At 39.4% G+C, this 144,179-nt stretch overlaps 3 protein-coding genes across 4 annotated transcripts; 2 read left to right on the plus strand and 1 right to left on the minus strand.

The window, feature by feature from the left end:
* Nucleotides 1-44,076: 44,076 nt before the first annotated feature.
* On the plus strand, nt 44,077-80,283 carry ACTL6A (actin like 6A). The gene is made up of 14 exons (XM_056807470.1): nt 44,077-44,241; nt 53,972-54,048; nt 58,743-58,917; nt 61,187-61,287; nt 62,676-62,773; nt 64,257-64,351; nt 64,648-64,754; nt 64,869-64,958; nt 68,571-68,632; nt 69,194-69,308; nt 69,472-69,552; nt 75,600-75,695; nt 77,697-77,783; nt 79,802-80,283. The coding sequence occupies exons 1-14, from the start codon at nt 44,217-44,219 to the stop codon at nt 79,880-79,882; spliced, it is 1,290 nt and encodes a 429-aa protein (XP_056663448.1). The 5' UTR covers nt 44,077-44,216; the 3' UTR covers nt 79,883-80,283.
* A 421-nt stretch (nt 80,284-80,704) lies between these two features.
* On the minus strand, nt 80,705-96,826 carry MRPL47 (mitochondrial ribosomal protein L47). Of its 2 annotated transcripts, none has more exons than XM_003341865.3 (7): nt 96,632-96,826; nt 93,453-93,598; nt 91,370-91,430; nt 86,958-87,054; nt 85,626-85,756; nt 84,451-84,546; nt 80,705-81,037 (listed from the first exon to the last, which is right to left on the minus strand). In XM_003341865.3, exons 1-7 carry the CDS (start codon nt 96,730-96,732, stop codon nt 80,923-80,925), a joined length of 747 nt encoding a protein of 248 aa, XP_003341913.1. In that variant the 5' UTR covers nt 96,733-96,826; the 3' UTR covers nt 80,705-80,922. The 2 variants fall into 2 exon arrangements, with proteins under 2 accessions (XP_003341913.1, XP_056663449.1); XM_056807471.1 differs by having other exon boundaries at nt 96,668-96,820.
* Nucleotides 96,827-96,866: 40 nt separating this feature from the next.
* On the plus strand, nt 96,867-111,686 carry NDUFB5 (NADH:ubiquinone oxidoreductase subunit B5). The gene is made up of 6 exons (XM_001368107.4): nt 96,867-97,189; nt 99,524-99,612; nt 101,013-101,079; nt 105,666-105,727; nt 107,479-107,585; nt 111,449-111,686. Exons 1-6 carry the CDS (start codon nt 97,048-97,050, stop codon nt 111,567-111,569), a joined length of 588 nt encoding a protein of 195 aa, XP_001368144.1. The 5' UTR covers nt 96,867-97,047; the 3' UTR covers nt 111,570-111,686.
* Nucleotides 111,687-144,179: the final 32,493 nt, after the last annotated feature.

Raw genomic sequence — 144,179 nt, forward strand, 5'->3', positions numbered from 1 at the left:
CACTCTAGGGAGAAATGAGCACTGCCACAAATATCACCTTTCTTCGCCAGGGGCCATCAAGCAGAAACAAAAATAATTACACTCGGAGATGGGGGAAGAATGGATATTTCTCCGACATCCCATTTTCCCCCCTTCCGACTAGATTTCAGTTGTAGATTGATTCTTAGCCATCTGAAAATGGAGAATGTTGCTTTCTTCTCTCCTCTTTTCTCACGTATGTATGTATGTCACTGTCATTAAAAAAAAAAAATTCCCATCCAAGAGAAAACAGGACCTCAAGGGCTCCATTTCTAAATTAAGCTCCAGCTTGGGCTAAAAATAGATTTCTAGTCTTGAGAAGCTATGCAGCCTGCATTTCAATGGCCCGCTTCTCCCCAGACAGATAGTGTAGTATTCACTCTACTGCAGCAGGCTAGAGCTAGGTGAGAGCTCGCTGCATTTTCTCCCTCGGGGGCAAAAGCAGAAGAAAAGAAATCTAGCCATAGATTCCCTTCTAATATCTATTCATTTTCCCCCTTGTCCCAAGGAGAAGATCTATGGCTTTTCTTTCTGGTAAAAAAACACGTTTTATTGGTGTCTCTTATTTTAAATCACAGTCGCTTCTGGATGTACTGAGTCCTAAAGGCAGGGAAGAAGCAGCAAAAACATCCCAAATCTTCCTGGGAGTATGATAACAAACATCCTCATGTGTACACACACATGCACTTATACATATAAATAAAGCATACGTGTATGATGTTGTGCGGTTGTTCAGGCATTTTTCAGTCATGTCTGGCTCTTTGTGACCTCATTTGGGGTCTTCTTGGCAAAGATACTGGAGTGCTTGGCCATTGCCTTCTCCAGCTAACAGATGAGGAAACCGAGGCAGGCAGCGTTAAGTGATTTGCCCAGGAACACCCATTTAGAGGTTGGATTTGAGCTCGAGTCTTCTTGACTCCAAGCCTGGCACTTTATCTACTGCGCTGCCTGGTTGCCCTCATGTATATATGCCCACATATGTATACATGGACACAGACATAGATCTTTGTTGATAAATCTTTGCCCTCAGTAGCCCACCTCTCTACCATCCTCTTGTGGCTTTCACGTAATTTGGGATAAGTGTTTGCCTCTGTCATCTCGTTACTCATGAAGCCAGCCTATCCCGACAGTGCTCTGTCACCCATTTCTGCCTTTGCCCCTTGGGATCCAGACCAGCTGGCATTTGGGCTGTTCTCCCACAAAGAGCGCCATCTCTGGGTCTTTGCCCTGCCTGCCTTGGTCTCCTTCCTCAGCAGCACTTCTTGGAGGCTCTCCTTTCCTTCAAAGTTCACATCAAATAACTACTTCTTAGATTTGATTTTCTCTCCCCCACACTCCCGGGACAGATATGCCCACATTGCACAAATATACACAAATATACACACATGTATACATGTACACATGTGTATAGGTGTGTACACATATTTCTTTTGTTCAGTCATTTTTCAGTTGTGTCCAACTTTCTGTGGCCCCACTTGGGTTTTCTTGGCAGAGATCCTGGAGTGGTTCGCCATTTCCTTCTACAGCTCATTTGACAGATGAAGAAACTGAGGCAAATAGGATTTAGTGCCTTGCCCAAGGACATCCAGCTAGTAAGTGTCTGAGGCTGTATGTAAACTCTGGTCTTCCTGACTCCAGACCCAGCACTCCATCCACTAAACCATCCAGTTGCACACACACAGGCACACACAAGCACACACAAGCACACACACATACACACACTTTTTCTTTTTTCCTTTTTGTTATACAGGATGACTGCCTGGCAGGCAGAGGGAAGAGGGCTATATTAGGAAATGGTGATATTAAAAAGCAAAGATAACAAATTAAAAAAAAAACCCTTACCTTCTGTCTTAGAATCAATATTAAATATTGGTTACAAAGCAGAAGAATGGTAAGGGTTGGGCAGTGGGGTTAAGTGATTTGCCCAGGGTCACCCAGCTAGGAAGTGTCTGAGGCCAGATGTAAGCCCAGGCCCTCCCCTCTCTAGGTCTGACACTCCATCCACTGAGCCACCCAGCTGCCCCCAAAGAGACAGAGAAAGAAACAAAGATAGATAGATAGATAGATAGATAGATAGATAGATAGATAGATAGATAGATAGATAGATAGATAGGACAAAGGGAAAGGAAGAGGGTGAGAGAGAGAGACACAGAGACAGACAGAGAGTGAAAGAAAGTGAGAGGGAAGGAGGGAGGGAAGTAGAGAGGAAGGGAGAGAGAGACAGAGAGACAAAGGGAGGGAGAGACAGACACAGTGACAGAGACAGACAGAGAGGGAGAGACAGAGAGGAAGAAAGAGAGACAGAGACAGACAGAGAGAGAGGGACAGAGAGACAGAGAGACAAAGAGGGACAGAGAGGGAGACAGAGAGAGAGAGACAGTGACAGAGACAGAGAGACACAGAGAGGAACAGAGATGGAGAAAGACAGACAGAGAGGGACAGAGACAGAGACAGACAGAGACACAGAGAGAGACAGAGACAGAGACAGAGTCAAAGACAGAGAGAGAGAGGGATGGAGGGAGAGGGAGAAACAAAGGTAGATAAGCACAGAAACAGAAAGAAGGGCTGAATCAGAGAGAGCCAGAAACAAAGATGAAGAAGACAGAGACAGGAGAGTCTGAGGGTTCTCCAAGCTATGCCTCAGAGAAAAAGCTCTCTCAGAGGTCACCCTCAATCCAGCCTTGTGAGGCAAGCCAATGCCTCCCTCCCCCACCGCCGGAGCTCCCTCCAGGCCCCCCAGCCTCGCCTCTTCTCTGGTTCTGCCTTCTCTGCTGCACCACACATAGATAATATTGTTGTCCTGCGCTTTCCCCTGGCAGGGATGTTCGTTGTTCTTTGTTTTCATAATTTTTTGCTCATGCCCAGCCGTCCGGCCTCGCAAACGTGCCCACCTCTCGAATCCGTTATAAAGCTCCTTATTCACAATTCTCTTGCACCTGGCTCTTTGCTAAACTGCAAGGACTCCGGCAATCCCCTGCCTCTAGCTCTAAGCACCTGCCGGGCGAGGGAGGCAAGGCTGCCTCCTGCCGTCCCTCTGCCAGCCCCAGCTGTCCAGCGCTCGCCTCTGTGCGTCATTTTAAGGGCTCACTTCTTCGAAGGGGTTTGATCCCTGGTAGGATCGAGTCCCGGAGCGGTATATTATAAACAATGCCTTACGTCTAAAGCATAGGTGTCCCTTTGAAAATGGTGATTGACTGATGGATCCGCTGATCACCTGCTGCGGGGACTAGTCACCTCTATTTCATTCTTACTGCGGATTGAGAGAAGTTTAGCCATCAGTCCCATCGGCACCCAGATGGGGCTAGAGATTGAATTCATATTTCACCCTGGTTCCTATACATGAAAGAGATCTTTGAACTAGAACTGCGTATGGTCTCAGAAGCCTTTGGGTCTAATCCTCCTCTTTTACAAATGAAAGAATTTGGGCTAAAGTGGTTATGGGACTTGCCAAGGGTCACACAGCTAGTATCTGAGGTAGGATTTGAACTCAGATCTTCCTAATTCTCAAGTTTACTACTCCATAAACTATGACACCTAAGTACTTGTGCAATAGTAGTGTGTGCTGGAGTCATTTCAGACCCACCTAATGAGTTGATTGTTAAATTTTCAGTGTGACTTTTTACATCTCAGAAAGCTACAAGTTGGTACTTGATTTATTGATATGCTGATTGTCTAGTCTTAAGAAAATGTTAATAACAGATTAAACTGAAATGCTGGTCCAGTATTGATCATCTCCTCTCCCATCCCTGAAAAGTCCATTGTTAAACATGCAAAAAGCATACCATTGTATGTGGAAATTATCCCAAGGAAGAAATTCTTTTGCCCATTTAGACTTGGGGTTGAAGGAACTTCCCTTAACCCACTTCTCTTGAAATCTCTCCTCTGTTCCTTCTCCTTCTTCCCCACCCTGAGCTACAATTCCCCATCATCCCCCTACTGAACTTCATTGTCTTCCCAGGCTTGGGGAGAGGCTTAGGAGGAACAGCAAAGGAAGGTGTACAAGGGGCCCAAGTCTCTTTGGTTCTCATTTTCTTCAGGCAAAAAACAATAGTGTCGGACAAAATAATCTCTAAGATCCTTCTAGCAATAGGTCCACGTGCTTGCTGTGTGCCAAACATTTAGCTAAATGATGAGACTACAAAAAGAAGCAGATGTAATCAGCTGGGTGGTGTAGTAGATAAAGGGCTTAGAGTCATAAAGGACCTGGTTTCTAATCTGACCTCAGGCACTTAGTAACTGGGTGATTCTGGGCAAGCCACTTAATTCTGTCTGCCTCAGTTTCCTCATCTGTAAAATCAGCTGGAGAAGGATGTAGCAAACCACTCTAGGATCGATGCCAAGAAAAACCCAAATGGAGTTATGAAAAGTCAAACATGAATGAACAACAACAATACAACAACTGAATAGAGATTATTTTTCCAACACCATTATTTTATGCCTGAAGAAGATGCTTAGAAAAAGGAAGATGCTCAGATCAGGGATTGTGGGGAATTGTAGCCAGAATAATTTCTTCTTATTATCATTTGGAGCCACCATTCATCAGACTAAAAAGATTATAATTCTTAAGAACTGAAAGAAGAAGACCGGGAAAGTATGTAGTTAAAGCTAGTGAAATCATAAAAGGTATAGATAAAGTGGGCATGGACTTTTTCACCAAACTCTAGCAGAGCCTTATTTCACATAGTTGGTAGTAAGCTCATGGAAATTTTCCCTTTCACCCAGGAGATGGCACATCTGAAAATAGAAATAGTTTCCCCAAAGGGTTAGATAAATCCAGGCATGACTGATCGAGGATGAGTTATAAAAGGAACCTAGGGATGCTTTGGGATCATATCCCTGGCCTTTGGCTCCTGATGTCATCAAGGGCAATTGTGCCCCAGCACACGATGTCCCTTGGTACATTTCTTATGTAAAATGAGTTTTCAACATGTTCTTTCAGAGCAGATTTGTCCCTAAGAGATAACTTTTCATCTTTGATGTAGAAAGAGGGAAGAATTAGATTTAGTGTATAAAAACATGAAGACTTAAAAGGATATTCGTACTAAGTACTGAACACAAATTATACCAGCCAACCACATTAACAGACAGGAAGTAGGCAAGTTGACCTAATTTTCTATTCATATGTTTGCTCTATTTTAGGAAAACAGCTTCTAAAATTGTGATGGAGTCACACACACATACACACACCTGCCTACACTTCCCTCCTGCTCTCCTTCTTGTGAAGTGGTTAGAATACAGAAACCCTGCATAGACTCTTGGCTCCAACTCTTATTAGGGGCATCACCTTGGGCAAACACTTTATCTTCCCAGGTTTCAGTTTTCTCAACTACAAAATGAGGTAGTTAGACTGGCTAATCTCTACAGCTCTTTCTAGCTCTAGAAATTCTCTTAAGTATAAGGCAACTTATTCTTTCATTGATATAATACTTGGGAACAGCCATAAGTATTGTTGACCAACACAGCAATGACTGCTGACCAAAAGACCCTTAGAAATATTGGCAAATAAGTCAGCATGGCCCCTGCTATTAAAAACAGTAGATCTTCATTGGGCACATTTCCTACAATGGAAGATTTGTGTCTCAGACATCCAAGGATGAGAATACAGAAGGGAAAGGCTGAGATGATAAAAGAAAGACTTGATCAGAGTAGTCGCCAGATATCTTTGATCTATTTTGAGAGGAAAAACAGATTTGAGTGTTGCTGAATCAATCATTCAATAAGCATTTATTAAACTCCTGCTATATGGCAGGTGCTGTAACAAAGATAAGATGAAGTAGTCTTTGCCTTCAAATCACTTACATTTTATTGGGGGTTTGGGATGATGACACGAGCAGAGATCAGTAGATAGAAAACACAAAGCAGATAAGTCGGAAGTAATATCTGGGGTGAAATGCACTCTCAACTTGGGGAGGGGGGCAAGAAAAAGGACAAGAGCCTATGTGTTCCAAAATATTTATAGCAGCTCTTTGTGGTGACAAAGAACTAGAGACTGAGGGGATGCTCATCATTTGGAGAATGGCTAAACAATGAGCAAGTTAATTAAAAAAAAAAACTTGGAAAGGACTCCACAGGATAATGAACAGAAAAATGAGTAGAACCAAGAGGAGATTACACACAGCTACAGATCTAATGTTTGAAGAACAAATCGTGAATGTCACCTCTAGAGAATGAACAATGGAAAGAAGACATAATAAATAAATTCTCGCATGCGCGCACACAAACATACATACACATCTGTCTCCTCAATGATGCCTTCTATGTTATGAGGAAGGGAGAAAAGGGCTGAAACATTTGCCAATAAATTCTATTAATGAAAAAAAAAATTAGGGAAGGGGAGGGGTCAAGAGAGGCACTGGAAGCCAGAGAATTCTCTGAGGCAGAGGTGAGGAAGGAGAGCATTCCAGGCAACAAAAGGATAGAAAACGAAATCTCATTTGTGAAGAACACAAAGCAGTCCAGTTTGGTGAGAATGTGAATGGTGCAAAGGAATTTAATATCTAATAGACCTGGAAAGGCAGCTGGAGATAGATTGGGGAGAATTTTTTTTTTAAACCCTCACCTTCCGTCTTGGAGTCAATACTGTGTATTGGCTCCAAGGCAGAAGAGTGGTAAGGGCTAGGCAATGGGGATCAAGTGACTTGCCCAGGGTCACACAGCTGGGAAGTATCTGAGGCCAGATTTGAACCCAGGACCTTCCATCTCTAGGCCTGGCTCTCAATCTACTGAGCTACCCAGCTGCCCCTGGGGAGAATTTTTAATGACAAGGGAGTTTGTATTTGATCCTAGAGACAAAGAGGGATTGACAGGAGCTTCTTGAGTAGGGGACTAATATCTCTGAATATGTATTTTAGGCTACCAATTTGCTATTTGGATGGACAGGAGAGAGGACAGGTTTGAAAGGAGTTCATTACAGTGCTCCGGATGAGAGGTGATGGGGGCCTGAACTAGGGTGGTAGCATGTGAATGTGGCGAAGGGGGTGAATATCAGAGATAATGTGGAAGTAGATTTGACCAGCCTAGGCAAGTGATTGACTCTGGGAGAGTGGGGGAGAGAAGAGCTGAAGACAAACTCTGAGACTCTGAAACTTCAGTGACTGGGATTTGGCAGTGCCCTAACAAGAAATGAGAATTTTTTATTTGTTTTGGAATGAAAATGAATTTTAAAAAAGAAATGGGGAAGTTAGGAAAAGGAGAAGTTTAATGTGAAAGATAATGTGTTCTGTTTTGGACATATTGAAGTTGAGATGCCCAAGGAGCATATATACCTTGAAATATTCAAAAGGCAGAATGGAGCCCAGGGAGAAAAGAGGTCTGGATACGTAAATCCAGGAAAGGGAGAGCACATATAAGTTGATGGCTTGAGGGATTTTATGGCCAAATGAAGGGGTTTTTTTTTGGTTTTGTTTTTAAACCCTTACCTTCCGTCTTGGAGTCAATACTATGTAATACTATGTATTGGATCCAAGGCAGAAGAGTGGTAAGGGCTAGGCAATGGGGGTTAAGTGACTTGTCCAGGGTCACACAACTGGGAAGTGTCTGAGGCCAGATTTGAACCTAGGACCTCCCATCTCTAGACCTGGCTCTCAATCCACTGAACCACCCAGCTGCCCCCCAAATGAAGGGTTTTTTAAGGATTAGAAGAGTCAAGGGCAAGGAGTCAGACTGAAAATTAGAATAAGACCATCATATGAAAGAATAATTTAAACTGTGAATAATAAGAGAAATGCACATCCAAAAACACTCCTGAAGTTCTCATACGACCTAAATTGATAAAGATGACAAAAGATTTGAAAAGTCAATACTGAGGAACTGTGGGAAAGTAGGTGCACTACTACATTGTTGGCAGAGCTGTGAGTCAATACAATCATTTTGAAAAAGCAATTTTTTGCTTTTTTGAATCTTATAAATAAAGGCACTAAAATGTCCATTTCTTACCTAGAGATGCCATTACTAGGTTTATGCTCCAAAGAGGCCAATAATAATTTTAAAAGTCCTCATATACATAAAAATACTTATAGCAGTCTTTTTGTGGAGTAAAGAATTGAAAACAAAGTAGATGTCCATCAACTGAGGAATAGCTAAACAAATAGAGCTACATGAATATAATGGGAAATTACTGTGCTCTAAGAAATGATGAATATGTTGAACACAGAGAAACGTGAAAAGATCTGTATGAACTGATACAGAATGAAGGAGAAATAGATAAACAACATACACAATGACTACGACAATGTGAACAGAAAGAACAACTGTAAAAAAATCAGAAGTTAATTCTGAAGAATTATAAAGAACCAGCAGGGCTCCCAAGAAGAGGTATGAAAAGACACTTCTATCCATCATTTTTCTGAGGTGGGACATTTATATGTATTGTACACAGTGCATATTTTCAGACTTTTTAATATATTAAACAGTTACAGTGTTGTTGTTTTTTTCTTTGTGGTGACTCTCTGGGTGGAGAAGGGAAGGAATACTGAAATTCTTTAAAATATCCAAGATTTTTAAAGATCCAAAGACATCACAAACTCTTTTTAAAAAAGGAAGAGAGTCAGAAACAGTGAAAGATAAAAGGAGAGACAGACAGTCACAGAGCCAGAGCCAGAGAGATGGGTGGTAATGGTGATGGAGAGACAGAGACAGAGACAAAGAAACAGACAGAAATTGTATAATTGTGAGGGTAAGCTGCCAGAGTAGGCAGGAGGGCAGGAAATAAAAGGCATAAGAGGAGGACTTGGCCTTAGTGAGGTACTCATCAATAACTGAAGCAAAGGATGAGAAGACCATCAGAGGGTTTTTAGATGTAGAATAATAGTAGAGGAAATTTAAAAAGAATGGTCTTTCTTTTCTCAGTAAAGTAAGTGGTGAAATCATCTACTGAGGAGCAGGAGGAGGAGGAAGGAAGTGTTGTGGGAGGCTTGAGGAGAGAAGAAAAGGTTATGAATGACCACCGAGGGGACTATGGAGATATTCATGGGGAGAAGCTGCTCCTCAGCCTTTTCTAGTCTCAAGTCTGTGGTTATTCCTCCTTCATTTTTAAAAAAACTTTTACCTTCTGCCTTAGAATCAATATCTTGTTTTGGTTCCAAGGCAGAAAAGTGGTAAAGGCTAGACAAAGGGGATGAAGTGACTTGCCCAGGGTCACACAATTAGGAAGTGTCTGAGGCTAAATTTGAACCCAGGATCTTCCAGATCTAGTTCTGGCTCTCAATCCACTGAGTCACCCAGCTGCCTCCCCATCCCAGTCCTCCATTTCATTTCTACTCAATGTGGGAGACAGCTAGAGTCATGTATTCTTCACCAGGGTACAAAATCAACGTACCAACGTACAGCCAGTCCACTTGGCTCAACAATGAAACTGACCAAGACTCAGGGATTTCAAAGAGAGAGGCAGAATCTAATCAGGCACATTTGATTGGTCTTTTCACCTGTGATATCACTAATAGGAGTTTCCAATTAGCAAACTTATGTGAGCCATGGATGTTTCCAGTAGGGAGGGTACACGAAATAAGGGATTTCAGCAAAGGGAGGAGGTGCTAGATAAGAGGAGAGATGTGTCTAGGTCAGAGAGAGGCTGTTGCAAAAAAGATCCAAGGAACGGAGGTTTGTTCCTGGCTATGGCAGTCCTCAGATTTCATATCTCATCTGTTCTGCATAAGCCAATGGAAAACTATATCATGGTGGTCTTTGAGAGCATAGGCTAGATCTAGAATAGACTTCAGAGGTTATTTGACTCACTTTTACAGGCGAGGAAACCAAGGTTCATGGAGGCTAACTGACTTGTCTGTGAACTTAGCTTAAGCTAATCTACTATAATGAATATATGATATATATCTGACTAATTTGGGAGATATCTTCCACAAACCAAGAAGGGAAATAGAAATAGCTATATTATTCAGACCAGAAACCCCAATGCATTGAAAGTAAGGAGTATTTTTTATATTAGCATTAGCTTTCCTGTGAATTGGAATGTTCTAATCTTGGTGTTTTGATGAATTTTAAACATATGTGATACAGAAAGGAACAAAAAAAAATGGGGGTGGGGGTGGGGAAATCTCTCCTGTCTTTTCTTGCAAGCTTATTGCTAGGCAAAAGTAGCCATTACCTTGGCAACCCTTACAAATGGCAAATGACGTCAAGAAAGTGGGGGAAATACCATGGAGAGCAGAAATCACCATGCATTAGAGATAATTCAGGGAATTTCAGCTCCTGTGTGCATCAACTGGCTGAAAATGAGCAATGGGGACTCTGCAGTTCACAAAAAGGCTGGGCAATGGGAGTGAGAAACTTTTTGCACTGGAGAGAAGAGTCCTGAAGTTTTTAATTAAAATAGAAATGGAGGTTCTTGCAATCTTGATGAATAATTCAGCTTACATCTTACATGATCTCTTCTTGCTGCTACTGCTAAACTCATTAAAATAGTTGACACTGCTAAATCTCTGTTGGCAGGGGAAAGATGCATTTGTCTTTAAATATCTTTTAAGACCTAGCTCAGGGCTCCTTATTTCCAAGATCCCTTCCTTGATTGAGTAAAGGAGATGTTAGTCTGCTCTCCAATTTAATAGGCAGGTCATTTACCATTTTGTTCAGTATTTAATGGAGTTCATTTTTAACCTTCCCTTATCCAGACTAAATTTGACACTCCCCAAGGGCAAAAATTATCTTCTCTGTTCTTAGTGCAGTAGAAGGAGTGCTGGCTTGGGAGCAAGAAGCTCAGGTTCAGATCAACCTGACCACTTCTACTTATATCATCTTGTTTAAGTTACTTACCCCCTCTCTGAACCATGGTTTTCTTACCCACAAAATGGAAAGAATTGGGCTCGATGACTTTCTATCTTTTTTAACCCTTCCCTTCTGTCTTAGTATCAGTTCTGAGACAGAAGAGCAGCAAGGGCTAGGCAATTATGGTTAAGTGGCTTGCCCAAACTCAATGACTTTAAAGGTCTTTCCTGTACTAACAACTTGCCAAGTGTAGGAAGTGGTATATGAGCTGTGCTTTGAAGGAAGCTGGGGAATTTAAGAGGCAGAGGTGAGAGTGGAGGGCATTCTAAACTAATGCAAAGATCCAGAGGTGGGAGATGGAATGTCTTTAATGGGAATGGAGCAGCAGGTATCCATGTAACAATGCAAGGACTTGTCTTGTCAGTTGCTGAAAGGCTTTGGCAAAACATTTACATATAAATATATAATTATATATTCATAAAAGCTGGCATTTGTATTTACAGCTAATATTTTTACATTTGTATTTTTAGCAAACAAAATGTTTTCCTCAGAAGAATTTGGGGGAAATACTTTCTCTATGTTGGGGTTTCTGATCTGAATGTCATCAATATTTCTATTTTCCTTCCTGATTTGTGGACGATCCTCCAAATTTCCTCAGAACCTTGCAAGACAGAATGTAAGTATGATCCATCTTCATTTTACATGTGAGGAAATAGTGACAAAGAACCTAAGGGGTTTGTCCATAGTCACACAGTCAGTGAAGGACAGAACCAGTCATTTGAAGTTGTATATACAAGATGCCAGAATAGTCAATCAGTTAAATGGGGGGGGGGGGAGAAATCATATTAATGTATATAAAACAATCAACCTTTTTTAATGTTTTACTTTTAAGCTAGGTTTCCCCACTATGAAATATGTAGCTAAGTTTCATTTATTTATTCATTTTTGCAGCTGGGTTTTTAAAAAATAAATCTCATTTTGTGTGAGTTTTATTATCTTCTCTTTCCCTAGGGAACCAGTCTTCCCTCATGTCTGTGCATGTAATATGGTTACTGTTAATGCTAGAATGGAGATGTCTGCATCTTCTCATCTTTTCTCCTACCTTCCCTCTAGAGGGTTTTTTTTTCTTTCTTCAGTTTTCTCTGCAGTCCTTTATACCATTTCCTCTTCATCAGTTACAGGAACTGGGAATGTTCAGCCTGGAGAAGAGAAGCCTCAGGGGGAACATGAGAGCTGTCTTTGAGTGTTTGAAGGGCTGTCATAGGAAAAGATTAGACTTGTTCTATCTGGCCCCAGAGGGTAAATGAGGAGCACTGGGTGGAAGTTGCAAAAAGATAAATTTAGTCTTGATGTCAGGGAGAAAATGCATACCAATTTGAGCTGTCCAAAGGTGGCATGGGCTTCCTCTAGAGAGGTAAGTTCCTCCTCTTGGGGAGTCTTCAAGCAGAGGCTTGTTATAGTGAAGATTCCATTCTGCATGAGTTAAACTAAATGGATCCTGAGATCCCTTCCAACTCTCGAGTTATGTCATTTCTTCTCAAGTAAGCATTTTATTCCCAGGAGACAAAAGAAATTAGAGGCAGTGTAATTTTAGTGGGAAGAGTGCTGGGACTTACGTGAAATAGGCTCAAATTTCTTTCTGTTATTTGTTAGTGGTAGCATCTGGGGCCAATCATTCTATCTTTTAGAGTCCCAAGGTTCCCTCTTCTGTAACCCAAGATAGGACTGAAATCTCTAAGGTTCCTGTCATCTCTGACATTCTGTGATGAGTAGAGGCAAATTTCTGATTTTCCTACATAGTAGATTTGTGTTTAGCAACTTGCTCATTTACTTCTTGGATTAAATGTTTTATAGCACTTTGGAGCAGAGGGTACTAATTCTGAAAGTGATGTAAAGGGGTTCATGTAATGCGGATGGGGATTGGGCATAAGAACTTTAAAGGTGAAAGTCAAGGAGAGATGATTAACAGAATCTTTTCCCTGACCAAAGGAAGGAAAGTGACTACTCTCTTCCACCCTTTGGGACCAAGAAGGCATGAATTGGACCCTGGCACAAGCAGCAGTGGTCACAGTAGAATGAGCCAATGCCTGTTTTGTAGAACTGATGAATGAGCATTGAGAACCTGCTAGCACTGGTGGATGAGATTCCTAGCACCATTCCATCTGAGGGGAGAAGTCTATTTATTATCTAATATGAACTTTCGTGAATGATAGGCACAATCCCCACTGTGCCTTGTGTAAGTCAGGAGATTTGCTTTAAGCACCTGAACTTCCTTTCATCTATAGGGAAATCCAGTCCTGTGAATGGGAGGAAATTGGGATGGCTTTTGCTTCTGAGGTTTTTTTAATTGACTTTTTACATATTTATCTAATCTATTTAAACTGATTAATACAGTTATGATCCTTACAACAGGGATTTTGATTGACCTAGTATGCTGGAAGGAATGAAAGAGAAGTGATTAGTTGGATGAAGGGTACTACTAAATCATCCACATTAGAAAGCCCTAGGGACCAGGTAGTAGTGTGAGGCAGGGTGTTGGACCTATTGATATTCACTCTTGTCCATGGTCCTGATTGCTTAACACAGATACACTTTCACCTACTTGTTATTTAAACATTTTCCTAGTTTCCTTTGCTCTCATGGGGACACCATATACAGAGAAAGAGTTCAATAGTTTTCATATTTCATATATGTTCCCTCGGGGGTCTCCCAGGGAGTAGAGGCTTTATCTCTGTCATGATATGTCAGAAGTTTGGCAATTTCTCTCTCAGTAGAGAAAGCTTGTCTGTTAACTCAGCTACTGAAGGTTGATCTAACATTCCTAGGGACAGGATAATTTGCTTCTCCACTACTCACAGAGCAAGGCAAAACTAAATGCCTTTCATCCTTTTCATGGCAATGTTAGAAATCAAACCAAATATATTTGTTGCTCAATTGTGGGAAACTCCAAAGTTCTTGTATAGGAGGTGGCCCCTGAACTAGCCCTCCCATTTGCACTTTACCCTCTAGATAGTCCCTGATCTTAAAGAACTCACAAGAAAGATAATGAGTCTTATTTTGGAAATGTTGCATTTGAGAGAACTATGGAATAACCAAATGGTACTTTCTATTAGACAGTTAAGGAGGTGGAACTGAAACTCATGAGAGAGATAAGGACAAGATTGATTGATTTGGAAATCATCAATATAGAAATAGTAATTAAATACACAAGAGCTGACAAGATCATGAAGAGGGTGTGGAGAAAGAAGAGAAGGAGTAGAGCCTGGTAGTCTGCTTTAAGAACCATCTCATGACTTATCTGTTTAAAGGTTCTTTGGGAAGACTTGCCTTTTAATGCCCTGAACCACTTCACTATCAACAATCTCAAACAACACTTTTGTGCCTTGCCTAATGCAGAACATTCAATACTCCTTCTTTGCAAAAAAAAAAAAAAGAATTGTTTTGAGAAGTAATGATGACATCTACTCTTTCTCAGCAAGAGCATGGATATGGGCCATTCAGGCTCTGGTGCCATGGGATGTTAGTCTTGTACTTCCAATAACAATCTCCTTTGTTTGAAAATGAGGAACTGCCCTTCACTGATGTCTTGGTGTTATTCCCTGAAAGCATGCTCTGTTTATTGGCAGGTTTCTGCAGAGGCTAATCTCTGTTATATGAGCAGGGTTCTAGTGTGATTGACTGAAGTCTCTATCCTCCTCCAATATCAGGGAAACAAACACAATGGAGATAGTCCAATATTTTTCCTTTTAACAATATGCAAAATCCATCTTTTTAACATTAAAAATTTTTTTCTGGTGATATTCTATGGATATAAAGGATATATAGCACCAAAATCTCCAAGTATCAAAACTATGGTTAACCTCAACAATAGAGAGATTGGTGGTAGTATAAACATATTGTAGTATATTATCAATGATGACAAATACAAAAAGTGGAATAAAAGATATTGCCCAGGAAATGTAAAATGGGCTTCAGGGGTAGGGTGGGATGGCTCTGTAGTCAGAATAAGAGATAACAGATGGACAATTCAATCTATTGCCTTGATAGCCGCTGAATGTTAAAATACTGTAAAAATGAAAATAAAATAGTAACAACAGCAAAAAGGCTTAGAGGGTGGACTCCAGCTCATTTGGGTATATACTTAATGGAAGATATAGGAGAAGACGTAGACAAGATTCCTAAAAGGTGAAGTGTGGATGAGCTATGATCATATGACTATTAGGAGTGTTCACATGGAAAAGAAATATTGACAGATACATTGAAGTTAAGGCTCACTATTGTATTTATGTATGTGCATGTGTATATGTGATTGTGTGTGTGAATAAATGCAGAAAATCTTCAATGTAAAAATAAAAAGTATAAATAAAACTTTTAAAATATAAGGGTTTCTGTTTTTTAATTTTAATTTAATCCCCCCCCCAACTACACCAACATTTTAAAAAGAATTTGAGTCTTGAATTTTTTTAGCACCTCCCTGCCACCACTAAGATGGTAAACAATTGATATAGATAAATATGAGAATTTCTGAATGATTATTCAGGTCTCTGGCTGCCCTTTTAGAGAATAAATATGTTTTTTATGATTGACACTGGTGAATAGTGAGAAATGCTTGTTTCTGCCTGGTTTCTGTTGTTTTGTTTTCCAGTTTTCCAAACAGTTTTTGTCAAATAGTGAGTTATTCCTTCAATATCTGGGATCTTTAGGTTTATCAAATATTAGGTTACTAATTTGTGTTTGACTCTAGAAAGGTTGAAATTTGACCTAGATAAGAAAGAGAGTGAAGCCTAACAAAATGGGAATGAAGGCATACTACCTTAACTTTGTTGTTTCTATAAAATTAGCATAATAGAAAAAGTATTAATAATATATAATAGATATCCAATAGCATCATCCCAAACCTTTACACATAATATCAATGATATCTGATGGGACCGAATACAACTTTCAGCATAAATTCCATACATCTATGGAGAAAAAGAGACTACTAAGTCCAAGTGTCTTTAACCTCCTTCTACATCTGGTTGGCATAATGGACAGATCTTGTGTTGTTCTCATCACTGCCTGATTTAGCCTGGAATACAGTCCAAGTTCTAGGCAGATCTAGATCTCGAAGTGCATTTAAACTCTTGGATTGATCATGAGACCATCATTGTATCCTCTTTGTACTACTCTGAACCAGAGATGATCTAGAACCAAGAAAGATCCTGTCTTGAATTGACCACAACTCATATTGATACTTCTACACCTCCCAAAATGGCCCTCATCATAGGAATGAATATGATATAAAAATAAAAGCACCAATAAAGCTTTATTATTTAAAAGATCTTCCTTTGCCATTTCTTTAAATCATTATCCTATATATTTTCTCTTTTTTACAGCTAACCTCCAGAGAAAAAAGTCATTGTTTCTGTTTTTCATTTCCTACTCACTTGTCAATTCTGTGTAATCTGGCACCATTGGATTGAAAACTGCCCTCATAACTGCTAAATCCAATGACCTTTTCTTAGTCTTTAAACTTCTTGACATTCCTGGGGCATTTTTTACGACTGATGTCCTCCTTCTGGATGATTTATCTGACCTGAGTTTTCCAGATAGTGGCCTCTCATGACTCTCCTGCTAACTGGATGTCCTTCTCAGACTTCTTTGCTGGATCATTCTCTATATCCCATCATTTATGTATGGATAAGCCCTAAAACTCTTTCCCTTCTCTCCCTCCCTCTCTCCCTCCCTCCCTCCCTCCCTCCCTCTCTCTCTTTCTCTCTCTCTCTCTCCTCTTTTCAACTCTCATGTGTTCAATTATTATTTTTATGTTACTGATTTCCAATTCTACCTATATTGTCCTCATTTCTCTCATGAATTTCAGTTTCACCATCATCAATTGCCTGATAGCCCCATTTGGTTATTCAAAAGTTATCTCTAATTCAACATTTCCAAAATGGAGACTCATTATCTTTCTTGTAAGCTCTTTATTAACCAGGGGTTGTTATCTAGTGAATAATTGCAAATGAGAGGGCTAGTTCAGGTACCACCTCCTGTACAAAATCTTTTGGACTTCCCACACTTGAGCAACAAAGATTTTTGAAGAGTTAGGTAAATTGAAGCAGCTAGGTAAGAACAGTAGATAGCAAGTCAGGCCTAAAGATGGTTCAACTCTGACTTTAGACATTTCCTAGATGTGTGACCTGGGTAATTCATTTGGCCCCAATTGCCCAGGCCTTACCACTCTTCTGCCTTAGAATTGATAGTTGATATCATTAAGGGTTTAAAAAAAAGTGTTAGTGTTGGGAACACAACAAAAGTGAAACAACTCAAAAATAACTTAAAGATGGCAAATATGGGCAACTGGATGAATGGAGGTGACACAGACAGCATAGTATAATTATATATACATGCATTATTGTTATACTTCTTCCTGTGTTTGATCAAATAGAGATTCCTTTCTCTTCATAAGCTCCTGCTTTAAAATGAAAATCATGTGTCAGAGTTAAGCTTATTAAGAAGCAGTGCCTTAAGGTTTTGATTAATCAAATTGTTTTCTTACTAATATCTAGTTGACTTTGAGCCCCTGGAGGCATAGGTGTTGTGATCAAGAGAGAAGGAGAAGAAATCTTAGTGCACAGAGGCACTTTTTGGTGGGGGAAGCCCCCCTCAATGAGACCTTTGAAATCTAGGGGGACAATATGACATGCTGAGTATCTGGAAGGAGAAGAATGGGGTGGTGGCAATATAGGCAAATGTTGCTATTTGATCAGGGTTCCAGGGATGGCAACTGCCCCGAGTGCCACTGATCATTCTTGGTCTCCCTATGAGTCAGGGACTGATGCCTCTTTGCTTCAAATCTCTCCCCACTCCAATCCATCCTCCACTCGGCTGCCAGTCATTTTTCCAAATTTCGAGTTTGACCATTGCACTCTCACACTCAGTGAGCCCCAATATGGCTCCCTATTTTCCCTAAAGATCAAATAGAATATCCTCTGTTTGTCATTTAAAGTTCTTCCTCCCCTTCTAGTCTTCCAACATTGACTCTTTTCTACTGGTCTACCATCCAGCCACCCCAGCCTACTTGCTCTTCCTCATCCCTGAGCCACTCTTGTCTCAGGACCTTGGCATGGGTCATCCCCCATGTTTAGGATATTCTCCCTCCTCCCCTCCATCTCTTGCCTTACCTAGACTCCTTCAAGACGAAGTTGAAAGCCTACCTTCTGCAGGAAGTTCCTCTAGCTGCTCCTATCTCCATTTTGAGCATGTAGGAACCTCATTACTTACATGTTGTATTTGCCACTAGAATAGAAGCTTCTCGAGGGCAAGGAGGATGGGTGGTTTTTGCCATTCTTTTTTATTTCCCCCCACAAAAACCAGTGCCTGGCACATAGCAAGTACTTAATAAATATTTGACTCATTGGCTAACATTCTGTGATTCTGATTCTGGTCTAAGTTTGGGGATTGTATTTAGGCAGACTTTGTAGCCAATGCTCCTATGGTAGCTATGGTCAGGACTTGGAAAAGGGACATGGATTTCAGCTCTGGACTCTGTTTTAGTTTTTGGCTGGGGCATGGGGGAAGTGAGCAGGAAGCCCATCCCAGTTTTCTTCAGGCGGTCAGCGGATGCTACTGAAGCACCTCCTAGGGGGACAGTGTCCTAAGCATTCTTAGGAGCTACTTAGGAAACTCTATTAACCAGTGCCTTCAAAGGCCATTGGCTAACAACTGAGGAATTTTCTTCAGGAAGCAGGCCTGCTTCAAGCTGAGAGGCAGGAGATAGGGCTGGCTGTGAAGTTTGTTAAAAGTCTTTCTTTGATGGCCATTTCCCTTCCTGTGGGTGCACCCTTCCGAAGACCAGTTGCATTACTTTCCATCTCTCCTCTGCATCAATTCCTAATCTTCCATCCTCCCAGTCTGCCCCAGAGGACAGCTGAGAGGCCCAGTTAATTAAAGACCAAGCTCACTCAGGTAATAAGTAGCAGAGTGAGGATTTAAACCCCCGACCCTAAGACTGTAGCTCTTCCCACTCAAAGGAAGGATTTCCCCCCTCATTGTTTCAACATGTTATTGCATATATTTTAATTAATATTGATAATTTTTAACATTACTGTTATTTCCAAATACATCTCTCTCCTCTCCCCTACCCAGAGAATTATCCCACAAAGATTAAAAAAAGAAATAGATGGGGGGGGGGGCAATGGAGAGAGTGTCAGGTCCGGAGTCAGAGGGGCCTGGGTTTAAATCCTAGCTGGGAAATTTACTTACCCTCCATTTGCCCAGCCCTTGTCTTTCTTAGAGGCATTAATACAACATAAAATAAGTGCTGAAAAAAATAGAGAAGTTCAGCAAAAGAAATCCACACATAAACCATTGGCCAGACATATGGGATGTTTCCTGTGTCCCATAGACCCCCCTCACCTCTGCAAAGGAGGAAGGAAAGTGCCTTTCTCACCTCTTCTTCAGACCCAGCTTGGCCATCCTAAAGAGACAACATTCAGCTTCAGAATTCCTACTCAAAGATGCCGCCATGATTGACTAGTATAGTCTGTTTTTAAGACCTCAGGCAATTTACATCATAGCCTGATGCACAAGATTTTCTCAGCAACTAAGGATATCGGGGAAACCAAGGCACAAGAATAATCAGACTATTCATCTGTGTTGATCAGTTTAGAGAACTCAGATTTGGATCTTTTATTTTCCCTTTCCAAAGCAATTAGCTCTACAGTAATAGCCCAAGAGCAAGTTTAAGAGCAGCTACAAGAAGGGCCACAATCTCCCCATTTTTATATGCCAATGCTCTCCTTTAGACTACGGACAACTTCTACTGTCTCTCTGCTTTTATAATTCAATTGACTCCCCCCACCCCACCCCCATGATTGTGCTAGCAGTGAGGATCAAGGGCAGTAGGAGTAAGAACTCAAACCTAGAGGAGCCAGGATATCAAAACAATGTGAAATAAAGAGATCTATCCTTGGAGTTGCAAGACCCCAGTTTGAATCCTGGGTCTGTCACTTAGACCAGTGGTATAACTCTAGATAAGTCCTTTAATTTAGCTTTCTCTTCTGTACACCAATGGGGTTGGACTAAGTGGCTTCCAGTGTCATCTCTATGATGCTTTAGGTATGGAAGAACCGGACAAGGATCTAATGACGGAATTAAGAATATATGGCGGCAAGGGTTGGTCCACAGCTAAATCTAACAGTTGAACAGGCTAATGAAGTACCCATTTAGGATCAGTTAGGGGTGCAGAGGATGGAGCAGGTAGCTTAAAGTCAGGAAGACTCATCTTTCTGAGTCTTCAGGCATTTACTAGCTATAAGACCTAGGGCAAGTCTCTTAATCCTGTTTGCCTCAATTTTCTCATCTGTAAAATGAGCCAGAGAAGGAAATGGCAAACCACTCCAGAATATTTTCCAAGAAAAGTCCATATGGAGTCACGAAGAGTTGGAAATGACTGAGATGACTGAGGAATAACAGCCATATTCTAGGCATACCACAAAACCAAAAAATGGTCTCTGACCTCGAAGAGCTTTGTTCTAAGCTAGAAGTTGCATCATCATGGCTGTGGGCCATCAATTGTCTAGATCAGTGGTTACCTGTATCTTTAGGAAGGGTAGAGTTTTCCTTTTTTTTTTGTTTTTCTATTACAAATATATTTAGTCATGCAAAGCAAATTTCTGCATTAGTCATGCTACCAAAAAAAAAGGGGAAGAAAAATAACCCCCCAAATTTCCTTCAGTCTTCACTCTGAGTTTATCAATTCTCTATTGGGAAGCAGATAGCTTGTTTCATCAATAAATCCCTTGGAACTGTGATGGGTTATTGTGTTTATCAGAGTAAATGAAGAGATTTTCAAACAGGGCCTTGCCTTTGCCACAGGGGAGGATCACAAAGGATGTCCTCCTGGATGAAGAGGTTGGTTTATTTCTGGCCACAGAAGAAAAGGGAAGTAGGGATTAAAAAAAAAAAGAATTACAGGGCAGCTAGGTGGCTCAGTGGATAGAAAGCCAGGCTAGGAGACAGGAGATTGTGGTTCAAATATGGTCTCAGACATATTGTTGTGTGATCCTGGGCAAGTCACTTAATGTTGTTTGCTTACCTCTTGCCTTTCTGTCTTAGGAGTTTTTAAGTGTTTAAAACAAAATATTTTTACTTGGGCTCCACCTCTCGAATTTAGGAGCTTTGTGGTCATGGGCAGGTCACTAAAACTCTCTGAACCTTAGTCTTTCCTTTTGTTCATATTCAAGGCAGATAACATATCTAAAGCCCCTGGAAAACTTTAAAGTGCTGAGAAACACCAGCTACAATTGATATTTTTTTGTTCTCTTCCCCTTGTTTGTCTAGACCCTTGCACAGTGCCTGGCACATAGTAGGCACTTAATAACTGCTTACTAATTATCAATTGATTTAGATCTAAAAAAACAATTCATACTATCACACAAATAATTGATATTCGCTTAAAATGTGCATCCCTTCTGGGCCATATTTGTACTTTAACAATGCTTCAGCCCAATGTGCAGAAGAGCTGATGGAATTCTAGGAATGAACAGGAAGCTGGATCTGTTTTATGCACTGATGGTAATTGCTATATTTCTTATGTGGTGTCAACATGGAATCTAGAGGTCCCCAGACTTGTAGCTTGGAGGGATTTGGTGATCCCCAGTTTATGTAGTTTGGAGTAAACTTCTGTTTGAGAATTTGCAGCAAAGTTTCCAGAGTGTTAGGTTGTCTCAAAGTAGTATCAGGAAAAGTTAAAGAAGGATGGAGCCTAAAAATTGTTAATAACAGAAAGTAATCTAAACCCTGAGCATGCTCCGAGAATTGCCATTTAAGAGTGGATAGTAGGAGAAGGTAATTGTAGTTAAAGGTGAATGAAAAGTTTCAAAATCCCTAGCATCTCAACCTCCCCAAAGGGGTGTGTGTGAGAGGTTTTAAAATTAAGGAAAAGTAGAAGCATTTGAGAATTTTTTTGAGTTAATTTCAGTATTGAAACTTAAATTTGACTTAAAATTGTTCTGAAGATGAAATCGTCATGCAGTTTTTAAAATATGATTTGGGGATTTTGGTAATAGAATATCTAGTTGGAATTTTATTTAGTGCTAGACAGTATTTTGATTTTCAACATGAAAGAGGGGAAGGGCCACTTTCAGACTTACGAGTCCTGAATAACCTGTGATGGATTTTTTTTTTTGCTTTTATACTTCTATAATTTGTAGGGGTTTTCTTATGATTATTTTGGTAGAGTGGGTAATCTTTCTCCTTAAGCATGTAGCTTACATAATTTATAATTGGTGTAGAATAGACATAATTAGATATTAATGGAATTAATGATACGGGAAAGCATAAGTCCTTTACCAAGGTGGCCCAGCCCTTGGCTGGGTCTTTCCCTTTTTGTGTCCAAATGGTTAGAATAGTGCCTGGCATATCATGAGGGCTGAAATCTTGGCTATTGACTCATTTAATCAGAACAGAAATAAATAGGGAGACCATCTCATGCACACATGAGTAAGCATCCCCTCGTTTCTCCTTTCACCTAGAGAAATGGGGAAACGCTTCTCTAGTGTGGGGCACAGTTTGAGTCCTCACCATGCTCAATCTTGCTGTTGCTTAAAAACTCACACCTGTGGAATATGCTATTCTGGGAAGCAAGGGAAGTAGGTCTACAACCAAGAATCAACTACCCAGCAAAACTGACTATATTCTTACAGGGGAGAGTATGGGCATTCAACACAATAGAAGAATTCCAAGCATTCATAAAGAAAAGACCAGGCTGAACAGAAAATTTGATGCCCAAGCACAAAACTCAAAAGAATCATCAAAGGTAATTAAAAAAGAGGGGAAAAAGAAAAACAAAACAAAACAAACAAAAAACCCACTTTTTTAAAGAGACCCAATAAGTTAAAATGATATGTATTCCTTTAAGAAAAGAGGTCATTGGTAACTCTTAAATTGTTATTATGACCCAGGCAGCTAGAAGAAGTACACTTAAGGGAATAGTGACAAATTGTATAGGATGAAATGACAAGATATAAATATGTATATAGATATATGTATGCATAAATACATATATATGTGTGTGTATATATGTATATGTGTATATATATATATATATAGTATAACTAGAGCTAAAAAAATGAGGTTAATACTAAAAGAAATGGGAAAAGAAACTGAAGGGGGTAAATTTATATGTCACAAAGAAACACATGGCAGGAGGGGGAAGAACATCAATACACTGGAAGGGTAAAGAGGTTGGAGATAGGAAATACTCAACTCACATGTGCAATGGAATTGACCCAAAGAGGGAAGAACAATCCAATCCATTAGGGCAGAGAATTGATTTGCCCTATAGGGAAGTAGAAGGAAAACAAACTGGGGAGGGAAGCAGTACAAGGGAAGGAGAAGGTAGGGGGGTATTTTAAAAGGACTGTAAAGAAAATAAGGGGGGAATGAGAAGGGAGGGGGGTAGAAAGGGAAGTAAAATAAAGATGGGAATTAGGGGGACTGATTAAAAAAGAAAACATTGGTGTAGAAGGAAATAGTGAAAAAAGAAAAAGCAGGACTAAGAGTAGAAATCAAAATGCTGGGAAATACACAGTTGGTAATCATAACTCTGAATGTGAATGGAATAAATGGATTAGAATCCCAAACCCTACCATATGCTGTCTACAACAAACACACATGAGGAAGGTAGATACGCATAGGGTCAAAGTAAGAGGATGGAGTGATATCTATTGGGCATCAACTGATAAAAAGAAGACAGGGGTCACAATCATGATATCTGACAAAGCCAAAGTAAAAATAGATCTGATTAAAAGGTATGGTAATTATATCCTGATAAAAGGCAGTATAGACAATGAGGACATATCAGTATTCAACATGTATGCACCAAATGGCTTAGCATCCAAATTTCTAAAGGAGAAACTAGTAGAGCTCCAGAGGAAATAGATAGTGTGAATCTTAAAACTGCTCAGACTCCACCTTGGAAGATTTGGTTAAGGCTATTCCCTTATTGTAACAAATGAAAGTACTTGATCAGGAATGTCTTGGAAACTTTACATTACTCCACCCATACTTAGCCATACTTTAGGGGAAGATAAAGTTGTAAACTCCTGATTGAACAATGAAGGTACTTAACTCATACCTTATAGTAAAGCTAGAACCTTAAGCTAGGTCTATTTTTAGATCTAATACAAAAGGGTGCTGAGTACCTATAAAGGTTAAATTAATCACCGAAAGGTCAAGCAACTTACAAAAGGCAAACTTAACAAAAGAGGTGTGAAGTTTTAGTCTACCCAGAGAAGGTGATAACAAAAGAAGATGTGAACTAAGAATGGTCAGTCCTGGGGAAAATGTCTACTGTGATTGGTAGATGTAAAAATTTAGGGGAGGTGACACAAGAGAACATTTTCTTTAAAAGGAAGGAGCTCGAGGTGGAATTTTTTAGTTGGAGTTCAGACTAGTTGGAGTTTGAAGTTAGTTGGAGGAGCTGGGTCTCTGAAATTCAGTTCAGGAGTTGAGGATTTCATGAAGGACTGGAGTTTTGCTTGGGACAAATCTTGTGGTGAGTGGATAAAAGACTGACTAGTCTCTCTTAAAGCTCAGGCCTAGGCCATTTGGCCTAGACCCTTCCTACTATTTCCTCTTACTCTGTCTCTCTCCCTTCCCTTAATTCCTTCATTTGTATTAATTAAAATCTCCATAAAACCCAGCTGACTTGGATATTTTCATATTTGGGAATCTTTCCCATGGTGACCACTTATTTTTTATTTGAATCAAGACACTAAAAATTATTTTTTACAGTTTGGCAAATCACAGTCTTGAAACTCACATTTTTCATGGCTACAATAGAAAAACTATACTAGTGGGAGACCTGAACCTTCCTCTATCCAAACTAGATAAATCAAACCACAAAATAAATAAGAAAGAGGTAAGAGAAGTGAATGAAATCTTAGAAAAATTAGAGTTAGTAGATATGTGGAGAAAATAAATAGGGAAAAAAAGGAATACACCTTTTCAGCAGCACATGGTACATTCACAAAAATTGACCATGTATTAGGGCATAAGAACATTGCAAACAAGTGCAATAGATCAGAAATAATAAATGCAACCTTCTCAGATCACAATGCAATGAAAATAATAATTAGTAAGGGTACAGGGAGAGGCAAATCAAAAATTAACTGGAAACTAAACAATACAATTCTCCAAAATCGATTAGTTAAAGGAACAAATCATAGAAACAATAATTTCATTGAAGAAAATGACAATGATGAGACATCCTTTCAAAACCTATGGAATGCAGTCAAAGCAGTACTCAGAGGGAAATTGATATCCTTGAGTTCATATATTAACAAACTAGAGAGGGCAGAGGTCAATGAATTGGGCATGCAAATTAAAAAACTAGAAAGTGAACAAATTAAAAATCCTCAACGCTGAGAGAGTGGGACTGTCTCGTGCACCGACTTTTCCACTTAAATGTCTTTCACGCACAAGTATCTTTGTGCACATATGCACAAAGACAATCGTCATTCTTGGCTTCTGAGAGACTACTACCACCACCAGATGAAGACTAAATTAGAGCTCCTGAAAATCAAAGGAGAAATTAATAAAATTGAAAGTCAAAGAACTATTGATTTAATAAGTAAGACTAGAAGCTGGTACTTTGAAAAAACAAATAAAATAGACAGTACTGGTCAATCTAATTAAAAAAAGGAAAGGAGAAAACCAAATTGATAGTATCCAAGATGAAAAAGGATATCTCACCGCTAATGAAGAGGAAATTATTATGCCCAATTATATAGCAATACATATGGCAATCTAGGTGATATGGATGAATATTTACAAATATAAATTGCTTAGACTAACAGAAGAAGAAATAGATTAACTAAACAACCCCATATCAGAAAAAGAAATTGAACAAGCCATCAAAGAACTCCCTAAGAAAAAATCCCCAGGTCCAAATGGATTCACAAATGAATTTTATCAAACATTCAAAGAAAAACTAATCTCAATATTATAAAAAGCTATTTGACAGAATAAGCAAAGAAGGAGTTCTACCAAATTCCTTTTATGACACAAACATGGTACTGATTCCAAAGCCAGGCAGGTCAAAAACAGAAAGAAAACTATAGCCCAATCTCCTTAATGAATATAGATGCAAAAATTCTTAAATAGGATACTAGCAAAAAGACTCCAGCAAGTGATCAGGAGGGTTATTCACTATGACCAGGTAGGATTCATACCAAGAATGCAAGGATGGTTCAATATTAGGAAAACCATCCACATAATTGACCATATCAACAAGCAAACTGACAAAAATCACATGATTATCTCAGTAGATGCAGAAAAAGCCTTTGACAAAATACAATACCCATTCCTATTGAAAACACAAGAAAGCATTGGAATAGAAGGGCCTTTCCTAAAAATAATAAACAGTATATACCTAAAAACATCATCTGCAATGGGGATAAACTAGAAGCCTTCCCAATAAGATCAAGAGTGAAACAAGGTTGCCCATTATCACCTCTATTATTTAACATTGTACTAGAAACACTAGCAGTAGCAATTAGAGAAGAAAAAGAAATTGAAGGCATTAAAATAGGCAAGGAGGAGACCAAGCTATCATTCTTTGTGGATGATATGATGGTTTACTTAAAGAATCCTAGAGAATCAACAAAAAAGCTAGTTGAAATAATCAACAACTTTAGTAAAGTTGCAGGATACAAAATAAACCCATATAAATCATTAGCATTTCTATATATCTCCAACACATCTTAGCAGCAAGAATTAGAAAGAGAAATTCCATTTAAAATCACCCTAGACAATATAAAATACTTAGGAATCTACCTGCTGAGACAAACATAGGAAATATATGAATACAACTACAAAATACTCTCAACACAATTAAAGATAGATCTAAACAATTGGAAAAACATTGATTGCTCATGGGTAGGATGAGCTAACATAATAAAAATGACAATCCTACCCAAATTAATTTACTTATTCAGTGCCATACCCACTGAACTACCAAAAAACGTTTTTACTGAATTAGAAAAAGCCATAACAAAGTTCATTTGGAAGAACAAAAGATCAAGCATATCCAGGGAAATCATGAAAAAAAAAAGTGAAGGAAGGAGGACCAGCAGTCCCAAATCTCAAACTACACTATAAAGCAGTGGTCATCAAAACAATTTGGTACTGGCTAAGAGACAGAAAGGAGGATCAGTGGAATAGACTTTGGGTAAGTAACCTCAGTAAGAGAGTCTATGACAAACCCAAAGACCCCAGCTTTTGGGACAAAAATCCACTATTTGACAAAAACTGCTGGGAAAACTGGAAGACAGTGTGGGAGAGATTAGGTTTGGATCAACACCTCACACCCTACACCAAGATAAACTCAGAATGGGTGAATGTCTTGAACATAAAGAAGAAAACTGTAAGTAAATTATGTCAACACAGAATAGTATACATGTCAGACCTTTGGGAAGGGAAAGACTTTAAAACCAAGTAAGACTTAGAAAAAAGTCACAAAATGTAAAATAAATAATTTTGATTATATCAAATTAAAAAGATTTTGTACAAACAAAACCAATACCACCAAAATTAGAAGGTAAGCAACCAATTGGGAAACAATCTTCATAACAAAAATCTGACAAAGGTCTAATTACTCAAATTTAGAAAGAGCTAAACCAATTGTACAAAAAATCAAGCCATTCTCCAATTGATAAATGGGCAAGGGACATGAATAGGCAATTTTCAGTTAAAGAAATCAAAACTATTAATAAGCACATGAAAAAGTGTTCTAAATCTCTTATAATCAGAGAAATGCAAATCAAAACAACTCTGAGGTATCACCTCACACCTAGCAGATTGGCTAACATGACAGCAAAGGGAAGTAATGAATGCTGGAGGGGATGTGGCAAAGTTGGAACATTAATGCATTGCTGGTGGAGTTGTGAATTGATCCAACCATTCTGGAGGGCAATTTGGAACTATGCCCAAAGGGCGATAAAAGACTGTCTGCCCTTTGATCCAGCCATAGCACTGCTCGGTTTGTACCCCAAAGAGATAATGGACAAAAAGACTTGTACAAGAATATTCATAGCTGTTCTCTTTATGGTGGCAAAAAATTAGAAAATGAGGGGATGCCCTTCACTTGGGGAATGGCTGAACAAATTGTGGTATATGTTGGTGATGGAATACTATTGTGCTAAAAGGAATAATAAAGTGGAGGAATTCCATGGGGACTGGAACAACCTCCAGGAATTGATGCAGAGTGAGAGGAGCAGAACCAGGAAAATATTGTACACAGAGACTGATACACTGTGGTACAATCAAACATAATGGACTTCTCCATTAGTGGCAATGCATTGATCCTGAACAACTTGGAGGGATTTATGAGAAAGAACACTATCCACATTCAGAGGAAAAAATATGGGAGCAGAAACATCAAAGAAAAACAACTGTTTGATCACATGGGCTGAGGGGATATGGCTGGGGATATGGACTCTCAATGAACAGCCTAATGCAAACACCAACAACATGGAAATAAGTTTCAATCACGGACACATGTAATACCCAATGAAACTGTGTGTTGGCTATGGGAAGGGTGGGGCGAGGGGAGGGAGAGAAAGAATATAATTCTTGTAACCAAGAAATAATGTTCTAAATTGACTAAATAAATTAAGTTAAAAAAAAAAACCTCACACCTGTTGGTCTCTCCCCATTTGTTTTTGTTCTTTTTCCTAATTGTCAGTCTGGCTGCAGTTATCTTAGTGCTCTCTTGCTTCTGTCTTGGCCTCTGTGGTCTTAAAACTTGGCAGTGGCTATCAGGCTTCATCCATGGTCTTCTTGACGTAGCCACAGGCACTGTCTCATAGGAGCTGAAAACCAGAGAACATGGGGGTAGGGTAGGGGGGGTGATCCTACTGGGACTTAGGAATTCTGGGAAATGGCATCCTTTCTATTCAAATCTAGGAGCACCTAAGGGAAAATAACACTTAAGGGTCCTTCCCCAGTGCATTTGGCAGCATCAGGGTAATTTTGATTGGTGAGGGAAGATGAAAGGATGTATCAATGATGAGATTTATAAATGGTTTTTCCCAGCGACCACTCTGGGAGCTGCAAGATATACTTGTTTGGTTTGGATATGCCACCATTGATACAAATAGTCAAATCATTGTCCTTTCTAATATCAGATCAAGTGCATCACAGTCCTCAATCCTGACAGCAAAAACTGTCAACAAAAGTGATTTATTTTGGAACAGAATGAAATGATTGTTGCTCTAACTGACAGTATAGTATCTGACAGTATCAGAGGGGGTTGACCAGGGACATAAGACAATATATATGTTATATTGGATGTGTTAGAGTAGAAAGAACACTTGAGCAGGAGTTAGAAGACCTGGGTTCAAATCTCAACTCTGTCTCTTCCTAGCTCTGTGAGTTTGGGTAAATCACTTCATCTCTGTAAAATGAGGGGTTTGGAAGAGATGACCTCAATCCTCTTCTGACTGTACATCCTAAGAATTATTCTTTGAGGTACAAACAGCTAATGATGACTCACATTCTTCAGATCCACAAATGCCTTTGATTTTCTTCACTTGAGTAATGTGGAATAATGGACATTATTAGAAGTGCTTTAATGAGAGAAATCACCAGACAGAGTGGCAACCACAAAGAGAGGAGCTTCCTTATCATAGCTCCATTTAATTGGAGCTGAAGCTAGAAAGTGCCTCAATTAGAATCAGCAAATATTGATTATGTACCTACTATGTATGCAAGGCAGCCAGGTGGGCCCGTGGACTTGGAATCAAGGAGACCCAATGTTAAATCCAACCCCAGAAGCTAACTCACTTAGTGACTCTCTGCCTTGCTTTCCTCAGCTGTAAAATGGAGAATATGGGATAGATGGTTCTTTTATAAAGTCAGTCTGTAGGTCACACATTGACTAAATAGATCTAGTCTAGTAATCAGACTCTTGTACTTTCCTTGGTATTGTATACAGAAGAAGAGATGTAGTAGAAAACTGGCCTCTTAGATTCATGGAAGTAAGACCTTGTGGAGGATGAGATGGGGATGGGGGAGATGGACTTTTAAGTTATTAAGACTTTCTGCCTTAATAGCAACTCTTAGAAGAACAAAAGCTAGGCAGATGGGGTTAAGTGACTTGCTCCAGGTCATATAGCTTGGAAGCGACTGAGGCCAGATCAGTAAACATTTTTTAAGAACCTACTTTGCATAATGGGCTGTGTTGGCTTTGACAGAGTTACAAAGCTTAGATAACAGAGATTCCCTGCTCTCTTGGGGTTTATTGCTAGCAGAAGAATAAGACACTAATAAAGGTGATTATATCATGCCACATGATGAGTGGATTCATTTAAAGAAATCTAGATGAGACCTTTTAAATGTATTTTCCTTATTGCTATCATGAGCTTGGCAATATCAATAAACAGGAAGATTTTCCTCTACAAAGAACAAAAATGGGGGATGACATATGAACCCATGAGCCTCCACTATGTGAACCCAAGGACCTCTTCTCTCCGGGTCTGCTTCTCTATCCACTTAGCCACCTAGCTATCCCAAGTATATTTTTCAAATTAACATGGTAGTTCCCATTCTCAAGTCAAGTCAGCAAGCATTTATGAGGCATTTAGAAGGTGCCAGGTTCTCTGTCAGACTCTAGGAGTACCAAGAAAGGCCAAAAACCAATCTTTGTTCTCAAGAAGTTCTCCATCTAATGGAGGAGAGAGCATGCAAGTCACTATGTACAATCAAGACACATACAAGATAGTGGGCAGCTGAGCATTGAGAGCCAGGCTTGGAAATCAGAGGTTCTGGATTCAAGTATGGCCTCAGACATTTCCTAGCTGTGTGACCCTGGGCAAGTCCCCTGACCCCAACTGGCTAGCCCTTACCACACTTCTGCATTGGAATCAACACATAATATTGATTTTAAGATGGAAAGTAAGTTTTTTTTTTTTTTAAAGATACCTACAAGACAAATTCGAGATGATGTTGGAAGGAAGGGAATAAGATTAAGGATGACTGGAAAAAGCTTCTTGTAGCAGGTAGAACTTGAGATGAAACTTGAAGGAAGCCAGAGAAGCCAGGAGGCAGAGAAAAGAAGGGAGAGAATTCCAGGATTGGGGGAAGCCCATGAAAACACGTGTGACGAACAGCAAGGAGGGAATGCCCTGGTTCTGTAATGCCTTTCTTAAGGAGGGAAGGTCGAACCTTACCTACCTGTGGCTCTGAGGTTTTAAGCATGGAATGGAGAGTATGCATTTGAAAAGCTATCTCATAAGTCAATGGACAATGAGGCTGAGAGACAGAAAGAAGGAAGAAAAGTATAATCATTTTGGATATTGGGTGACAGAACCATGACCCATCTCTTTTAGAACTCTTTTCAGCAGCTTAATTAATGGAAATGTTGGGCTGTACCAAGATTAAGCTGGTAAATATTTAATAATGGTGTTGGGGAAGTGGGATGGGTGTAGAACCTATACACTCTTAAGTTTAGTCTACATTTTTAACTTTTCCCCATCATTTTCCTTATTCTAGACAATCAACAAAATAATAAATCAAGCCCTCATTTGTAGATTTGGCAATTTCAGAGGTGTAGATGCCCATACTGAAAATTGAATAATTGGCTTTTGTCAGCTGGTTCAAGCTGGCTCCAGTTCATCCCTGGTTGTATTCCAAGGAACAACCAGAGCATATATTTCTGCATTGCGTAGGAATTATATTAACCCAAGGACTGATATGCTAGAGCCTTTATCTTTTGAAAGAGCATTCTAGTTCACAATTGAAAAAACAACATCATTATTTTGTATTGGAAAACAAAATTGATGTTATTTCAGAATTATTCAAAGGGTAGCTTGCATACAAGCCTGCCTCTGATTTTGGGCTCCCTATATCCCCATTGAAGTATTTCTCTTTGAGGTTGGGGCAGTGATATAGATTAATGCTCACGATTCAAGCTGTGTCTGTCATTGCCAGGACAAATGCCAACAATCCATCTACTAATGAGGCCTTACCTGAACCTGAAACTTGTGACTTGTCCAATAATTGTCTCTGTATTTAGCATTACTGCACTTAACACAGATGCTTGTTTGAATATTGTAGATTCTTCATTGCCTCATAGGTGTGGCATCACATTGACTAGAAAGTTAAAGCAATCTATCCCTAAAAGGTACATTGTTTTAGGGTTGGTGAGATCATACCACACATATGCCAAATGTATGTGGTCCATTTCATCCCATCTTAGAGGTATGATTTTTTAAAATCTTATTTATTTATATCTAACATTCTAAAAAAATTTTTGACTTCCAAATCCTCTTCTTCTAGCTTTTCATCTACCTATTGAGACACCAATCAATGTGATATGAATTATACATGTGAAATCAAGCAAAACATATTTCCATAATAGCCATGTTGCAAAGAGGGACCCCCCCCCCCATAAAATCAAGATATAGAAATAAAGTAAAAATGTATCTTTCAGTTTGTACTCAAGAGTTTCTCAGTTCTTTCTCTGGAAGTGGGTAACATTTTTCCTCACAGGTCTTTTGGAATTTTTTATGGATCATTACATTGATCAAAGTAGTTAAATCATTCACATTCATCTTACTTTATTGTTGTTACTATGTACAATGTTCCCCTGGTTCTGCTCACTTTGCATCAGTTCATATAAGTCTTACCAGGTTTTTCTGAAACTATCCTGGTCATTTCTAATAGCACAGCATCATTCTATCACATTCATAAACCATAACTTGTTCAGCCATTCCCCAATTTATGCTGATTCCCCATCTCCTCAATTTCTAATTCTTTTCCACCACAAAAAAGAACTGCTATAAATATTTTTTTTATATATTGGCCCATTTCCTTTTCTATTGATCTCTTTAAGATGGGGACATAGTTTCAAGGTCACAAAATGATCTTTTTTAAAAAAATTGAACTAAGGGTTTACATGATCAAATCCATACATAATAAACTAACTTTAAATAATGAAGATTAGAGGGTTATACATGGAGTCAGGAGGGCCCAGGTTCAAAGCTTGACTCTGAGATATAGTAGCCATGTGATAATGGACATATCACTTAATCTCTCCATGGCTAAAATGACAAAAGGGTAAAACAATAAAATGTTGGAGGGGATGTGGAAAAATGGGGATACTGAGTACACTGTTGGTGGAACTGTGAACTGATCCAATCATTTTGGAGAACAATCTGGAATTATGGTCAAAGAGTTATAAAACTATGTATATCCCTTTTTGACCCAGGAATACTACTATTGGGTTTATTTCCTAAAGTGACCAGGGAAAAAGGGAAAAAAAACTTGTATGTTCTAACATATTTGGAACAACTTTCTTTGTGGCAGTAAAGAACTGGAAATAGAAGGGATATCCATCAATTGGGGAATGACTGAACAAGTTATGGCATATGATTGTAATGGTATACTATTGCAGTATAAGAAATGACAAGCAGGCTAATTTAAAAAAATCCATGGATAGACCTACATGAAATTTTGATGAGTGAAATAAGCAGAACCAAGAGAACATCATATACAGTAACAGAAATATTGTTTGAAGAAAGACTTGTGTATATTCATCTCCAGAGGGAAAAAACCAATAAATAGAAAAAACAAGACATAGTCTTACACATCCATATATATTTTTGTCAAATGATGCCTTCTCTATTGTGGGAAGAGTAGGGAAAGAGGGAGATGTTTGGAATTTAATGGAACAAACAAACAAAATTTTTTAAATGCTCCAAGCAATTCACAAAGACTATGAAGTTATAGATGAATTGCTGTCATGTATCAGTGGTAGGATTTTCCATACCTGGAGACATTTTTTTACTTTATTCCTTGGCACATCCCCAGCCACATGACTGGGACAGAGAAAGCACTGTCTGGTATATGACTGCTTTACCACTGTCCTATTAAAATGAAATAGAAGAGATGAAGGGCTCTTTCTCATATTTCAGTTGGCTGAAAAATCAATGGGAAACCCTCAGTTTCAGAAAGGAAAGAAAAATTCAGTGCTAGTCTTCTGTCTCTGATTAGTTTGCTTTCTTCTGATGTTCTAGCTCTATGATGCTTTAAAAAAATCTTACTTTTCATCTTAGAATCAATATTAGATTCCAAGGCACAAGAGTGGTAAGGGCTAGGCAATTGGGATGTGACTTTCCCAGTGTCACACAGCAAGAAAGTATCTGAGACCAAATTTGAACCCAGGACTTCCCATCTGTAGGCCTGACTTTCTATCCACTGAGTTACCTAGCAGTGCCAGAATGTAACCTTCTTGATAGTAGGGACCATTTTGCTTCCCTTTTTTGTATCCCCAGTGTTTAAGCCAGTGCCTGGCATATAATCTCTCTCTCTCTCTCTCTCTCTCTCTCTCTCTCTCTCTCTCTCTCTCTCTCCTCTCTCACTCTCTTCCTTTCACTTTCATTCTCTAATTCTCTCTCTTTTTTCCCCTCTCTCTCATTCTCTCTTCCTTTCTCTCTATTCTTTCCCTCCTCTCTTTCCTCCTCCCTCTCTCCTCTGTCGTCCATTCATTCAATGTCCTAACCAAACCAGTTTACTTTCTATTCCCCGTACATGACATTCTACCCATCACCTACTTTCATACCCTTGCAGAAGCTGTTCCCTATGCCAGGTATGCTCTCCCTTCCAGCCTTGGTCTTAGACCCCTATATTCATTTAAGGCTCAGTTCAAGAGCCACTTCCTATAAGGGACCTTTCTCTATCCTTCATGTTTTTAGTGGCTCCTTGGCCTCACATTGCTTCGAATTTCCTTTGCATCATTTTTTATTTACCTATTTAGGTATCATTTTTTTTTCTCCCAGTAGAATAAATTCGGCATGAGGTCAGGGATGGCTTTGTTTATGCCTTTGCAACATCAGCACCAAGGATAGTGCTTAGCACACAATAGGCCTTAAGCAAAGGAGCTCTTAAATTGAGCATGTCCCAATCCTACTTCCCCCCAATATAGTTTTATCTAAATGGATTTGTTTGATAATGCTCAATGCCATTTACATGATCTTGCTTGATAATGGTTAATGCTATATACTTCCCAGCAAGAAATCCAATCTCTCTAAGTGTACCCGGATGAACCCTGTGTCTTTTCCTCTTGGCTCCAGATGGCTGCCAGTGCAATGTGATGACTGATTAGCCTTGGCATCTGAACCTTGTTTACATTAATGGCAGTTTCCAAATTGAATCACAGAAAAGCTTTCCTTATTTCAACTATGAACTTGGTGGAACTGGCAGAGGCAGCCAGACGGTGAAGTCAGTGGCCCATTATTGGGGCTGATCTGCTCTCATAGTTGAAACGTTGTCATAGTTTGCTAAAAGGATAGTGATTGCGCTGGTATGCAGGCAAAAACCCAAGAGCTGAAGACCAGAAACCCTATAAAGCGATTTAAAAAATAAGAATAAACTTTCTGAATCATGATGTATGTATGTATATGTGTGTAAGAGATGTCATTGTTTGGGTTTGCAGAGCATTTTGTAAAAGGTAAAAGATTATTGATTTTTATAATTATTCATTTTTATAAATTTAGATATTTCTCACTTTTCTATTTAGACTGAAATATTTGGTAGCAACTCCAAACCCTCCACAATCTGAGAGTCAGTGATGATAACAAGATTTATGATTATGAATGGAAATAAAAGCCAACACCCTAAGTTTTTCTGGGCTTCCTATTTGTGACAGAGAGCTGTGTTATGTAGCTCATGGGGCACTAGACTAGTTAGGAAGGTCAGGCAGCAAATCCCATTTCAGACACTAGATGAGTGATCAAGGACAAGTCAGCTCCTGGGTGCTTCAGTTCCCTCATGAGCCAAATGAAAAGGGCTTGAAGGTCCCTTCCAACTCTAAATCTAAGAGACTATGATGCATTAGAATATTAGAAAATGAGATAATTAGCAACCAAGAGAAAACCACCATGAACACCAGCTACTTTTTTCAGTAGAATACTTTGCTGTATTTGTTATCTCTGAATTTTACACAATCTTCCCCGTGTCCAATATTCCAGCTCCTGCCTTTGCTCAAGCCCAGCATGCCATTCTTCCTCACCAAAACTCTTAGAATTCCTCTCTTCTTTTCACAGCCTGCTCAGGAGTCTCTTCCTACACAAGGACTTTTCATGATTGCTCTTGTTCCCCCCAGTTGTTGGGCCACATGGCTTTGGGAATTTACACTGTATATGTTTTACATTTATTCATCTTTAAACATATCCTATCCCTCTAGTAGCACATAAACTCCTTGAAGGCAGGGAATATTTTGGGTCTTTGTGCCCCTGATGCCTAGCACAGTGCCTGTAGTATAGTTTAACAAGTGTTTGTTTAATTGAATTGAGTTATCATGTCACTTCACACAGAAATGGAAAACCCTCCAAAACATCAGATCAATAAGAAGTTAAAATAAATGAATATTTCACAAGTCACCACTAATGAAGAGCTGCAGGGTCCTTAGTTATTATTCCCCATTACTGCTGAATAAATGTCTTTTTACCAAACCCTCTCGAGCAAGTCCATTACTCCATTGCCAATGATCTCATTAGGGTCCTATGTTTTATAGGGTAAAATGAAGGTAAGTCCTAAGAGTGAGAGCACTTTTATGCAGGCTGGCATGTTACAAATCACAGCAGGCTGAATTTCTTGCTTGTAACTTAATTTCTTTTGCTGTCTTTTTCAATGGCATAACCCACCCCCTTCTCAGTCAGAGCATTTGAGCTCCATAATGCGTCAAAAAGCAAGCTGACCAGAAATTATGGATGAATTTTCCAAATGAGAATAGCGAGTCAGTCAGAAGATTATATGCATCAAATGGGAGAAAACACTTACCTTAAAAGCAAATCTCTCCCTAGATGGAATTACCGTAGTTGCAATTTACAGCTGTCTTTTTATTTTTTTATTTTTTGGTTGTCAGAGTGGAGTTTTCTCTGGGCGTACCAACCTTGCTGTGAAGGGAGAAGGCTCAACTGAAGCTTCTCTCCTCACTTGCTTGTCTGCAGTGGTACAGCTGGCTAGAGGATGAAGTCCCAAACACGCCCTCTGAACCAACTTTTCTTTGCAGATAAAAGACTGCTAGTGGAACCTGGAATTATTTTGGATGTTCAAAATATTTTTCCCCACCCCAGTTCAGCTTCCTACAAGGGAGATGTTCTCATCTTAACCTCTATTTACCTTAGTTTCCTCAACTGTAAAATAGAGACTATAAGTAGCAGCTACCTCCTAGGACTGTTGTGAGGATGAATGAAAGAATATTTGTAAGGGTTTAGCAAAGTTCCTGGCACATTTTCACCTTCATCCATCACCATCACATCTGTAGTGTGTTCCTAAGTTACATTCTCTCCTATACATTTTGACCCCCAGTCCCCACCCCCAATGCAGAAGTGGGACAAAAGATATCAAGAATCAGGGAAGCTTAGTGGATAGAAAGCCAGACCTGGAGATGGGAGGTCTGAGGTTCAAAGCTGACCTCCAACACTTCCTTAGCTATGTGACTCAAGGCAAGTCACTTAACCCCAATTGCTGAGCTGTTACTGCTCTTCTACTTTGGAACCAATACTTAGTGTCCATTCTAAGACAGAAAGTAAGGGCTATTAAAAGTCATACCAGCTCTGTCCCTTATTATTATGTATGAAAATATATAAATATATGATAAGATATATTTATATATAATTATAATTAATAATCCAAAGACCCTTTCCCCATGCCTGGAATGCATTTCTTCTTTACGTCAAATCTCTTAGAATTGCTAAGTCTTTTTAAGCCTCAGCTCAAATGCTACTTCCTAAAAGGGGACTTTCCCCAATTCTTCTAGGTGCTACTCTCCCTCTTCCCCATTTATTTGTATATATTTTATATTTACTTATCTATGTACTGATATTTCCTCCAAGTGAAATATAAGTTTCTTCAGGTCAAGGCCCATGTCACTGTATCCCTATCACCTATCACCTAATAGTTCAGAGTGCAGAATAAATAAAAGCTTATTGAGTTGAATAATTAAAATCAGTAGATAGGTTTTGTCAGGTGATAGGATTTTTGTATAGATGTTTTGCATCTTAGATGATAATTTTCAGAGGTAAGAGAGGTAATGCATATCTTGTGTCTGTTCTCTACCATGGTAAATTACTTTGCTGTGTTATTTGATTAAATGTCTTCCTTTGGTCTGGTGGGTCCTCCAGCTGTTCTAGTAAAAATATACACATCAGAGGGGGCTCATAAGCTATGGTTTTGAGTGGATGCTGACTCACAAAGTGAAGATCTTATTCTTCTTACAAATATTTACTGGCATCTTGGTCATAGAGTTTGTTTTGTACCAGCTCCAGATTTGTCCAATAACCTGCACATCCAAAATCATCAGTTAGAGATTCCATGGCCATGGATTAGCTACTCCTTGGGGAGTGACATTTGCTTTCTCGAATCAGGTTAGAATAATAGCAGTCTGGTGCAGTACTTCATTGCATAGCTCTAACTTCTGCAAAATATTCTCTGGAAAATGAAACTTGTAGCCACACCCTCTTTTTTGGCTATTTCATAACTCTTAAATTTTTATTGTGTATTTGCTTTTACTAAGCCATCTAAGGACAATCAAAGCAAGACAAATTGATTCAACACAAAACATTCTTATTTACCAATCTACCAATGACTGGTAGAAGTCCTAAACTTTAGCTACATGTCCACATGTAGTGGCCCAATTCCCTATGTGTTACTCATTACCATTACTCTCTCTGTAGGCTATCACCATGACTGTTGGCAAATACTGCAACAGTTTGCTGGAGGGTCTCTGTGCCTTTCCAAATCAAGTCCATCTATATGACTCAGTTGTCAAAGTGTTTTCCTAAAGCACAGGTATGACACTGTCATTCCCCCTTCTCAATAAATTCCCATGGTTTCCTAACACTTTAGCTTTCCATAAATTTAGTGCCTCCTCCTCCTCTTCCTCCTCCTCCTCCTCCTCCCCTCCTCCTCCCCCTCCTTTTCCTCTTCCCCCTCCTTCCTTCCTCCTCCTTCCCTCCTCTTCCTCCTCCTTCCCTCCTCCTCCTTCTTTCCTTCTTCTCCTCCCTTCCTCCTCCTCCTTCCCTCCCCCTCCTCCTCCCCTCCTCCTCCTCCTTCCCTCCCCCTCCTCCTCCTCCTTCTTTCCTTCTCCTCCTCCTCTTCCTCCTCCTTCCCTCCCCCTCCTTCTCCTCCCCCTCCTCCTCCCCCCTCCTCCTTCCCCTCCTCCTCCTCTTCCTCCTCCTCCTCCTTCTCCTCCTTCTCTTTCTCCTCCTTCTCCTTCTCCTTCTCCTTCTTCTTCTTCTTCTTCTTCTTCTTCCTCCTTAGAATCAATACTGCATATTGGTTCCAAGGCAAGAAAGTGGTAAGGGTTAGGCAAAGGGAATTAATTGACTTACCCAGGATCATAAAGGTAGGAAATGTTCATCTAAATGCTCCCCTTTCCAATTTTTCTTACACCTTACTCTCACATATTTTACAAGCTGGTGACATTGGCCTCCTCATGATTCTTTGCACTTGACAATCTTCTTTTAATCTGGGCGTTTTTGCTGGCTGATGTGAATCTTAAAATTTCTCAGACTTGTGAATCTTAAAAATTCTCACTCTACCTTAGAACATTTGGTTAGGACCATTTCCCATTTTAAAACAATGAAGGGACTTTGGTCAGGAAGGAGGGAACTCTAACATTACTCCACCCATACTTAGGCATACTTTAGGGGAAGATAAAGTTGTAAACTCCTTACTGAACAATGAAAAGTACTCAATCTATACTTAAAGTGAAGCAAGAACCCTTAAGCTAGGTCTATTTTTAGATCTAATACAAAGGGGTGCTAAGTACCTATGAAGATCAAATTAATCAGGCAACTTGCAAAGACAAGATTAGTCTACTCAGGTGTGAATTACTCAAAAGTTTAGTCTACTCAGGTGTGAATTAAGAATGGTCAGTCCAGGGCAGCTGGGTTGCTCAGTGGATTGAGAACCAGGCCTAGAGACGGGAGGTCCTAGGTTCAAATCTGATCTCAGACACTTCCCAGTTATGTGACCCTGGGCAAGTCACTTGACCCCCATTGCCTAGCCCTTACCATTCTTCTGCCTTGGAGCCAATACACAGTATTGACTCTAAGATGGAAGGTGAGGGTTTAAAAAAGAAAAAAAAAGAATGGTCAGTCCTTTGGAAAACATCTACTGTGATTGGTAGATGTGAAAACTTAGGGGAGGTGACATAGGAGAAAATTCTCTTTAAAAGGAGGTCAGAAAGGCCTCTGAAAAGAGAATTCAGCTTTGGAGCTGAATTGGAGGCTGGTCTCTCTCTCTTGGTGGCTGAACTTAGTTCAGCTTCCTGAGCTATGCTGGAGGGTCTCTCTGAACATTAGAGTTTTGCTTGGAAGGATCTTGTGGTGAGTTGATAAAAGACTGACTGATCTCTCTCTTTAGGCTTAAGCCTAGGCTGGCCTAGCCCTTTTCTCATTATTTCCTCTTACTCTCTCTCTCCCTTTCATTAATTCCTTAATTTGTTAATTAAAATCTCCACAAAACCTAGCTGACTTGGGTATTTCATATTTTGGGAATTTTCCCATGGCGACCACTTTATTTTTAATATAAAATCAAGACACTAAAAATTATCTTTAAAGTTTCGGCAATTCAAAGTCTTGAAACCATATTTTTTCTGTAACAGTTTATGACAACCACTCTTTTGTATGTAACACTGACCATATCTGAAACTCTCTCCTTTCTCATCTCTTCCTCCTGGCTTCCTTAGCTTCCATCAAGTCTTAGCTAAAGTCCCATCTTTTGCAATCTTCTCTTCTGTTGACTGTTTCCAAAATATTCTGCCTATATAGAGTTCCTAGTTATTTAATATTCTCTCTCCCATTAGACTGTGAGCTCCTGGAGAGCAAAGACAGTCTTTTGACTTTCTCTGTGTCCCTAGAATTTAGCACAGTGCTTGGCACATAATAGGCACTAAAGAGATGTTGATGACTGATCTCAGTCTTCCCCAGACGTTATTGAATACTTAGCTTATGACAACCATCTCTGCAGACAGCAAACAATCTAGAGTCAGTTTGATGACGTCAATAGATTGTTGACTGCCCATATTTGAATATGAGCTCTGTACACAGTCTCAAAAACTTGTTAGGGCAGCTTGTTTCAAAGCCAAGAACTCTAATTAATACACAGAACAAGTTCCATTGCCAGTAAGCCCTCTACTGGCTAATGCAATTTTTGCAATTTGCAATCCTTTAAAACTCTTCTGAAATAAAACTACTCACCAGGGGAGACTTTAGTGGGTAACAAAAGGCTAGATTGGATTGGCAGATTTCAACACTGATGCTTGGGAAAGGCACTTAACTGTCTCTGGAAACCTTCTCAGGGTAACTATCTTGTGCAGGACTTTTCTGCCCTTGTCTCCCATTTATCTGTCTATTGACATAGATGTCAATATATACAATCTTCTGATGTCATATATACAATCTCCTTAACATTTGAGGTTCACAGTTCAGAGCACAGTGCCTGCCACAGCAGATGCTAAATAAATACAGGTATCCACTGCACATCAATACTTCCCCCATTGAGATTTTGATATATTGAGGGTTGGTATAAAAAATTAAATGGGATTTGGGGGTGTGTGTGTGGAAGCTGAAAAGTTGAAAGTGGAAACAGAAGGCTAGTAGAGGATATAGAAAAAAATTTAGAGACTCAGAAATGCATATTTAATCCAAAATTTACAATCAGGTACTGTAAACAGTTCATAAAAGAAAAAGAAAAATTTTACACTTCTTCTCTGGTAAGAAAGGAGGGTCAAATTTTTTTATTTGTATTTTCCAGATAGAAGGGACGTTGTGTCCCTAACCTCTGTGATTGTGGAAAGGATACCTATTGGTTTTCAGCCAGCTAGATGGCTCATCAGATAGAGAGCCAGGTTTGGAGAGAGTAGTGGGTTCAAATTCAGCATCAGACATATTCCAGTCTGATTTTAGGAAAGTCACTTAACTCCATTTACCTAGCCCTCACTACTTCTTCTATCTTGGAGCCAATGTTTAGTATTGCTTCTAATACAGAAGGTAAATTTTTTTTTCTTTTTTTGAACAGTATTTGCTGTGGTTAGCATAAGGATCCTTCATTTTTTTGGTCTCCCAACTCCATATTATAGGCCTGGTTTTCCTGTGTTTCTCTTGTCATCCTCGAAGCCATGTATATTTACATATTTGACCATTTGCTCAAATTGAAGGGACTTGTGTGAGATTTAAAATGATTGAGGCCTTAAACTGTAGTGATTAAAATAGTGGAAGATATAAATTGTGATAGATATAAGAGAGGGTGAGTAAATTTGACCGCAGAAAATATGTTTCACTACAGTGTCTTGGTTTTTAAATCAAATATAAGGTGGTCGCCAGGGAAATATTCCCAATTATTCAAATACCCAAGTCAACTGGGTTTTATAGAGATTTTTAATTAATAATATAATGAGGAATTAGAGAAAGAGAGAAAGAGTAGGAAAGGAATAATTATGAAGGGCCTCAAACCCATATGGCCAAGACCTGAGTCTTAAGAGAGAGAATCAGTCAGTCAGTCTTTTAACACTCACCACAAGGTCTGCCTAAACAAGGATTCTAGTGACACCAGGCCAGCTCCATCTCAGCTGACTTCACCAGAGAGCCTTCCAGCCAGAGACTGTTCCAAAGGGCCTCTCTCCAGAGCCTCCAGAGGGACAGAGTCCCCTCATAGGAGCTTCAGCGAGACCTCCTTAGAGATTGTCCTCCAAGAGTTTCCCTTCTCCAGAGCCTCTCTCAAGAGATTCTTCCCAAGCGGTCCTCATCAGAGATCCTCCAAAAGGAATTCTCCAAAAGGATATCTATATCCTCAAGAGATTCTGCTTTTTCTTATATAGGGGTTTTTCTCCCATGTCACCTCCCCTAAGTCCCTACATCTGCCAATCACTGTAGACGCTTTCCAAAGGACTGCCCATCTAAATTCCTGCTAAGTTGACCAATCTCCTCATTAAGTTGAATCAGAAAAAATGCTGCTGTGTCAACCAAGATCCTCAGTAAGTCTGAACCAGTGAAAACACAGCTGAATCAACTAATCTCATGAAGACAAAACTTGCCCGACCCTTTTAGGCACCTAGCATCCCATTGTATCAATTCTAAAAACAGGCCTGGCTCAAAGAACTCCTTGCCTTATTATAAGCATGGGTCCAAGTACTTTCATTGGTTAGCAAGGAGTTCTCTCCCCTAAAGCAGTCTTAAGTACTGGTGGAGTAGAGGTCCTCCCATTTCTGATCATGGCGAGTTCTCACATCAAAATGGGGAAATGTTTCTCAGTAGGGAATTTGTTTCAATTAAGAATTCCCCATGGGGAAATTTTTAACATTCACAAGTCTGAGAGATTTCAAGATTTACACTTGGGAGATTTACTAGTCCCAGGAGGGTCACCTGAGGTGGCAGTTCGGAAAGCTAACTTCCCCACAGGCAGACAAAGAAACGTGCTAGTGGGATAGCTTCAGTCCGATTCTAGCAGCGTTCATTAAGTGCCTAATCCGTGCCACACTGTGACATATAGGCGCAGGGATGGAATAGCGCAATAGAAAGTCTCTGCTCACCCGGAGCCGACTGCATTACCCTAGGGCTATCTTCCATCCATAGGTGTGTGCCCGGGATACCCATCCCCCGGAGCCCGTTTGTAGAGAGGGATGGGAGCCCTGAGGAGGTACTAGACTGGCTCGAGCACGTCCTCTAAGCGCAGGTGGGACCTTGGGGGTTAGAGTACCCTCTTATTTTACAGCAGAGGAAACCGAGACCCTCGGTGACAAAGGGTCATCTAGGTATCCAAGGTGGGATCCGAACTTGGTGTCTTCCCAACCAGGCGGCATCAAGCATTGCCTGCGTCTGCGCAAGGGTGCAGGATCAGTAGAGAAGGCTGGGGAGGATTTCGAGTCTAGGCCAGCGGGCGGACATCTGGAGCTTTCATGGACTCCCCACACCGCCTTTTCCCCGAGCTGTCTGGGAGACTTTAAGGGAGTCACTTCTTTGCGCTGCGGTGGAAAGATTGGGTCTGACAGGGTGACCTAGGCTGTATCGGAGGATCCCGCTCAGGGCAAGCCACGCCCCATTCCATCCATGACCCCACCCCCAAACAGCCCCGCCCCGCCCCATATACCTAGCTAATATGCCCCGCCCCATACACGCTGCAACCCAACTCCGTCTCTCCTCCGCCCCCTTCCGCCGCTTGGCTTTCTCCCCACCCCTCGGAGACTATTTATTGGTCAGAAATTGCGGGCGGGGGAGACGCCTCTCTCGGATTGGCGGTCGCGGAGGCCAGGCCGTTTGCCATTGGCCCAGGGTGCGGCGGTAGCACTTCTGGTTGTGTTCCGGTCCAGACGGCGCTTTGTTGCCTCAGGGGGGAGCCGGGGGGCGGGCGGCGGTTGCAGGATCCCGGGAGTCGCCGGGGCCGGGGGCCGCTTCTGAGCGGCGGCGGCGGCGGCGGGAGCAGCAGCCATGAGCGGCGGCGTCTACGGCGGAGGTGAGCGCGGGCGCGGCCTGCGAGCTCTCTTAGGCCCGCGCGGGTCCGGCACGAGGGCCTGGGAGAAAGACGGGCCCGAGATCCCCGCGTGGGGGGCCGCGGGCCCGGGCCCAGAGCGGGCAGTCCCTGCGTTCCGGCGCCGCCTAGGGAGGCGGAGGGTAGAGGGGGAGCCTTGGGGAGTCCTGACCTGCCTGGAAAAGGGCAGCACTGCGCGTCGTCACCTAGCGGCGGGAAGGGAGCGGGCCTACGGGCGCCCAGCCTCCCGGGGGGCCTGAGTCTCAGAGAGGGCAGCCGCCCGCGCCTCGGTGCCCAGCGCTAGGGTTAGGACCCGCTCCAAGGAGGCGGCGATTTAAAGCTGGAGCGCCCGAGCCCCGGGAGACAGTTCAGAGCCGCTGGCCTTAGAGCCCAGCCACAGGGCCCCTGGCCCAGGCCCCTAGGCCGGAGTGAGGAAGGGGCTCCCCGGCGTCAGGCCATACTTACCTGTAGTGTTCTCCAGGCGTAGCTTTAGAGCTGGGAAGAACGTGGGATCCGCATCCTCCCCCCCGCTTTCAGTGATGGGGACACGGAGGCCCCAAGTGCCTCCCAGAGAGTCTCTTTCCCCACCTTAGTGGTCATCTCTACTCTAGGGATGGAGATCTTGAGGCCCCACTGCAGAAGGGACCAGTGACTATGCTTTTGTGGTGGGAGACATTTGGGGCTACCCTGGGAATGGTTGGGTTCATTGCCCTTTGTGGGAAACTATAAGACTGAATCCGGGGCAGCCAGGTGGCACAGAGGATAGAACACCAGGCCTAGAGATGGGAGGTTCTGGGTTCAGATATACCCTTAGACACGTCCTAGCTTTGTGACCCTGGGCAAGTCACCTAAGCTCCATTGCCTAGCCCTTACTTGAAATCAATACACAGTATTGATTCTAAGTCAAAAGTTAAAGGTTAAAAAAAAAAAGACATTCTAAATGGGTGGGAAATAATATGTTCTGACAAAATGAGTATGGGGGCTCACACAGATGAAGTTGAGAATAATTCTTATCATCTTTTAACTTATCTGAGTAGCATTCAAAGAATCATGGTATTTAGAAAGTTTCAGGGAACTTAGCATCCTGATTATCTCGACCTTTGATTCTTAACCTGGGTCTATGGAGAGATTGGAGGTAGGTATTTGAAGTAGAATAGGAAAAAAAAAATCCAAGTTCATTTAAATTAATCTCTAACTGAAAGGGAGCATTTTCTTCAATTATTAAAAGACAAACAAACAAAACCATTCTGAGAAGGGATCTCATTCTGACAAGGGATATAAGTTTGAACAGATTGCCAAAGGATTTCATTACACAAAAAGGTTAAGAACCCTAGATTTGGCTCATTTTAGAGTCTATGGAAGAGATAAACAGTGACCACTTCTGTACAGACCCCAGGCTTTGAGGTGCTGTGGGGTTGGGCCAATAAATAGTAGATGCTGCTTAGAGATATATTGACAGTTGACTCTCAGAAATATTTTTGTGCTTGGGGTACTTTTAGAAAAAACTTAGGCCATCTGGTTTAGGAGATTTAGAATGAGATAACAAGTTTCTATTTTATTAGAAGTTTTTACTAAATTTTTCTGTTTTGTTCAGTTTTTTCGGCCATATTCAACTGACTTCATGGCTCCATTTATGGTTTTCTTGGCAGAGATCTTTGAAAGTTTTCTGTTTCCTTCTCCAACTCATATGACAAATGAGGAAACTGAGGCAAACAGGGTTAAATGACTTGCCCAGCTAATTAGCATCTGAGGCCTTATTTAAACTCGGGTCCTTCTGATTCTAGGCCTGACACTATTCACCCATCCGTGTAGCTGCCCTATAATCTTCTGTGCACCTTGTGAAATGAGGTAGTCATACAGTGAGCCTGGGAGTTAGGAAAAATGGCTTTCATTTTGGGCGCTCTGTTTAATGAAATTTATGTCCTTGTTCATAACCTTTCTGGGCCTCATTTTTCTTCAATCTCTGAAATGAGAGTCAGCTTGATGACTTAAAAATCCTTTAAGACTTAAAAATCCAATGTTTGTAAGAGGCTCCATTGTTTGCTGCTTTATCTTTATTAAATCTTCCTTTTAGCATTCCTCCAAGATAGGTAAGGGACTTGTACTATAATACACATTATTCCATTTTGTCTAGTATTGAACACATATCACTCTTCTACTCTTGTAGTTGTGCTTTGTCCTTGACATGTTGAAATCCTGAAGCTCTGAAAGAGCAGTCTTTCTCCATACCCTATTCCAATGCAAAGCAACTCAAGTGTTGTGGGTATGTGAATGGTTTTAAACACCAGAAAATTTCCGATTTATAACTTTTTGCTTCTATTAAACATAATCTTAAGATGCATGCATCAAGTATTGTAAAAAAGATGATATAGTGGAAATAATACTGAACTATAACATAGATATGGGTTTTGGTTCACTTTTACCACATACCAGATGATCATAGACAATTTATTTATAATCTCTTCAAGTCTCAGTTTTCTTCTATGAAAGTCACATACCAAAATTATACAATATGAGCCCTAGAAAGGGCTTTATTTAGTCCCTCCTTTAATATATAAAATAATTGTTCCCCCATTTCTGCTGCATCAGTTCATAAGAGTCTTCCCAGGTTTCTTTGAATCTCTTTGTCTTTCAGGTCAGTGTTAGTTATTATAATTTGTTCATCCATTTTTTGATTGAAGGGGTACTTCTTTAGTTTCCAGTTCTTTGCTACTAATAAAAAAGAACTATTATATATATTTTTGTTCATAGAGTATCTTTTCCTCTTTCATTTCTTTGAAGTATAGTATAAACCTATTGCTGAGTTAAAGGCACAGTTGAATGATTTTTGGGTCATCATTCCAAATTGCTAGGATGACCAGACCAATTCATAGCTCCACTGGCTAAAGCCATTTCAACATCCAGCAGAAATTTAAGTGTCCACCACATGCTAGGTTCAGGAGGATACAAAGACAAGAAAAATGAAGTAATTTCTGCCTGAGGAGCTTAGAGTGGCTTTGGGGAAGACCACATGTCCATTTATGAGCATGTACTAGGCATTTCAGGAAGTAGGCAATAGTAGTTGGGAGGATGAAAAAGGAATGTATAGAAGGTAGTTTTTAAGCTGCTGAAGTAAATGGATGGGATACCCTTCCCGCCTTACTTGCATTAGAAGAAACTGCAAGGGAAGACCTTTTTATTTTAAAAAATGTATACATTGTTTGCCAATGAAAATTTTTTGAACTAAGGTATATTTCTTTGATTTTTTGGAATCATTACTACTTTGAAGTAGAGAAAACTCTCTAGAGGGAACACCTTTTCCCAAGTAGCTTCTTTTTTTTTCCATAGCAATGACAAAATACAAATGAAATTACATTTTTAATTAAATAATAAGGCTCTGTCTTTAGCTTACATATTTTTAAAAACCGAGATAATAGAAGCAGCTCCTTGAATAGTAGAGGCAGGGTAGAGGACTTTGTTCAGAATGATCATTTTCTCTGTCAAGTTTTATTAGAGAGGTATGCAAGTTATTTTTTTAATTTAAGAAATGTAATTACGTTCATCTCTCTGTTTTTCTTTTTCTTTTAAAAACTCTTACTTTCTGCCTTAGAATTGATATCAAGTATTGGTTCTAAGGCAGAAGAGCAGTAGGGGATAGGCAGTTGGGATTAAATGACTTGCCCAAGGTCACCCAGCCAGGAAGTATCTGAAGCAGATTTGAACCCAGGACCTCCCATCTCTAGGCCTGGCTCTCTATCCACCTAGCTGTTCCTAACTATTTTTCAGGCCTTTGAGCAGTGTATATACGTCTAGTATATTCAATGGGAAACATTTCCCCAAAGTACCTATGTTACTAGCAAAACAATAACAAAAACATTCCTTTTGTGTATTTCTAGATAATCTGTTCAGAAAATATTTTAAAGTATATGACTATAGTCTGAATATAGCCTGATAGCTAATCCCTGAAAAGCCTAGTCAGGTTTCAAATTTTGTCAGAAGACACTGCACTTATCTAACTTTTTTACTTTTCTTGAATCTCTTCCCTTCCTTTCGCTCACCTGACCTCCACTCTAGTTCAGGCCCCCTTCACCTTCTACTATTGCAGTAGACTCCCAACTGACCTCTCTTCTTTTGTTGTCTTCCTACTCCGTTCTCTTCACAGCCACTAAAATGATTGTTCTGAAGCACAAGTGTGAAGATGAGTTACACTTTTCCATTTGGTAAACTACAGTATTTCCCTGTTGCCACCAGGACCAAATAGAAGCTTTGATGTCCTTCATAATCTGGCCCTAGCTTACCTTTTCAGCCTTACACATCATTTCTCTTTTTGCACACTATACTTTTCACCCTAACTAGCATTCCTGATTCTCATACATAATACTTCATCTATCTCTGTGCCTTTGTGCCAGCAATCCCCCATGTCAGGAATGCAGTTCCTCATGTTGCCACCTTCTGCATAAAGATTCTCATAAGTTACCTGCTACTGCTAGTAGTGTCTTTCCTCCCTTCCATATTTTTTTATCTTCTATATAAACTTAGGTAGATACTGTCTCTTCTAATAGGATATATGCTCTTTTAGAGTAGAGATTGTTTCATTTGTCTTCATAACTCCAGAACTGGCAAAGTGTTGGCATTTTATTTCATTGTAGACCTGGGATTGTCATTGTTTTGGTGAATTGCTGTTGAGGATATCCTCTCCACTCAGATCAGCAACTTCTATGTAATAGTTCATCTTAGCAAGGTGTTTGAGAGGTTAACCAACTACCCTTAGTCAGACAGCCAGACTAGACTTAGATCACGTCTTCTTGACTCCAAGATTGGCCAAGCCACTGTTCCACATTGCCTATCATTTGGTGCTTACAAAATGTTGGTTGACTTATTGTTAGCTAGACTTTTTCTAAAGTATTTTCCATTTTATACAAAACTGGTTTGTATAAAAATGGAGTTTGACCTATAGTAAGCATTACTTTTCAGTGTATGCCTAAATATTTTTCCTTACAGTTTTAAAGATTTCATTTTAGGGATGCATTGTCTATTTTGGGTCAGCCTTAGTATTTGGACCTTTGAAGCAAATTGACTTTTTTGATACATTCTAGATAATATTTTGCTCTATTCATTATTTCTAAAATTATAGTCACACGTATACTTGTCTATATTGGTTTCAGTTTATGTGTCACTTATCAGGATTCCCATATCATTTCAAAGGGTATAAAGAGTAATATGGAGGAACCTTATCACTAATTTAGTTGGTAATTTTATTCAAAAACCTTCATTTTCACAATATTAATTTTATTGTTGGTCCTGTAAGAATTGGATATAGACTTTTTAAAAAGCCATGGGTCCTCATTAAGTCATTATATCTTTAATTGATTTTCAGAAGACAGATGAATCACAAGGAAACAAACTATTATCCAGGATTTAAACGGCCTGGCAAGAGTTAGTTTACATTCGGACTAATCCTCTATACCATCTGGATCTAGAGTATGAAGAATTATGCTGATTATTTAGTATGACCTGGAGACATTATAAGATCCTAATGATAACTGTTAATTGATATTAGCTTGTGTTCAGCGTTTGAACATCATCATCATCATAATAATAATAGTTAACATTTATGGACTACTTAAAGTTTGCTTTGCAAATCTTGCAAAAATCTTAAGAAATATCTCATTTTATTCTTGTAATAACGATGGGAGGTAGATACTATCTCCATTTTACAGATGAGGAAACCGACAAAGGCTAAATGACTTGTCCACGGTCACACATCTAGTAGGTGTCTAAAGCTAAATTTGAAATTAGGTCTTACTGACTCCAGGTCTACCACCCTTCACTGTGGCACTAATTATATTAATGACTAATAGCTAATATATTATTGCATTTGATTGTCATAACAATCCTCTCAGGTAGGTAAAGTAGGATTATCTAACTACTAAACAGGAATTTATATTTTATCTTAGAAGCAATGACGGGCTCTGGAGTTTATGGAGTAGAGGAGTGTTATGGTTAGATCTGTGCAGAAGGAAAATCACTTGAGTTGATGTTTGCAGGATACACCAGGTTAGAGAGAGATTTGAGGAGGCCAGTTAGGAGGCTATCACCATATCTAGGAGAGAGACAACGAGGGCCTCAATTAGATTGATATCTGTTTGCAAGAACTAAGAATGTCTGGGAAGCCAGATGAATATCCTATCTTTACATTTCATTTTTAGGTTTGTTAAGACTTACCGAAGTGTCAAGAAGAGGGGAAGGTACTTCCAGTCTGGGAACCATTTAGCACAGGAATAGAAGTGAGAATTGTTAGTGAGGAGAAGGTAAAAAAACTTAACTTTAGTGTATAAAAGGTGTGATCTGTGAGGAAGTGATAGGAGAGAAATCGAAAGAAACAAAATGAGCCAGAATGAAAAGGGCCTTGAGTGTAAAGCTCAGGAGTGTGAACTTGTCTCCATGGGCTACTAGTGAAGAATCTTTGTAGGTTTCTAAGTCAGGGAGGAAGATGATGAAGATGACTTTGTAAGAAAGTTGATCTGGTAGCAATGTGCAAGATTATTTGACAAGAGAGGTCTGGAGCTGGAGAGTCATTTAAGGGCTATGCTAGTAATACAGATGTTAGGAGATGAATTGGACTAGGGTTGGCAGTATTGATGAAGTTATCAAAAGTTGGAAATTTGAGATTGAAGTTCAGTGAGATCAGGGCTGAACATTTGGATCTGGGCATCATTTTTTGTAATGACTTTTTATAGCACAAAACACCTAAAGTCTTATTCTGCTATCTCATAATGGCATTGTTGGCTTTGTTTGGGAATCCTGTCTTTTTTTCCATAAGGATCAGTTTAACTCAGTTTGGAGGGATTCAGCACTAGGTTGACCATAATATTTTAGTCATAGACCTTCCTGAAGATTATCTAAGTGGTAAGGCAGTTGTGATCTGTATTAATGGAAGAAGAATCTCCTGAGGAAATGACAGATATTTCAGCTTTGATGGTTCCATATATTTAGAGCTAAAAGTGACCTCAGGATTGTAGCATGCTGATTGTGAGCAAGTGTTGATGTTCTCATTTCCAAAAATGAGGAAATTGGCTTGAAAAGCAATTGACTTCTTTGAGGTCACCCAGCTGACAATATATTTGACCTTACCTTTTCTATTCCTAATGTCACACTTTTTTCATGTGACTGTGTAGTCTCTTCTAACAAATAAATTGTACCAGTAAATATGATCTAGTAGACATCTCCTCAAGTCTCTGGTGGGAAGAACAATAACACTTTTATTTAACACTCATTGAAGAACAATAACAAACCAGGGTGTTTTGACTTACTGAGATTTCTAGTAAACTCCAGGTTAACAGGAAATAGAAAGCAGAAGACTAAATCTTGGGACCTTTGAAAGTTAGGGTATTAAAACAGTAGCTAGGAAAGAAGACAAAAACAAGGTTTAAGAGGCAAGAGAAGGTATTCATGGAAGCCAAAGGAAGAGTTTTAGGAGAACTGTAAAATAAGTAAATTGAACCCCAAGGGTACCAGTTGAGAGATTGTGTTTCTTGACCTCTGGAATTAATTCTTTATTAAGAAGATAGACAGTATAAAGACTGTTTATTTAAAAATGGCTATTAAGAAAAATAATTATTTGAGAGCAGCTAGGTGGCAGAGTGAATAGAGAGCCTTAGGTCAGGAAGATCTGAGTTTGTAATCACTAACAGTGTGACCCGGGGCAAGTCCCCTTAACCTTTGTTTGCCTCATTTTCCTCATCTGTAAAAGGGTAATAATATTCCCTATCTTCCAGGGTTCTTGTGAGGACCGAGTAAGAGAATAATTATAAAGCACTTAGCACAGTGCTTGGCACATAGTAAGCTCTATATAAATGTCAGTTATTATTATTAGCTATTATTGGATAACTAAATTAGTTATCAACTACCATATTAGTTATAATTAGGATTTATTAAAAATATAACTGAGAGCTTTCATTTATGGATTTATATATAAAGTTTCCAAAAATAAAACTTGTCTAAATTGGTCCATTTGATAAGATTGAATTTAAAATACTTACATTTTTATTATTTTTTTCAGGGTCCTAGATATAATTTTATATTGAATACTTTCACTCTGGATACATTTTGCTCTTTTTTTAAAATTTATTTAAACATTATTTTATTTGGTCATTTTCATACATTATTCATTGGAAACAAAGATCATTCCCCCCCCCCCCCCCGCCTTTCCCTCTCCCATAGCTGACGCATGATTCCACTGGTTATCACATGTGTTCTTGACTCGAACCCATTTCCCTGTTGTTGGAATTTGCATTATAGTGTTCATTTAGAGTCTCTCCTCAGTCTTATCTCCCCAACCCTGTAGTCAAGCAGTTGTTTTTCATCTTTTCATCAGTGTTTTTACTCCCACAGTTTATCCTCTGCTTGTGGGTAGTATTTTTTTTTTAGATCCCTGCAGATTGTTCAGGGAAATTGCATTGATAGGAATGGAGAAGTCCATCACCTTCGATTGTACCACAATGTATCAGTCTCTGTGTATAATGTTTTCCTGGTTCTGCTCCTTTCGCTCTGCATCACTTCCTGGAGGTTGTTCCAGTCTCCATGGAATTCCTCCACTTTATTATTCCTTTGAGCACAATAGTATTCCATCACCAACATATACCACAATTTGTTCAGCCATTCCCCAATTGGAGGGCATCCCCTCGTTTTCCAAATTTTGGCCACCACAAAGAGAGCAGCTATGAATATTCTTGTACAAGTCTTTTTGTCCATTATCTCTTTGGGGTACAGACCCAGCAGTGCTATGGCTGGATCAGAGGGCAGACAGTCTTTTATTGCCCTTTGGACATAGTTCCAAATTGCCCTCCAGAATGGTTGGATCAATTCACAACTCCACCAGCAATGAGTTAATGTCCCTACTTTGCCACACCCCCTCCAGCATTCATTACTTTGCATAGCTGTCATGTTAGCCAATCTGCTAGGTGTGAGGTGATACCTCAGAGTTGTTTTGATTTGCATCTCTCTGATTATAAGAGATGTAGAGCACTTTTTCATGTGCTTATTAATAGTTTTGATTTCTTTGGCTGAGAACTGCCTGTTCATGTCCCTTGCCCATTTGTCAATTGGAGAATGGCTTGATTTTTTGTACAATTGATTTAGTTCTTTATAAATTTGAGTAATTAAACCTTTGTCAGAGGTTTTTATGAAGATTGTTTCCCAATTTGTTGCTACCCTTCTGATTTTGGTTACATTGGTTTTGTTTGTACAAAAACTTTTCAATTTGATGTAATCCAGATTATTTATTTTGCATTTTATAACTCTTTCTAATTCTTGCTTGGTTTTGAAGTATTTCCCTTCCCAAAGGTCTGACATGTATACTATTCTGTGTTCGCCTAATTTTCTTATAGTTTCCTTCTTTATGTTCAAGTCATTCACCCATTTTGAATTTATCTTGGTACATTTTGCTCTTTTTGTCAAATGTCTTTGCAAGACTGCCATTTTTTTCTCATGATGTGACAAAATAGGTTCCAGGAAAGCTTAATTCTTTGTTTGATTTCAAGTGCTAAATTAAATCCATTTTTTTTTAGTTTATAGTTCCACAATCCTGCAATTAATAATGTAATGCTTTGTATTTAATTCATTTTTACTTAAATATATATAATTTCCCTTTAAACACAGGATGCATTTCAACCTTTAATATTAAAATGTTCATGTTTGTTGACTACTTACTTATGATCTTTCTTTATCCTTCCAGATGAAGTCGGGGCTCTTGTTTTTGACATTGGCTCCTATACAGTGAGAGCTGGCTATGCTGGTGAGGATTGCCCAAAGGTAAGTACAACTCTTGGGTTATAGAATATGCATAAAAATATCACTATGTAGTTTTGAATAAATTTTAAGAAATTTTTATTAAAGCAATATGAATAAGTAAACTACTTCATATATTCATTTAGCAAGAATGTATTAATACTACTCAGGGCCTGGGCCTTGTACCAGGTGCTGAATAGCAAGAGACAAAGAGGAAACTGTGCTTGTCCATAAGAAGCTAACCTCCTAACTGGGAGAAAATAGCATGAGCACAAGTCATTCATTTAAATATACCTTCTGGGGGAGAGCAGGTGAATGTGTGGGGCTGGTCATCTCATTGGACTGACTCTTGAATTAGGATTCCAAGAAGCTAAAGTGAGAAGGAGAGGACCATCCAAGGCTGGAGGACAGACTATAGAAAGGTGGAGGTGGAATAAGGAATAGCAAGTAGGCCAGATTGGTGCAAACATAGAGCTCATGCGGGATTAAGCCGTATACTTTTCTAAGTTGTTTGCTAAATATTGGGCACTTACCTATAGATACTTGGCAGTTGGCTGCAGTTAATTGATAGTAACTGCTTTAGCTCAGTGGTATAGAATTCAAATAGAAAGGGAACGTAAGGGCTGCATATTGACTTAAAACTATGCTAGCATTTATATTGTGTTGTATTTTTTATTTTGTTAAACATTTCCCAATGACATTTTAACCTTGTTCAGGTAGCAATTGGAGTTTGTCACCTCTGCTTTAGCCAATTGTAATAATAGCTGACATTAATATATCACTTTGGGGTTTGCAGAGCACTTTGCTAATGTGTGATTTGGTGATCACAATAACCCTGTGAGGTAAGCACCATAGGCATGTGTTCTAATTTTACAAATGAGGGGCCTGAGGTTCAGAGAGGTTAAGTGTTTGCCCATTGGTCACAGAGCTAGTGATCATTGGAGGAAGAATGTGAACCTGCATCTGTCCTGATTCCAAGTCCAACAGTCTTCCCAGGAAGGAAGGCCTGATAAGCCTGGAGTCCCTGGGAAGAACTTTAAAAGCTGATGAGAGGAGTTTGTATTTTATCCTAGAGGTAGTAGAGAGAACTGCTAGAATTTCTCGATCAGTAGAATCTCATGGTTAGATATGTCAATTTGGCAGTTATGGGAAGAAGGATGGATTAGAGAGAAGGGAGAACTTGGGGTCAGGGAGACCAATGCAGTGCAGGGCACAGGAGAAAGGTGATACAGTTCTGAACTAAGGTGGTGGTTGTGGGAATGGAGAGAAGGGTGTGCATATGAGAGATATTTAAGGGGCGTAAGAGTTAAAATAGTTTCTAGTAATAAAAGTATTATATTTTATGAGGTTTATTAAAGATTATTAGAAATCAAGGATACAAAAATAAATAAACCCACGTGCCTAGGACTGATTAGCCCATTCACATCTTTACTCACTACATCTTGCTATCTCCGAGTAGAGGAAAAGAGAGAGAGCTTCTTGTGAGCATAGAAGAGGAAGAAGAGACTCTTGGGAGGAAGAGAGCGTTTTAAATACAAAATTGTGATCTTGCCCAGGTGGAGACTCAGGTGAGATTATAGGGAATTTGGAAAGTACCAAGGACTTCTGGGGATTGAAGTCCAGGTTTCAAATCTCAACTCTAAAGAGACTGGAGGTTATATTTTTAAGACTTTTCAGACTCCAATGTTTTATAAAAATCTCTGTATTCTATTGTGTTTTGTTGATTGTTTTGTTTAAGATTTAAATTTGTTGATTTTAAGTTCATGTATTAATGTATTCAATACTATTCTGTTACACTGAATCATTTTAATGTACTTGGGTTTTAACTACTGTTATATTCTGTTGCTTTTCCCCTATAACTATACTGAACAAATGTTACTGAATAAGCCTATATAAAAACAGTCCTTTTTCTGTTTTGAATTTATAAATTGTCACCTAAAGGATGGATAGACGTCATAAAAACTGGTTACAATTGTATAACAACCTTTGGAAAATTTAATAAGTTTTAGCTAAATATCTCATTGATTTTAAGGGGTCTTTTAGACATGATTTTTATATATTTTTTTTCAACACCTCTGTTCATTTTGCCAGTTTCTAACATGAGATAAGGTCCATTTTAGTAGCTGAAGTGAAATACAGTTTTAATCCCTACCTCTTACATCTATAAAAATGTGAACAGATGGGACATCACTGTCTCATACCAAAGGAGCTGGGAAGTTAATCCCAGGGTATTGTACCCCTCTGGATGACTCTTAAAAGAGGAACATCTCTCATTTATGACTCTTCAGCTCACTTTACCCAACATCAACAGTACAGAATTTTGGGTTTTTTCCTAGACTCCTCTGCCACATTTTTTTAATGATATCTAGATCTCTTGATGATGTTCTAGACCCAAATAAGTTCTACTTTGTTTAAAAATATGTTTGCCAAGGTTGAAAGATTTGCTACATCTGTAAAACATGTGATAAGTATCCATTTTCTTTAAATATCATAGAGCAGACTCATGTAAAAAAATGATAGTGGTTTTTGTTTGCTATTGTAATTAATTGGGCTATTGAGAATTTTGGGGATATTGATACCTACATTTTTGTACTACTGTTCTTTATAAAAAAAACTGTTACCTTGTAAAATTCATTTGCTTATACTCACAGTGGATCATGGCCAGATATGAAGAGGAAATGGATCTCATTTTTGGTGAGAAAGCCTAGTATTCTATATTTTCTTAGCTGATACAGTGTGTCAATGATTATAAGCTACAATTTTGAATTTTTAAAACTTTTATTATTATATTTTTCTTGCATGTGCAATATACTATTTCACTCTTTTATTTTTTCTCTCCTTTTTATATTTGAAGCACATGTCACCAGTATTAAGATTTTCTTTAACTTTTTTTGATTTTGCAGTAATATAAGTTTAAAATATATTTGCTATAATGTCAATGCATGCCCCAAAAAGAAGCTTGAGACTATAAAAAATGATGCCATTTATTGATAAAAATTATGGGACTTTTCTTAATGATTCTGTCTGATTCCAGGACAAGTTATACAAAAGAGCCATTGCACAGGGCCAAAGAAGCACAAAGCTAAGCTTGAATAGTGCCAAAAGGAGCACACAGGAAATACTAATGTGGACTCGAGATTGTGGCGCTTAACATATGTTAAGACGTAGGCCTTCCTTGTATCCACACTCTTCGTGATGAGTATGGACGAGTATCTCAAATTTGGCTCCTACCTGACTCCTATCTAGTCCCTTTTCTGTCTTTCATAATGTGGCAACTTTCTATAGTCCTGGCTACTGACTGGGAAAATGCTTAATTTCTTATATCATTTTAATTGGGCCCTGATTCAAGGACCTGTTATAGATTTATTTTTCCTTACTTAGAATTTTTACCCATAAGACTTTGATAGTCTATATTTCATCCAGAAATTATCTTTTTTTATTTGGATTTTTTTGATGTTTTTGATATCTCTTACCAATTGATTCATATACTCATCACTTAGCCATGCATCCTAAATGATCCCTGTGTTTTTCAATCACCCTCTTCAGGGGGGGAATGTATAATTATTATTATTATTTTAAATTGCAAAGTTTAAATTCCTTGAGAGAGAAATTTTAGGTTAAGAAACATGCTACTTCTCTGAATCCAAAAACTGAACTGTTTGGAGAAGATTCCATGAAGATGCCTCCAGACCACAAGCTGTGCAGGAGAAGATCAAGAATGAACTTTGGGTGTGGTTGATTGAACATTTATTTGTATGTATTCTTTCATGCCAAAGGGGACTTCCCCCTAACTGGCTTTTTGTCAATGCATCTAGCAATTTCTGGTTTTGTTCTCTTCTTCTTATCCTCAAATAGTTGTAATTTCAAAGTTGGTATGTTTACAAGACCCAGGGGAGAGACTAGTCTTCCTTGGGCCTTGGGGGGAATGTAAAGTGGAGATTTGAACCCTGGACTTAAATCCCCAGAAGTCCTTGGTACTTTCCAAATTCCCTATAATCTCACCAAAGTCTCCACCTGGGCAAGATCACAATTTCGTATTTAACGGGCTCTCTGCCTCCCAAGAGCCTCTTTTTCCTCTTCTATGCTCACATGCGGCTCTTTCTCTTTTCCTCTACTCGGAGATGGCAAGATGTAGTGAGTAAGATGTGAATGGGCTAATCAGTCCTAGGCACGTGGGTTTATTTATCTTGTATCCTTGATTTCTAATAATCTTTAATAAACCTCATAAAATATAATACTTTTATTACTAGAAACTATTTTTAACTTTTACAGGGGATGGAATTGATTTGACTTTTGGTTAACCGGGTATGGGAGTGGGTGAGGGAGAGGAAAAAGTCAATGATGACTTAAAGGTTGTGAGCCTAGGGAGAATAATGGTACCCCCCAATAGAAATAGGGTTGTTAGGAAGGGGAAAGAGTTTGAACATGTAGAATTTTGAGAAGACTGTGGTACTATGCAGTTGGTGATGGGGGACTGGAACTTAGGAGAGCCATTTGGGCTAGATATAAAGCTTTGGGAGTTATCCCCTTTAGAGCTGATACTTGAAACCTTGGGATCTAAAATAGAGTATTTAAGTGTAAATATAGAGAAGAAGGTAGGACAGAACTTGGCAGGGGAGCGAGGTGGGATCGAGGGAGAGATATCTATGGTTAGGGTATGGGAAATGGAAGAAGGATATTGCTATAGCTTGCCTCCTTTTCCTGTTTTTCTGTTGCAGGTTGATTTTCCCACCGCTATTGGTGTGGTACTTGAAAGGGATGATGGGAGCACATTGATGGAGATAGATGGGGATAAAGGCAAGCAAGGAGGTCCCACATATTACATTGATACCAATGCGTTGCGTGTTCCAAGGGAGAATATGGAAGCAATATCACCTTTAAAGAATGGAATGAGTATGCTTTTTTTTTCTTGGAAATAATATACTATATGGCATATCTCTTGTATAAAATGCAATGTGGTTTTTCTTCTTAGTAAAAAAAAGTGTTATTATGTATTACTTTGTACTTTGCTGGTTGCTATGGATTTGTGAAAAAAAGCTGCCAAATAATTATCAACTAGATCTAGTTTTTTTAAAAAATGCTTAAATCTTTAAATCACTCAGATTTCCCTATGTTAAAAAAAACATAACTTTGTTAAAAATATGAAGGGAATAGGTTACAGTGGGGGTTTACAGAATGTCCAAGGTGTCTCCAAATTTTGTTAGGGGTTTGGTTTAATATTTCTGCTTCTATTTTACTGATGGGGAAACTGAGGAATAGAGCAAATTACAAAAGTGTAAAGAAACAAAAACCAAATCTTGAAATTCTCATTTTTTCCTGATAGCATATTTGAATTATTGAGGCTGTCACATCTCCCAGGACCTGGCTTGATAAAGTTAAATATGGGAAGTGCTGCCTGCAGTGGTTGTTATCTCCAAAGGAGAGCCAATAGTTTTCTACTTGCCTAATTTTCCATAGTGAGTTTATTCTTGCCTCTGCATATTGGTTCCAACTCTTCTCATAACTCCCTGAAAGGTTTTCTTTCCTTTTCTCTGCCAGGAATAGGTACCAGGACTCTGGAATCCTTGTCTTCATAGTACTTAGATGTTTCCATTTAAAAAAAAATGTTTTCTTGATGCTTTTTTTTCCTAGTTATTAATTTCCCTGTATACTTTCTTCTTCTTTCCTCGTACCAAACAAAAAGAAATAGTTCAGCAAAAGTGATTGAGCAGCCCCATCTTACTTACATCACATGTAGTATTCTGTACCTGTAAACCCTGGCTCTCTTCTGACAGTAGGGAAATGTATATTCTCCAGGTTAAGATCGTTCATTCCAATTAATCTGGCTTTGCTTCTGTGTTGTAGCTTTTGGGCTCTGCATCTTTCTCAAAAGTTCTCATGATTATACCAGTATTGTACAGTGGTGGAGGGCTTGTGGGGACCAGCTTCTGTCACTGTTTCACTATGTGACTGAGAATGAGGCACTTTGCCCCTTTGGCCTCAGTTTCCTTATTTGCAAAATAAGAGGTCCTTTAGCATTCCTTCCAGATCTAAATTTCTGTAATTCTATACATTTGTCCCTATTCTCTCTTTCCTGTTGGTTCATTTTAGCTTCATAGCTTTATGGTAAGGTTTTTGAGGGATTATGTCTTCTTAGTCTTTTCTGCCTTTGCACAGTGTTTGCTACATATTAGAGGCATGATAGATACTTGGCAATTGGCTATGGGTAACTGAAAGCTGTTAATGCATTAGATCAGTGGTGTCAAGCTCAAATAGAAAGGGACCCTGAGGGTCATTTATTGACTTAGAAAGGCACAAAGTAACATTATGTTGTATTCTATTTTTGTTTTATTTTGTTAAACATATCCTAATGACATTTTAATTTAATTCTGGTAGCACCCAGAGTTTGACACTTTTTTTTTTAAACTCTTACCTTCTGCTTAGAATCAGTACTATGTGATTCCAACACAGAAGTGCCATAGGAGTAGGCAGTGGAAGGTCAAGTGGCTTGTCCAGGGTCACACAGTTAGGAAGTGTCTGTGGCTGCATTTGAACCTAGGACCTCCTGTCTTTGGGCCTGGCTTTCAATCCATTGAGTCATGTAGCTGCCCCTGACTTTTCTCTTTACATATCACTTTAGGGTTTACAGAATACTTTGCTAACGTGTGATTTGATGATCATAGTGACCCTGTGAGGTTACCACTATAGGCACAATTACTCTAATTTTACAGATGAAGTCAGTGAAGTTCAGAGAGCTTAGTGTGTGCCTACCTTCACTCAGAGTGATCATTGGAGGCAGAATATTAGCCAGGGGCTCTGTTTATTCCAAAGTTGGCACTTGTGCCCTCACTGTGGTGCCTCTTACCTACACTTGGCTTTATAGTTTCTGGGGACAGGAAATCCAGTTAAAGACCTTTAATTGTGGGAAACCACTCACAGAATTCCATCAGGCTTTTGTTGAATTCTATTGTACTTTTCAATAGTGGGTTTGTGTTATTACAAGGGTGGAGAGACCAAAGGAAGACTGTCTGGAAAATGAAATCTTTAAGTGTCTTACTATGCAGTAAGTATTTCAAATTGCTATTGAGGTCTTCTGGGTTTATGGTTTTGTAGACAAATCATTGGAATGCATTTTAAAATATATGACATAATTGTTTTTAAACTGTGAACTTTGTTATTATAGTTGAAGATTGGGACAGCTTCCAAGCTATTTTGGATCACACTTATAAGATGCATGTCAAATCAGAAGCCAGCTTGCACCCTGTTCTAATGTCAGAAGCACCGGTGAGTTAAGGCAGCTCTTATATTCCTTATTTCTCTTTTAACAGTTATTTTGTTCGTTTCAAAACATTTAAGGATTTTTTTCTTTCTCTGGTTTAGATTTGAGAGGACATCTAAATTGGGGTTTTGAAGGCAGTAACTTAAAGTAAACATTAACATTTCCCTTTTTTTGTTAGCCACTTCAAATTTTATTAAACTTTCCAAAGAGGAGCAATTGGCTTTTAAAGAAAAGATTATTTCAATTGAAATTTTAAAAGGGCTTCTTTATTTTGAGCCAAATACTAAACATGTTTTTTAGTCATGTCTGACTCTCCATGACTCTGGGGGTTTTTTGGCAGTGATACTTGGAGTGGTTTGCCATTTCCTTCTTTTAACTCTTTAAAATAAGGAAATGGAGACAAATAGGGTTAAGTGACTTGCCCAGAGTCCCCTAGCTAATAAATGCCTGAGGCTGGATTTGAACTTAAAAAGTTTGAGTCTTCCTAACTTCAGCCTGACATTGTATCCATTGTACCAATTAGCTGCCTGAAACTAAACATGGGATGTAATAACATATAGTTTGAGATTTACTTCTTTCCATCAGACTCTGGTCTGGAATGAAGAGAAAATAGATGTAATAGTAAAGTGATAATTTGGACTTTAGTATTGTATCTTTCATAAATGATAGCCTTAGGTGCTATTTTTGGAAATAACCATAAGTCATTCCCACCATGTATTTAGTTCACTTATTTCAGTTTGGTGGAATCTCATGATTCTCTTTTTTTTTTTTAATTCCAGAGATTCCACTGACATTTATATTAATTTTGTTTATCTCTTACACATCTCAGGATATCAGTTTCTTTTGCATTTTAAAGTTTATTTATTATCACTTTGTTGAGAAATCACATGTTCAACCAGAAATTGAAGTTGTCTGGTGTTGAGAATAACATGGTTAATTGAATAGAGAAGTTAAAGAGGAAAAATAATGATTGTAAATTGTGAAAATAGTTTCCTGTTGTTTCTTTTTACTTTCATGATCACTCTACAAGTAAAAGGAGAATTTGGTCACTTATAGTTGCATATTTTGGAGTTTAGTCACATTGAAATACTTACAGTACATTAAAAAAAAACTTATACAAGGTCTGATTTCACTTCCTTTTACTTTGAAGATTTATTTTTGTAAGAACTCATAGCAAGAGACAGGTAAACTGAAACCCAGTTTTATGATGAGCTTTCATTTTCAAACAAGCATATTTTTACAGTGATATGATTATATAAGTCTTTGGATATTGATGACTTTGCTTCTGTGGTAGTGAGTTTTGAGATTACTATGTCTTAATTTTGAATTATACAATCACACTTAAGTATTGTTTTTCTTTCCCCCTCCTCTTTTTTGTTCCTCTACCCCCAAGTGGAATACCAGAGCAAAAAGAGAAAAACTGACAGAGTTGATGTTTGAACACTACAACATCCCTGCATTCTTCCTTTGTAAAACTGCGGTTCTTACTGCGTATCCTTAATATGTTGGTACTTGGGTTTTTTTCCCCAGAAGCAATATGAATATGCTTATTAAAAGTAGCATTACAGGAATTGAGAAATTAATCAGCTCATTCTCATTCACAGGTTAATTATATAGTTTAAAGATTGTCATGTTCTCCTTTTTCTGCCATTTTGGTATTTTATTTGTCATTAGCATTTCTATCCTGGAAAGTGAGAAAAGAAAAAGAAAGCTTTCACATAAGTCAGTTAATTTGACAGCTTGTCAGCAACCCCACTGGCAAAGGGGTTGGTGATGGGGAATCGAAAGATGAGGTAAAATTTTTCTTAGATTATCTTTATTTTGTCAGTCATACTTTCTTTACCACAGAAAATTTGGAGTTGGCTATAATTGTATTTCAGGAATTCAGTGAAACATTTACTAAATACTAATTGTAACCAAAGTATTCTCCTTCATTCTGTAGAGGATACGGAGATAAAAATGTCCCTGTCTTCAAGGAACTTCTAGTCTAGCTACAGAGACAGATATCTGAAAAGTTAGGTAATAAAAGATTTAAGCAATACTACAAGACAATAACATAAGAAGTTTATGATTATTTTTTGAATTGTATGGTTGTTTTAGAGTTAAGAGGCAATAAGAGATGACTTCAGGTGTTATAGAGATGGTGCTGATATTTTAGCTATTTCTTGAAGGGCAGGTAGGACTTGGTCAAGCTGTAAGAATTAAATTTATATCTCTTAATAACAAATATATTTTATGAGGTTTATTAAATGATCATTAGAAATCAAGGAATAAAGAGGATACAAAATAAAAACCACATGCCCATGGCTGATTAGCCCATTTAAAATCCCCACGCTTAGCTTACCACCATACTTGCTGCTTCATTGCAAAGGAAGAGAGTACGTGGGAGGCGTTACTGCCAGTTAAATACTAATAATGTGATCTCGCCAACATGGAGACACAGGAGAGATTATAGGGAATTCTGGGAAATACCAAGGACTTCTGGGGAATGAAGTCTAAGGTTCAAAATCTCCATTTATACAAAGCAGAGGAGAGACCATCATGAATGAAAGTAGTGTGATGGTAAATAATGATAACAGCTTTCATTCTGATAGCACTTAATAGTTTACAAAAGACCTTACCGATATTTTCTTCTTTGTCTTATTGGGACAGTAAAACAATCTTTTAGTTAATGCTTACTATGTGCTAGTTACTCATTGTGCTCAGCGTTGGGGATAAAAAGGCTGAAAGAGGCACTGACTTCAAGGAGCTGACACTCTTACGGCAGAGCCAAATACAAGATATATACAGTGTAGGTGAAAGGTGGGCTTTAAAAATTAATGTCCATAATTTGTCAACAAGAAACTGGTCTTAGGTTCATTTGTCATTTTAAAAAGACCTTCATAAACATTGTTTATATTTAAGGAGCCTTTTATTGCAATGAACAGGATTTTAGGTATCTTGAAGCCATCTTCTCCTTAACTCTTTAAACTAGATTTGCTAACGGTCGTTCTACAGGGCTAATTTTGGATAGTGGAGCCACTCATACTACTGCCATTCCAGTCCACGATGGTTATGTCCTTCAGCAAGGTAAATGCCCTAAAATTACATACACATGCACACACACATGATTTATTTGGAAATAAAAATCATTAGGAACTATCTTGAGCATTTTCAAGAAAAAAAATACTTTATAGTTTTATGAAAGGAATATTGTGTAATTAAAGCTGATATGCTCAAAAATTGAGAGCCTGATGGAACCATGCTTGTGGGTTTACTAGTTTATTTCATTTGGGGTTGATGACCTGAGGAGCTGGTGCTATCTACCTCCTCTGTCTCAGGAAACTTGATTAGGAATTAATGGTCCTTGGGCATTCTTCTTATAGGCATTGTGAAATCACCCCTTGCTGGAGATTTTATTACCATGCAATGCAGAGAACTGTTCCAAGAAATGAATGTAGAATTGATCCCTCCATACATGATTGCATCAAAGGTAAATAATAGTTGGATTGGCTAGAGATGATTTTGTCCTTTTTCCTGCTACCTGCCCTTACTAGTCATGTAGGTTTAAATCTTGCAGTTGATTCCATTCCTCTTGCTACCTTAGGAGGCAGTTCGTGAAGGATCCCCAGCAAATTGGAAGAGAAAAGAGAAGTTGCCACAAGTTACAAGGTCTTGGCATAATTACATGTGTAATGTAAGTAGCTGCTCTTCTCATATGATCCATGTCTACAGTGGTTTCTTTAGTGGGATATAGGAGACATGTTTAAATACCTAGTTTTATAACTAACTTCTGTGAGGTGGAGTGGGTACTCCTGATCCCTTGACCTGCTGGTATCCTCCCCTACCCCCCCAAAAAACCCTTGTAGTTATTTTGAATATTTTTCATATACTTATATAGGTGTATCTTTCCTCTACCAGACTGTACCCCCCCCCCCTTTATTTATTTATTTATAATATTTTTACATGATTCATGATTTTTCCCATTCCTTTCCCTTCCCCGCTCCTGGAGCTGACAAGCATTTCCACTGGGTTATACATGTATCATTGTTCAAAACCTATTTCCATGTTATTCACATATGCGGTAGAGTGATCTTTTAACATATCAAACCCCCAATCATATCTCCTTCGAACCACATGATAAAACATATATTTTTCTTCTGTGTTTCTGCTCCCACAGTTTTTTTCTCTGGATGCCGATAGAGTTCTTTCTCATAAGTTCCTCTGGATTGTTCTGGGTTTATTGCATTGCTGCTAGTAGAGAAGTCCATTATGTTCGATTGTGCCACAGTGTATCAGTCTCTGTGTATAATGTTCTCCTGGTTCTGCTCCTTTGCATCAATTCCTGGAGATTGTTCCAGTTCACATGGAATTCCTTCAGTTTATTATTTCTTTTAGCACAATAGTATTCCATTATCATCAGATACCACAATTTGTTTAGACATTCCTCAATCGAGGAACACTTCCTCCCATTTTCCAGTTTTTTTGCTACCACAAAAAGCATGGCTATAAATATTTTTGTACAAATGTTTTTCCATATTACCTCTTTGGGGTACAAACTCAGCAGTGGTATTGCTGGATCAAAGGGCAGGCAGTCTTTTAAAGTCCTTTGGACATAATTCCAAATTCCTCTCCAGAATGGTTGGATTAATTCATAACTTTGCTAACAATTTATTAGTGCCCCAATTTTGCCACATTCCCGCCAACATTTATCACTTTCCTTTTCTGCCATATTTGCCAGTCTGCTAGTTGTGAGGTGGTACCTCAATTGTTTTTATTTGCATTTCTCTAATCAGGAGGGATAAATTATAAATTTCTCTTTTTCTTGTTTTGGAAAATTTAGTCAATTTACAGCATTATTCCTTGGTTACGAGAATCATATTCTTTCCCTTCCTCCCCTTCCCCCACCCCTTCCTGTAGCCAGTGCACAATTCCACTGGGTATTACATGTGTCCTTGATCAGAATCTATTTCCATGTTGATGTTTGCACCAGTATGATCATTTAGAGTCTATATTCCCCTCGACCCATGTAATCAAGCAGTTGTTTTTCTTCAGTGTTTCTGCTTCCATAGTTTTTCCTCTGGATGTGGATAGTGTTCTTTCTCATAGATCCCTCCTAGTTGTTCATGATCACTGCACTGCCACTAATGGAGAAGTCCATGACATTCGATTGTACCACAGTGTATCAGTCTCTGTGTACAATGTTCTCCTGGTTCTGCTCCTTTCGCTCTGCATCAATTCTTGGAGGTTGTTTCAGACTCTATGGAATTCCTCCACTTTATTATTCCTTTTAGCACAATAGTATTCCATCACCAACATATAACACAGTTGGTTCAGCCATTCCCCAATTGAAGAGCATTCCCTCATTTTCCAATTTTTGGCCACCACAAAGAGTGCAGCCATGAATATTCTTGAACAAGTCTTTTTTCTTATTGTCTCTTTGGGGTACAGACCCAGCAGTGCTATGGCTGGATCAAAGGGCAGACAGTCTTTTGTCGCCCTTTGGGCATAGTTCCAAATTTCCCTCCAGAATGGTTGGATCACTTCACAACTCCACCAGCAATGCATTAATGTCCCTACTTTGCCACATCCCCTCCAGCATTCATTACTTTGCAAAGCTGTCATGTTAGCCCATCTGCTAGGTGTGAGGTGATACCTCAGAGTTTAAATTGTAAATTTCTTGAAGACAGCAATTGTCTGTGTCTAGAGTGCCTAGCATATAGTAGATGCTAAATAAATGTTTGTTTATTGATTGTGAGATGAAGATTTTCCTGACATCTTACCTTCCAATTAGAACCTCACTGATATTCATCTCTTTAGTATAATGTTTTGTAAATAAAGAGAATTGACTTATTTGGCTGGATTTGATCCTTGCCAAATAGATAACTTATAGAAGAATAGCTATTAGTTTTGGATCTCATGGGTTGTATCAACATTTTTCTTTTGGGAAGCGGGAGCGCAAATGCTGAAAATTTTGGATTTCCAGTGTTTTTATGGAGCAACGTCATAAGCCCTGTGGTGGACTGCTTAGCATTGTTCTGTTCAGTAGTCACTGGCAGTACCTCTAAGCTTGCCCAGTTGTCTTGTTCAGTGTGTGTACACAGGAGCAGTGTTCCCTGAGAGAGATCTTAGAGATTATATAATACCATCCCCACATGGCACAGATGAGGAAATCCAGGCCCAGAAAGTAGGGTTTGTTTTTTTTTGTTTGTTTGTTTTTTTAAACCCTTACCTTCTGTCTTAGAGTCAGTTTTAAGTGTTGGTTCCAAGGCAGGAGAGTAGTAAGGATTAGATAATGGGAATTAAGTGACTTGCCCAGGGTCACACAGCTAAGAAGTGTGCAAGGTCAGAGTTGAACCTTGGCTCTCTATCCACTGATCTATCCCACTACCCCTACAGAGAGCAGAAATTCTTACCTAGGAATTTACCTGGAATATACCCAACTGATTTGGTCATACACAAAAAGACCTTCTGAATAAGCTAGTATGAATTGTAAGCATGTTTTGATGACTAGAATTTATCATTCCAGAGGTATGCTCTCTTTGATTTTTAAGTCTTAGAATTAGAGATAAAGATACTATAAAGATTTCGGGGTTGGGATTAACCTTTGATAATGATATCACCAGTGTTTCTGCTTTGACAACCCAAAGAAGACACATTTATTTGGCATCTATAAGAGGTTTTACCTTTTGTGGTGCCATGACAAATTTAATAAAATGTGGTTACATATATTTGTGAAATGTGTGTATGTATTCAAATAATTAAGTCTAATTATAGGGCTTTCCTTAACATATCTTTCAGCACCAAGGATAACTGAGTCTTGTGCATAGTAGGTACTTTACATTTGTTGAAATTTTGATTATTTTAGAAGAAATTCTTTATTCAACAAGCATTTATCTAATACCTACTTTATGTGATATATGTTATTAAAGATTATATATATATATATGTATTTGTATACATATATATTTTTAAACCCTTACCTTATGTCTTAGAATCAATACTGTGTATTGGTTCCAAGGCAGAAGAATGGTAAGGGTTAGGCAATGCGCGTTAAATGACTTACCCAAGGTCACACAGCTAGGAAGTGTTGGAGGGACCTGGTTCTCAATCCACTGAGCCACCCAGCTGCCCCTAGATTTTATGTTTATGGCATTAGGATACTTAAAGGTAATTTTGTGCCTTGAAATCTACCCACCTAGGCATTACGTCTTATGTCACACAATGACAATGTCCATCAAATCAAATAAGATTAAAAGTAAAAAATTTGGTTAAAAAAATCCTAACTTAAATTTTTTTTCCCTTCTAGTGTGTGATCCAAGATTTTCAAGCTTCTGTGCTGCAAGTGTCAGATTCAACTTATGATGAACAGTATGTCCTCTTGTTCTCTGTAAATTTTGTGTGAACTTTCACACTCATTTCTTTAGAGGCCATTATTTGTCTGATGATTCACTTGACTATTTGCTTTTAACTCTTGGCTGTAAAGATATTTGTGATTTTAGAAGTGGAAAGGAAAGCATTGTTTTTTATTTTGTTTTTAAACCCTTACTTTCTGTCTCAGTAACAGTTTTAAGATAGAAGGGCAAAAACAGGGATAGATGACTTGTCCAGGTTTACACAGCTAGAAAGTATCTGAGACCAATTTTGAACCCAGATCCTCCCAATTCCCAGCCTGTTGCTTTATTCACTGATCCCCCTCGCTGCCTCCTGATTTTGGTTTTAAAGTAAGTTAGAGCATTGAGTGCAAGAATAAATTAAAATGTGCCAGTTTAAGGCCAGTCAGTTTGCCATATTATTTACTACTACTACTAAATATTTTATTGAAGCATGCATGAATTTATTATACTATAATTTTCTTCTTTTCCTTAATCATTTTCAGTAGTTTCTTTACTGATTTCCCCTCTTTAAATTTTCCTGAATTTTTTTCCTTAGAGTGGCTGCACAGATGCCTACAGTTCACTATGAGTTTCCTAATGGCTACAACTGTGACTTTGGTGCTGAGCGACTCAAGATTCCTGAAGGGTTATTTGACCCATCTAATGTGAAGGTAATGCTGGAGGTAGCATGAAACTTGTATAGAGATGGCAGTTCTTCCTGTTTAGAGAGTTGTAAAGTTGTTTAAGAGAGTTATAAAATGAGGCTCAGTTTTAGAATGGCTTTTGTTGGTCTTTATTGGTATTGCTAGATGATGACTTCTCGTTTTATTGCAGGGATTGTCAGGCAACACAATGTTGGGAGTCAGTCATGTTGTTACCACAAGCGTTGGGATGTGTGACATTGACATCAGACCAGTAAGTGCTCCCCTGTCACTGGACATCGGTCTCTTCACTAAATAAAGTAGTGGAACTGACAGATGTACACTTTTCAGGGATTATTGCTATATCTGACGAATCTTTGTACAGTTCCGTTTTACATGGGCTCTAGTGCAAAAGACAAGTAAATGGCCTGCAAACTCATTGTAGATTTTGATCTTCATATCTTAGAGGTTTGTGTTGTCCCTCTCAAATTAATTCCATTTAGTAAACTTATTAAATGCCTACTATGCCAGGCAGTTTGCTGCTAAACTTATGTTCTATCTCAGGCTCCACAAAGTCCTTCTGTGACACCTCATCATAATATAGAGTTGCAATCCTGGGTTCTCAAAGGCTGGGCCAGTGGAGTTGGATTCATTGGCAAGTTTTACCTTGCTAAAAGCTTTGATTGTGGTATTAGCAACAGATGGAGTCTGCTGCCTGTGGCCCAACCTAGCTGAATGTAGAGACCTGGAGGTTGACCACTAAGAGACGATTTCTTTGATCATGGCAACCTTTCAGTCAAAAATAAAAAGTGCTCCTTTGGGGAGCCTATGGGGCCTCCTTCCTCTTCTAAAGTGAAAACAGTGATTGCTTCTTGACCTTTTGGGCTAAGATCAAGTGTAGTAAAGTGAAAGTGGTAAGTGGCAGAAGTGGAGGCAGAGAATGCTAAGAACACTACTATCTTATCTTTCATCTCCTCTGCCTCATTTTCAAGCTGATTAATTTTGTCTTTCAAGACATTGTTTTCTGTTTCCAGATGACTTATCTTGCCTTTTAAGTTCTTTTCCTAGTTGTCTTCAGCCTCTCTTAATTGTGTTTTGAATTGTATTTTGAGTTCTTCCAAAGCCTGTATTCAATTCGCTGTGGTTTCTGTTTTTTTGCTTGGTGTTCCCTCATCCTTCTCTGTTCCATTTGCTTTGTTCATTGCCTGTGTAGAAGCTGTCGATTGTAATTTCTTTTTTCTTTTTCTGTTGTTTACTCCTGTTTACCCCTTCTTTACTCCCTGCAGTTGTCTGCGCTTTTGCTTCTCTCATTTTTTTGTTGGATCTGTGATTTGGGGCTTTTCTGTCAGCCTTCACCCTTGGAGCTTAGTAAGCAAATCTCTCAATGCAGTCTGTGGGGGAGGGGTGTTGGAGCTTGAGCTTCCCTGGCCTCTGAAGGCTTTGATGGGATTAAATCCAGCTGGGTTGAGCTAGATGTGCCCTGAGGCCAAAACCTCGGGAAGGGGGGTGGGCAATATGGAGTGTCTCAGCTACTGCAACTAGGTTGCCTGCTCTGCGCTTCTTCTCTGACTGCTTTTCCACCGCCTGTGTTCAACACTCTGAGCCTGGCACAGCTTTGCCCGCAAGGTACTCCCTCCAGACCAGCATCTTTGTTCGCCCAGAGGTTCTAGCTACCACTGGAGGCTTAGCGCTCTAGGTGGGGGACCTGGGACCTTCCTTCCTCCTTCCCCTTAACCCTGAGTGTTCTCAAATTCAGGCTTTTCGGGGGTGTACCTTTTAAGTTGAGTCCAGCACAAGGGTTCCTTGGCTCTATCTTGTTGTTAGGTTTGATTTTCAGTCCCCTAGGAGCATTTAGTTTTTAATCCGTAAGGAAGGATTTTCAGAGGTCTGAACTTTTGCTGCCTCTATGCCGCCGTCTTGACTCCAGAACACTACTATCTTAGACTGTTGCTAGGTATTCACTTCACTGATGGCCTGCTGAATATGAGGTGTCTATCTGGTAACAGTAAACTGATATTCTTTTGGAAGAAGTGAATTGCATAAATGTGGCCATTCTTGTGATGAATAAATCAGTCAATGAGCACTTATTAAGTGTCTTCTTTGTGATAGGTCCTGGGAATACACAAGGAAAACCAGGTGACTTGCTCTCAATGAGCTTACATTCTGCTAAGGAAAATAATATACAACTGAGAAAGTATAATATCCATGAAGTAATTTCTGGGAGGAGGTGCCAGGGAGAAATTAGGAAGGACATTGAATAGAGGTGGTACTTGATCTGAGTTAGAAGAGCTCGGGAGTCTAAAAGGTGGAAGTGAGGAGAGAGGATATTCCCAGTTTCAGGGGCAGTCTGTGTGGAGATAAGCAGACAAAAGGTGGAATGCTGGGTATAAAGATAACTAATAGGTCTTGACTGAAACTGAAAAGCTTGTGAAAGGGAATGATGTCCAAGATGTCTAGAAAGATAGGCTTGGAGCCACGCTGGGAAGGGATTTAAATGCCAAACAGTAGTTTGTATTGTAAAGATTAAAATCAAGATTCTAAATCAATACAGTATTTTATCCTAGAAGAAAGAGGAGTCATTGGACCATTCCACCAGGCAGAGTGATGCTTTAGGTCAGGGGTCCCCAAACTTTTTACACAGGGGGCCAGTTCACTGTCCCTCAGACTGTTGGAAGGCCAGACTATAAAAAAACAACTATTAATAAATCAGTATATTGCTGTCTGGGATAGGGGAGGTTGCAGCTCTATCTGTGATAGGCCTTTCACACCTTGCACAGGCACATCACTGCCACCACTATGCTGGGTAACAGTATACACAGTGCGGAATCCCCTCCCCCAGATCGCCACTCACCATGCTGACATCTTCCATTGTGCAGCCACATAATCCTTTGCACAGCACCTCTAAGTGCCACACAAAGGATTATGTCACTGTTAGTATTGTACGTGAATGATGCTGCGCTTTGTGGCACCGCCACATACAGTGCTCCTCTCACTGACCACCAATGAAAGAGGTGCCCCTTCCAGAAGCGTGGTGGGGACTGGATAAATGGCCTTAGGGGGCCGCAGTTTGGGGACTCCTGCTTTAGATATAACATTTTGATAGTTGCCTGGAGGGTGAAGTGGAGATGAGAGAGCCTGAAGGCAGAGAGACCAGTTAGAGACGGCTGTAAGAATACAGGAAGAGCTTATGGGAGCCTAAATCAGAGTGGTGGTTGGTCTTCTGAGGAGAGAGATGCCAGATAAAGGAGAGCAAGGCCATGAGGCAAAATTGACAGTTGAGTGGATATGGAGGTGAGCGAATAGAGCTCTGGAGGGGTACAAAGCAGCCAACCAGTCCTTACTTTCAAGGAGCTCCTAAACCGAAGGGAGGGACAACATATAAACAGCCATGTACATAGGAGATATGTACAGTGTCATACAGTGATGAGAGGAGCCAAAGAAGACTTCTTGTAGAAGATGAAATTTTAGCTAGGACTTAATAGGAAGCCAGGAAAGCCAAGAGGTGGATGTGAAGAGGGAGAACATTTTGGTGAAAATGCCTGGAGTCTGGAGATGGAGTACCTTGTGGAAGGAATAGCAGAAGAGCAAGGATCCTTGGATTGCACAGTATATGGTGGGGTGTGTGTGTGTGTAAAGGTTAAATTAATGGTTGAACTTAAATTATATGAAATAATGTGGTTGCCAAACTTATTATATATCTCCAGTCAGAAGTTTATTTACCAAAATAGAGGGGAAACAATAAAGTAGAGAAATGTGAAAGAGGTTAGAGAAAATACCTATACTAGTCCTCAGCCAGGAGGGCCACTAGTGAGTAACCACTTGGCCTCCTCTAAGATGGAAGCTAGTCTCTTAGGAAACTAAGAAGGGAGTCAGCCTTTCACTCACCCAATGAAGAGTCAGTCTAAGTTGAAACTGAGCTGTCTCCAGGGAAGCTCCCTTGAGGACTCTCCCCAGTCTATCTCCAGAAGACAATCTCTTCAGAGTATCTTCTTAAAGACCATCTGCTCGGAGGGCTTTTTTAAAAAAGGGCTTGCTTTTATGGTGACTTTTTTGTCCTTGCCCCTCTTCACAGGGGCCAATCACAGTTTCCAAACTGTCTATGGGATCAACTTCTCACCTTCTGAAGGTCAATTTCTCATCAAAAAGGTTCATTTTTCTGATTGAACAATTTCTGAGGGTGTGAACTCTTGTGTGAACTCTTAAAAGAATCCACAAGTTTCTGACTGATTGGGTGGAGCTCTCCAAGTATCTTGCTGGCTTCTCACCTAGCACTAAGTAGGGTGTTCAATCTTTTGTTGATTCAATTTAAAGGCAGACAAAGGAGAGTTAATCCTGTCTTCAGTCTAGTGAGGTACTAAGTAGGGGTACTTAATGTTAAACAAAGTCTCCTACTAGGCAAAGAGAATAAAGGATTCCCTTTCATAATCCCCCTCTGTGTTTCCCAATGAATCATTTTACATAATCAGAAACTACAATAGTTAAAGAGGGAAGTGAAAGAGAAAGAGAAAGCAATCCAGTGTTTGCTAGGCACATTGACAATAAGCCAATTAGGAGGCAGTCCCCTTTGGCATAAGAGTTTACATTCAGAATAAATGGGTTCAACCCCCTACAGTTCAATTAATCATGATCCAAAGTTTATGCTTGATCTTCTGATGCTGTGGTGGTTTTCTTCTGGCATCTTCATGGTGTCTTCAAATAGTTCATTAAGTTCTGGATTTTTTTTTTTTTTATTATACAATTCCTATGACTTATGCAGTCCCCTCTGAGGAGGGTGTTGCAATCCCTATGACAGTTATACAGGAGTAAGATGGAAAAAGCTGCAAAGGTAGAAGAGGGCCAAAGTGGGAAGGGCAGTGGTAATCACTTTCTTTTCCATTAACCAGTCTCTTAGTAATTATTTTAGAATTTTGTCAGGAATAGAAGCTAAGCTTAATGGCCTATAGTTTGCAGAATTCATTTATTCCTCTTTAACCTTCCCTTTACTTCCCCCCTTCCATTTAAAAGTCTCTCTATATCTATGTCTCTATCTGTCATACACACACAGATATAGATATATATCAGAACCCTTTCCTTTAGTTCTGTGGCTTCTCTTCATGGTATTTCTCAAATTATCCATAATAGCTCTGTAATTGCATCCACCACTTGAGGACCATAGATTGTAGTTCTTTCGGGGGCAAATGATGCAAACTCTTCACATGTAGTTTAGGGAATTGTTAACTGACACTCATTTCTGATATTAGCTTCCTAGCATATATTTTCAATCTGATTGTTTCCAATTCAGATCATTCCTTGTAAAGAAAATAGAAGTTATCAAACTTCTTAAGCAGCTTGTGTTATGATCATCTGATTTAATTACTGTGCTCTGATGAGAGCAGGTATTCCTACAATCCTTTTTTTGGTCTTTGTCCCTAACTGTCACTTAGAAAAACTGTTGTCCTCAGCACCTCTCACTAGGCATAATTCACTGTGAGCCACAGCACCCTGGACTCTGTTCTTACAGAACTTTTGTGTCTGTCCTGTGACTCTCCTTGTACTCTCCCCTGTGAAGAGCTTATGATGTAAGCTGGGAGATGAGTTGTCTGGAGTGAATTATTGGTTTTTTCACACTTTCCCTCCCTCCTTAAATTGGACATGTATAGAAGTTTAGTCTCTGAAAAATGTAGGGCATATCTTAGATTGCCTAACTTTTCTTTCCATTTCTCTTATCAATTTCAAGTAGGATTTGTCATATCTGAGAAGGGAATAGACAAACCTTGCAAATGATTTTTAGAAGCAGATAATATTATAAAATAGACTAAAAGTGGCAGAGAATACAAGATCTGGCTGTTATTGATGATAGAAAAGAATTAAGCCCAATTGAGCCAAAATAGCCTTAAATGTTCTCCAATAAAGACTCTTCAAGACATCCTCAGATCAGTCCTTCCAGCAGTTGGAAGCTCTAGGGCAGCACTAGCGAAGTATTGGCATGTGTGCCAGGCCAGTATGGGGGAGCTGCTCCATTTCCCCTCTTCCCAGTGCACATTTTTTGCATGCCCCACCCCTCTGTCTAGCCACCCAACGTCAGTACTTCCTCCACTCTCTGGGGTGATGCAGGGCTCACAGGCAGCTCTTTTTGTTGTTTTCTCTCCTTTCTCTCAGGTGGTTCAGGTTTTGAAGATAGATTTCTGTTATTAATTTAATTCATGTTTATTTGTACCTAAGCTCTAATTCTAGGAAAAATCTAAAATGGAAAACAACTAGTGGTGGTGGCATCACTTTTATTCATAGTTTTTTCTCATCTTTGGAAATGTGGAACAATGGATTTTGCTTGCCTTTTTCTAGGGACTTTATGGCAGTGTGATAGTGGCGGGAGGAAACACTCTGATACAGAGTTTCACTGACAGACTGAATCGGGAACTGTCTCAGAAAACACCTCCGGTAAGTGGTTAGCTCTGAACCTCGTATTCAAGTACAGGTACCCCTTCCACATCTTGACTTTCCCTATCACGGTTTCAATATATTGCAGTTCAGTATAAGAAAATAGAGGAATTTTTCAGGAGTTTCATGGAAACCACAGACAAAATGCAAAGTCGTCCAGCATTTGACACAGAAAAATTTTAGAAACTCAGACATTCATAAAAAAAAAAATATATATATATATAGTATTCTATATAAACATTTTATCTTTTTAATACTGTAAGTATACATGACTTCTTTTAAAAATGAAAATAAGTAAAGTTTCTGAAAAAGAATGAAAAAGCTAGCAGACAACAAAGTCTAGAAGTGTAGAGATTTTTAAAAAAGTTTAGTAATTATAAATGCAAATAAGGTACAGTAAACATTCCATAAAAGAAAAAGAAAAAATTCAGACTTCTGGTATGAAGGGAGGCCCCAAAATTTTATGTAGATTTTCCAGATTGTGGGTACTACACCCCTAACCATTGCAATGTGGGACACCTGCATATTCTCATTCTTTTCTTTTTTTGTAAAACCCTTACCTTCTGTCTTGGAGTCAATACTGTGTATTGGCTCCAAGGCAGTAGAGTGGTAAGGGCTAGGCAATGGGGGTCAAGTGACTTGCCTAGGGTCACACAGCTGGGAAGTGTCTGAGGCCAGATTTGAACCTAGGACCTCCCATCTCTAGGCCTGGCTCTCAAGCCACTGAGCTACCCAGCCCCCCCCCCCCCCCCCCCCCCCCATTCTCATTCTTAACAGACTCTTTGAAACAAAAATTACTTCTTGGTTGATTAGTGCGGCAAGGTATATTCTCAGATTTTCCCATCATTAGCTCTCAAACTGAGCCTTTCACTTGTTGAGATTAAATGGGGGGTACTGAACTTGAGTAATTGCTAATCCTGCCTCTTGGGTGTCTGACAAGACCTTTGGCTTTTATTTGGATGCACTATATGTAGAAACCATTCTGTAAAACTGTTGTCATTCTTTTATCTGTCAGATTTTACATACCTTTGGGCCCTTAGGAGGATGTGCAAGCCCTCCAAAAGAATCTTTTTGTCTAGCAGAAGATAGTTGATAAGGAAAGAGTGAGACCACCTTTTTTTTCTCTTTAAGGGCTAAGCATAATTGTGCCTGATACTCAGGTGGTGCCTCAAGCTTCTCCCCTGGGTGTCTCAAGCTTCCAAATCTTATACAGGTTGGAACCTGCATTGCACACGCACAGTATAGATTCTTCAAATTGTCACATTGCAAACATCCTTGAAATTAATGTGAAGTATCAGTTGAGGAACTATACAGGCTGACTGGATTAGATCACAGTTTTGCTCATATGGTAGCATGTGAACATAAGAGATGATGGACAGGTTGATTTGTGGTATATTTATATCATTAAATTAAATTGAAACATAAAACAATTTTAAGATACACTTTAATTAAAAACAGCTGCTAAAACATTGCCTCATCAGATGAGGAAAGTTGTAAAATCCAAGGACTTGCTCAGGTTAGCTTTAGTTAAGTAGTGGTGCCCAAGGTAGAGCAGCTGAAAGTCGTTGTTGCTTCAGATGTTTAAATAATTAAACTTTCTTTTAAATTGGGGTGGTGGTATTATAGGGAATATTTGGGGGGTGGTATTTAGTTTTTATAATGAATTATTTTAAGTATTTGTCTCATTTTTCTTTCTTAACATTTGATTCTTCCTTCTAAAATCTACCTATCAAATAAATGAAAAAATCTTAACCACTTATGAGTTTCTCATTCATTGCATATATGCAATATTTAGAAGCCAGTGTCGACTGGCTTTTTATCCTAATAATTGTCCTAAATCTTTACTCTTGAAGTCAGTATTGTTTGAACCATTGGGAAAATATATTGTATTGAAAATGTCTCAACAGCTGTGTAGAGCTCTTTTCTCATTAAAGGTTCAAATTTCCTGGTTGTGCTATCTGTTTAGTTTCATTTATTGATGCTCCCTTCCTTTCTTTGTAGAGTATGAGATTGAAATTGATTGCAAATAACACCACAGTGGAACGGCGATTTAGTTCGTGGATTGGTGGCTCAATTCTAGCCTCTCTGGTTGGTATATAAAATACTTTGCATATTTAAAAGTAGGACTAATTATCAATGATTAGAGTTCTTTTAAAAAATATAGTTTGTAATTCACTGAATGCTGGGGTTGCCTTTTTTTTTTAACTCTTTATGATCTGTCTTAGAATCAATACTAAGTATTGGTTCCAAAGCAGAGGAGTGACACGGGTTAGGCAGGCATTTGGAGTTCAGTGACTTTCCCAGGATCACACAGCTAGGAAGTGTGTACGGTCATTTTTTGAATCCAGGATCTCCTGTCTCTAGGCCTGGCTTTCTAGTCACCAAGTCACTAACTGCCCTCAAAGCTACTTAGATTTGAATAAAATTATAATAAAAACTAGTCTCATGGAGCAAAATAAAAGGCCCTCCTTTTTTTTGCTGGTCTTTCCTCAGATTGGCTCACTTTGATACTTCCAGGTTTGTTGCTTTTTCATTAGCACTCAGGCAAGATATACATGGAACCAGAAAGGCCTTATGTCAGATTTATAGTGATTCCCTAAGGGAAATGTGTGACTGTACTGCTGGCAATAAACAGTATTACTTGTGAACCTCAGGCCAGTGGCTTGTTGCTTTGTTTTCTTTTTGTATACCATTAATTCTGGCAAGGTCAGGTCCTTTGTGAAGTAAAAGAAATAGCCAGGGAAGATTTTGTAAGTAAGACTATTTCTAAATTCAGAGTTGTCATAGGGAACTTCTAGGTAACAGTAATCTAGAAAATAAGTAAAACTAGTAAAAGTATATTGGTTGGTTGGTTGGTATGTATGTGGATAGAGTGCTAGGCCTGAAGTCAGGTGAGTTGAAATTTGGCCTTAGACACTTAGATATAAACCTGGGCAAGTCATTTAACTCTTGTCTTCTTCAGTTTCTTCATCTGTGAAATGAGTTGGAAAAGGAAATGACAACCATTCTATTATTTTTTGCCAAGAAAACCCTAAACAAAGTCACAAAGAATCAGATGCAATTAAAACATCTGAAAAACAACAAAGTAAAAGGGTTAAAAGATACAGAGATCCCACAATCCATGTTAATGGTCTGTTAGAAGAGTTTTATACAGACATTTTAAAGTCTTTCTTACATTTAAATGTTTTGCTCGCTGAGGTTCCATGTCCTTAGAGGTCAAAACCTTATCTTAAAAAGCCCTACCCATCTTCTGGAAGAGAGGAAATCATTCTTTAAACTTTTCTTGTTCATCTTATCCTTCGTTTCTTTTGTAATCCTTTCCCTTCCTTTTTAAACAATTCTGTTCCTATCTTTATCAACTCCACTATATCCATCTTGTTAATGAACAAACAGCAAATTGGATATACTACTTTAATAAAGCCCTGATCTCTGTTTGCATATCATATTTCCAATACCATACCTGTTTTCTTGGTACTTTTAAAATGATGGATCCCTCCATTTTCAGGTTTTTGCATTATCACTATTTTCCAAGTCTTTGCTAAATTCATTACTTTAGCTTTGTCTTGGCAGTCTGGTAATATTCACTGGCTACTTGTCTTTGTTATTTTAATAACTTCTCTCTTATTTGTAAAAGTTCATTTAACTTTCTGTATTGGCAATTTCATGAGTCATTACATTAAAAAGATTTTCCAATTCTTCGATAGTTAATAATATATAAACATAAACATTTAGTCCCAGAATCCTATCAACTTGTTGTTTCTCTAGGTTATACCAAGCCACTGGTCATCCTTACTTCAGTGTATGTGTCTCACTGATTATGAGAGAACTGTGGGCCTAAGGAATGGGCTAACAACCTTTTTAGCCGTAAGCAAGGGTAGGGCAATGCTAATGATTACCTCTGCTTGACAAAGCCTATGCTTTGCCATAGGACGTAGGTGCATATGTCCTTTTGCCCAGTCTCATATTTCCTGTGCTAGTAGTTGGTCATTTCCAAGTTTAGAATCTAACTAGATGAAATTTCAAAAGTTGAAAGCAGGAGCTGATAAAATTAGCTCATAATAGATTGGTTATTAATATGAACATATTTCTTTCTTTCTATTTCACAGGGTACCTTTCAGCAGATGTGGATCTCCAAACAAGAGTATGAAGAAGGAGGAAAACAATGTGTAGAAAGGAAATGCCCTTGAAACCAATTCTGAAAAAACTGTGGCCTTCCCTATGATCCCTTATGTTTCATAGCTTTAGTATACTCAGGAACAAAAATGAACGTCTTTTGTAGAATGTTTATACATTTTTACATATTTCAATTTCCAGTGAACAAATTTTAAAGCCTTCAACTGGCCATATAACTTAAAATGAGTTTTTGCCTTCCTTGTAAAGCAATAACTCCTATAAGCATTTTATAATTTTGTATGAATATCTATTTTCTCTAAATATTTTCCTTTCAGTAAACTGCTTTCAACCCTCTGATTAGTATACTGATTTTCAAATGATTGGTAGAATTGATTTTTACTGACTAGTAAAACTTACTGCCTATACCTTTACCTCATACTTGCAAAACTAAATAATAAAGATTTCTATTAAGAAAGAACTTTTTGGTTGTTATATGAAAGTCAACCAAACTGTGATGACTAGCTTCTTTAGACCTCAAAATTCCTTTAATTAATCTTACAATCCTGTATTCCTGGCTGGGTTGTATTAATCTTACATTGCTAGCATGATGAAATTTAAAAAGTACTTTTTAGTACTTTTTTTTGGAAATTAGACAGCTAGGTGGTACAGTGAATAGAGAACTGGGCCATAAGTCAAGAACTCATCTTCCCAAGATCAAATCTGGTCCAGACACTGCACGTCTCTGGGCAAGTCACTTTACTCTTGTTTGCTTCATTTCCCTCCTCTGTAAAATAAGCTGGAGAAAGAAATGGCAAACTGTTCTAGGATCTTTTCTAAGAAAACTCCAAATGAAGTCACACAGAGTGAGACACAATTGAAAAACAACTAAGCAACAATGGAGAAATCAATAAATTTTAAGATTTAGTTAAGAACACTGAAAGACATTTGGCAGAATTAGGAATATGCAAACCTCATAAGATCGAGATAATTTTTTTTAATTAACCACTTACTTGGAGTTAATAGCCAGTCTTAAATTAAGTGAAAAAGTTTAATTTTACAGGGTGAAAAAGAACTAGGAAAAGTAAAGGGAGTTCACTGTATCTGTGGTTAGGTTTCAGTTTTGCGCTTCAGCAGACATGTGTGGAAATTTTCTTTGAAGTATCTTCTCTTTCCTTCTCTTTAAATTCTTCTTCTTGGTTTCACTACGTAAGTACTTTTCAAGCCTCAGTCTAAAATAAAAAGCAGAGCAGCAATTGGACAGGTACAATCAATGCTTTCTGTCCTCATCCTTCATTTAGATCCATATCTATATAAAGAGTCATCCCCTTGCCTCTTCTCACATGGCTTGACCCCTATAAGTACTGATGTACTGGTATCTAATACCAGAAATATTTAGTGCAAACAGTTTCATGTATATTGTGTACTGGTAAAAAGAGAACATTAACTTTTTTCCATCCAACCTCAATTACACAGTGGAACACCTGTTACTGCTTAGGGAGTTCACATAAAGTAAAAATGTGATAAATGCTGATAAAAGCACAAATCAGTCTCGAGTTGGTCTGAAAAAATGATTGAGTCCTTATGACTTTTTATTGGATTTCCCAATCACGATCAATGTAGCTCATTTGCTAGATCCGAAGGGGGAGTCCTGGTACTACTTCTTGCCATTTTGCCACCCAGGCTATTTTTCAAAAAGCACATCTACTGTTAAAGAAGATGTCACAAATGAGGATTTTCTTTAAAAAAAGTATAACAGTCCCCAAAGGCAATTTCAAAGCAAGCCCAAAGAAGTGGCAATGAATCTCATTGTGTTAAAAAATAAATGTTACGGTGTGGATTCAGTTTGGACAAATCAGCACGGGTCATCAGGAGAGATTTTATTCAGAAGAAATGGTTTATCAAGTGGCTCCCTAAAAAGTCATGAGATAAAGATTGGTTAGTGTAAGATTTATACCGTGGTGGGCTCAGAAGGCCAAGATGGGAAAAGGAGATTTAATCCTTTGAGCTATGGGAAGCCACGAAAGGGTAGTGTGCTAACAAACTTCAAATTTTAAAAGTAATACTAATAGATTGAAATCACTGGATTTAGGGGAGAGAGTTGAAGAGGAAGGCTTTTCTCTGTTGAGGAAAACTATTCTAATTTTTGCTTAGGGAAAAAGCAGTTCCATGCTGAATGTCAGAAACAGTATTTTGATTTTAATCTTATCCTTTTCTTTGGTGAGTGAAAAGAGAATCTTTCTAGTTGATCATGGAGAATACAAAGGTAAGAACTAAGCCTTTAGCACTTAAGAGACCAAAAGTGAAAAGACTACTTTTTTGCCCGAGATAAACATTCCTATTAACAGAAGCTAGAAGGGGACAATTAATGAAAGTCATTCTGAAGGAAAGTCATTCATATGCATACGTGCACATGAATTTATACTCCACCAAATCTATGTTGTGTGAGCATGCAGAGATTAGATCTAGGGGTAAACTGAAAGATTGGACTCTGAAGTCTATGATAAATTTCTAAGTTCACCAGATGGAGTAAAATTTGAAGTTCAAATTTTCAAAGCAAGAGATTAAACGAGCAAGCAAATAAAGGCCAATTTTAACATCTGAAAAAAAAATTGGTAGTAGCTAAGCAATCCATGTTTACAAAAGCAAAAGAAAGTAATGTGTCAAAATAACACTTGGACTTTTCTAAGCCTAAGGAAAATGGCATGAGACCCTGCTGTTGAAGGAATTATTGGGGAAATAGGAGTTGAATGATAGAGATAATGGGGGGTCACTAAGATCTAGAGAGGAAATTCTGAAAAACAGAGGCTGGTGGCAACTGGGGGGAGAAAGCCAGAAACACAAAATTAAATCCTGTTTCCCGTTAAGAGCTGCAGCATAAAAAGCTGTTGGGAGACAATATTATCTCTGACATTTTCTCATAAATGCTGACTCAGACTCTAGACAGTCCAGGTTGAGCTCCCTGACTTTCAGCTCTATCTTCCATTCTCCATAGCATCTGCTGACATTAAGCAGTTGTTTAACTCATTTATGTATATTTAGTAAGAGGCTGTGTCAGAGACTGTCCTAAGTGCTGGGACTACAAAGCTGGAAAACAAATTTACATTCCATAGAGAGAACCAACATATACAAGTCAACATATACAAGGGAGTAAATGGGGGGAAGGACTAGTTTACCAAGAATTACTAGTAATTGGAGTGTTCAGTTTAGCACCGTGCCATTCTGAAGGAACTTGGGGGTTCTATCTTCTAGGAAGACAAAGAATTACAAACCACGTGGGTATAGCCTACATAAAGGCAAAGCTGCTGTCTGAGTTACTACAAACTGGGTGATTTGCCTTGACCTTAGAGTTTATGCAAGAGGTATAAGGTATAATGTAAATAATCTGAGAAGAGAGGCTGAATCCAGACTAACAGCCCAAGTATCCAAACAGATTGGTTTGTATTTCACGCATGAAGCAACAGGGGGCAGGAGTGTGCTATGGCTAGAGTGCTTTGGGAATGGCCATTTGCCAAGGGAGGAAAGGGAGTAGACTTGAAGAAGGATGACAGATGAGGAGGCTGAGGAGTGGCCAAGGGAGGGTAAAGATTCAAAGGAAGGCAAGATTACAACCAACAAGAGCCAATGACTGATGGACTGGATATAGGAAAGGAAATAAGAGTGAAGAATCAAGGGTGACACCAGAGTTGGGAACCTGAGTGACTCCAGTCTACCCTACCAAAGTTCTTTAAATCATCCCTTGTGAGTCTTCCAGGTTTACTTCATGCTACTTCCATTCGAGAATCCTTAAACCTGACATCTATTTTCTGCCTGCAGGCCTCTGCCCAAGCTGTACTCTCTGCCTACAATGTGATTCTTCCTCTTCTCCCCTTCTTAGAACTTGCAGTTCCATTGAAACTGAGCTCAGTTATCTCTTACATGACATCTTTCCTGTGTGTTAGTACTCTCCCATTTAAAAAAATGTATTCTGTAATTACTCTCATCAGTGTCCATACGATCTCCCTCCAATACAATGCAGACTTCTTGATAGCAGAGGTAGTTTTCACCCAGGCCCAGTGCCTGGCACACAGGAAACCCTTAATAAATGCTCTGAACTGAATGAGAATTCTCAGGTTCGTTCTAGGCTCAGCTCCTATGCCACCTCTGATGGGAAGCCATTCCTGACGCCCTCCTGGTCTAAGCACTCTCCCCTCTCTCAAAGAATGAAGCACAAAGCTATTTGGAGCTTGTAGCCTCAAACTGGATCCCTTACAAGGGGGACAGATCATTTGGTTTTCTTTTTATATTCTCACCACCTAGGACAGTGCCTTCTACATAGTGGGTGATTAATAAGGCTTGTTGGATTAAACTTTCTGAGGATGTCTCTTAAGGAGTTATTAGAGCAGCGGTTCTCAACCTCTCCATGTGTAGCAATGAGAGTACATCATGCATATCGGGCATTTACATTCCGAATCAGAACTGTAGCAAAATGACAGTTTGGAAGTAGCCAGCACAATCATTTTTTGGTTTGGGGTCACGGCAACATGAGGAGCTGTACTGCGGGGCCCCGGCATTAGAAAGGTTGAGAACCACCGAGTTAGACCCTTACAATTTTGTCCCGGGGTCTACAGAAGACGTGCTTCATTCACAAGATCACTGTGCCTACCTGACAAACTTATCCACAAAAGGCATTGTAAAGTACTTCTTTTTGGTGTATCTTTTGTTGAGGTACCAGGGTATTGGCCACTGCTTGTACTTGTACCTATGAATAAAACATAAACGGCATCGCCTTTTAGACAGAGCATCGACACATATTTACCTGGCTTAGTGTTAAAAACTCATTGCCACTTAATGACATTAGCTTCTTGATGTAAGGACATCAAGACTCAGTTTTGAGATATGGGGGAGGGGTACTTGGTTATAAGATGTTGCTCTAAAATCCATAATGTGCTGCGAGACTCCATGGGATCTGTGATTGCCTTCCCCTAGAGTGGATCACTACCTCTGGGGCTTGATAAACTGTTGTGGCCTCCTGGTGAGGGAACACTCTGAATTTAGGCTGATTCTCAGATCATTGTTTGGTCCAATCTCAAAGCCTCTTTAGCTTGGAAGGACTTGTCAGTTTGTACCCCAAAGGCATGATCTCTGAGAATCTTGGATCACTTCAACAGCCTGATGAAAGATCAGAGCTTTAAGGGAAGAAAAAACATCATTACAAGTCTGATTTCTGATCCCATGCCAAAATTGGTTCTATGAATCATTTGACAAACAAAATAATGGAGGGGGATAGAAGTTCAGAGGAGATACCAGAGTGTAAATATAATTTTGCCTGCTTCATAAGTTGGCCCAAGCTTTTCAGAGAAATAGTGGCAAACTATAGACAGATGCTGGCCAAAGAACATGTATTCTTGGAAACAGAAGCCCCATGAAATAACCTGCCCGCTCAGGTTACCGGGGGTCACCTGGAACTGGACATGTGAGTTCTAAGGTGAGATGATTATACATATGGATCTCTTCTGGAGAAAGATTTATAGAGATATAGGAAAAAATTAAGATTACACATCGGGAAAGGGCTCTATCACTTTTGTTAGGGTAAGTCAAAATTATTTGGTTTTTCAGTCCCCTGGAATCCTAAAAGTGGTTGATAGTTGAGCATCTTTCCTTATATTGTATATTTTCCAAATGTATGATGGTGCTGAGATTTCCTATCTTTGATTTTTGTGGTTGTTGTTTGGGAGGCTCCAGTTGGGTACAATAGTGGCATGGTACCCAGTGCATAAAGAAATATGAGGCAAAGGCATAGCCTCACCTTAAACATGAGAGTACAACCTATGTACATACCAGATGATATGCCCAAAAATGTCTTTCCTCCAGTCACCTGGTCTTGGGTATTCTTGACCTGTCTGAAGAAGTCTCAAAGCATCATCTCTTTCCTGAACCACTTTATCTAAAGCATCCATGGACTCTGTTACCTAGGAAGAGCAACAGGTAACTTAAAACTGAATCTTCTGCTACAAAATTCTGAAAAAACCTAGTCAAACCAATCTCAGGGTGATACTTTGTGCCAACTCTCTAATGAACATATCTAGATTTTCATTTGGGCTCATTTAAACAGGTTACAATTGCAGATGGCTATGTTCTTTACTTTCTTGGGAATAAGGATACTGGCAGAAAGAATACAGAAAGTTGCTGACTCTGCTGCTTACTCTGGGATATCAGGTTAGTTCTCCTTGCTTCAGTCTGCTCACCTATAAAAAGAGAAAGCTGAACTAGATGACCTTTTAGGACCTTTCCAGTTCTTGCTATGATGCCCATGTATAATCTATAGGCAAAACATATATTTATAATAAGGAACTAAAATTACATACCAGGACACTGGCAACTTGAAATATGGAAGGAATGAAGCTATAAATTTGAATCATTATTAAGCAGAGCTATTGGTTTCTGTACCCAAATCTAAAATCATACATATAAAACATAACACATGCACAATGTCCTAAAGTCTCAGTGCACTTTTAGGATATTAAAGCTTAGAATTTTTTTCTTTTTTTTTTTTAAAACCCTTACCTTCCGTCTTGGAGTCAATACAGTGTATTGGCTCCAAGGCAGAAGAGTGGTAAGGGTTAGGCAATGGGGGTCAAGTGACTTGCCCAGGGTCATACAGCTGGGAAGTGTCTGAGGTCAGATTCGAACCTAGGACCTCCCGTCTCTAGGGCTGGCTCTCAATCCACTGAGCTACCCAGCTGCCCCTTAAAGCTTAGAATTTTAAAGCTTCAATAGTTTAAAACTAAACTCAGACTTTTGGGACACCTTGTATTGAAAGTGATAAAATTACATTTCTTGAAACAATTTTCTGTAACTCAGGATTTTCAATGTGAACCAGACTTTAACTATAACGGAGGCCAATACTCTGGGTTTTACTCTACTTTCACTTAATTCCTTCCACAGCTACCAGGTTCTCCCTTCATAGAGTATGGATTGAGACCAAAAAAAATAAGTAGCTAAAAGAAGGCAGCCGCTAACCTGATATAGCAAGACTAAATATGGCCCATGCTGACTGCCATGGTTATGAATAAGTCCAGTCAACTGAGCCAAGCAATAAAAAAGATCCAGGACCTGCTTCTTCAGTTTCGATGCCAAACTTTACATTTCTCCACTTCCCCAAAGTCCTACCTTTTCTAATCGCTCTGGACTTGGCATTGGCAATCTCTGTCTTTTGGCCTCCTGCTCTAAAGTGAGAAGCATGTTTCTTTCTTTCAGCAGGACATACCTAAACCAAAGAATATAATAAAGCATGTAAGTCACCAGGTGTTTTAAAAAGCAGTGATTCAGTGGTGGACTTCCGGGTAAACATGGTGGCAGTCTAGACGCAAGACTTGTCCTACCCTCAGCACCCACCGATATAAACTACCATAAAAGACCAAAAAAACCCAAATTCATAAGAATGAAGGAACTCTACAGTAGGGCACAGCATTGAAGGTACATGGGATTTGGGCATTTCCACACCATAAGGGGGTGAAAAAGCTCCCACCATTCACTATGATCAGGTGGGATTTATACCAGGAATGCAAGGATGTTTTAATATTAACATAATTGACCATATCAACAAGCAAACCAACAAAAATCACATGATTATCTCAATAGATGCAGAAAAAAGCCTTGACAAAATACAACACTCATTCTTACTGAAAACACTAGAAAGTATAGGAATAGAAGGGTCTTTCCTAAAAATAATAAACAGTATTTATCTAAAACCAGCAGCCAACATCATCTGCAGTGGGGATAAACTAGATGCATTCCCAATTAGATCAGGAGTGAAGCAAGGATGCCCATCATCACCTCTATTATTCGACATTGTAGATGAAAACGCACAAAGACAATTGTCATTCTCGGTCACCGAGAGACTACTACTACTAATATTTAACATTGTACTAGAAACACTAGCAGTAGCAATTAGAGAAGAAAAAGAAATTGAAGGTATTAAAATTGGCAATGAGGAGACCAAGCTACCACTCTTTGCGGATGACATGATGGTCTACTTAAAGAATCCTAGAGATTCAACCAAAAAGCTAATTGAAATAATCAACAACTTTAGCAAAGTTACAGGGTACAAAATAAACCCATGTAAGTCATCAGCATTTCTATATATCTCCAACACATTTCAGCAGCAAGAATTAGAAAGAGAAATCCCATTCAAAATCACCTTAGACAATATAAAATACTTAGGAATCTATCTGCCGAGACAAACACAGGAACTATATGAACACAACTACAAAACACTTTCCACACAACTAAAACTAAATCTAAACAATTGGAAAAAGATTAACCACTCATGGGTAGAATAAGCTAACATAAAAATTACCATCCTTCCCAAACTTATTTACTTATTTAGTGCCATACCCATCGAACTACCAAAAAACTTTTTTTTACTGAATTAGAAAAAACCATAACAACGTTCATTTGGAAGAACAAAAGATCAAGGATATCCAAGGAAATCATGAAAAAAAAATGTGAAGGAAGGTGGCCTTGCAGTACCAGATCTCAAACTATACTATAAAGCAGTGGTCATCAAAACAATATGGTACTGGCTAAGAGACAGAAAGGAGGATCAGTGGAATAGACTGGGGTAAGTGACCTCAGCAAGAGAGTCTATGACAAGTCCAAAGATCCCAGCTTTTGGGACAAAAATTGACTATTTGATAAAATCTGCTGGGAAATTGGAAGACAGTGTGGGAGAGATTAGGTTTGGATCAACACCTCATACCCTACACCAATATAAACTCAGAATGGGTGAATGACTTGGTCATAAAGAAGGAAACTATAAGTAAATTATGTCAACACAGAATAGTATACATGTCAGACCTTTGGGAAAGGAAAGATTTTAAAACCAAGTAAGACTTAGAAAAAGTCACAAAATGTAAAATAAATTAAATTAAAAAGGTTTTGTACAAACAAAACCAATGTAACCAAAATTAGAAGGGAAGTAACAAACTGGGAAACAATCTTCATAACAAAAACCTCTGACAAAGGTCTAATTACTCAAATTTACAAAGAGCTAAATCAATTGTACAAAAAATCAAGCCATTCTCTAATTGATAAATGGGCAAGGGGCATGAATAGGCAATTTTCAGTTAAAGAAATCAAAACTATTAATAAGCACATGAAAAAGTGTTCTAAATCTCATAATCAAAGAGATGCAAAGCAAAACAACTCTAAGGTATCACCTCACACCTAGCAGTTTGGCTAACATGACAGCAAAGGGAAGTAATGAATGCTGGAGGGGATGTGGCAAAGTTGGGACATTAATGCATTGCTAGTGAAATTGTGAATTGATCCAACCATTCTGGAGGGCAATTTGGAACTATGCCCAAAGGGCGGTAAAAGACTGTCTGCTCTTTGATCCAGCCATAGCACTGCTGGGTTTGTACCCCAAAGAGATAATAAGGACAAATACATGTACAGGAATATTCATAGCTGCTCTCTTTGTGGTGACAAAAAATTGGAAAATGAGGGGATGCCCTTCAATTGGGGAATGGCTGAACAAATTGTGGTATATGTTGGTGATGGAATACTATTGTGCTCAAAGGAATAATAAAGTGGAGGAATTCCATGGAGACTGGAACAACCTCCAGGAAGTGATGCAGAGTGAAAGGAGCAGAACCAGGAAAACATTGTACACAGAGACTGATACACTGTGGTACAATCCAATGTAATAGACTTCTCCATTAGTGCCAATGCAGTGATCCTGAACAACCTGGAGAGATCTACGAGAAAAAAAAACAACAAAAACTATCCACATTCAGAGGAAAAACTGTGGGAGTAAAAACACCAAAGAAAAAGAACTACTTGATTACATTGATTACATGGGTCGAAGGGATGTGGTTGGGGACGTAGACTCTAAATGAACATCCTAGTGCAAAATTCAACAGCATGGAAATAGGTTCTGATCAAGGACTGATCACTGATGGACACATATAATACCCAGTGGAATTGCGCGGTCGGCTACTGGGAAGGGCCCGGGGAGGGGAGGGAAGAATAGAATATGATTTTTTGTAACCAAGGAATGATGTTTGAAATTGACCAAATTAAAAAAAAAAAGAAAGCATATAATAAGTTAAAAAAATAATAAAACAAACAAAAAATAAAAAGCAGTGATTTCTGAATTACTACTCTACAGTCAAACATTTCTTAGAAAATCCACAAAAATCTTTTTAGGCTGATTACCACTACAGGGAAGTATATTCAACTTAATTTAAAAATAAACTGATTTATTACTATAGGCAGAGTATTGTGTCTATACAAATCTGCGCCTGTTTGTTCATTTGGCCATTATTGCACTAGATTTTACTATGTGGAAAGTTGTGGGGAATATAGAAGTACAAGACAACACATCTCCTTTCCTAAAAGCTATAATCTGGCTAGGGAGAGAGACGCATGAACATTTGTACAATACAAGGCAGCATCTGGTAAACAGTATATTAATAATACAGATAATAAAAGATATAGGAGTTTGAAGGAAGAGGTCCTTTCTGGCTAAGGGAAATATAGTAAGTTTCATGGAGAAGGGAGGATTTGGGATCTGAAGGATGAGGAGGGATTTAACTGGGGAGAGATGGCAGGGCAGGCTAAAAAAAGAAAATAGCATGGGCAAGGACATAGGGATTTCTTTAGGCTAAGGTGGGGAGGGAAAATGAATGACTTTAGTTTTAGGCCTGTTGGGTTTGAGTATGACCCAAATTGACAGATTAAGAAACAGTGACAATGCTTTGTTGACATGATCATTTTTTACAAAGAATAATCTTAATGAATGGTTTTTCTGAGTCGTTAATGGTTATTTTAATTATCCATTAAACAGTCATTATTTTCTAATACCTTTTTCTGTCTTTTGAATTAAAATTATGGGTGAATATTATGAAATAAACCCCACCTAAATTTCTCAAACCACCCAGAAAAATATTGACTATAAAAGGATACAAAACCTGAAGTAGGAAAAGGGTGGAAATGTAGCTCTGTTCATGAGACCAATTCAATTCCTACTTGTTTCCACTTATTAATTACTCATGGCAAAATTCGTAACTAAAACGTAGAATGATATATAGTTTGTTGTTATGGGCTCTAATCCATAGTAAAACTATGAAAGGATGTTAGTGAAGATATTCACTGATGGAAAATAGGGAATGGTCATATGGCAAGAAGTAGGTCTAACCATTGCACAACCCACATGCTCCACTGGTATTCATATAAAGTCAAAAGAAATTAAGGAAGGACTCTAGTACATGGACCCAATGCATTCTAGGAAGGACCTACATTAGTAAATCACAGTTCTTTATGGCTGGTTCTATTGAGCTAGAAAGATCTGAATTATGGACAATGGACAACACCTGTTTTCTAGAGACCAGCTGATTTAGGCTTAGAGGAATGGCCACCAGAAGCATGGTCACCACAGGATGAATTCTCTGAGCTCCAGCCTACTCTGTCTCTAAGGAGTGAGGTAGCAAGGTTGTGACCCACCCTAGTGGGAGAAGTACTCAGTGATGTGCAGTCACAGCTCTTTTGAGTATTGAATGTAGTCTAAATATACCTACCAAAGCTTATGCAAATCTTCATTACTCTTGCACCTTAACTGTTCATGGGTCCATGCGGCACCTGTTAAAATCAGAGATGAAATAAATATGTATTTTTAGAAGTCAAAATATTTAAAAACTTTATCTCCTTTTCAGCTTTCCATGATCTCTGAAATAACATGAGCTTATCAATTAACCATCATTGAGTATTTTTATTTGCTAGCCTTCGGCTAAGTACTGGGGATAAAAAGAAAAAGTGAAGTGGTTCCTGCCCTCAAGGAGTTTACATTCTACATTTAAAAGTATATGCAAAATTAAAAAAAGGCAGTTAAAACAATTTTGGGAGGGAACTGCATGAACAGCTGACAGGTTCAGGAAAGATATTATGGAGAAGATGGTGGTTGAGTTATATCTTGAAGGAATAAGAGATTCTGTGAGGTGGAGCTGAGGTGCACATTTCTGGCACGGGGGTGGCCAACGCAAAGGCAGGGAAGCCTGAAATGGAGTTCTCTGAGTGAAGAACAAGTTTGACTGGGCCAGATAGTGCAAAAGGAAGGATACTATATAGAGAAGGCTGAAAGGATAGGTTGGCACCAGGTTGGGAAAGGCTTCAGAAGCAAAACAGAGCAGGTTTATACTCTCAGTTAAGAAAAATTGTTTCTACAGCTGGGAAGAAGATGGATTGGGGAAGGGAGAGAACTGAGGCAAGAGAACCAATTAGGAGACTATTTCAATAATGTAGGTGAAAGGTGATGAGGGCATGGCCTAAGGAGGTGGCTTTCAGATTAGAGAGAAGGAACGGGCTGCTGGAGATGTAAAGGTTGAAACAGCAACTTCTTGGGTGAGGGAGAGAAGTCGTCTAAATCAGGAGGGTTAACCCTCCCACATGTACACCATTCCTGAGAGCAGCCCGGATTAAAATGGGAAATACTTAATCATAAATGAAAGTACAACAAAATGTAGATAATACTTTATTTTAAGATGGAAGTCAATATACAGCCTGAATCTTTATGTAGCATTTAGTTGCCTCCTATTTGAGTCTGACACTATAGATCTTAATTTTTTTTTGCCAGAGCAACCAACAAATAGCAAAACTGATAGTCCTTTAGCTTATTCTGGTAGAAGCTTCAAATGGCATTAAAACAGGAAAGGGAAGTAAACCAGACATGATCTGGTCAAGAGCCCATGAATAATGAGAAGACAACCATTGGTATTTATTTTTGACTAAGAAGTACTGAAATTATCAGATGGCTCTGTACTCTTCCTGATGTTTGTGCTCCCTCCACTGGTGCATATCATAATCTATCCCTACTTTTTCATCTTGTAGGATTCTTGTCCCACTAGAAAAACTCTCCGGTATATTTATCCTGTGTTGCTGGAGGCCCTTTTCTGATTCTTTTAGTGCTTCAGGAATACCAGGGCCTCTTTCAGGCTGCCCATCGCTTATATTCTGATTTCCTGGGTAATCTGACTACTTTTCTGGTCATACACACATCCTTGATATCTTTTATATCACTTCCCCCATCACAGTCCTCTTGGACAACACATGCAGCATATAGTAAGATCTTGATCACCTGTCCTTCTGCTTCTTCGACAACATAATTTCCTATAATTTGCAATCACCTAGCCACAAAGGGACAATATGAGTGTTTAAAAGAAAAACTTTGGTGACAAGGAACAATTTGGGATTATCAAAGGCAATGAGCAATTTTCTGAAAATGCTACTCAGTCCATTTCCCCCTTCTAATTCAATTCTGAGCCCAGTTTACTGTGGAGCTAGAGATGGGTACTGAGGGAGTAAATCAATGATATGTCAGAAACAATCTGGAAAAAATATATTCCACATTTACTTGTTTTTCTGTAGCTCCAGTCTTTTAAGGTAACTATGGAACTCATTTAGGAGTGCTCAGGGCTTGTAAAATCTCTATTAAAGTAGAAAAAGTTTCAACTTCTACATATTTATTCATCTATAATGAAGTAAGGCACTGTCCTATGAATAAAAAGACAAAAATGAAATCATCCTGTCTTCATGGAGCTTATAAGACAGGTACAAGTACAATGGAATTTGAAGAGAAGGTAAGAACTTAAAATGCAAATATCTTACCTGATTTGACTGTTTCTGCTCCCCAATTTTTTGGATCATCAAAAAATTCTTCTAGTCCTTTCCTTGACAAAGTAGTATGAATTAATTTATATTGATGGAAGGGATTGATGTTGGCTCTAATCTTGTTTAACAAACTGAAAGTAAACCTACAAATGAGCACAAAAAACCAACAATGAAAAGTTCCAATATATAAAATTTTGTGGGCAAGGAAATGAATGATTTCCCTGTCTATACTGTTAAAATCCAATCTGGGGCTTCCTCATATTAAAAACAACAACAATATTCAAAATGCTTTAAGGCTTTTCCTTTCAGACTTCATAGTATTTTGTTTTGTAAGTCTAATAATATTATACATTAGTATCTGTTTTGTTTTGTTTTTCACTCCATTGGGGTAGGGAATATGTTATTATTCTGCATTTTTATATATCTATAATGGATTCAGTCTTGGCTAACAAAAATAGTAAAAATTGTCTTTTATGAGAAATAAAGTAAAAATTGAGTCATTTAATTTGATACTATTCAATAAAGTTGTATAAAAACCTATTATCTATAGTACACTGTGCAGGTGCTAGAAAAATGAAGACACAAATACACATAACATACATACCACACATTCTGCCCCCTTCCCTACATTCTCTGATGGAAACTACTGATACAAAAGGGAGCATATACCTGGTATAATACAGAGGTGCTAAATTCATTGCTCCCAAACCTGGCCCAACCAGATTAAAATAATGACAAGGAAATATTTAACAATGACATAAATAAAAATACAGCATGTTAATTTGTGGTTTTCTAAGAGCATATGCTTTCAGGGGTCTGTTTCTTTTTGAGTTTGCTACCACTGGGAGTGGACAGGGCACTAAATTTGGGAATTGGAAGGACTGAGGCCATCGAACATTCCTAATTTGCAATAAGTAACATTAACACTTGCATTATTTAACTCAAAGGGTGGTTGTGAAGAAGTAATTTGCTTTTTGTTACATATGTGCTTTTTGAGGTTGTGGGAAAATAACAACTACTGAACATTTGGGTTAATGGGAAAAGGGCTGTTGGGCATGTGTCAAGGAAGTCCATCCCTTCCCCCTCCTGAGTAGCTTGACCTGTCCATCAAACATTCTGGACATAACCCTGCGCCAGGTTTGCATCCCTCTACATGTTGTATGTCAATAAAAGTCAAGGCTTTGGGGCTTGAGAGAAGGGAGAAGCAAGAAGAGAAGGAAGAAGTCGAGAATGGAGCAGGCAGGTGAGAGGGAAGGAGGAAGAGAATTGTAGGCTAGGGACCATGTGGTTACTTAAGAGGAATAATTGTCTACTCTTTCTAGTAAACTTCATAAAATATATATCTGGGTAGAAACATTATTTCAATTCTTACAGGCAGTTCTACTTCTCCCTTATGGTATTATTCTGGAGCCATCTGTAATTACAACTCATATTTACGTAATCATAGGGCAACTAGATAGCACAGTAGAGTACTAGATTTGGTGTTGGGAGCATCTGGGTTACTTCCTGGCTGTGTGACTGGGCAAGTCACTTAACCCTGCTTGCCTAGCCTTTGCCCTTCTATCTTAGAGTTGTTACTAAGAAAGAAAGGATTAAAAAAAATGTATATATTCATTTAAAGTTTACAAATTACTTCTTTAAAACCAGCCTTTGGGGTAAGTATTGCAAGGGTTAGTTTTACATATTGACAGAGCAGAAATTGTCTTTGATCTCTTTTTGAATTTCCAGATTTAAGTACTTAATCAATGTTTAGGTACTAAACAACCTGCACTGGAAAAAGTCAGTTCCTTACCTGAGAGGTTCCTATTTCATGTAATCACATCTATTCCCTATCTTTAATTGTAAAAGCATAAATCCATAGTAGTTTCTCCTTCTTAGTTATTTTCTTCACCAATGGATACGATTCATTATATTCATATTCAATATATATTCATTATACTTGAAGAGGCTGGAAAACACTAGACTGTACTTCTGAGAGATCATAAGACTTGATGCCAGAAGGGACCTTGGAGATCATTTAGTTCCCTTCATTTTACAGATAGGGAAACTGTGACACAAAATTGCTGATTGACTTGCCTAGTCTAGTGTATTCCCATGTCCATGATACTTAAGGGATCCACTACATAAATGGATATTCATTAATCTGTTATTCAGCAATTCCCACATTGTCTTAGGATTCAGAAAGAGAAGGGACCTTGGAGTTCATCTAGCCCTTGTCAAAGTTCACTTAAATAGCAGAAACACATTTCTAGAGCTTTAAATTTGAAAAGTAGTTTAGATTCATTAAAAAACACAATAATTTACTAAATATGTTCCAAGCACTATGCTAGATCTTTGAAGATATAAATATAAAAGTAAATCGCCAATCTTAAGCGAACTTTCTATTAAGAAGATACATATGTATAGGCAAGTAAAGTGGGATAACTATAAAATAAATATTGAATGATGGGAGTGGGAAGACCTGACAAATGAGGGGCTGCATTTTAGCCAACTAACATTTATTAGATGCCTATTATGTGTTCTGGCACAAGTGTAGGAGACGAGATCTGAACTCGGGCTTTCCTATTCCAGGAGGAGGACCACCAAAACAATTTATAGTCAATAAGGTGCCATACATATGGTCAAAATTTTGCTCATGAATTGAAAGGGGCGGTTTCTTCTCCACCTCAACATCCTCCAAAAGTACAAGGATTCTGGATCATTTTCACGTGCTGGGTGGGCAGGGTTTGGGTTTCTTGTGGCGCCTCCTATGATCTCTATCTGTAAAATGGGGCCCCTTCCATCTCGAGATCTGCAGCGGGTCAGCAGAATCAGGGTAGAGGTCACTGGATAAGAAACTGAAAATCTGGGGTGGAGGTGGGGACTGACGTTCCTAGAGGGAAGTACGCTCCGGGAGAATCACTAGAGGCCACCCCGGGAGTCAACCCGCTCATTTTACGGATGGGAAAACTGGGGCATTAGGGGGTGGGGCGCACAGGTCCATCGCCTTGGCATGGGCCCTGGCACACAGGAGGCGCTAAATAAATGTCAGCTGGCTACTCTGGGTCGGGAGGGCAAGCTGAAGTCAAGCAGGGGCCCGCGCCGGGAGAGTAGCCAGAGGCACTGACCAGATCCCCATTCTACAGATGAGAAAGCTGCGGCCTGGGTCCCCCGGCCTCCCCGCCCAGACCACCTACCCTGGGCTGGCGGCGGGGGCCAACGAGCCTGCTAACCTTCCGGGCCCCTTCAGGGCGGTGGCGAAGCCCCGACATACAGTTATTAGCCGTCCCGCCGCCATAGTCACTGGGTTCCCCTCATGCTGCACTTACACAGCTAGTATTGGCGTCACTTCCGGCTCTCCCGTCCCGCCCCTTCTGAAGCCCCGCTGACTGGAACTGTTGAGAACTCTCACCAGCTACAGCCTTTTACTGGTCAGAAACTCTCTCGGCGCCCGTATCCCGGGTGAGGCCGTTTGCCCGGCCTTGCCATGGCCGCTACCAGCCGGAGCCTCTCATTGGTCCGACGCGCCAACTCGCCCTCTCATTGGTTGGAGGAGCTGTCTCGACCTCCGTAGCTGCGCTTGGATTTAGCGTCCTGAAAGCCGGGAGTGTTCATGGCCGCGATGAGCCTCTTGCTTCGGGCTTCGGCCTCAGCGGTGACGCGAGCCAGTCTGGCTCTGACCAGCCGAGGGCTCGGGCCGCAACTGCGCCTCGGCGGCTTGCTGACCCGGGGCATCCCGGGCACGGGCGCCGTGGGTAGGTGCTGGGCAGCGCGCGAAGGGTGCGAAGGCCCCACGGTGACCTTGGTGGAACCTGGATAGCCAGAGAGGGAGGGAAGGAGGAAGGAGCGCGGGGTAAAGAGGGGGGCGAGGAGGCTCCTTATAGGAGCCCCCTGGGCTCTAACTAATGACAGGAGATAGCTAGTTTTTGATTGCGCTATAAACTTTGCAAAGCGCTTACAAATATTATCTCATCACATCCCAGAGAGGCAGAAGTTGACCTTATATCCGTTTTATGGGTGAGGAAACTGAGGCAGGCAACAGTTAAGTGACTTGTCCAAGGTTACACAATGGAGAGGCAGGATTTGAACTCGGGCATCCACAGCGCCATCTAGATGTCTCTAAGTCGCTGCCTCTCCATGGGCCTCGTCTTCCCTAGTTGTAAAATGAGAGTTGATAGCCTTGAAAATCCTTCTCCCCCCCCCCCCGCCCCCCCTTGCTTTAAGTCCCCTTTCAGCCCAAATGCCATGAGCTTACAATGTCTATTTCCACCCCCCATCATCTTGGGTGTTTTCCCATCTGAATTCTCCTAAAACGTGGTGCCCAGAGTTGGTCACAAGTCTCCAGGGCTGTTCTACCTCTTAGGGGAGAATCAACCCTTAGGCTTTGTCTGAATCTCTTTGTTTGGAAGCCTAAGCTTCCACCAAGCTATCCATTGTGGGGCACTGACTGTCACAGCTTTCCTGAATCAGAGGGGGCAGAGGTGACAGCTAGCCTCTAGTCTGCAGGGGATTCTTAGCATAGATAGGACTCAGGTGGTGTCTCTCAGTAAAACATAAACTCCTTGAGATCAGAGATGATTTTTCTGTTTTGTTTTTATTTTCCCAAATCCTCACATATGTTGCATACTGTATCAATACAAATGACACTTACATGGGAGAAAGAATAAAATATTATTTTAAAAACATATCATTATTTAACATGCACAATATATTTAAAATGTAAATATAAAATACTTGTGTATATGTATATATTTTAAAAAACAAGTATGTGACATAGCACTGGCTATAAAGTTATATTTGAGCCTCAGCTCAAATCCAGACCCCACCACTTATACCTGTGGTCTTAGGCAAATTATTGCCTCTATATTACATCTATAAAATTAGGGAGTTGGATTTGATAACTTTAGAGATCCCTTCCTACCCCAAAACTTTTTACCTGGCTATATTGAATCCCAGGAGTTAATTATAATAGGTAGAAGTTAGTATTTGTTTAGCATATAAAAGGCTTTGCAAACCTTAAAGCTCTACATGAATGCTATTGTTAGTTTTAAAGTTTTTAAAGTGCTATGTGTTATCTCATTTGATTGAGCCTCAACAACCCAGTGTGAAGTAAGTGCTATTGTTATTCTCATTTTTACAGGTGAAACTGGGGCAGAGAAATGAGTGACTTGGTCAAGGTCGCACTAGTATTTGTCTGAACCAAGAACTGAACTCAGGTCTTCCTGGCCCCATGTCCAAATAGACTGCTGTACCAATCCAGATGCCACCTGTTAGTGTTAGGGATAGAAGGAACCTCATAGGACATCAAGTCCATATGGATCTCATTTCAAAAGTGAGGAGACTCAAGTTGATTTGTTATCAATATATGTAGTAAGATAGTGGCAGAGCTGGGGCAAGTTTTCTTTCCTCTTTATTACTTTGTCTTCACTCTTTTGCTAGTTTCTCTAAGGGATCAGGGCCTAGAACCCAGGTCTCTCTCTCTCTTTTTTTTTTTAATTTTTAAAAATTTAATTAATTTAGAACATTTTTTCATGGTTACATGATTCATGTTCTTTCCTTCCCCTCCTCATATTTGTGGTTTAGAAAGGACACCCTGATCACTAACATCAGTAGAACTTGGCAATAGGTAGATCCAGTGAAAATAGACTTTGATTCCTCTTTTCTTGGAGCAAAGGAAGGAGAGGAGAATGGTCCTGAGGTGGGGGGTAGAGGTTAAGAAGCAAGAGTCCAAGAGGCTTGTCAAAGCAGGGCAGAGGCTAGTCAGTCCTGGTAATGGGCTGGCTACCACAGGACCAGCCTCAAAGTGGAACAGAAAATGGGTCCATTCCCTCCATTGCCTTCCACATGCAAAAAGGAGAAAATATTCCTTTAAGACTGGTTCAAAGCCCAAAGTGCCCACAGGGTGCGGTAACAGGTTCATGTTCTACTAAGGGGTTAGTTGACTAGCCTAACTCTTTTTGGCCCAGGGTTATAGAGTAGACTTCCAAGCCTGGACTTGATTTTGATGATTCTGATTCATGTTTCCAGCAGGCCTTCTCTATTCTCTGACACATTTAATTACTACTAATTGCTTGCTTTCTTATTTCCAGCCCCAGTCCGACATAGTGGAGGCCATGGAAAGAGAATGTTTCTCATTAAAGCTTCTGAATTTTATGACAAGAGATTTTTGAAGTTGTTGGTAAGTTTATTTCAGCTACTTTGGTTTTTTCACGTGATTATTTAAACTTAATGCCTAGTTTAAATAGAAATATGCTTTGTTTCTCTTAGAATGTAGGGTGTTTTTTATATTTTCTTGCCTTAGACAATCTAGAAGCACTGTACAGAGACCCTGATGATTCAATAATTGTTACCATATGCTTTTAAAATGTCTCCTTTGGAACCTTCAATATGAAATAATATAAAATGAAATTTTATATTCGTACCCAACAGAATAACTCATTGAATGATTACTTATTCAATTCCCCTGATGCATCTACAGCAGGATGCTATTAACAGATATTTATTCATTTTTCAAGAACACATATGTTATGAGAAGTGAATTATATCAGTAATGATAATAACAAAAAGCAGAACAGGCATTCCATTTGAGCATGGTCCAGTGTAAAGGATTGGAAGTAAAAGAACAGGATTGGAGCCATAGTTACTCAACTGACTGTCAGTATAACCTTGAGCAAATTTGCTCTGATAATTTCAATTTTCTCATTTGTAGAATGAGGGTAATGATGTACCACTTACTATAATATTATTGTCAAGAAACTTGCATATAATCATTATATAATTGTGAATTCTTTGCTAATCAAAATGAAAGATTACATTTATTTATTTATTTTTTTAACCATTATCAATACTGTGTATTTTTCTAAGGCAGAAGAGCAGAAAGGATTAGGCAATGGGGGTTAAGTGACTTGCCCAGGGTCACACAGCTGGGAAGTGTCTGAGGTCATATTTGAACCCAGGACCTCCCATCTCTAGGTCTCGCTCTCAATCCACTGAGCTACCCAACTGCCCTGCCTCCAGCAACTTCTGAAAGTATCTACTGCAGCATTGGCATTTGGGATCAAACACAAGTTTGCTTAGTCCTCTCTTGCACAATTTTTGTACCAAAAATGAAAGTACCAAATTTTGGTATCAGATGTACCAAAAATGAACATGTTTACATGTTCTTGTACAAAAGATATTAGTGGGGATAAAAATAATGTATGTACCAAGAATATTAGCATCTTCAGCAGCCAGACACTGTTAGTAGTTTGAAAACATGAGGAGGAAAGAGGATAAAAATTATTCAGTTTTTGGATTTGATCAGCCTTGAAGCATACCTTGCTTTGTCCCTGCTTCCCTTGTACTGCCAGCTTTCCTTGAGCCTTGCTTTTTTCTGCTGTTGGAACTACAGATCACCTTAAAGCTGGTGTACCAGAAAACTCATTAATTAGTTGTTGTTGATTTTTGTGGGGGAGAAGGTTAGAATGGAAGAGAATCTGGTGAAGCTATATGAAAAAGAATCCGATAATAAATATACTTTTAGGTATGACTTAGAAAGCCACTGGATAATGCATTTTATTTTCTTCATTTATCTTGCAGAGATTTTATTTATTGTTGACTGGGATTCCAGTAGCAGTTGGCATAACCTTTGTGAATATATTCATTGGTAAGCTTATAAAAATATGTATATATGACTGTCACAATATAAAAGGTCTTTGAGCTTATATTTGGGAATTGGATGTAAACAACCAACTTTCAGTCACCTCTGATAATGTAAAGGCAGAGGTGGTTTAAAGTCAAGACTTGGGTTTGAATCCTAGCTCTGCCATTTTCTATTTGGGTTGTGACTTTGGGTGAATAAATGATTTAGCTTCTTAATTCACTTTTTACTTTTATGGCACTTTTCCCCCTTAGCCAGATCTATAATTTTTTCTTTCTTTCTTTTTTTTTTTAAGGCTTTTGCTTTCTGGCTTAGAATCAATACTAATTATTGGTTCCAAGATAGAAAAGTGGTAAAGGCTAGGCAATAGGAATTAAGTGACCTGCCCAGGGTCACATAGCTGGGAAGTATCTGAGGTCAGATTTGAACCCAGGACCTCCTGTCTCTAGGCCTGACTCTCAATCTACTGGGCCACCTTGTTGCTCCCCCCCACCCCCCCATTTTTTCTTAAATGAACAGTTTAGTGGTAATTTAGAACCTTTGCTAGAGAGGAAAAGATAGTATACTCACCAAACTTCTATATCTGTAAACATCATGAGATCTGTTGAAGGCTATTGAATTTTGCCTACTGAGGCCTGGAAGTGAGGAGGGTGGGTCTTCAGGTTTGCATCTCCAGTTCGGGGTCCACCAGCTTACTGGCCAGCTGTCTACTCTGTCGCATAAGCTCACTATGGAGGCAGCCCTCTCCATAGCATTGTGGTTTGAAATAGCCAAGCTGAAAGGTCCTGTTTCTGGAATGTGTCAATATAGTTTGTCCAGTTTTCCTCATTTCACGTAGGCCATGCTGGGTAGGAAAACAAAGTGTAGTGTCTGTAATGTCCCAGGTGTTTGCTTTGGAATCTTTAAGCATTGTAAATGGAGAGGGGAAGAAGGAGGAAGAAAAGGGGCAGAGATTGGGGAGGGAGCTATGTGGAGAGTACAAGAGTCACTGGCTCCAGAGCTGATTCTGGAAATTTATTGGTCCTGTCCTTGGAGCCCAAGGGCTCGATGCTGCTGCTGCTAGATGGCCATGAGCTCGTAAGTAACTTCATGTTTAAGACAAAGGACCTGAGGACCTGTGACAAGGGAATCACTTTAAAAGACTGATATATATTAATTTAAGGTCGCCAAGGAATTCAGCTATGTATTCCTAAATGAAAAACTCAAGTCAGCCGTCAGCCTTTTTTGGAGTTTAATTACAATAGGAGCAAGAAAGGAATTAGAGATAGAGAGAGAGAAAAAGGGAGAGAAGGGAATAGGGCTTAAATACCCCTTCTGTTTAGGCTGGGCCAAAAGGCCCAAGCCCTTAGATAGCTGGGGCAAAGGAAAGAGATCAGTCCCTATCACTCACGTGACCAAAATGGAGAAACAGTCTCAGAGGCCCCCACCTTCAGCTTCCTTCAGCGCAAGCTTCTCCCAGTCCACCGCAATCCCCCGACCAAACTCCTCCAACCTCCTCAAGTCTCCAGACCCTCCTATCTTTTAGGAAACCATCCAAGTTCCTCCTCTCAGTTCTCCCATCTACCAATCACTGTTCATCAATTTCCCTGTGCCAATGGAGGCTCTAGCTTAACCCAGGACCGCCCAGAGGTTTCTGGCTTTTGCACATGTCTGTTGAAGGTCATATTTTCAAATGATTAAATCTTTGATCTAGGCTGCAGCCCTTACTCAATCCTATTAGGACTGAATAGGGTGGAGATTTATTCCAAGTATCTCCATTGTATAAATTCTAAAATCAATCAAGACTCAAAGAAATTCCTGTTCTATGCTTAAGCATAGGTCAAAGTCCTTTCCATTGTTCAGCAAAAGGTTTCTGTCCTAAAGTAATCTGAAGAAGGGAAGAGAAGGAACCTCCCATGCCAATGGGGTTCCCATTCCAATAGACTATCAGTAAGAAATTTTCCAAGTATGAAATATCCCAATGGTGAAATTTCCAACATTTTTAAGTCTAAGGAATTTTGAGGTTTACAGACCCACTGCAGCCTCCTCACTTCCAGGCCTCAGTAAGCAGAATGAGTAGACTTCAACAGATCTCATGTTTATAGATACCCCCAGTGGGGTCAGGAAGAGATAGACATGACTGAAAAATGTCTTAACAGCAACAAAATATCTATCATCCTATGATCTTATCATAGAATACCTTTTGCAACATGTATTGTGGAAGAGGATCCAAATTAGGGTTCAAAAACCAGGTTCAAATCCTGCTCTGGCAGATAGTGACCCTGCTAGTCATTTCATTTTTATGAACCTCGATTTCTCTATTTTAAAATGGAGTTAATGTTTATACTTCCTATCTCACAGGCATGTTTTGAGGAAAACTCTTTCAAAAGCTTAAAGCACTGCAGGGACGTGAGTGCTGGATAATAGAAGATAGAAGACTCCTCCAGGGCAGGAATTTATCATCTAAATGTAGTGAATCTCTCCCTGTAGTGTTCTCCCTACCCCTCACCCTCTTTGGTCTGTGGTGTTATTGGTAGAGGAAACTTCTCTACCAGTGTATATCTGCAGCTTTCCTCCAAATCATAAACTCATAGAGTTGCCTGTGATCATGTACTCTCTCCCAGAGCAAGTTTGCAAGGTCACACAGCCAATATGTGCCAGGAGGCCCTGAACCCAGGGCCTTCTTAATTCTGATTCTCTAAGCCTTGCCGCGCTCAAAATATTCTAATTTTACATTTCAAGGCTAGATGTGCCCATTAGAGAGTTTTAGGCACTGTTCGCCCTTCCATTTCCAGGACAGCCATCTGCCATTTGGGGGACAAGCAATCCCACAATTATAAACGAACTCATGGGTTGTCAGGTTTTTGTAGACTTGGAAAACAAACATGCTTTGACTGGGTGGTTGTGATGGAATAACTCACACACCCACTGAAGAACTCTTATTCTTTTTTTTTTATGTCTTTATATCACTTCTAAGACAGAAGAGCAGCAAAGGCTAGGTGATCAGGGTTAAGTGACTTGCCCAGGGTGACACATCTAGACAGTTCAGATTTGAATCCAGGTGCTCCTGACTCCAGGCCTGGCACTATATATTCACTGTGCTACCCAGTTGCCCCCAGAAGTACTCTTATAATCAGTTGTTTAGGCATTCCATTCTTGATATGTATAGGCCTCAGTGCCAAATCCTAGAGCAGATGAAGTTAAATAAGGCACATTCTTTGCCCTCATGGAGTTTACGTTCTATAAAGGGAGGGGAAACATACACTGATAAAAGTTATTCAGAAGTTATTGTTTGCCTAAGGTCACTATCAGGGAAGTCATGAAGGAGCAGGTAAAGAGCAGTAATTCTGCAGGTAGGGAAGAGCCAGGCACACTGCAGGCATTTGTAAGAACATGTCAGAGAGGCAGAATTCTTAGGACGGGTCTGAAGATTCTCTAAAGTTTGTGAAGAGGAGGAGAGGTTGCAACAGAGGTGTGACCCCAGATATCTGAGGGCTAAGCACCAGGCTAAGGAGTTTCAGCTTCATTCAGTCCACTAGAAGGGCTTTTGAAAAGTTTGAGTAGAGGAGTCATGTGAACAGTTCTCTATACCAGAAAGATAAATGTGATGCCATTAGTGCAGATTGATTGATGGGAACACAAGGTGCAGGCAAGAAGGAAAACCTGTCAGAAGACCATATTGTTCATGTCCATGTGGGGGATGATGCCCAGAGGGAAGAGGAGGATGGGCACAAAAGGGTTTCTGAGGTCAGATCCCCTGGGCTTGTTAATGCTACGTGAAAGGTGTGAAATGGAGAAGGGAGAGAAGGGATGCTGCTGAGCAGGCAAAGCAGAATCAAAGCCCTCCTGCTGGTGTGGTAAGTCTGAGAAGCAGTAGAACTGCAGGTCAGCCACAGCGTTAGCCAAGGACAAGGCTACAAGGAAACATGTATGTAGGTCAAAGGGCACAGTGGAGAAGGGGGAATGTTGAAGGCCTCGGTTTGGATCCTGACCACTTAGTAGCTAGGTGACCATTGACAAATCATTGCATCTCTCTGAACCTTTTTCCTCATCTCCAAAATGGGGTGCAAGGGGAGGTTTTGTCTGATCTCTAAGGATCCTTCCAGCCCAAAGTCTAGGATCTGATGGTTTGTGATTCTGAGATGTCTCCATCAATGACTTGTGAACCAGAAATGACATATAAGGTACCCCCAAGGACACCTACTGGATATAGAGGTAGACTAGTGACACAGCCAGAGTGGATGCTGCCCTGGTGTCAATGGGATATTTAAGAGGTGCCGAGGATGACCTGCCGTACCTGGGGGAGGTCCCCTGTGGAAGATTTAGGGAAGGAAATAGAAAAATGTGGTATAGGATGCAAAGGGAGACCTCACAATGATGAGGTCATGGAGTTGTCACCTGGGGAAAGGAACCATGACTGGTTATACTATTCTGCTCCCCCATAGCTGACACTTCAGTAAATAGTACACATCTGTGCAGAATTCTGCGCAGGGTGCTTTGTCACCTTTGAACTCCAAAGAGTCTCTGCAGCAAGTTGGTTCTTACTAGAGTCATGAGGAAATAATCATGAATTTCTGGTGATTGTGTTAAAAATCTCCATTGTTTCCTCTTAGGCGAAGCTGAATTAGCAGAAATCCCAGACGGCTACGTTCCAGAGCACTGGGAGTACTACAAGGTTGGTACGGAACACTGAACCTTATGGGATGTAGTTATCTCGCTGCTGCTCTTGGAGCAGTGAGATTGTGGGGATATTTTATTTGTTCCTCACTCTAGCTGGCAAGAGCCTTCCCAGGCACAGGTCTGTCTCTCTGTCTGTCCCTCTGGCCTGTAATATTCAAAATAAACTTTTTATCCAAGCTCATTGACCCCAGGTTAAGAACTGTCATTAAAAAGAATACACGGGGGCAGCTGGGTAGCTCAGTGGATTGAGAGCCACACCTAGAGATGGGAGGTCCTAGGTTCAAATCTGGCCTCAGATACTTCCTAGCTGTGTGACCCTGGACAAGTCACTTGACCCCCCATTGCCTATCCCTTACCACTCTTCTGCCTTGGAGCCAATACACATAGCACCTAGCATTATGCTTTGAACATGCTCGATAGGTAGGTAGGCTGATGATAGATAGACAGACAGACCCGCACACACACATACTTATTCTGTGCCAAGAACTTCTCTGTAATACTTAATAAATATTGATTTGAACTGAATTTTCATTTACATATTGATGAAATTACTAAGATGTCACTGTAAACAGTGTTCTTAGTTTTGTTCTTGTTTATTAAGTAGACTCTAAAATATTTAAGTGTAGATGTTTCTATTCATAGTTAACCTACTGTTATTTGTTCCAATGTGTAGTTTTTGCTATTTCAGTGACACTTTAAAAAATTACTATAAAGGACAGAATGTGTTGTTCCCATTTCAGAAGCACAGGAATTAATAACATGATATCAAAGTCCCATTATCTTCAGATGACTAGATGGAGGTTAAGGTATAACATCAAAGTACTTATTCACTGAATGCTGGCTCAACATAGGAAAAACTTGTTGTAAAGTAGTCATAGCAGTGGCCCTTGACTGAGGCTGGCTAAACTGCCAGATTGGGGTTCCTGAAGGAGATAGAATATTACTATGCTTTAAGAAATGTTAGCTATGAAGAATACAGAGTGGTGTAGGGGGAATTCTATGAGCTATGAACTAATGAAAAATGAAGGAAACAGAGGTGGGAAAACTATACGTCACAGATGCAACAGGTGGGAGAGAACCAACAGCAAACCTGTCACCTGGAACTCTGTCCATAAGGCTAAAATATGACTAAAGGTGGCCCCAGGAGAGTGCACTTGCACTTGGTGCCCCTTTCTTTGCAGAAAAGCTAGGGCACTATGGAGCTTGTGAAAACTCTATGGACCCTTAAGGACTTGTGGGGTCCCTTTCCTGAACTGCCTTTTCTCTTCTGTTTTTTTTTTTGTTTGTTTGTTTGTTTGTTTGTTTTTTGGAGACGGTCTTTTGGGGAGGAATAGAAGAGAGGTATTTGGGGAAATGATCTCATTTGAAAAATAGAAGATATCATTTGTCCCTAGATTTGCAAGCTGAAGTTTTTAAACCCCTAAGGATAATTGTTGTGCTGTTTTATATAAATATTCAGGTGGAATTGGGAAGGGCAGCAGAATTTTAATTTGCAAAAATTTAAGATTATAATTTTAAAAAATTTTACATTTATCATAGGGCCTCATACCTAAAAGAATCAAATGGTTATTTTCTTGGTCAAAATGAATTATATCAGAGAAAAGAAGTAAGATTTAGTATTAATCCTTTAACTAAAATTTCTTGTCTTCGCTAATTCTTCACTTATCAGAAATAATCATTTTAAATGTGAAATGAAGGAGTGGATGATGGAATTAAGAAATTAATACAAACTATTATCTCTCATAGCATCCTATAACCAGGTGGATTGCCCGTTATGTTTATGAACCTCCTGAAAAGAATTATGAAAGAACAATGGCCATCCTTCAAGTAGAAGCTGAAAAGGCTGACCTGAGGTGAATCACAGAGGCCCTGGGGTGGGGGGCAGACAGGGGGTGTCCTTGCCTCAGCATGCTGCTCACATATAGAAGGAGCAGAGCTGGGCGATAAAGGGTTAGGGGAAGGCCTTTTAAGGACTAGACCATCACGCTGAGAAGTTTCCCTATAGCGGGTCATGAAATGGATCTGGCTGTGGCAGACACTGGGCATGGGGATGGGGGAATAGAACTTGTTCTAGAGCCTAGTCTTCATTGTGTTCTAGTTTGTTGGCTTATATACAACTGATGAATGATTAAAGGATGAAAATAGTAAAGCAGAGCCCTATCTGCAGGCCCATCTATCACCATCGTCAAGGCCATGCATGCATGACACTCCCCTGGGGCTAAAACATGGTCCTGTGAAACTATTACTACTCATCTCTGCTCAAAACTTCAAGGGAAAGGGGCCAGAGGGGGACTTGAGTCCTCCAGACTTAGAGAAGTTCTGAATAAGGCCAGGAGACCCTGAGGCCCACCACCTCAGATGGTGGGCAGGTAAGTAGGAGGGGAGGAAAAAAGACTAGCAACACTCCTAAGATGAAGAACAGGTGCCTGTGAGTAGAGGTGAACCGCACTGTTGAACAGGGCCAGTCTGTTTTATGATTGGATAAACTTTGATATTTATTGTTCTTGCAAAGATTGGGAGGAAGGAGTTTGGCCATTTGAAAGATGTCTGAGAGTCTGTACAAGGATTTGGAAGACTAATCTGGCTAGAGTGGAGGTTCTTTGGAGGGAGTAGTAGAAGGTGAAATCAACTGCACAAGTATTACTTTCCTTCCCCCAATCCAAATTATATTTCCTTTTAATGCTTTGTAGTTCAATATTAGACACGAGCATGGTGTGAATGTTGAAGAGTTCAGATTCCATCCTGAACCTCAGTACTACAATATAAGCTCCTTGCGGCAAAGGATGGCTTTCTTTCTGTCTTGAGATTCCCAGTAAATGTTTACTGAATTTTTATGGTGTCTGGAACATGGGAGGGAGTAACCATGTTGGCCTTTGCCAGTGAAAATCCATCTGGAATGTTGGGTTCAATCCCATAGGGACACTTTAAAAGATCTCAGCCTGGAGCACTTCTGTGGGACCAGGACTTAGGAAGATGAAAGCCAGGAGTCTGGTGGTGCTCAGTTGAATGTTCATAGTCTGGAAGAAAGACTTGGGGCAAACATCCTGTTTCTTTTTACTTTAAGATTTTAAGAGCCACTAGCTAGAAGAGAGACAAAATCAGGAAGAACAAGAACCAGTAGGAGGAAAGGGAGGCACATTTTCACTTAGTAAAAACTTCCTGTGTCTAATAACATCTAAGACTTAGAAGTCTTGAAGGTTTTCAGAGTGCTTAATATCTTACTTAGTCCTCATAGAGGAGTTGTGAGGTATGATTCCCATTTAACCAATGTGGAAACTGAGACTCAGAATACTAAGACTTGCCCAGGGTCACACAGTAAGTATCTGAAGTGGGATCTGAACCCAAGTCTTCCTGATTCCAAGTCCAATTCTCTCTGTACTGAAAAATGGTATTCATTTGAAGGCACTGTCACAGCACAGAGACTGGATGATGTTTTAAAATGAGATTTGTATTTGTACTTCAGCCAAAGTTGGCCTAGGTGGCCTTCTAGTTCTGGGATTTTGTGGAGAGAGCCAGCATTGGGGAGTGGAAAGAGCTCTAGACTTGGGAGTCATAAGACCTGGATTTCACTTCTGTCTTTGACATTGTGGAAATTCTCTGGATGAGTCACCGAGTGTTTTGGCCTCAGTTTCCTTATCTTGTATAAGATTGAGACTTGCACCAAATACCTCATAGAGTTGTTGGCAGATTTTAGAATTCTACCTAGGTGTGAGCTGTTATTATGAGTGAAACAGGAAGAGTCTAACCATCACTCCATTAATCAGCAAGCATTTACTTAGTGCTTATGTGCCAGGCACTGTGCTTAGCACTGGGAATTCAGAGACAAAAATGACAGCCCCTGCCCTCAAAGAGCTTAAAGTCTATGAGGGAAGGCAATATGTTCGTATAGAGATGAAAGATGATTTTGGGAGTGGTGGGACTAATACCCATCAGGAAGAGTTGCAGTTAGGAAGTCATGGTTGGGTAGAGGAGACTGGGGAGTCCAGAGAGGCAGTGGAACTTAGGGGATGGCCAATGCAGAGGCTGCAGATGGATGCAGGAGATGGACTGTCATTTGGGAATAACAACTAGAAGGCAGACTTGGTTGGGACCATCAGAAGTGTGAAGAGGAGTAATGGATAACTGAGAAAGTTTTCACTGGACCCAGTTTTTGAAAGGTATTTTAAATTACTGAAGTAAATTGAGCCAGGGTCAATAATGACCTGGTCAGACTTATGCTTAGCAATATTGCTGACAGTTGTAGGAGGAGGATGGATGGATTAGTAGGGAAACCGTAAGCCAGAATATCGCCAAAGCCCAGATGAGAACTGATGAGGACATGAACTTTTAGGTGATGGTTCCTGTGTAAGGGGAGAAGGGACACTTCTGAGAACTGTGGAGGTAGAATTGATACGGTGTGACTGTCTGTTGGATTCGAATAGAAGACAGGTGAGGGAATAGGTGAGGGAATAGAAGACAGAGAGGAAAACCAAAGGGAAGGTAAGTTTTGGTGGAAAATGTTATTTCAGCTTCTGTTGTTGGTGAGATGGTCTCCGAGCTCAGGACACAGGCCAGGTCTTGAAATTTAGTTCAGATAAGCCTCTGTGTAGATAATTGAACCTGGGGAAGCTGGTGAGGGCCTTGGACAGAGCCTTGGGTCATCCCCAAGGGAGGAGTGGGATTTGGATGAAGATCCAGCAAAAGAGATGGAGGAGGAGTGCTGCTATGGGTAGGAGAGCAAATGAGAGCGGTATCTTGAAGGACACCAGAGGAAAGAGTGTTCAAGAAGATAAGGCATCAGCGGGGTTCAGTGCTACACAGAGGACTGAGATAGTCGTTTCACTTGGATGATGGAGTAAAAGAGCCAGATTACAGAGTTTGAGAACTGAGTAAGAGGCAGCAAGTGTAGATGACTTTTTCTAGGACTTTGGCTGTGAAAGGAAAGATATTTAGAGTAGGATGAAAGGGAGACCTGGCAGGGCTTGTAGGCAGCAGCAGGAATGAACCAGCTGTAGGGGAGCCTTTAAAGATGAGAAAGAACAGGGGAGACAATTGTGGGGGAAATTTGTCAGAGTATACTGGAGTAATTAGGGTCAGAGGGACAAGAAGCGATCTTGGCAAGAAAAAGCCCACTTGATCAGGAGGGGGGGGGGGGGGGGACTGTTGTAGAGTGTGGATTAAAAATGGGCCAGTAAAGTGTAAATAAAGTAAGGTCTACTGCCAAGAGGATGGGAGGGAGTGGGGAGGAGAAGGAGGAAAGACCAGGGCGAGAAAGATTATGGTTAGGATATTTTGTCTTAACCTGGGTGCTCCAGATAGAGAGCTAGTATAGGCTTAGGGTGACCTAGTTAAGGAGAAAGATGAATGTCCTTATTGGATGTAGATTGTTGGGTAGGAAGACTGAAATCCAATGTGATGCCGTGGACACGGCCATTCTCACAGTGAAAGTGATGGCTAGTGGCCTTAGTGGCCAGAGGAAGGAATGGGTTAGAGATGGTTTGACATAGTTGGTGGTTACCTGAATGAACCAGAGAAGAGAAGTTAAAAGTGACTCCGATTTTACATACGAGGTTGTCTGCAGTTCATGCATGTGTGCAGCTGTCTTGGAGAGAACCGGCTAGCTTTCATTTGTGTAAGACCAGCTAACAGTTGTACTCGGTAATGGAAGGAATTGTTTACATTTGAATGGGAGCCTCTTGGGGCTCAAAGTCTAACTTGAGGTTTGTGTTTCTTACAGGTTAAAGCTTCAAGCAACTGACAGACTTATGCGAGAAAGAGGGGATGGACCCTGGTTTCATTATCCAACCGTCGATAAAGCACTTATTGATCACGATACAAAAGCAGCACCTGACTATTAAGCTATTGATTCTACATATCTAAAGTGCACTCTCTTTAGTGGGGGTAAAACGAAGAGGTGCATACTGTACTGTTGTTCCTTGAATAAAACAGCCGTTTTCCTTTTGGTCTTGTCCTTAGTTCTTGGTGTAGTTTCTTTTGTCATGAAGGGCTTTCTTTTTAAGAAGGACATGAATATGGCAATTGAAAGGAGATGAGACCCAGGTTTGGGAACTTATAAAGGATAGTATAGGAGGACCCCATTTTTGGAGAATTCCTTCCAAGACCTACCCACAGCCCCAAGGTCTCCCCCCCAAACAAACAAACAAACAAAAACTTTTAAAAAGCTGAAAGTGAAAGCAGAAGAGACTTGGAGGGTGGGGAAGCCAACTTCTGGAGCTTCCTGCTCTGGGTGGGGGGTACAGAGAAGGGGGGGGGTTGTGTTTAACTGAAACATTGAAAACTTCGGATTAGGCTGGGTCTTCCTCTGTCATTTGGAAGTAGAGTCTACAATATACCCAATAAATGAAAGTTGTGGGCAGGAAATACAACGATCAGAAATGACTTGTGTACCTGAGCATGTAGAATACAGACGTCTGGGTTCATCACTGGTAACTCATCCATGTCGACTGCCATTGTGATTTCTAACATGGAGTACGGAAGAGTAATGCCTTAATAAATCGGGATGAATTAGTGGAGGGAAAAAAACGAACCTCAGCATACAAGTAATTAAAAGGGCTTGGCAGTTCTCTGAGGGCAGTGTAGCCCACCCCTGGCTCTGGGCTCATTTGTCCTCTTGGCTCCAGGGATACCTACTGTGGACAAACTTGTCCCTCCAACTGGACGCTGCAGTGGACACTCCTGATCTATACGCTTATATGAATCATCAGGCCAAACTCAGTGATCTGGGACTTCAGCCACCGACAGGAGCATCAGGGGACGCCCATGGGGAATCTCTCCTTGATCCTGGCTCCCAGTCAGAATTCTCATAAGTGAGGCGGGTCCTCTCCAGCCACTAGTGCCTCCCCTCTGAGGCTACCTCTGCACATCCCTGGGTATGTACGTGTTGCCTTCCCTACCAGAATGTTGGCTCGTTGAGGACAGGGCTTGTGTCCCCAGCACAGACTAAGTGCTTTGGAAATGCTCCTTGGTTGATCAAAACGCCTCCCTGTTTTATGTTTATAGTTGTTACAACTTACACATACCCCTGGATGGCAGCTAGGTGGTGCAGTGGTTTGACTGTTAGACCTGGAGTCAGGGAGACCAGAGTTCAAACACAGCCTCAGACTCTTTAATGACTGTGTGACCTTGAGTAAGTCATTTAACCTCTGCCTCAGTTTCTTCATCTGTAAAGTAAGAATAGTAATAGCATCCACTGTTCAAGGTTGTTGTGATAATGTTTGTACAGTGCTACATAAATGCTAAATATTTCTATGAATGGACCTGATTGAAAGTTTTTAAGGCAAGATTTTTCCACATCAAAAATCTTTTCATAATCTACAAATATCAAACAATGGAACCCTTGTATTCTTTGCATCTATCTTTAAGGTAATTGTGCAGTGGTAAAGTTGTGACCATTGTAGAATGATTTTACAAAATTCTGTTTCCTACGATATGGGCATCATTCAGAAAAAACAGTATGTTCATACATTAATGATTGTAAGCCAGAAGGAAGTGGCTTTGAAAATGTTTTGTAGCTTTTTTAAGACTGAAATTTAATTACATAAAGATGTGAGCTATTTGAATTGTCACCTGAAGTAACAAGATCTGTATGGGCTGATTTTCCTTCAGTTTAAGGAAGGAATTTCAAACCATGTGAGTAGACCAATAAGGCCCTGGGCTGCTTGGAGAGAGAGTGCCAGAGCCAGAGCCTGGGACTTGGAAGTGGCATCTCGTGCCTCTTGGGGAGTGCCTTCTACAAAATCTTACACCAGTCACTCAGTTTGGACCTGAAGACCTCCGTGGAGGGAAGAACTCCTGTAAAGTAGTTCCTTTGATCTTACGATAAACATGGGCAGGAGCTCTGCTACCTGTTCTTCTTGTTCTCCTTGGCAGAAAAAATCCCAAACAACAAAAATCTCTTCAGCTTCTATCATTGATAGGGGAGTTCCTTTATATTCATTTTGTATATAATCTCTATATAATATGTATACATATGGTCTACTCCACTGGAGTGTTAATTCCTTGAGGGCAGGGAATATTTCACCTTCCTTTTTAGTGACTTTTGCATTTATATTGTTATTGTCCTTGTTTATGTCCAATTCTGTTTATTTCCCTCCTCCATTAATTTATACAATTCTTCCCATGTTTTTCATTCATCATTTATTATTCTATAATGTGTGACATTCATAACTGTAATTTCTTCACTAGGAACCCTCTGTTCCCATTTCTCTGCTTCCACAAACAGTATTTTGCTCTACTTTGGACCTTTGTTTTGTCTTTGCAATTGTCTTTCCTCTTCAATATCAGGTCTTTCAGGGCTTCAGGACCTGAGATATAGGATATGATGACACCACACTTGTATCATTCATCTTCCATCATTTGCCCTCAAGGAGCTCACATTCTCTTGGAGACCAACATGTGAAAAACGCTATACATCTAAGATATCCCCATTGTAAATGGGTATCTCAGAGAGAAGTGTAAAAATGGAGACTTGAACCCAGTACTCCAGTCCCCAGAAGTCCTTGCTCACTTCCCAGAATGCTTTGTAATTGCACTGAATTCTCACCTGGGTGAGATCACAAATTATTATTTAAAGGAGTTTTCCGCCTACAGAGGGCTCTTTCCTGTTTCCGCTTGCAAGCAGAGGGCTTTTTCATGATGTAGGTGAGGTTAAAATGGGTCTCTTGGCCCACCTAGCACGTGCTTCTCTTACTTGTATATTCTCAAATTCTCAACCTTTAATAAAACTCTAAAAATATAATACTCCTTGCAGAGAGAAACTAATTTCTACCTGCCTCAGTTTCCCCTAAATTTTAATCATAACAGTTGAATTTTAACTGTTACAGAAGGTACTAGTAGATGGGAGGGGAGGGAGAAGAGGGACAGGGAGCTGAGAAAGGCATCTTGTGAAAGGTGGAATGTAAGCTGAATCTCAAAGCCCTGAGGCAGAGGTGAGGAGGGAGAGAGTTCTCTGCCACACTTGTATCCGAGGACAGCTGTTGAAAAGGCACAGATAGAACAAATTGTGGTATCTGATGGTGATGGAATACTACTATGTATAAGGAGTGATGAGCCGGATGATTTCAGAAAGAGCTGGAAAAACCTCCATGAACTGATACAGAGTGAAATAAGCAGAACCAGGAGAACATGGTATATAGTAATAGCAATAAAGTGGAATGATCAACTGTGATGATATTATTATTAGCAATGCAATGATCCAGGACAATTCTCAGGGACATGACAAGGAATGCTGTCCACCTCCCAAGAAAGAATTGTTGGAGTCAGAATGCAGATGAAAGCAGATGATTTTTCAGTTATTTTTTGGAGGTTTTGGTTTTATAAGATTAGAAAAATTCACTTACAAAAATGAATAATGAGGAAATAGATTTTTATATGATAATACATTTATAAACCAGATCAAATAGTCTGCCAGCACTGGGAAGGGGAAGGAAAGGAGATAAGTTTGATCATATAATTTAGAAAAAACTTGTGTGGAAGTTTGTTATAACACGTAATTGGTAATAAATTGAAAAAAAAAGGCACAGATAATTCTGCTTAAAGAACAAATCCAATGCTACGTAAATTATTTGGAAAAATAGGCAAAGAAGGAGTCTTACTAATTTTTTTTCCTTTTAAACATTATTTTATTTGGTCATTTTCAAACATTATTCATTATAAACAAAGATCATTTTTTCCTCTCCTCCCCCCATTGGCGATGCGTAATTCCTCTGGGTATCACATGTGTCCTCAATCCGAGCTCATTTCCATGTTATTGGTTTTTGCATTAGGGTGCTCATTTAGAGTCTTTCCTCAATCATATCCCCTCCACCCCTGTAGTCAAGCTGTTGCCTTTCCTTGGTGTTTTTACTCCCACCGTTTGTCCTCTGAGTGATTCTTCTGATTACTCTATTAATGCATACAATTTTTGAGAGTTACACATAATATTTCCCCCATATGTTAATATATATATATATATATATATATATATATATATATAATTTGATCTAATTGTAGCCCTTATAGAAGAGAGTTTGAATAAAAGGAAAAAGACATTTTTCTCCTTTTTCTTTTCTTTCATATTTACCTTTTCATGTTTCTCTTGCTCTTTGTGTTTGGATATTAAACTTTCCACTGAGTTCTGGTCTTTTCTTTACAAATACTTGGAAATCTTCTATTTTGTTGAATGCCCATACTTTCCCCTGGAAGTATATAGTCAGTTTTGATGGGTAGCTGATTCTTGGTTGAAGACCCAGTTCTCTTGCCTTTCTGAATATCATGTTCCAGGCTTTCCGGTCTTTTAGCGTGGCCGCTGCCAGGTCTTGTGTAATCCTTATTGGTGCTCCTTTGTATATGAAGTTTCTCTTTTTAGCTTCTTGTAAGATTTTCTCCTTAAACTGGAAGCTCTTGAATTTGGCAATTACATTCCTGGGGGTTGTCTTTTGGGGATTTAGTATAGAGGATGTTCTATGAACCTTTTGATTTCTATTTTGCCCCCTTGTTTGAGAACATCAGGGCAATTCTCTTTGATTATTTCTTGTAGTATGGCATCGAGATTTTTGTTTATCTCTGGTTTTTCAGGTAGACCAATGATTCTAAAATTCTCTCTCCTTCCTCTGTTTTCCCAGTCTGTCACCTTGTCAGTGAGATATTTTATGTTTTCTTCTAATTAATTTTTTGACTTTGCTTTATTAATTCTTGCTGTTTTGCAAGATCATTGTCTTCCAGTTGCTTAATTCTGGTCTTTAAGGACTGGTTTTGCTTTTCAGTTTGGTCTGCGGCTTCTAGCTGTTTCTCCAATTGGGAGTTCTTGTCTATCAGACTGTTGACCTCTCTCTGATTTTTTTCCCATTTTTCTTGCCAGAAGGTTTCTATCTTTTGGATAAGCTTCATTTTGAGTTCTCCCAGAGCTTGTGGACAATTTCCATTTTTTTGTGAAGGTTTTGATTTTGTTTGAATTTCATCCTCTTTTTCCTCTGTAGCCTGGGTTTTCCCTCCATAAAAGTTTTCAATAGTCACTTTTTTCCCTTTCTTCTTGGAGGGTTGATCTTGGGCACTATGAGCCATCCCTTTGGTGGTTTTCCCTTTCCTTTTTAGTCAGAGGTCTGAGTGAGATGGGTGGGTTTTCTGGGGATTTAAGTGGTGGTGCTTTTGCCTCAGGCTGGTTCTTCTGCAGCAACCTCTGCAGTTTGTTAGCACATCCACGTGGTCTGTGGTCTCTTCTCTCCCATGCAAAGGAGTCTCCTGTGAAACTGCTCTGAGGGGTAGTTCCCTGGTAGACCTTGTCAGTTCCCAAGGACCCTGGCGTTCTCCCTCCCCCCCCCCCTCACTACAGTGAGGAGCAGAGCTTTTGCCTCAGGCAGTCTCTAGAGTCTCCCCTGCATTCGCAGTTTGTAAGAAACCTCTCTAAGGGGTAGTTCCCTGGCAGTCCTAGTTAGATCCCAAGGACCATGGTGTGCCCCCCCCCCCAGTCACTACAGAGACGTTCCTCGCTCACTCGCTGTCTCTGGTGAGCACACTGGTCCCTACTCTGGTTCTGTAGGTGAGGTGGGGGAGGGTAGTTCAGGTCACGTTTGGGTGTGAGCTTTTTCTCCTTCTTATAGTAAGGAAATGCTCAAACCCCACGTACCTTTGTTGCTGTGCCCTACTTTAGAGTCCCTCTGTTCTTCCAAAGATGATTTATATGCTCTTTTGAGGTAGTCTATTTTGTTGGGTGCTAGGGAGAGGAAACGATTCACGTCTAGATTGTAGCCATGTTTACTCAGAAGTCTCCTAAATTTCTTTACAACACAAACTTGATGCTTGATCCCTAAACCAAGAAGAGAAAAAGCAAAGAAAGAAAACTATAGTCCAATTTCCCTAATGAATATTGCTGCAAACTTTTAAGATAAAACAATAGCAAGGACATTACAGCAATATATCACAAAGATCATGCACTATAACCAAGAGAGAATGCAGGACTAGTTCGAGATTAGGAAAGCTGTCAGCATAGTTGATCATATCAATAGGAAAACCAATAAAAATAGTATGATTATCTCAACAGATTCAGAAAGGGTTTTTGACAAAACATAATACTCATCCCTATTAAAACCACTAGAAAGCATAGGAATAAATGGAATTTTCCTTAAAGTGACAAGTAGCATCTATCTAAAACCATCAGCTAGCATCTATAATTGGAAGAAGATATAATACTTTCCAGTAAGGTCAAGGGTGAAGCAAGGAACCCCATTATCACCACTACTATAAAAATGCTAACTAAAGCATAAGACTAGGGAAAAAAATTGAAGGAATTAGAAAAGGCAACAAATGAAGAAAAAAAACCTATCTTTGTAGATAATATGATGTTATACTTAGAGAATTCTGGAGAATCAACTAAATAACTAGTTGAAATAATTAACAACTTCAGTGAAGTTACAGGGTATAAAATAAACCCACATAAATCATCAGCTTTTCCAAATATTACTGACAAAGCTCAATAGGAACATATACAAAGAGAAATATCAATGAAAATAGATACAGACAAAATCAAATATTTGGGAATCTGACTGCCAAGACAAATACAAGAAATACATGAACACAATTATAAAACACTGTACACAATTAAAGCCAGATGTAAGCAATTTGAGAATTATTAATTGCTTGTGTATAGGGCCAAGCCAACATAATAAAAATGATAGTTCTGCCTAAATTAATTTTATTATTTAGTGTCACATCAATCAAGTTGCCAATAATTATTTCTAAAACTAGAAAAAATAATTTATCCAGACAAACAAAAGATCAAGAATATCAAAAAAATCAATGAAAACAACATGTGAAGGAAAGTTGTCTTCCAGTATTAGATCTCAAACTGATTTACAAAATGGCAGTCATCAAAACAATCTGGGTACTGGCTAAGAATTAGAATGGTGTATCAGTGAAATAGATTAGGTACAGAATACACAGCAAATGATCATAGTAATCTAGTGTTTGACAAACACAAAGATCTAAGATTTTAGGAGAACTCACTATTTGACAAAAATTGCTGGGGAAACTGGAAAGTAGTTTGGCAAAAACTAGTTATAGACCAACATCTCCATATACCAGGATAAGGTAAAAATGGATGCAAACTTTAGACATAAAGGATAATATCAGAAACAGCTATGGGAACCATGGAATATTTTGCCTATCAGATTTATGGATAAGGGAAGAATTTGTGATCAAACAAGATAGAGAGCATTAAGAGATGTAAAATGGATCATTTTGATTATGTCAAAAGGTTTTTGCACAAATAAAACCGATGCAGCCAATATTAGAAGGAAAGCAGAAAATTGGGGGAAACAATTTTATAGTAAGTAGCTCTGAGAAAGGCTTATTTACATAAAGAACTCATTTCTCAATTACATAAAGAACTGAGTGAAATTTATAAGAACATGAGCCATTTCCCAATTGATAAATGGTTAAAGGATAGGAACAGGCAGTTTTCAGATGAAGAAATCAAAGCTATCTGTAGTCCTATAAAAATTCTCTAAATCACTATTGATAAGAGAAACGCAGATTAAAACAACTCTGAGGGACCACCTCACACCTAGAAAAAACAGTAAATGACAAATTTTGGAAGGGATGTGGAAAAACAAGGGGTACTAATTCATTGCTGGTGGAGTTGTGTGAACTAATCCAACCTTTCTGGAGAGCAATTTAGAACTATGCCCAAAGGGCTATAAAACAGTGCCTACCATTTGGCCCAGCAATTGTGAATCTTAAAACTGCTCAAACTCTACTTTAAAACATTTGGTTAAGACTAGTCCCCATTTTAAACAATGGAGGTACTTAGTTAGGAATGTATGTGAGAACTTTAAAATTACTCCACCCGTACTTAGGAATACCTTAGGGGAAGATAAAGTTGTAAACTCCTTATTGAACAATGAAAAAGTACTTAACTCATACTTATAGTGAGGCCAAAACCTTAAGCTAGGTCTATTTTTAGATCTAATACAAAAGGGTGCTTAAGTACCTATGAAGGTCAAATTAATCACTAAAAGGTCAAGTAAACAAAAGGCAAGTTTAATAAAAGAGGTGTGAAGTTTTAGTCTACCCAGAGAAGGTGATTAACAAAAGAAGACGTGAATTAAGAATGGTCAGTCTTGTGGAAAACGTCTACTGTGATTGTTAGACGTGAAAATTTAGGGGAGGTGACACAAGAGAAATTTCTCTTTAAAAGGAGCTGTCTGAACCAGTTCAAGTTAGTTTGAGTTAGTTCAGCTTTGGTAGCTGAGTTGGAGCTCGGACTAGTTGGAGTAGCTCTCTCTCTCAGTGGCTGAACTTAGTTGAGCTGAGGAGCTGAACTGGAGGGTCTCTCTGAACACTGGAGTTTTGCTTGGAAAAAATCTTGTGGTGAGTGATTAAAGACTGACTTAGTTTTCTCTCTTAAAAAGAAAGGCCTAGGTGAATGGCCTAGGCCCTAGCCTTCCTATTATTTCCTCTTACTCTGTCTGTTTCTCTTCTCTTAATTCCTTCATTCATATAAATTAAAATCTCCATAAAACCTAGCTGACTTGGGTATTTCATATTTGGGAATTTTTCCCATGGCGACCACTTATTTTTTGATATAAAATAAAGACGCTAAAAATTATCTTTACAGTTATGGCAATTCAAAGTCTTGAAACCCACATTTTCGTGGTCACAGTTTATGGCAACCACTCTTTTGTAACACAATACTACTCCTAGGACATTACCCCAAAGAGATAAAAGGAAAAGGACCTATATGTACAAAAATATTTGTAGCAGCTCTTTTTTTGTGATGGCAAAGAATTGGAAATGGAGAGGATGCCCAGCAATTAGGAGATGATAGAACAAATTGTGGTATATGATTGTGATGGAGTGCTGTTGTGCTCTAAGAAGTAACAAGCAAGATACTTTGAGAAAAAACTAGGAAGACATACAAACTAGTGCAAAGTGGAATAGAATCTGGAGAACAAGGTACACAGTAACAACAATATTGTATGAAGAATGACTGTGAATAACAGCTATTCCCAGCAATACAATGATCCAAGACAATTCCAAAGGGCTTATGATGAGACCTTCCCTTCTCTAGGTCTCAGTTTTTTCATCTGTGAAATGAAGGGGGTAGGATTGGTCACCTCAGAAGACCAACTTCATTTTACAGATTAGGAAATGGAGGCTCAGGGAAGTTACATGACTTGTCCAAGTTCCCCAGTTCTGAGATTCCTTCTAGATTTTCCCCTCTGCATAAGGGTCTTTGGGTTGCATGGACTTTAAAGGAAGAAAGGTTATTGAGGAATATTGGCAGTAAAATACTTTGGAAGCTGTTGATGGAGAATGAAGAGCAGTGCTTCTCATCTCCCTCTTTTGGCTCTGGGAAGAAACATCTGAGATTCTAGTTGTGTGTGTTTGCATAAATAGTTAGCAAAAATTAAAATGGCAACCAATTTGTACTCTTTGTAAGAAAGAAAGGCAGGTGAAGGGCAAAGGCTTTAGCGCATCTTGTTGCTCAAATCAAAGTATGGTTTTTCCAAAGGATGATTATGATTCCTCATTCCCTTTTTTTTTCAGTTGGTAGTTTTATTTTAATTTTATTTTATTCCCCCCCCCTCATTCTCTTTAAGTAAAGAGAGAAAGGGGATATCTCGCATAGTGCCCAGAAGGTTGAGCTGGACATTAGTTTTCTATTAACCATTTTTTCCCTACCCTTTCCAGTTCAAAGATTGTTTGCCCTGGAAGAAAAACAAACAAACAAAATATGATCAGCTGATTCCTCTCACTTCAATTGATATATTAGTTACTTGATAACTTAGATGGGTTGCAAAGTTGCTAGGATACTTCGAGATGTTGAAAGAAGTCATTTGCATGCAAGTGGTTACTAAGCAAGTTTAGTTCATCCTACTGATGTTCAGCGTTGTCTTTTTTTTTTTTAAATCCTTACCTTCCACCTTGGAGTCAATACTGTGTATTGGCTCCAAGGTAGAAGAGTGGTAAGGACTAGGCAATGACTTGCCCAGGGTCACACAGCTAGGAAGTGTTTGAGGCCAGATTTGAACCTAGGACCTCCCCTCCCTAGGCTTGGCTCTCAATCCACTGAGCCACCCAGCTGCCCCGTGTAGTATTGATTCTAAGACAGAAGGTAAACATTTTTAAAAGAAATAGACAGGTAAGGAAAAAGAAGGAAATAAGCACTTATTAAAACTACTGTGTGCCAGGCACGAATTTAGGCTAAATACTTTACAATGATTATCTCAATTGATTCTCATAACAATCCTGCACGATAGATACTATTATTATCCCCATTTTACAGCTGAGGAAACTGAAGGTGGTAGCCAAAAAAAAAAAAAGCTCATTTGTTTGCAGAAATCCCAGCTGTACTCTTAAATATTCATTTGCTTCAATAATGTATTTGAAGCTGAAGGGACTGACCCAGGAGAGGCAGATCAAGGTTAAATGATTTGCAGAGTCATACAGCTATTTAAATGTTGGAGGCAGGATTTGAACTTGGGGCTTTCTGACTCCAGACCCAGCTCTGCTATTCTCTGTGCCACCTGGGAGAAGGAGAACATTAGGATCTCTTTTTTTGGGTGGGATTTTGTCCCCTGCATTAAGGATCTCAAGGATTGCTGAAACGTGAACCCCTTCTCTTGGGGTCGAGTCCACCATTGCCACCCTGGTTTTCTCATGGAAAGGGGGCTGGACCTGTTATGGCCATCTTCCTTAGTTTGCCATTCTTAGGCCTCTTAGCCACTGGCTCTCCTCCTGAGCTAAACCAGGGAATGGATATACATCCCTATCTCAAAGAGCTTCTTGAGGAGCTTATTCTTGTGCTCATAGCTTCAGTGCCTGTCGCATAAAAGGCACTTAATAAATGTTTTTCAACTCACAGAATCATAGATTTAGAGCTAGAAGGATTCTTAGAGGTCATGGAACCCAATCTCCACATTTTACAAATGGGTAAACTGAGGCACAGAGCATCAATGACTTGTTTAAGACCTTACAGTAGGTAGATTTTGAACCCAGATCTTCTTGATTCCAGGTGCAGTTCCCTGTCCACTAGGATATATTGCCTACTTTTATTGATTTGATCCTCAACAGACTAGAAATCCCGCAGCTTTTCAGGAGAGGGCTTTGCTAAGTCTAGAAAGGCTCGTCATAGGCTAGGCTGCAGGCTGTTTTCCCAGTCATGTTCTGTGTGACTGGAGAGACACTGCCAAACTCTTATCCTTGAAAGGGAATTTTAGGAACTATTTAAAGTCATTCATTTCTATTTGCTTTGTGAAATCCATCATTTCCTTTTCAAATCTCTATATATGTAGGAACAACCCAATCAAGCAAACGAATAGCAATCAATTAATTAATTATACTAATAGAATAATAAATATCAATTAATTCAGCATCCACTGTGGGCCAGACTCTGGACTCAATGCTGGGGAAGCAGATGATGCCCTCATCCAGTTTACGTGTGTGTGTGTGTGTGTGTGTGTGTGTGTGTGTGTGACAGGGAATGGGTGAGTAAATCCTTCTAGTCGTCCACCCCACCCCACTTATTTAAGGGGTACACTGCTGTTTCAATCCATTCATCCCAATCATAGGCTTTAGATTAAGTGTGATACATTGGAAAAAGTTTGGGAAGAAATGAAATGATGCCAGACAGCACGTCTACTCCAATCATGTGTGAGATGTTGTCTTATTCTCTATATCCTGTGTAAAAGCATGAAGTTGGCTGCAATCTGGGAAATAGAGTGAGTGTCAGGAGAAAGAACATTCCAGCAAACTCTTGAGAAAGGAGGAGGAGAAGCATTGACTTCAGCCGTGGCCTGGGTCTCCTTCCTGTTGTCTATCATCATCTGCTCTTTATTTATTTTTATTTTTTTAAACCCTTACCTTCTGTCTTAGAATTGATGCTGAGTATTGGTTCCAAGTCAGAAGAGCAGTAAGGGCTAGGCAATGGGGGTTAAGTGACTTGCCCAGGGTCACCCAGCTGGGAAGTGTCTAATGTCAGATTTGAACCCAGGACCTCCCATCTCTAGGCCTGGCTCTTAATCTGCTCTTTAGCCAAAGAAGGACCTTTCATTGAGCAGGGCCCATAGAGGACCTCCCTCTGGTGTCCTGGTGACACTCCCAGATCAACTGATGGCAACATCTGCCTTGGCAGCTAAAGGCAGACTTAGATCTACAATTCCACAGAAAAGCCCAGCAAAGAAATTATATTATGCCTAGTGGGAACTTTTTTGAGCACCCGTAAAATAAGAGGAAAAGGAATTCTAGCATTGAGGAGCTGTGAGTCAACCCTTTACTACACATTCTCTCTAAGTTTGAACCCAACATCAACATATAACTGTCTTTTCTTGTATTATCTTAGAGCCCCCTTTCCTGCTGACTGAGATGATCAATGAGCCCTTCCCAAGGGGCTAATGACACTCTTCTAGGTGGCAGCTTTGTATTTTGACAGGGTTCAGGTCTGTCTGTTAATCCAAAGGATTGATTCTAACCTTGGGAATGACTGCTACAGTGACAAGCGAATGGGAGAGCTATTTTGGGGTGAGCCCATCTTTTAACGCCTCTCAAACAGACATGGCTATTCCAAGAGCCAGGTCTAACAACTTAATCCTCTGAGAAAATCTAGTCTTAGCCCTTGTAAATCCCCAATCCTTTGGCGTACTGGACAGACAAATTAAATGGGTTTGTGATACTCAAGACTGTCACATTCATTCTGTTGCCGCTCAGACTGAATACCTTCCAGTATTCCATTCAGTCAATGGGGAAATCCTGCTGAAACATTCCTTCCTCTACCTACATGGAGGGTTAGGGTCTAATAGCTGAGCTGTGTCAACCAACAGGTGTAAGGACCAAATGGATATTGCTGTGGCCTCCAGACAAGAAAGAGGAATTCCCCTTCATCATGGCCAAAGTCCCAATGCATTCAAAGCTGAGTGTAATAATCACAGCTAACATTTTATAGCCTCCACCTTGCTGCCAGTGTAGTTTTCCTTAAATGCAGCTTGACAAAGCCCCTGCTCAATAAACTCCTGTGGTTTCCGAGTCCCTCTGGGATAGAATGACAAAAGTCTTTGTTTGGTGTCCAAGCTCTTCATAACCTAGACCCCTTCTGCCTTTCCAGTCTTATTCTTCTGCCAGTATTCTGAATTCCATCCCTGGCTTTTTGGTCATCCTTCTCTTTCTGATCTGGTTTTCTTTGTAGGTTATCTTCCCCTTTCTTTGCCTTATTTTCAAGCTGATTAATTCTGGCTTTCAAGACACTATTTTCTGTTTCCAGATGACTTAGGTTGCTTTTTAAGTCCTTTTCCCAATTGTTTGCAGCCTCTCTTACTTGTTTTTTGAATTGAGTTCTTCCAAAGCCTGTGTCCAATTTTCTGGAGTTTCTGCGTTTTTGCTTGGTGGTCCTTGGTCTTCCTCTGTTCCATTTGCTCTTTGTTCATTACCTGGATAGAAGCTGTTGATTATAATTTCTTTTTTCTTTTTCTGTTGTTTACTCATATATTTTCCTTCTTCCCTCCCACCCCCTGTCATTGGCTATTATCTTGCTCCTCTGATTATTTGCTGGATCTGTGGGTTTGGGCTATTCTGTCCTGAAGGGGCTTCTTCTCTGTTCTGCTGATTGACTAGGTTAGACTGAGGCCATATCTTCCTTCCCTCAATATTCTGATTCAGCAGCACTGACTTCCCAGAGCCAGAAAGCCAGAGTCAAAAGTCCAAGTTCCTGCTTCTTTTCCTCTCTGAGGCCAGACCCCCAACTACCTCTCATAGCAACATTCTGTTTGGAACCTTCTCCTTGATTGACAGGCAGGTCAGATCCCCAGCTTGTTTCTTGCATCTTGGCTTACAAGTCCTCTCTCTCTCCATGCCTCTACCACACTTGTCACTCCCTGTCTTGCTTCCAGATATTTTTTTTCTGGCTGTCCCTGATGCCTGGGATTCTCTACCTCCTCATCTCTCTCCTGGCTTCCTGGGTTTCATTTACATCCTAGTTCAGACCTTATCTTCTATAGAAAGCCTTTTTTACTGCCTCCCCTCTGTTGATTATTTCCTATTTATCCTGTCTGTAGTTGGTTTGTTCATAGTCATTTGCAAGTTGTCTCCTGTGTTGGATGGTGAGCTCCTCAAGGACAGGGACTGTCTTTTGCCTTTCTGTATTATCCCCAGCACTGGCCAAATTAACTGGCCAAATGACTTCAGGTTTGCAAATTGCTTTACAAATTTTATCTCCTTTGATCCTTACAACAGTCTTTATAGGTTTTTTGTTCAATTGTTTTAAATCATGTCCAAGTCTTTGTGACTTCATTTTTTTTTGGATTTTGGATTTTCTTGGCAAAGATCCTAGAGTGGTTTGCCATTTTCTTCTTCAACTCATTTTACCTGAGGAAACTGAGGCAAACATGGCTAAGTGACTTGCCCAAGGTCACACAGCCAGTAAGTGTCTGAGGCCAGATTTGAACTCATGAAGATGAGTCTTTTGGAGTCCAAGCCCAGTGCTTCATCTACTGTGCCACTCAGTTGCCCTAGCTATTACTACTACCACTATTATTACTAGCTAGTCTAGTTCATACTTGTTTTCTGGGCCCAACTTAGTCACAAGTCTCTCAAAAGGCAGATAGTGTGATAGGGTACTTCATTTTATCTCTGCATTTGCTCCTGAATACTTTCTTTGAATGTTTGATAGAATTCATTTGTGAATCCATCAGGCCCTGGGGATTTTTTCTTAGGGAGTTCTTTGATGGCTTGTTCAATTTCTTTTTCTGATATGGGGTTATTTAAGAATTCTATTTCTTCTTCTGTTAATCTAAGCAATTTATATTTTTGTAAATATTCATCCATATTACCTAGATTGGCATACTTATTGCCATATAATTGGGCAAAATAGTTTTTAATGATTGCCTTAAGTTCCTCTTCATTGGAGGTGAGGTCTCCCTTTTCATCTGTGATGCTATTAATTTGGTTTTCTTCTTTCCTTTTTTTAAATTAGATTGACCAATACTTTGTCTATTTTGTTTGTTTTTTCAAAATACCAGTTTCTAGTCTTATTTATTAGTTCAATAGTTCTTTCACTTTCAATTTTATTAATTTTTCCCTTAATTTTTAGAATCTCTAATTTAGTTTTCTTCTGGGGATTTTTAATATGTTCGCTTTTAAGTTTTTTGATTTGCATGTCCAATTCATTGACCTCTGCCCTCCCTAATTTGTTAATATATGAACTCAAGGATATAAATTTTCCTCTGAGTACTGCTTTGGCTGCATCCCATAGATTTTGAAAGGACGTCTCATCATTGTCATTTTCTTCAATGAAATTATCAATTGTTTCTATGATTTATTCTCTAACCGATTTTGGAAAATCATATTATTTAATTTCTAATTAATTTTTGATTTGGCTCTCCATGTGCCCTTACTGATTTTTATTGCATTATGATCTGAAAAGGTTGCATATATTATTTCTGCTTTTCTGCATTTGTTTGCCATGTTTTTATGACCTAGTCCATGGTCAATCTTTGTGAATGTACCATGTGCTGTTGAAAAGAAGGTGTATTCCTTTTTGTCCCTATTTATTTTTCTCCATATATCTATTAACTCTATTTTTTCTAAGATTTCATTCACATCTTTTACCTCTTTCTTACTTATTTTTTTATTTGATTTATCTAAATTTGATAGTGGTAGGTTCAGGTCTCCCACTAGTATAGTTTTACTATCTATGTCCTCCTTCAGTTCCACTAGTTTCTCCTTTAGAAATTTGCATGCTATGCCATTTGGTGCATACATGTTAATTAGTGATAATTCCTCATTGTCTATACTCCCTTTGATCAGGATGTATTTACCTTCCCTATCCCTTTTAATCAGATCTATTTTTACTTTGGCTTTGTCAGATATCATGATTGCAACTCCTGCTTTCTTTTATCAGTTGAGGCCCAATAGGTTTTCCTCCAACCTTTAATTCTAATCTTGTGAGTATCTAGAATTATGATTCCAATGACCAACCAGTCCCGAAGATCAGTGGTGATCCATTTTTTCCACTTTGTAATAGAGGAGTAATGGATGAGTTGGAGGTGCAGAATGAGGCAATATTTCTGGAGGGGGCCAATGTTTAGATTTGTTTTGCTTGGTTATCTTTACACAGTACAAAAAAAACTTGTATTTACTTTGGATGGGGATTTAAGGAGGAAGTAGAGGGTTATGATATAATATAAGAAGAATAAAAGAAAGAAAAGAGGACCAATAAAACATTAAGAAATAGAGGAGAGCAGAATCTCAAAAGGGTATCCATCGATCAGCAGTACATTTTAAAAAATACGGTTAAATTTAACATATACTTTAAAAAGTTACAGGTAATGGAGATTCAGGGTATTGTATATTATATTCCATTTTCTTCTTTTTCTTGTTTATGTTTCTTAATGTAGGTCAAAATCCTCATAGAAATGATTTTTTTAGATTATAGTACAAGGGTTGGCCTGCAGTAGTAAAAAGAGTTTAGCCAATGAATCTTAGGTCTAGTCTAATAAAATGAATTAATATTTAAAATTGATCATTTACATTATTATTTTTATCATTCACATTCACATCTGGTTTCTGCCATGGGAGAGTAAATCCACTGAATTCCAAACTGGCAAGCTTATGCTTGGTGTTTTCATTTTTTCTTTTTTCTTTTTTAAAACCCTTACCTTCCATCTTGGAACTGGGTATTGGTTACAAGGCAGAAGAGTTGTAAGGCTAGGCAGTGAGAGTTAAATGACTTACCCAGGGTCTTACAGCTAGGAAGTGTCTGAGGCCAGATTTGAACCTAGTACCTCTTGTCTCTAGATCTGGCTCTCAATCTATGAGCTACCCAGGTGTCCCCCAGGCACAGATTTTGTTCCCCAAAATTTTATTTAATTAGTCAATTTAGAATATTTTCCCTTGGTTATAAGAATCATGCTCTTTCCCTCCCCTCCTCCCACCCCCTCCTCTAGCCCACACGCAATTCCACTGGGTTTTACATGTGTCCCCCCAGGCACAGATTTAATGGATTGCATCCCCACAGAATTTTGGTATCCAGAGTGATTCATTGCTTGAGACAGAGGTCTTGACTGTCACAGCCAAAAGGGATGCATTGAGCTTGAAGCAGAAAGAGTCTCTCAAAACCTTGGATTTGTGTGTGTGTGTGTGTGTGTGTGTGTGTGTGTGTGTGTGTGAATAACAAAACTGGGAAGGATAAACTGGAAGAAGAAAGTTTTGACGTACAAAATTGGTCCCCACTAGGATGGGCACGAGTGGTACAAGTGGCAGTAGTACCAGAGAGGTGAGATGAAACATTAAATCTTCCCCATAGGAGGCTATCTTCAACTGTGCTCCTGTCCCAAGAAGCTATGTTGATGCTCTCAGTATTTTGCAGTTCTGGTGCTAAAGTTTCCTGTGTACTCCAAGAACTATAGGAAAGCTTCCTACCATCTCTCAGGAATGATTAATAAAAAAAACAAAAACCCTAGCATCTATGTATTGCTTTAAGAGTTGTAAAACACTTTACATATTCTATTCTCATTTAATCATTACAAAAACCCTGAGAAATACTCTCATTATCCCCATTTTACAGAAGAGGAAATGGAGGCTGAGATGCTTTAAGTTATTTACATGCCTGCAGTCACACAGCTAGTAAGTGCCTGAGGCAGGATTTGAATTTAGGTCTTCTTGATTCCAAGTCCCGCTATCCTTTCACTGAACCATCTCATTGCTACCTCCGCTAAGTGATTGAGTTAGATTCTTACTCTATTGGAGAAGCAGAAACAGTATTTGGGAGCTGGTGCACCCACATAATAAGACAGAACAGGGGCTACTTCTGCAACATACCAATGCCAATGTCTATCAGAAACACTCATTTGTGGGCAGACTGCCTGGGTCCCTTTCCCATGCAATGAAGATAAAATGAGAGGGAACAGGGAGAGTGAAGAGATGCTTAACTGTGGGAATGTGTGGGAGGGTGTAGCCATGGATGGAGGGAATTTGCTTGGGCATCCCTTTTACTATGCTATTTAATGAAATAAGATGCAACATGGTATGGTTACTTCACCATCACACTGTAGTGGGTAGAGAACTGCCCTCAAAGGCACAAAGACTTGAGTTCAGGTCCTACTTCTGACTCAAACTGATTTCAAGATGCTGGACAAAACGCTCCTCAATACTCTAGGCAATTCTCTGAGTAGACCTTGTTAACCTATATTGGTAGATGAAGTTCTTTCCCTTAAGAATACCCTCTACCGGGGGCAGCTGGGTAGCTTAGTAGATTGAGAGCCAGGCCTAGAGATGGGAGGTCCTAGGTTCAAATCTGGCCTCAGACACTTCCCAGCTGTGTGACCCTGGGCAAGTCACTTGACCCCCATTGCCTTGCCCTTACCACTCTTCTGCCTTGGAGCCAATACACAGTATTGACTCCAAGACGGAAGGTAAGGGTTTAAAAAAAAAAAGAATACCCTCTACCAATGAAATCATAGGTCAAATCCCAAATTAATTAAATATATTTTGCTTAATATATATCATATATATAATATAATTAAATATAAAAAATATATTTTATCCTTCTGGTAAAAGAAACATACTGGTGGGGGTTTGTGAATGGGAGGTGATGTTAGATCCACGAAGTGGCTTGAACCTGGGGTGGGCTTCAGGATACTCTTGTGTGAAGTTAACATTCTACTGAGTGAATTTTTGGCCTCTTGTCTTGTAGGATTCCATCTTTAAGTTACCTTGATCTGATTTCTGCAGTACTTGCTAGGTAAGCACCTCTAAGTCCCTCTTTGCATTGTCCCAAGACTCCTGTCCTTCCTGGCCCTAAAGGTGGCCCTAAAGGACTATTTTGCCCTTATCTTTAAGGCCAACTCTCCACTAATCAGCATTGTACCAATGATCAAGCCCATTTTGTATCAGCTGGTCCATCTCTATCCAAGCCATGATCCATTTCGGTCCAGTGAAAAACCTGTTGGTTTTGAGGCCACAATATATCATGGCAGCCCAAAAGGCAAATGTGATCTTGGCCTGTGTGAAGAGAAAGAGCTGATACCTACTCCTACTGTCCCCCATCCTGATCTGACCACATCTAGAGTTGTGTGTTCTGGTCTAGACCCAAAAGGTTAGGAAGGACATGGATAAGCTATAAGGAAAAAGACCTTGGTTGAGTGCCATGTGAAGATCAATGGAAGGAAATGGGGGTCATCATCCTGGAGAAGAGAAGGCTCAGAGGGACACATGAGAGTGGTCTTCAAGGATCTGAAGGCCATCATGTTCCAGAGGCATTCGACCTGGTTGGTCCAGTACTAGAGGACAAAGTTAAGAGCTGTGGGTCAAGGTTGAAGAGGCAGATGTTAGGAAGAGGTTCTTCACCGTTGGAGTTCTCTCAAGGCAGAATGGACTATCTTGGGAAGCCATAGGTTCCCCTTCCCTGGAGCTCTTCAGTTAGAACCATATTGGACTAGATGACTGAGAAGTCTCATTCCAACTCTGAGAGTCTGAGTTTCTAGGATCTTTCTTAAGTTGACAATGGAGGTCAACATATTCTAGTAGCTGCTCTGGCTCACAATTCACTCCAAGAACAATGGTTTGGGATCATAGATTAGATCTAGAATTGAAAGGGTCTTTAGAGGTCATTTAGTCCAGCCCCCTAATTTTACACGTGAGGAAATGGAGGCACATGGAGGCTAAGAGATTTACATAAAGTTACACAGGAAGGAAGTGGCAGAGGCAGAATCTGAACTCAGTTCCTATGATGTCAAGTTCCCTATTCTTTCTGCTACACCATATAGACAATAATTGCTTCTTATATCCAGTTCATTTTATTAAGTTTTATAGGTTCACAAGTTTCAAGTTCCAAGGTACCCCAGAGGCCATCTTGTCTCTGCCATTTTTGTTTTTTAGATGAAGCGACTATATCCAGGGAAGGATCTTGCCCAAAGTCACTTGGGCCACAAGTGTCAGAGGCAGGGTTTGAACTCAGATTCTCAAGTTGGTTCTCTTCCCACTATAGCACACTGCTTCATTTCTAAGCTCGTCACCTGGAATGTCCTTTGCTGGACGACATTCCTAGGGGCTCCTGAGTGGCATTTGCAAACAAAATCTGTCATCCAGAAAAAATTCACTGTGTAAGCAGTTCTACATCAAATCTGGATTCTGATTTTTCAACCCAGCTGCTGCAATCTTGCTTCCAAGTCCATCCCAGTCCTCTGATATAGCTGAGCTTTTAAATCATCTTGCTATTGTAAACTTTCTCAATAAATATGATTTTGAAGGATATGTCTGTGAGGGAAATTGTTATGAAATGCGTTTCCCTGCATTTAGAGCAAGTTCCAAGAATTACACCCTGCCCCCATGAGCTCAATTTATTCCCTGAGACAATGTTGGTGGTTAGGTCCTCATCTTTTACTGCCTGGACTTCTCTGCTCTATTTCTGTTTCAGCATCCTGACCCATACTCTGTAGTGGAGCAAAAGCCACTCTTCTTCGGAAAAAAAGCCTTCTCTGCTCCCTTCTGGGACATGTTAGGAGGGAGAGGGAGAGACTTGTCTTTCCTAATTGGAATGTAACTCAGGTTTCCAGCCAAGTCTATAGTATTTTTGCATGAGATCCTCCTAATTGGTAGAAAGAATGCTGATGTGATATTGCATGCTTGCAATGGGAAAGAGTTAGTGAGTGTTTGGAGAGGAAAGACATTCCTCTTTCTTCCTTTGAGAGAGACAAGTGTGATTTCAGTCTATTGCAGGATCAACTTTAGGAAGAAAAAAAAAAGACTTTTGCAGACATGCAGATAGCGCTGGGTCCTCAACAGATCCCTCATATCCAGAGATTTCAGGGAATTTCCCTCTGGTTAAGATCAGAACCTCTCTATTGGTGGATTGAGATCTCATCTCATTACCATCTAAAGAGCTCATTCACGTGTCTCTATTTTCTGGTATATTTTTATTTGTATAACCTCCAAATTCTGTTTTCTATTTGCTTGCATAAGTGAGTTTCCTTACTATTCACTATTTAGGATGGTCTTTTGTGTAACTACTAACATTTGAGTGAAGGAGCACGCTGACCCTTTTCCTTCAGAAAATACAAAACCAATGTTGCCCTTTGTCAAAGTAGATGAGGAAATATGACTCAGTAAAGAATCTATGGTTTATACAAATGATAACGTGCTGGTGTCTGCTTCAAATAAACCCCATTACTCTTGGTGCTTTAAGATATGTGCGTGTCCAATCAGAGTATGGAGTCAAACTGGCAAGTGTATTCTATCATCCCCCCATCTCCCACTTTAAGGGAGAATAATCAGAAAAGCTGATGACTTTTTGTTCAGAACCAACTATGACCCTGAACCAGTCACGTTTTAAGGGGGCAGAGAGACCTAATTCTAACCCAGCAATCCTCTCAGAAAGGAGCAGAGCAGGCAGCTCTTTGGCTCCTTCTTCCACACTCCTCAAGCTAAAAATCCTAGTGGGCAAGATTCCAGCAATATCTCTCAGTGCCTTCCTTGAAATCTTCTGTCTATGCATTTAGACATTCTGTATAGCCATGCCCACCTTACATGGACAGCACATACCTTCCCACCCCATGTGTTATAGAGTTCATTGGAAGCCAGACACCAACACGTTATCACTCTTATAAGCCTCAGATTCTTTGTGGAGTCACATTTCCTCAGCTACTTTGACAGAAGAAGACACGGGTTATATCTTTTCTGAAGGAAAAGGGTCAGAGTGCTACTAGAAATGACTAGCACTGTAGGGCTAAAAGACAGTCATGGCGTTCCCTCTTCTCCATCTGATCAGTGGTCATTTCTTGCATCTTTGACATCTGTCACAATGATTGTCTTTACTGACTCACAAGGCCACCGTATCTCACTCAGGCTCTGAGTTTCTCCACATCCTAATCTACCCTCCATGAAGCCTATAAAATTATCTCCCTAAACCACAAGTTTGATCATGCCACTTACCTTCCATCTTGGAGTCAATACTGGGTATTGGTTCCAAGGCAGAAGAGTGGCAAGGGCTAGGCAATGGGGGTCAAGTGACTTGCCCAGGGTCACACAGCTGGGAAGTGTCTGAGGTTAGATTTGAACCCAGGACCTCCTATTTCTAAGCCTGGCTCTCAATACACTGAGCTACCCAGCTGTCCCCCACATACCTCTTAAATCAACATTACAGCCCATGATCTGGAAAGAATAATAATACATTCAGTTGCCTGGGAGAGGAGATCCTCCAGGATACTGTGCATTGGGTAAAGGAAAAACAAAGTCCCAGGGAAGTAAGCCTATGCTGGGTTGCTGTTAAGGTAGGCTATTTCTGTTAGGAGATAGGATAGGATTAGATCAGGTAAGAGCTCAGTCAAGGAACGGGCCACCGAAGCAATGGAAGCACTGCCAGCTAGTAGTTTGCAGGTTTAATTCTTCTTGCTACCTAGAGGCTAAGCTCAGTTGTTTCTATGCTTCTGGAAGAATGAAAGAACATTCAAAATGTAAATGTGACCAAAAAAAAAAGAATATATTCTTTTTGAATCGTGATTTGGAAATTTTGTGCCCATTAAATTTTAATGCCTGGGAGCAGAGTTCCAGGCACTCCATCATAGTTAAAGCTCTGCACCTCCTTTTTGGTGTTAGTCAGAATCATTATTATCCATGCCCTCGCCTTCATTCTGTCTTCCTCTGAAGTTCTTAAAATATCATGTATGCAGCAATTCTTGTTTTAAAAAAGCTACAAAACAGATGGCTCAACTTGAGTTGTACACTCTTATTGATATGATTTAGTCATTCAATATTCAGTGCCTACTATGTGCATAGCTCTGTGGAATCAACAATCAGTCCTCAGTCAACAAGAATTTATTAAGAGCCAGGCACGAGACTAAAAGCTTTATAAATATCAGTTCATTTGATCCCTATAATAGAGCCCTGAGAAGTAAGTGCTCTTATTCCCATTTTACAGATGAGAAAACTAAAAACAAACAAGGGTTAAGTGAATTGCGCAGGGTCACACAGCTAGTAAATATTTGAGGTCCTATTTGAACTCGATTATCCCTTACTCCAGGCTCAGAGCTCAACCCACTGTTCTCCAGAGCTGTCACTCTTTCTAAGAATGACAACAAGTACTTGTTAATCCCTAGCAAATAGGGGCTTGCCCCAGTGTTTTAAGTCAGGAGTTCCCTAGATCATCACTGCTATGACTATATAAATGTGAATTATTATGATTAGAGATAGGGCTTAGATCTATGATTTCATTGGCATAGGGAACTCAAAGATAATTAAATTACCCTGCTAGCAGGTTAGAGTCTTAGAGAGATCAAGCTAGTATGTGTGAGAGGATTCAAATGCAGGCTTTCCTGGCTCCAATGCTAGTTCTTCATCCATTATGGCCCTTCTGACCTTCCCAGTTTTTATACTCTTCCTCTAGACACGTTATTTTCCATAATACTGGTCTGCTTTCTGGTCTTTACATACAATACTCCAACCCCAGAACTGTACCTTTGGTATCAGTTGTGTCTCACACCAGGAATCCTCTACCCCATCACCATCCTTGGCTTCCTTCAAAACTTTGCTCAAATCTCATCTACTCTAGGAGGCATTTCCCAACCTCCCCAGCTACAAATGCCCTCCATTCTCAAGGTTCTTTCTCTATACTCTGTAGATATCTTGTATCCTACTCCTCCCACATTGAGCAAATTAAAAAAAAAGAAAAAGAAAAACTCTCAATCTATGAATGTTTGACATGTCTGTCAAAACAAATTCCCATATTGGTCATATCAAAAAATATATGTCTCCCATACCCATTGAACTTCCAAAAATTTTCTTTACTGATTTAGAAAAAACAATAACAAAGTTCATTTGGAATAACAAAGGATCAAGGATATTCAGGGAAATAATGAAAAAAAATGCAAAGGAAGGGGGCCTTGCAGTCTCAGATCTCAAACTATATTACAAAGCAGCAGTCATCAAAACAATTTGGTACTGGCTAAGAGACAGAAAGGAGGATCAGTGGAATAGATTGGGGGCAAGCAACCTCAGCAAGACAGTATATGACAAACCCAAAGATCCCAGCTTTTGGGACAAAAATCCACTATTCGATAAAAACTGCTGGGAAAATTGTAAGACAGTGTGGGAAAGATTAAGAATTGATCAACACCTCACACCCTACACCAAGATAAATTCAAAATGGGTGAATGACTTGAACATAAAGAAAGAAACTATAAGAAAATTAGGCAAACACAGAATAGTATACATGTCAGACCTGTGGGAAGGGAAAGACTTTAAAACTAAGCAAGACATAGAAAGAGTCACAAAATGTAAAATAAATAATTTTGACTACATCAAATTAAAAAGCTTTTGTACAAACAAAACCAATGTAACTAAAATCAGAAGGAAAACAACAAATTGGGAAAAATCTTCATAGAAACCTCTGACAAAGGTTTACTTACTCATATTTATAAAGAGCTAAATCAATTGTACAAAAAATCAAGCCATTCTCCAATTGATAAATGGGCAAGGGACATGAACAGGCAGTTCTCAGATAAAGAAATCAAAACTATTAATAAGCACATGAAAAAGTGTTCTACATCTTTTATAATCACAGAGATGCAAATCAAAACAACTCTGAGGTATCACCTCACACCAAGCAGATTGGCTAACATGACAGCAGAGTAAAGCAGTGAATGCTGGAGGGGATGTGGCAAAGTAGGGACACTAATACACTGCTGGTGGAGTTGTGAATTGATCCAACCATTCTGGAGGGCAATTTGGAACTATGCCCAAAGGGCACTAAAAGACTGTCTGCCCTTTGATCCAGCCATAGCACTGCTGGGTTTATACCCCAAAGAGATAATAAGGAAAAAGACTTGTACAAGAATATTCATAGCTGCACTCTTTGTGGTGGCCAAAAATTGGAAAATGAGGGGATGCCCTTCAATGGGGGAATGGCTGAACACATTGTGGTATATGTTGGTGATGGAATACTATTGTGCAAAAAGGAATAATAAAGTGGAGGAGTTCCATGGAGACTGGAACAACCTCCAGGAAGTGATGCAGAGTGAGAGGAGCAGAACCAGGAGAACATCATACACAGAGACTGATACATTGTGGTACAATCGAGTGTAATGGACTTCTCCATTAGTGGCAATGCAATGTCCCTGAACAATCTGCAGGGATCTAGGAGGAAAACACTATCCACAAGCAGAGGACAAATTGTGGGAGTAAAAACACCGAGGAAAAGCAACAGCTTGACTACTGTGGTTGAGGGGACATGTCTGAGGAGAGACTCTAAATGAACACTCTAGTGCAAATACCAACAACATGGAAATGGGTTCGAATCAAGAACACTTGTGATACCCAGTGGAATCATGCATCAGCTATGGGAAAGGTAGGGGAGGGGAGAGGAAAAGAAAATGATCTTTGTCTCTAATGAATAATGCTTGGAAATGATCAAATAAAATATTGTTAAAAATATATATGTCTCTACATTTTAGGTTCATCACCAAAATGACATGGTGTGTCATGTTTCAGCTTCATTCTTTTGGACTTCTGGTTTATCATTGCATTGATTTTTAAACATTTTATTGATTACTTAAGAAAAATTTTCCATAGTTACATGTTTCATGTTCTTTCCTTACCTTCCTCCCAACCCGACCCCCCACCCCGTGCCACCCCCAGCCAACACACAATTCTGCTGGGTTTTACACATGTCATTGATCAAGGACTACTATTTCTATATTATTGATATTTGCACTAGGGTGATCATTTAGAGTCTATATCCCCAATCATATCCCCATCGACCCATGTGATCAAGCAGTTATCATTGCATTGATAAGAGTTCCAATGTCTTTCAAAATTGTTTTTCTCTATAATGTTTTCAGAAACATTTCCTTATAGATCATTCTTCTCACTTCACTCTTCATTGACCCATAGAAATCTTTCCAGAATCCTTTAAACTACTCAATTTGTAATTTTTAAAGGCAAAATATTCTAATATATTTATATGTCATAATTCATTTAGCTATTTCCTACATAGGAGGATACTTGCTTAGTTTCCTTGAAAAGAGCTTCTATAATTATTTTTGTACATCTGAGTCCTTTTCTTCTTTCTTTGATTTATTTCAGGTGTGTCTAGTAATATTATTTCTAGATCAAATAGTATGTAGTTTGGTGTCTTTTCAGGCAAGTTCCAAATTGCTTTTGAGAATGTCTGAACCAATTCATGGTTTTACAAGTAATGTATTTCTATATCTGTATTCCCACAGTTTCTTTGATGAAATTTTCTATTATGTCTATGATTTTTTTTTGACTTACCAGTTCTTTGGAATTATGCTATTTTGTCACCAATTATTTTTAAATTCTTTCTTTAAAAGCCTTTTGTTTCTGGTCCATTGTGACCAGTGAGTGATATATTTAGTACTTCTCCTTTCTGAATTTTAAAAATGAAGTCTTTACTCCCTAATACTGGATCAAGTTTTGTAAAAGTTCTATATATAACCAAGAGATATTTAAATTCCTTTATATTCCCATTCAGTAATTTCTAGAGATCTATCATCTCTAATTTCCCCAGGTCTTTAATTTATTTTTTGTTTATCTTTTTGTTAGATTTGTCTAAGTCTGAAAGAAGTATCTTGATGAACTTTACTATTATAGTTTTTACTATACATTTTCACCTCCAATTCAATTATTTTTTCCTTTAAGGTATTTAGATTCTATGCTATTAGTACATACTTATTAAATATTCATATTTATTCATTATCTATAGATATAATGTTTAATACAATTTCCTTGATTATCACTTTTTAAAAAAAAATCTTATCTCTATTTGTTGTATCCAAAATTATGTTTGTGACTCTGTACCTTTTTTTTAGTTTAGCTGAAGCATAATAGGTTTTGCTCCAGTCCCTTATTTTAACTCTTTTGAGTTTCAAGGGTGTTTCTTGCAAACAATATGCTGTCTTTCTGTTCTTTTGCCATTTTATAGGTGAGTTCATCCTATTTACATTCACAGCTATGATTACTAATTGTGCATTTTCCTTCATCTGGTCCTCTGTTTCCTTTTTTCCCCCTTTATTCCCACCCCTCTTTATCAATAAGAAGGTGGTAAAAGTGAAGGAATTTGCATGACAACTGTAATCTTCTAAGTGAAACAGTTAGTTTTCTATCACAGTTTTTCTTTACCCATTACCCTGTGCCCTTAATCTCAGGTATTTATTATTTCTTCTATTTCTTGTAATCCCTTTCATGTTGAGTTTGTTTTGCTTATGACATTTGCTTTGCTGATTCTGCCCTTCCTGTTAGACTCCTCTCTATCCCTCCCTTGTGTTTATCTCTTTTTATTTCCTTTTTTTCAGTTTGATAGATTTGTATATTGAAGTCTCTCTTTTTCTCTGTAATTGTGTTCATTTTTTCTTTCTCTGGTTCAGATGAAAGTAACTTTTATGGTAAGCCCCCCCCCAATAATTATTTTATTTACCATTATTATGCAATAGTGATTTCCCTCCTCTTCTTTCTACTCTTTCCCCCAGTATAGTTTTCCCATCCCTCACATGTTTATTTTCTCCTAAAACCATTAAAACTAAACCAAACCACCTACAGATCCTCTATCATTTTCAAAAACATTATGATCCTCAAGATATTAGAGTTTTAAGAGGACATTTGTTTCTTATTCCTCTATTAACACATAAACAATTCATTACCACATTTCTCTTTCAATTAAAGAAATAAGCAAGCCTTTCTAGGTTTCTCTTGCTGCCTGCATTTGTTTCAAAAGTTTACTCAGTTCTAGCCTTTTCATCAGAAAGATATGGAAATCCTCTATTCCAGAGATCAGCAAACTATGGCTAGTGGGCTGAATCTGGCCTATTGCCTACTTTTTGTATAACTTCTAAGCTAAGAATGTTTTTTCCACTTTAAAACAGAGTTTTATATTACTTAAAAAGGGAACATATAAAAATGTGAAAAGCCTTTCTTAGCCTACAGGCCATACAAAAACAGATGTGGGCTGGATTTAGCTTTTCAGTCATAATTATCTACTCCTCCTCTATTCCATTAAAGGTCTATTTTTTTCCCTTCTAGGACTATACCTAGTTTTCTAGGATAGGTTATCTTTTGTCTTATGTCTTAAAATCCTTTACGGTATTGCACATCCAAGTTATCTTCTCCTTTAAGGTGGCAGCTGTTAAATCTCATGTGATGCCTACTGGTTCTCTTGGGACTTGAATTTTTTTATTGTTGCCTATTGATATTTTTTCTTTCACTTGGAAGCTCAGGATTTTGGCTGTGATATTCCTGGGAGTTTTCATTTGGGGGTTTCTTTCCAGAAGTGGTCAGCAGATTCTATTTTCACTTTATGCTCTGGTTAGACTAATCCTAGACAGTTTCCATTCATAATTTCTTGAAATATGGTATAAAATTTAAAAAATCATGACTTTTAGAGAGTCTCATGAGTCTTATCTTGTGTTCTCTCTTATTTTTTTACTTTTTAATTTATCAAGATATTACCAGATGTCTTATTGTCATTGTTTTCTGTCTGGCTCATCCTAGTTTCCAGGGCATTCAGTTCTTAGGTGAATTAATTTTTAACCCTTTACCTTCCATCTTAGAATTGTGTATTGGTTTTAAGGCAGAAGAGCAATAAGGGCTAGGCAGTGGGGGTTAAGTGACTTGCCCAGGGTAACATAGCTAGGAAGTGTCTGAGGTCATATTGGAACCCAGGACCTCCTGTCTCTAAGCCTGGCTTTCAATCCACTGAGCCACCTCGCTGCCCCCCTTAGGTGAAATTTTTAGTCAATTTGGTCTAAGACATTCATTTTTTCTTGCCTTTCCTCCTTAGATTTTGCATTCCATCTCTGTATTATTTCTTCCAGATACTTTTTCAGTCTTACTGTGCAGTCACTATCCTCCCTGGGGCTCTCTCAGACTAAAATATTTCCTTATGGTATTTGTAGTTTTCCTTAATTACTCATATTTATTTGTCTCAATATTTAACTTAAGAGACCTGTGCTTGGGTCAGGTTCCAAGGATGAATGTTATGTGTAGGGCCTGTCTGATCCTGAATATAGAAGCCATGAATAGGTACGCATTCAAGGGACTGGGGTGGGGGTTAGTATTTTTATGCTGGTACCCTGCAGGGTTGTGTTGGTAAATGTTTTACAACCAGCTCTGGTGCAGGGGGTGGGAAGGGGATGTACAGACATGACATACTTTTAGGTTTAATCTGCATTAATGTTTTTTCCATCACTTTCTTGAGTTTAATCAACCAACAAGGCAATCAATCATGTCCTGATTTATAGTGTTGCTGATTTCCAAGGTGGAAATGCTCACACTGAAATTAACAATCAACCTAGTTGGAGCTGATTTTAGCACCTCCTTGTAATCTTGCCACAGGGCTCTGGGACCTAATTTCTCCTGTTATAGGCTTTGCTTCAGTGATGGTGAGCCTTTTAGAGACCAAGTGCCCAAACTGTGCCCTCATGCACATGTGAGCCACCCCCTAAACCCAGACAGGGAAGGGAAGAAGGGCTCCAATTGGGCTGCTGGGCAGAGGGGCGGGTGATATGAAAAAAATGTCCTCATGTGTGGTGAAGGGAAGCGGAGCAGCCCCCTCCAACTCATGTGCCATAGGTTCACCAACAGAGTTCTGACTGTCTGAAGTCTTGCAAGCCTAATGCTAGGATCTTGCCACAGGATTTAGGGACTGCTGAGGCTAGAACTGGTCTAGAGCTTTATTCCTGCAGCTAGGTTCAGGATGGCATAAGACTGCCTGCTTCTGCTTCCCACCTAACCTGACTTGTCTATATCAGGACTCTAGGGATCTCTCTCTCCTCTCCCCTCTTCCCCCCTTCTCTCTCTGTCTCTCTCTCCCCCCTTCTCTCTCTCTCTCTCTCTCTCTCTCTCTCTCTCTCTCTCTCTCTCTCTCTCTCTCTCTCTCTCTCTTTCTCTCTCTCTCTCTCTCTCTCTCACACACACACACACACCCAGGGATGAGTAGAAGAGCCTAGAGGTGATTATTTTTATTTCTTTTTAGAGTGGTACATTTCTACCCATTAGAGTGTTTTCAGGGAATCTGGCCTTTCTATGTCCTAAACACACTGCCATTATCCCCACTTGATGTTTCTATAGAGTTTTAAGACTTATATATCACTTTGTGGGCACTATATCATTTGAGCCTTACAACAACCCTATGAAAGAGGTGAATTGTTATCTCCAAAATACATGCCAAACAATAATCTCTCTCTCTCTCTCTCTCTCTCTCTCTCTCTCTCTCTCTCTCTCTCTCTCTCTCTCTCTCTCTCTCTCTCTCTCTCTCTCGTTATTGATATTTTCTGTTTCTTATATCACCATAATCTATCCTTGTTATCGCTCCCATTTCCCTTCCCAGAGAGTCACTCCATACGGTAAATAGAAACATGTACTATTATTCAGTTATGTCTGACTCTTCATAACCCCATTTGGGGTTTTATTGGCAAAGATACTGGAGTTGCTTCTCCAGTTCATTTTATTGATGAGGACTGTAAATAACACACAGGGTTAAGTGACTGGCCCAATGTCACACCATTAATAAGTATTGGAGGTTAGATTTGAACTCAAGATGAGTCTTCTTTTTTAAAATTTTTATTTAATTTTATTTTTTGGTTACAATAATTATTTCCCTCCCTCCCCTCCACCCACCCTTCCCACAGCCAATGCACAATTCCACAGGGTATTACATGTGTCCTTGATCAGAATGTATTTCCATGCTGTTGATGTTTGCACTAGGATGTTCATTTAGAGTCTACATCCCCAGTCATATCCCCTCGACCCATGTATTCAAGCAGTTGTTTTTCTTCTGTGTTTCTACTCCCACAGTGTTTCCTCTGAATGTGGATAGTGTTCTTTCTCATAGATTCCTCCAAGTTGTTCAGGATCGCTGCATTGCCACTAATGGAGAAGTCTATCACGTTCGATTGTACCACAGTGTATTAGTCTCTGTGTACAATGTTCTCCTGGTTCTGCTCCTCTTGCTCTGCATCACTTCCTGGAGGTTGTTCCAGTCTCCATGGAACTCCTCCACTTTATTATTCCTTTTAGCACAATAGTATTCCATCACCAACATATACCACACTTTGTTCAGCCATTCCCCAATTGATGGGCATCCCCTCATTTTCCAATTATTTTTTGCCATGACAAAGAGTGCAGCTATGAATATTTTTGTATCAAGATGAGTCTTCTTGACTGCAGGTCCAGCACTCTAACCACTGTGCTCCCTAGCTGCCCAGTATTTTTTAAAGGGTGGGGGTAGATTGGCACATTGAAAAAGTCTGAAATAAGGGAGGGAAAGAACATGAATCATGTAACCATGGAAAATTTTTCTTAATAAAATTAAAGAAAAAAACGGAAAAGTCTGAAATCATGTGCAATGTGTAACACCTGTGGGACCGACCTCCTGCCTCCAAGAAGTGGGAGCCTCTCATGGCTCTTCGCTGGAGTCCCCCTTGATCTTTGTAATTTTGTTACTTTCACTTTGGTCTTTTGGTGTGTCATTCTCTACATTACTGCTGTGACTACCCTGCTGACTTTGCTCTATGTCAGTTCATGTAGAGCTTTCCGAGCTTCTCTGCATTCCTCGCAGACATCATTTCCTAAAGCACAGTAATATTTATATGCCATAATTTAGCCATTCCCCTATTGGTGGGCATCTCTTTTGTTTTCATTCTTTACTACCTCAAAAAGTGCTGATGTGAATATTTTGGTATATAGGGGCACTTTCTTCTCATCAATGGCTTCCTTGGGGTATAATCCCAAGGAATAGAGTCTCTGGTGGAAGGGAATAGACATTTTAATTGCTTTATTTGCATCATTCTCGAATACTTTCCAGAATGGCCATACTGTGTCTCACTGCTCTACCAACACATGTAAAACTCTTTAATTTTTTTTTTTTGAGGGAAAGGTTGCTGTGGGCTGAAAACTGCAGGATGCTGTCCTGTGGACCTAGAAATTGAGCTGATCTTTGAAGGAGGCAGAAGAGACAGGTATATGGAGAGGGGAAAGAAGGGCATTCCCTCAAGGAGCTCATTTGAGGCTATATATGAACTGTCCTCATAGTGCAATTGAATCAAAGGGTTGCATCCAAGGTCAGATCAATAGCTTGGGTGGGCCTGGATTGAGTAGGACCCTGAATCCTAGAATAAGGGACCAGGATTCAATCCTACAGATAAAAGGGAGCCAGTGAAGATACATAATTTTTCCATGATATAGTAGTGGAGGAATAAGAATAATTTGATGCTATATTATGAGACCTCCTACAATCTGAAATTCCACTCAGTAGAGTGAACACCAGATTTGTTGACAGAGGACTTATATTCAAAACTTGGTTCCATTATTTACTACCCATGTGACCTTGGGTCATTAGGCCTCAATTTCTTCATCTGGAAAGTGAGGGGGTTGGATTACGTGACCTCTGAGGTTCCTTTTCAGTTCTAGATCTAAGATCTATGATGACTGAAAATACTTTTCATTGCTTGTAGTTGGACATTATTCTATTTCTTGGG

The sequence above is a fragment of the Monodelphis domestica genome, chromosome 8 (assembly GCF_027887165.1).
Source record: "Monodelphis domestica isolate mMonDom1 chromosome 8, mMonDom1.pri, whole genome shotgun sequence".
Taxonomy (NCBI): Eukaryota; Metazoa; Chordata; class Mammalia; order Didelphimorphia; family Didelphidae; genus Monodelphis; species Monodelphis domestica.

Coding starts and splice junctions, on each gene's coding strand:
- ACTL6A (XM_056807470.1), top strand. CDS start 44,217: ATGAGCGGCGGCGTCTACGGCGGAG. Junction 44,242..53,971: donor CGGCGGCGTCTACGGCGGAG/GTGAGCGCGGGC, acceptor TTATCCTTCCAG/ATGAAGTCGGGGCTCTTGTT. Junction 68,633..69,193: donor GATTCAACTTATGATGAACA/GTATGTCCTCTT, acceptor TTTTTTCCTTAG/AGTGGCTGCACAGATGCCTA.
- MRPL47 (XM_003341865.3), bottom strand. CDS start 96,732: ATGGCGGCGGGACGGCTAATAACTGTATGTCGGGGCTTCGCCACCGCC. Junction 85,757..86,957: donor GTCCAGAGCGATTAGAAAAG/GTAGGACTTTGG, acceptor TGCTCTTCCTAG/GTAACAGAGTCCATGGATGC. Junction 81,038..84,450: donor TTTGTGGATAAGTTTGTCAG/GTAGGCACAGTG, acceptor TTTTTATTTTAG/ACTGAGGCTTGAAAAGTACT.
- NDUFB5 (XM_001368107.4), top strand. CDS start 97,048: ATGGCCGCGATGAGCCTCTTGCTTCGGGCTTCGGCCTCAGCGGTGACG. Junction 101,080..105,665: donor CTTTGTGAATATATTCATTG/GTAAGCTTATAA, acceptor GTTTCCTCTTAG/GCGAAGCTGAATTAGCAGAA. Junction 105,728..107,478: donor AGCACTGGGAGTACTACAAG/GTTGGTACGGAA, acceptor TATCTCTCATAG/CATCCTATAACCAGGTGGAT.